General features: G+C 46.2%; 4 protein-coding genes across 6 annotated transcripts in view; 3 read left to right on the top strand and 1 right to left on the bottom strand.

Annotated features, from left to right (window-relative positions):
• The window catches only part of rims3 (regulating synaptic membrane exocytosis 3), a 229,565-nt gene extending 219,726 nt beyond the window's left edge, over positions 1-9,839 (top strand). For both annotated transcript variants that reach the window (XM_080211686.1, XM_080211687.1), the window contains one exon: positions 5,730-9,839. In XM_080211686.1, the coding sequence (XP_080067812.1) occupies positions 5,730-5,942 (213 nt within the window). In that variant the 3' untranslated portion in view covers positions 5,943-9,839. The remainder of the gene's footprint in view (positions 1-5,729) is intronic.
• Positions 9,840-30,298: 20,459 nt separating this feature from the next.
• On the bottom strand, positions 30,299-93,879 carry LOC145357897 (stromal membrane-associated protein 2-like). The gene is made up of 10 exons (XM_080211458.1): positions 93,719-93,879; positions 53,234-53,367; positions 51,280-51,365; positions 47,160-47,238; positions 45,389-45,469; positions 44,449-44,530; positions 42,748-42,875; positions 39,982-40,132; positions 33,402-33,709; positions 30,299-31,935 (listed from the first exon to the last, which is right to left on the bottom strand). Exons 1-10 carry the CDS (start codon positions 93,828-93,830, stop codon positions 31,801-31,803), a joined length of 1,296 nt encoding a protein of 431 aa, XP_080067584.1. The 5' UTR covers positions 93,831-93,879; the 3' UTR covers positions 30,299-31,800.
• A 969-nt stretch (positions 93,880-94,848) lies between these two features.
• Positions 94,849-103,850, top strand: LOC145357980 (uncharacterized). 2 transcript variants are annotated; one of them, XM_080211626.1, is made up of 4 exons: positions 94,849-94,968; positions 98,148-98,275; positions 101,966-102,119; positions 102,563-103,850. In XM_080211626.1, the coding sequence occupies exons 1-4, from the start codon at positions 94,942-94,944 to the stop codon at positions 102,704-102,706; spliced, it is 453 nt and encodes a 150-aa protein (XP_080067752.1). In that variant the 5' UTR covers positions 94,849-94,941; the 3' UTR covers positions 102,707-103,850. The 2 variants fall into 2 exon arrangements, with proteins under 2 accessions (XP_080067752.1, XP_080067754.1); XM_080211628.1 differs by lacking the exon at positions 102,563-103,850 and having other exon boundaries at positions 101,966-102,525.
• A 25,175-nt stretch (positions 103,851-129,025) lies between these two features.
• LOC145357699 (uncharacterized) overlaps positions 129,026-144,179 on the top strand; it is a 116,394-nt gene continuing 101,240 nt past the window's right edge. The window contains exons 1-5 of the mRNA XM_080211124.1: positions 129,026-129,179; positions 130,126-130,197; positions 131,251-131,286; positions 131,401-131,463; positions 141,089-141,142. Coding sequence (XP_080067250.1) covers positions 129,093-129,179; positions 130,126-130,197; positions 131,251-131,286; positions 131,401-131,463; positions 141,089-141,142 — 312 coding nt within the window. The 5' untranslated portion in view covers positions 129,026-129,092. The remainder of the gene's footprint in view (positions 129,180-130,125; positions 130,198-131,250; positions 131,287-131,400; positions 131,464-141,088; positions 141,143-144,179) is intronic.

Here is a 144,179-nt window from a genome sequence, read left to right on the forward strand (position 1 = left end):
GGTCAGTGGATAGGCATATGGATAATATTGGAATAGTTTAGGTTAGAGGGTCATTAGATTGGTTCCACTGGCCGGCGCAACATCGAGGGGCTGAAGGGCCTGTACTGTGCTGGAATGTTCTATGTTCTATGTTCTTACTCAAAAGTCTTCTAAAAAATCCAAGTACACCACTTCCACTTAATTTAGATAAATGCGAGGTAACGCATTTTGGTCGATCAAACCAGGGCAGGACTCACTCAGTTAATGGTAGGGCGTTAGGGATTGTTACAGAACAAAGAGATCCAGGGGTACAGGTTCATCGCTCCTTGAAAGTGGAGTCACAGGTGGACAGAGTGGTGAAGAAGGCATTCGGCATGCTTGGTTTCATTGGTCAGAACATTGAATACAGGAGTTGGGACGTCTTGTTGAAGTTGTACAAGACATTGGTAAGGCCACACTTGGAATACTGTGTACAGTTCTCGTCACCCTATTATAGAAAGGATATTACTAAACTGGAAAGAATGCAGAAAGGTTTACTAGGATGCTACCAGGACATAAGAACATAAGAAATAGGAGCAGGAGTAGGCCATCTAGCCCTTCGAGCCTGCCCCGCCATTCAATAAGATCATGGCTGATCTGAAGTGGATCAGTTCCACTTTCCCGCCCTCTCCCCATAACCCTTAATTCCCCTGTCTATCAGAAACCTATCTACCCATGACTTAAATATATTGAGCGAGGTAGCCTCCACCATTTCAATGGGCAGAGAATTCCAGAGATTCACCACCCTTTGAGTGAAGAAGTTCCTCCTCAACTCTGATCTAAACTGCACCCCACCTCCCCCCCCCTTATTTTGAGGCTGTGCCCTCTAGTCCTGCTATCCTTTCTAAGCAGGAAGAATCTCCCTATCTCTACCCTATCTAGCCCCTTGATGGTTTGAGTTATGAGAGACTGGATAGACTGGAGCTTTTTTCTCTGGAGCGTAGAAGGCTGAGAGGTGATCTTATAGAGGTCTATAAAATAACGAGGGGCACAGATCAGCTAGATAGTCAAACATCTTTTCCCAAAGATAGGGGAGTCTGAAACTAGAGGGTATAGGTTTAAAGTGAGAAGGGAGAGATACAAAAGGGTCCAGAGGGGTAATTTATTTCACACAGAGGGTGGTGAGTGTCTGGAACGAGCTGCCAGAGGCAATAGTAGAGGCGGGTACAATTTTGTCTTTTAAAAAGCATTTAGACGGTTACATGGATATAGATGAGCCAAACGCGGGTAATTGGGATTAGCTTAGTGGTTTAAAAAAAAGGGCAGCATGGACAAGTTGGGCCGTAGGGCCTGTTTCAATGCTGTAAACCACCGTGACTCTACGACTCACTGGTTCCCGTTTACCTAGTCTGCAAATAACACCCTCAGTTTGGTCAAGCTCAATTTTCAATTCATAAATTCATGTCAACCCTGCCTAATTGTACCATTATTTTCAAAGTTCCAGTTATCACATCCTTTAAGATTGATTCTGGCATTTCCCCTATTGCTGATGTCAGGCGAACAAGTCTAATTTATCTCAATCTTTTCTTAAACACTGGAGTCGTATTTCCAATCTGCAGGAGCCAGTACAGAGTCAAGAGAAGTTTGAAAGATGATCACTAAGGCATCTACTATCTCTGTAGATGCACCTTCTCCAACTCTCTGAGATGTAGACCATCAGGTTCAGGGATTTCTCACCTTTCAGTCCCAATCATTCCTCATTTCTTTTAGTTCCTCTTTTCTACCCTCTCCTTGGCTCTCTGATATTTCCAGGAAGTTATTTGTAGCTTCCTTTGTGAAGGCAAGCACAAAGTATTCGTTTCATTTCTCTGCCATTTCATTATTCCCCATTATATATTCTCTTGTCTCTGTCTGTAATGGGCCTGCATTTGTTTTTGTTAATCTGTTCCTTTTTTTGACATATCTGTTGTAAATTCTACAGTCTGTTTTTATATTTCTCATGAGTTGCCTTTTTACTCTTTTCCCCTTCTTGATCGATTTCTCGGTTTTCTCTCTGCTGGACTCAGTTGTCAGTCTGTGCGCTGATACCACTATCTTGGGCAGGGCCCATCCTCCACCGCCACCGCCCCCACCACCTCTGAGAACCTCCTCCTCCCCCCCTCAAAACCTCTGGTTGTGAGTTTCACCAGAACGTACTGATGTTCTCCATTGTCTCAAGTGGACGTGAGATGGGAAGTATCATGTAGAGCGGCGCAGTGTTGTCTGAGAGCTAGTGCAGACTCGATGGGCCGAATGGCCTCTCCTGCACCAGAGGGATTCTGTGTTACTAAGTATACTAACCAGCCAGTTTGCAGGCCTAACCTCAGTCACTGAGATAGATATAGAACATAGAACATTACGGCGCAGAACAGGCCCTTCGGCCCATGATGTTGCGCCAACCAGTTAAAAAACAATGACTCTCTAACCTAAACCAATCCCTTTTCATCCATAAACCTATCCACGGATCTCTTAAACGCCCCCAAACTAGGCACATCTACAACTGCAGCAGGCAGGGCATTCCAATCCCTCACCACCCTCTGGGTAAAGAACCTACCCCTGACATCCGTCCTATAACTACCACCCCTTAATTTAAAGCCATGCCCCCTCGTGCTAGCTTTCTCCATCCGAGGAAAAAGGCTATCACTGTCCACCCTATCTAAACCTCTAATCATCTTATATGTTTCAATAAGATCCCCTCTTAGCCGCCTTCTTTCCAGCGAAAACAACCCCAAATCCCTCAGCCTCTCCTCATAGGATCTCCCCTCCATACCAGGCAACATCCTGGTAAACCTCCTCTGCACCCTCTCCAAAGCCTCCACATCCTTCCTGTAATGTAATACTCCAAGTGCGGCCGCACCAGAGTTGTGTACAGTTGCAACATAACGCTACGACTCCTAAATTCAATCCCCCTACCAATAAACGCCAAGACACTGTATGCCTTCTTAACAACCTTATCTACTTGATTCCCAACTTTCAGGGATCTATGTACACATACACCTAGATCCCTCTGCTCCTCCACACTATTCAAAGTTTTCCCGTTAGATTAACTTCAGATTAACTTGTATGAGAAGTTTATCTTAGTACAAACATTATAATTTCAGAGAATCTTACAGTGCAGATGGAGGCCATTCAGCCCATTAAGTCTGCACTGACCACAGTCCCACCAATTTAAATAATTGTAAAATTTCCTGGATTCAAAATGGATGTAAATTTGGAAGTGTGTCACACGCAGTCAGAGAGGTTAATGTGGCTTTCACCCCCTGATAGCAGAGTTCATTCAATAGCTGAGGGATAATGTTATGTTCACAATCTGTAACTCTGCTCTTTGAACCCAAGTTCAGGGACTGGTCAGTGTAGGTCCAGAGTACAGAATGAACATGGCTGGCTGATAGGATGTACTGGCACCTCTCACCGTGCCAACACACTTGTGGGTTAGAATCATAGAATCCCTACAGTGTGGAAGGAGGCTGTTCAGCCCATCATATCTTCACAGATCGCAATCCTAGCCAGGCCCTATTCCTGTAACCTCACATATTTACCCTGCTAATCCCCCAACACTAGGGTCAATTTAGCATGGCCAATCTACCTAACCCGCACATCTTTGGATTGTGGGAGGAAACAGGAGCACCTAGGGGGGGGGGGAAACCAACGCAGACACGGGGAGAATGTGCAAACTCTGCACTGACGGTCACCTGAGGTCGGAGTTGAATCCGGGTCCCTGGTGCTGTGAAGCAGCAGTGCTAACCACTGTGGCACCGTGCCACCAGGTTGTAGACCTTTAGTGATGCCAGTTAAGGATGGCGGGCGTGGAGGTTTTTAACCCAACTATTTCAAGAATGGCTTCTCAACTCTGGCTACAATGGCCATGTGAGTAGCATAGTTAGTGCTTAACCGATCAGAAGTCAGGTTCTCGTTGTCCAATGGATATTTAAAACTGTTCGGTCACCCAGCACACTCTGAGTGTCTTTGCAAGAATACGCTTGCCTTCCCTCTTGTTTTTTGAGGGCCCCTCGAGCATCCACGGGTATTGGGCTGACAATCTCCTCTCTAATCCACCTGAGAGTAAGTTGGTTAAAAATCCTGCACTGATCGAGAGTCTCACAGACTCATCTCTCCGGTATAGGATCACGATAAAAGGTCAAAGGTAAATAATCCGTCCTGAGGACAGTACAGACACATGGGCTCAATGTCACTGGGCAATGAGAGGGATCCGAGGATGCTGACGGTGTCGGTAGGACCTGGCACATATGGGGTTAATGGGCGACTGAGTACAGTAACACCCACACACTGATGTAAGGAGGCACATTACCCAGAGCCAGAGTCAGTTTGGAAATGTGTAAAGAACGAGGATGGACCTGTACTCTCGACTATGTATATAATTATAAGTCGTTAATAAAGGATTGCTAATAATATCAAGATAATGAAACCTATTTCTTGGTGTCTGAAATAGGATTCTTCTGTATCGATCCTGTAATGAACTGTCCTGGGAATGTTTGATGGGGGGACAGTGTAGAGGGAGCTTTACTCTGTATCTAACCCCGTGCTGTACCTGTCCTGGGAATGTTTGATGGGGGGACAGTGTAGAGGGAGCTTTACTCTGTATCTAACCCCGTGCTGTACCTGTCCTGGGAATGTTTGATGGGGACAGTGTAGAGGGAGCTTTACTCTGTATCTAACCCTGTGCTGTACCTGTCCTGGGAGTGTTTGATGGGGGACAGTGTAGAGGGAGCTTTACTCTGTATCTAACCCCGTGCTGTACCTGTCCTGAGAGTGTTTGATGGGGGACAGTGTAGAGGGAGCTTTACTCTGTATCTAACCCCGTGCTGTACCTGTCCTGGGAGTGTTTGATGGGGGGACAGTGTAGAGGGAGCTTTACTCTGTATCTAACCCCGTGCTGTACCTGTCCTGGGAGTGTTTGATGGGGGGACAGTGTAGAGGGAGCTTTACTCTGTATCTAACCCCGTGCTGTACCTGTCCTGGGAGTGTTTGATGGGGGGACAGTGTAGAGGGAGCTTTACTCTGTATCTAACCCCGTGCTGTACCTGTCCTGGGAGTGTTTGATGGGGGGACAGTGTAGAGGGAGCTTTACTCTGTATCAAACCCCGTGCTGTACCTGTCCTGGGAATGTTTGATGGGGGGACAGTGTAGAGGGAGCTTTACTCTGTATCAAACCCCGTGCTGTACCTGTCCTGGGAGTGTTTGATGGGGGACAGTGTAGAGGGAGCTTTACTCTGTATCTAACCCCGTGCTGTACCTGTCCTGGGAGTGTTTGATGGGGGACAGTGTAGAGGGAGCTTTATTCTGTATCTAACCCCGTGCTGTACCTGTCCTGGGAATGTTTGATGGGGGGACAGTGTAGAGGGAGATTTACTCTGTATTTAACCCCGTGCTGTACCTGTCCTGGGAGTGTTTGATGGAGGACAGTGTAGAGGGAGCTTTACTCTGTATCTAACCCCGTGCTGTACCTGTCCTGGGAGTGTTTGATGGGGAAAGTGTAGAGGGAGCTTTACTCTGTATCTAACCCTGTGCTGTACCTGTCCTGGGAGTGTTTGATCCGTGCCGAGGGAGCTTTCTTTCTAACAGCACCATTATCGGACTATGTTTTTTTTCTCTATCAATGACCTCCCTCGATTTATTGAACAAAAAGTTCACAGAATCAGTCCCCAAAAATAACATGTTCCCTTGCTTCACTGCCCCTGCTGATGAAATTGTTGCTCCTGATATACTTCCAGGTCATAGTGTGGGGCGATTATGGTCGGATGGACCACAAGTATTTCATGGGAATGGCCCAAATCCTATTGGAGGAGCTCGACCTCTCAACCCTGGTCACTGGCTGGTACAAACTCTTCCCATCGTCATCTCTGGTGGAGTCGACAGTGGCTCCCATCACTCGCCGTCTCTCTCAGTCTTCGCTGGACAGCAGCACAGGGCCCGCTGTTCATTAAACCCTTCAGGTGGCAGGACCAGGATGAGTGCATATCATAAAAATGCCAAAAGGTGGCTGTAAATACTGTCTGTGCGATTCAGTCAACTGCTGCTATTGCTAGTGTCTGTTCTTTTATTTATTTTCACAACTCTGCAAACACGTGCCCTCATTTCAGTACCTGGGGAAATTGCTTTTGTATGTACAAGGGATATCGTGCAATAGAGGGAGAACCTTACACCGTCACAGTGTGAAGAGAAACCTTTCCTGATAGCGCTGTACACACAAGATAGCAACGAAACCCACAAGAAAGAAATGGGGGGCTTGGCGCCCGATTGGTGTAAACAATCGAATGGATTGCCAAGAAAGCCATGAGATTCAAGCTGTAGAGAACCCAACACAGGGATTAGATTGATAGGTAGATATCGCTATGCATTCTGTCTTCATTGCTATCCACTTCTCTTGTCAAGGAGACCCCCCGACCGGTTAGAATTCATTTGGCTTTTCCCCTAAGACTTTGCTTCAGTTTGATGCATTCGGAATGTAGCTGTAAAGGTTCTCTCTCAGAAGTGGTGGAAGATATTGGCACTTGGCAAGTGTGTTTGACCCTTTTGTACCAGGACAATATTCCTTCCCTGGCCCCTGCTTGTCTAATCTAACAATCCCATACTCCTCCTTACCAAATGAGCATGAATGCCCTCCTACGAATGAGATCGAGAAGGCATGCTGAATATCTTTGTATCCTTTGTGCTCGTACAGGCACCTCCCCACCCACCCTCCGCGCGCTACAGCATTCTGAACCCCATAACCAGCTACTTTTCATCCTTCTCCAGATCTCCCCCCAACAGTTAACTGAGGTTAGGTCTCAGGCGTGACATTATAGACAGCTTTTTCCCCATGCCTTGTACTCTCGATGAAAGTTGCCCTGGTCTGACTGAGATCTAATGCACAGCCCCAAACCAATCCCTTCTCACTTCCACCACTTCACAAGTGTGTCTCACTGCATCCTAGACAATACAAATGACGAACTTTTGCATGTTCTTTCCATCTGGAACTTTGTCAACTCCTCGGAATGCATGCTGCAACAGTGTGTGTTCCAGAACTCTAACCAACAGAGTTTGGTGGTAGGCAGCAAAGGAAATAGAAGGGCTATTGTTTAATTTTACTTCAATTAGCTGCACTATGGACCTTAGACCCAGAAAATCTCCCAAACTGTCAATCACGGTGGTAACACTCAATGCTGACTGTTGAAACGTCATTGAAGACAGCCTGGTTCCAAGCAACGTCCAACTTCCAAGAGAGCGAAAGCGTCTCTCGCGCTTGGATCAGGCCCTGTTATAAACTCTGCCCTCGGCACAGGAGGAGGGCCCAAAGATGAGCTACTCCAAACGCCAACCAGCCAATGACAAAGCCGACTGTGATTCACAGTAAATTGTCAAGAATATCATAAATCAACGGCTGATTAATGAAACCGGAGGATTCACCAAGAGGAATAACACAATCTGCACCAGAGGATGCGCCATCGGCCAAGGATCTCACAGTGCCCGGAACGATGGGCCTTACGTACTACCTGATAGCTTTCAGGAAGGTGTGTGTCTAACCCTGGCCGATGGCCATTAACCCTCACCATCTGCAGATTTTAAAATGATAAGGCGGAAATAATAACTATTAACAGTGGATTTCTGAGAATCGTGATGTAAAACTAAAAGCGACTTGGAGACCACCAATTATCAAAAAGTAACTGGAAAGAGACAGAAAATCTTAGAGGTAAGCACTTTATAGATACTCACGGAGATCTCCTGAGGAAATCCATATAGAACATGAACGGCATTGTTGATGAGGAACCCAAGGATCTAAAGTTCTCTTCCTTCATCTTCACCTTCAAGATTCTATGGACCCAGAGATGTGACAATGAGCCGACTGATAAGGTATAATTAAATGTGATATCTTGTGTATTTATGGCAGAAATGTAGCACTGTCACTCATGTAGCTGTGATCTCACTCTGTTTCACATCACTGCAAAAGAGCAGGGCCAACCCAGTGTCTGGCTCTTGAATATATGAAGAGTAAAGGTTGGCTACGCTAGGTTCTGGCCAGGATGGACCATTGGCTGCAGTCTAAGACAGACCAGCTAGGAACTGAAGTCGCAAGCGTTTGGACAGTCTGGCCTGCCGCTGTCAGGGTGTTCCAACGCAGCAGAGTAGAAGACCCAATCATCGAAGGAAAATCGCATCTCTTGTCTCAAAAGATGTCGGTGGTATTCACAAGCTGATGGGAATCGCACTTCACCTATTGTCAGGAAGCTGCTTTGCAGATTCAAGGCTGCGATTGGGAGCCAATTTTGTATGAGATGGTGTTTTTAATCAAGAACTTTATGCAGTTTTACCATCAAATTAAGATCCACTCATCAGATGACTAACTGTTAAAAGGGCATTTTCTTCTTGTATAAGTAATGTGGTTTTCTTATCAAACTGTCAGATGTCTCAACATTGGTTTGATATAATAATTAATGACTGTCTTGTAAAGTTTGTTCAGAATATGATGCACTTCTTGTTAGCTTTGATTGCACTGTCTTTGTGGATTACTAAGTGCATTAAGCATCTCTAGATTGTATATAAACGTGACATTTTCACTCAGAAGTGTAACGGATAACAAGAGAAAGACCACCTGTTAGGGGCTTCCATCTGTGTTTGATAAAGATTTGCTGCTGTGAGGGGATATTTCACTTTTCAATTTCCGTCTAATCTTCTCAGCCTGAATTTCTAAACGATAACGCCTGCACAACCCCCCCTCTATCGCTGAGGCTTTGATAAAATGTCCCTATGGATCCACAAAGATGGTTGTCGCAGCTGATCCCATTCCCCCAGTACCTAATCTGGGCACACTTCCTGGATTGGGGTCAAATGGGAGCAGGAAACTTGGGTGATAACAAAGAACAAAGAACAGTACAGAGGCCCTTTGGCCCATCAAGTCTGTGCCGACACGGATGCCTCTCTAATCTCATATTTTCTTGCCTCCACATAGACCATCATAGATCATAGAACCCTACATGGTCCATATCCCTCTATTCCTGGCCTACTCATGTATCTATCCAGATGTTTCTTGAATGAAGAACAAGGAACAACGCAGCACGGGAAACAGGCCCTTCGGCCCAACGAGCCCGCACCGCCATTTTAACATTGTGAATCCCTCTTTCACCCATGACAGTTGCCTACGCTAATGTTAACAACCTTTTCCAGCACATCCTCCAGCAGCGCGTTCCAGGCGCTCACCACCCTCTGTGTGGAAAAACTTGCCCCTTACATCTCTCTTAATCTTTCCCCCTCTCACTTTCAACCTGTTCCCCCGAGTAATTGATCCTGGGAAAAAGACTCTGACTATCCACTGTATCCAAGCCTGTCATAACCTTGTAAACCTCTATGAGGTCCCCTCTCTGAGGATGAGGCTCCGATGCAAACAGTGATACATTCCCTGCCTTCCTTTCTTGGGAACGTGGAAACTGGTTGGCATGTCAACCACTGTGAGACCCCATGAGATCAAGGAGCTTGGGTCAGGTACCAAATCTGTCACCTCCTTGGGTTAGTAGCTTTAAGCGATCCAGCGATTCGCTGTTGTACAGTGGGGTTTAAATCCAGCAAGGTAAGGACTGTTATTAATGGAACGAGCCTGAACGGAGCGGATTAAAGGAACTATTTCCACCAGTCAGGGAGCCCAGGATTAGGGAACTTGGTCTAAAAATTAAATCCATACCTCTCCAGAGTGTAATTAAGAAACACTTCAACTTTGAAAGGGTTATAGAAGTTTGGAACTCACTTGGCAACTACTGCTCAAACAATTATGAATTTTAAATCTAAGATCTATAGATTTTTATTAGCTAAAGATATTAAGGGACATGGTGCAAATGCAGGTAAACAGAACTAGGTTGTGGTCTCGAAGTTTAAGGGGCTCCTGTTCTTACAGAAAAGGCCCTGATATTGGAGCTGGGATTGCCCACAGCATTCCCCCCCCCCCAAGCCCCTCCAACCCCCGCCACCCCCACCTGGCCCTGCCCTGGCTAAAATGTTGGCAAGAGGAGCCCACCATGGGAACCACCCACTGCGTCGCAGCCATTCAGCAACTGTTTATCGTCTAAAAAATGGGCTGGCTGCCCTCCTGGGTCATGACGTCCCACCTCCCAGGGGTGCTGCCCCATCACAGATTGGCAGCTCTGCGGTAGTTTGTGTCGGAGGCATGGGACACTGGATTGGGTCAATGTACGGAGTCTCACTGGCTGCGAGATCTGGGGAAAGGTTAGGGGATGAGGCAGTTAGAACTGGGGTTGAAGGTTTGGGCGAGGAGGGGGGTGGTGATGGCGTCTGACAAGCCAAATGGGGAGAGAAACTTGGTGGGTCCAGGGAACCCATTGGAGAGGGACACCTCCTGCCCACCAGCAGCCCAAACACGATCATGTGCTGAGCTGGGTGCTGGAATGAGCCTTGCCCAGTGCTGGTTAAACCCCGTTGCTGATGGTATGAGGTTCTGAGGTGGGCATTAATTGCCCTTTTAAGGTCCTCAGTTAGCCCGCTGGAGGGTGGGCTGCCCAGTGCCAGCCTCAGCAGGGGTGTAATTTTGGTGGGCAGGAGTGGGTGAAGAGGCTGCTGATGTTAATGAGGTTAGCCAGCCCAGGAGCTTCAGGTGTGCCTGTCCCCATTACCTTGTTGTCCAGAGCAGGTCCTGAACAGATCCCTCTACAGTAAGTCCCTGCTTTCATTGTCCCCTTTTAAACTATTTTATGAGTTAAAGTGCGGATTTTAAACTGTGTGAGCTGTGGAGTGATGTTATTATGGACTAACGCAATGACCAGGCTCCGTGTGTAGAGTCTAGCTTGTGATAGGTGGCATTTTGTCCTTGGTGCACATTGGAAGAACATTAAAGAGTTTCAGCTCAATATCAACTTGGCAACAAAAACTCTCAGGACTGTTATTACAACATTATTGTAATAACTGACAGGCTCAAATCAATAGTGCTGTAATTATTGGTCCAGAGTTCTGTAACAAGTGTACCCCCCTGAGCTGAGACCATGAAAACTACTAAAGTACAGACCCCTGTTATTACTGATCTGACCCTATATTAATATGTACCGTAGGGTGGTCAGAGTCCAAAATACAACAGTCAAGAAGAAATCACAGAATCTTTACAATGCAGAATGAGGCCATTCAGCCCATCAAGTCTGCACTGGTGCTCTGAAAGAACATTCTACCCAGCCCCATTTGCTGCCTTGTTCCTGTAACCCAGCACATTCTCTCTTCAAATACAATCCAATTCTCTTTTCAATACCTCAATGAAAGACAAAAGCTAACAGTCAAATGTCAGAGGCTTAGCTTCCAATACTAAACAGAAGAGTGATCAATGGTCCGTTTGCGCTGAGTGGGTGCATAGCTGTGCAACAATCTCAAACATACCTCAGAGGAAATACACAACCAATTAAGATGGTAGTCAGACATTAAGATGGGCAAATGCACCACTGCACAACAATCTTACAGGACCGTGCAGTGCCAAGAACCCTGTAGAACAAAGAGAAATTAGAGGGAATATTGATAGTCAGCTTCATCTCTTCTCCTTCTGGGATTAAGCATTTTAATAATCTGGTGTAACAAATTGTCCCTCAATTAGTCTCCCCTCAATCTGGTTTCCAATGTGGAGTGCCGTAAGCGTAGACAAGGGTCATGGGTGGAAGAGGGGACTCACAATGTTGAAATGGTGGCGCAGGCTCATTAGACCAAAGGGCCTGTTTCCCGTGCTGTGTTGTTCTTTGTTCTTTATAGGAAAGCAGTTTTCAATGGTGTCAGCCCTGGTGGGTAGGTTTGTTTGTAAGGTTCAAGTCTTGCTATAAATTGATGATAACATGAAGGGTGTAAGGGAAGCTGGGATTCGCAAGTAACTCTGAGGAAATATTGATGGGCAAACGGAGCTCCACTCAGTACCAGGACATGCTATATCTGGCCTAGGGTTACTTGCTGGTGACACAAGGGACAATTGGGAACAAAAGTATAATTTTGCGACTGTCCCACAGGTCAGCTATTAATATTCCGGCTGAGGGAGCCTTTGTCAAAAATGGCAAAAAATGAAAGGTGAACCCATATTGAACAGGATGGAAAGGGTAAGGGAGTCAGTCTTAGTGGGGTGACCTGTAACCTCCTTAAACAATGGATAGATTATTTCATTGGAACATCAGAGAAGGAATTGGATACAATAGAGAGAAGTGCTTCTTCAGGGTCACGAGAAGATCAGTTGGACGCCTGTTGATCAGAGCTTCATTTGAAAGTGGATTAGCAAAGGGGTAGCAGCCCTCAAAAGGCAAACACTGAGGCTACAGAACAATGTCGAAATCTTATAGAATGCCAGAGCAGGCTCGAGGGGCCAAATGGCCTACTCCTGCTCCTGGTTTTGTGTTCTTATGATTTCATTAGAGCAACAGTGGCTTCCTCAATACCTAATGATCTGGCCAAACCTGAGAATACTCTCTCCCTCAATCTGTTCATTCTAAAGCTGTGTAGGTTAGGGAGGTTAGCAGGGTAAATGTGAGGGGTTACGGGGATAGGGCTGCCAGTGGGCCTTGATAAGATGCTCTCTTAGAGAGTTTGGTGCAGACTTGATGGGCTAAACACCTACCTTCTGCCCAGTAAGTGTCTTATGGATTCTATGAATGAAAGCATTCAATTTTCACCTCTCACCCCCCCCCATCTTAAGACAATGGTAGGCTCATCTCTACTGTCCTTCCTGTAAATAAATGGAAACCTCAAGGCGAGAAATCACAGAAGTGAATATTTGAGCCAGAGGATGTCAGAGAGCCAAAGTTATGGACTTTTTCTGGAGGTTTCCTAACCTACATTCCCAGGCACTTTGCAGAGTATATACAATTAAAAACTGACACTGAACATAAAGAGCAAATATTAGGTGGATTGATCAAAGAAACTTTCTCCAGGAGATGAGCTGATTTGGATAGAGACTAGTTGACGTGGTTAGCACAAGGAGCTGACTTCACGTGGGATTTTTCAATGCTTTTTGTGTTCTTCACACTTTTGGTTTTTCCCCCTCTGTCCCAAGACCCTAATTGCTTTGCGAATATCCACCACATGGACTGCAGCGGTTTACACCTCCTTCTCAAGAACGGTTAGGATTGGGTGACTAATGCAGGTCTTGCCGGTCTCAAAATTTCTGAATTAATTAAAAAAAAGCCCAATTGTATTAAACAAGAAAGGAGTCAATCCTCTGTTACTATAAGTCACTGTTTTACTACCGGCCATCTCGGCGTCACATAGTCAACAATCTCGTTCAACTGTTAGAATGAGCGCTTGAAGCGTGGCTTTGACTGACCCCGTGTGAGATCTCCATTTCTCTGACATTAGCTTCCTTATTGGGGCTTTTGATGCCAACATTGCAATTGCTTAGTTGATTGGCAAGGATGCACTCTTGGCTAATGGCAGAATTAGCCTCTCAAAGGCCTCCACTCCTGCTTGCTTCCTCACCATCCAGTACTCCTTCCTCCCTCCTCTAGATGGCCAACTGACATTGCCGGTGATACATTACCAAACGTGGAGCCTGGCATTTGAGACCAACACTTGCAACGAACTCCAACCCAACGTGAAAATATTTCTAATAACTGATTGAAATAGCCACCCGATGGGAAGGTCTATACACTGAGGTCAGAAGAGTAACTTAGACAGGCACATGACTGAGTTGGAGATGGGTGGATATAGGAGAACCTTTAAATAAGGGTCATTAGCATTGGGGTGTCCCTAGAAATGTAAATGGGTATAGTCTGATAATAATGTTTTTTCTCTTTTCATTCACAGGTTTTAAGTCGGTCCACCTCGTGTCCAACGAGGGGCATACACACGATGGGTCGTACTGGGGCTGCTCTTGGTTGTTCGAGATTGGCCGAGTGCTTCATGTCGTTAGTGTGTGCCTAAACTGGACCAGATACTGGGCAAGACGACAGCTCAGTGACTATCGCTGATTGCTGTGCAGACACATGGATTTGGGCCGGTGTCTGTGGGAGTTTGCGCATTCTCCCCGTGCTTGCGTGGGTTTTCTCCGGGTGCTCCGGTTTCCTCCCACACCCCAAAGATGTGCTGTTAGGCTGATTGGCAGTAATAAATTGTCCCTAAATCAGTTTTCCCTCAATCTGGATGGCCATAAAACATTAGATAGGGGTCATGGGTAGAGAGGTGGAGTTGAGATGGCAGCATGGTCTTGTTGGGCCGAAGGGCCTATTTCCCAGAACATAAGAACATAAGAAATAGGAGCAGGAGTAGGCCATCTGGCCCAGGCTGATTTTGTTCTTTGTTCTTTATGATCTAAACTTGTGAGGAATCTTAGGAGCAAGCATTGTTGCTTATGTGACTAAAATACCTGATAGAATTTACCACTCAGCAACACTGAAGCAACTTTAGACCAGAATCTGTGTTCTAATTAAAACAGACACGAGTCAAATCCCAAATCATTAACACAAGGAGCCAGTTTAAACAGGCTCTCTTTGCCGGTCATTTAAGGTGTGTATAAGTCAGGTTTCAATGAAGCTATTCAGTGTTGTCTGGGGAGAGGCAGTGAGTCTTGGAGAAAGATGATCTGGGCGTGGGAATGATCTCCACCTCCAGCACTTAGTCAAAGAGAGAAGAAAACAGCAGGGGTAAATCAAGATACGACTTCCACTAAACTGTGATGACTCGTAAAATTTAACTGGAAAAGAATAGCCAGCATCGAGATTGGGGCTCCGGAGGTAGTAGTAGGGACTAGACTCACATAAGAAACAGATATTGTGATTGAATGGACTGTATGTACATGAGTTGAGAAAGTACTTGTGACCGTTCTTATCCAAATCTTTATAGTAGGAGCTCATTGCTGGCTGAAAGGACACCGTCCTGACCAGGGTATAAATCTACCTATGAATGTATCACGGTATAGATATCCAGTACAGTGGTGAATCTGGAAAAGGGGACTTTTCTCCAAAGTATTGGGTCACGGTTGCTTTTCACTCTCCCATGTCTGCGCCACACTCTTGTCCACGGGAAAAACCTGCTCTCAAACTCAATTCCGCTGGGACCTGGCGTGGAGTGTTTCAGAATCAACTCTGCTGCATATAGTTCCGTCAACAAGAACATCCAGCGCACAGCCGACATTCCCCAGCGCCACTGAATCATTGCGAAAGAAAAACCACCTTTAAAATCGATGACGAGAAACGCGTTTCTCCCCTGAGATAATTAAACAGGACTTTGAAAAGTGATGAAATAGACCTCTCAGCGCAGTTAGTGCCTGTTGCTGGTCTTTGGGTGGTTTTAAACTGTGATTATGATAGGTTGAAAAATGGATACTGTCTCTTACAGGGAATGGCCATTTTTATACCTGTGCTGTTCAATCATTTTATACCTGTGGCCTTTAACAGGCCTCACTGTACCTGTCTATTATTGTAACTGTTCATGTTGTTTCTAAGCAGCAGGACTCTGCAGATGAGAAGAATGCACATGGTAATTTTGTAAAAAAAAAGCACCTAGCAAATTTACTAAGAAATGAATGGCACAGACACAGCTTGTACTTGCATGGACTTGTAAAGATCAAATATTAAACATATCGGCAGCAAAAGCCTGTTCGTTCTCCAGCAAGCATGCTCACATTATTCCAAATCATTCCCATCTGATCAACTTCAGATCTGTTTTCAAGTTGTCTCTCGTTTCTCCTTCAGTGTTTGATTGCTTTGTTACACAGATTATTCCCTGGACAGCGAATGGATCACTCACTCCCAGCTTCCTGTCTAAATAGACAAAAGGAATTGGAGGGGTGGGCAAAGAGAATATGATAAGAGGTGTGACAACATAAAGTTTCATTTATTGGTCACAGATATGTTTACATTACCACTGCAATGAAGTTATTGTGAAATTCCCCCAGTCGCCACACTCCGGTGTCTGTTCAAGTCAACGCACCCTAACCAGTACATCTTTCGGACTGTGGGAGGAAACCGGAACACCCGGAGGAAATCCACACAGGCACCGGGGAGAACATGCAAACTTCAAATGACAGTGACCCAAGTCAGGAATTGAACCCAGGTCCCTGGCATTGTGAGACAGCAGTGCTAATCACTGTGCCACCCCTTAGAAGCTTAGAGGCTCCTTAGAAGCTTAAATAACCCTCAAACACAGAAACCCAGCAAACTACACTCATAAACCCACATTTCTGTATCAAAAGTAGTCAACTTCAATCGTTCATTTCCTTCATCACGACAAACTCAGTGTATATTTTCCATTCATAAGTAAAAAAATTACATTTCTGAAACTCATAATCCTTGTGAAATCCAGAAGCCAGCTTTGTTAACCCATTAAGTTGATGTTCCCACTTGGTGTAGGCACATAGCACAGAGTAAAGGTAAATTTACTCTGTATCTAAGCCTGTGCTGTACCTGTCCTGGGAGTGTTTGATGGGGGACAGTGTAGAGGGAGCTTTACTCTGTATCTAACCCCGTGCTGTACCTGTCCTGGGAGTGTTTGATGGAGACAGTGTAGAGGGAGCTTTACTCTGTATCTAACCCCGTGCTGTACCTGTCCTGGGAGTGTTTGATGGGGACAGTGTAGAGGGAGCTTTACTCTGTATCTAACCCCGTGCTGTACCTATCCTGAGAGTGTTTGATGGGGGACAGTGTAGAGGGAGCTTTACTCTGTATCTAACCCCGTGCTGTCCTTGTCCTGGGAGTGTTTGATGGGGACAGTGTAGAGGGAACTTTACTCTGTATCTAACCCCGTGCTGTACCTGTCCTGGGAGTGTTTGATGGAGACAGTGTAGAGGGAGCTTTACTCTGTATCTAACCCCGTGCTGTACCTGTCCTGAGAGTGTTTGATGGGGACAGTGTAGAGGGAACTTTACTCTGTATCTAACCCCGTGCTGTACCTGTCCTGGGAGTGTTTGATGGAGACAGTGTAGAGGGAGCTTTACTCTGTATCTAACCCTGTGCTGTACCTGTCCTGGGTGTGTTTGATGGGGACAGTGTAGAGGGAGCTTTACTCTGTATCTAACCCCGTGCTGTACCTGTCCTGGGAGTGTTTGATGGGGGACAGTGTAGAGGGAGCTTTACTCTGTATCTAACCCCGTGCTGTATCTCCCCATTGAGTAAGAACATTATAAACCAGGGTAAAGTAGATCTATGACCTCTCAGGTCTGCACCACCATTCAATAAAATCGCAGCTGATCTTTGACATCAAGTCCACTTCCCTGCCTGACCCTGAGACTAGGAACCTGAATCTTAATAAAGGAGATTACGATGGTATGAGGTTCAAGTTGGATGTGATATATTGGGAACCGTTACTCAAAGAGATGAGAGTGGACAGGCAATGGTAAACATTGAAAGGACACATGGATAAACTGCAACAATTGTTATTCCTGTCTGGCACAAAAGTAAAACGGGAAAGTTGGCCAAACCTTGGCTTACAAGGGAAAGTAGAAATAGTATTAGATCCAAGGAAGAGATTCTTCCTACTTAGAAAGGATAGCAGGACTAGAGGGCACAGCCTCAAAATAAGGGGGGGTGCAGTTTAGATCAGAGTTGAGGAGGAACTTCTTCACTCAAAGGGTGGTGAATCTCTGGAATGCTCTGCCCGTTGAAGTGGTGGAGGCTGCCTCGCTAAATATATTTAATTCACGGGTAGATAGGTTTCTGATAGACAGGGGAATTAAGGGAGAAAGCGGGAAAGTGGAACTGAGCCACGACAGATCAGCCATGATCTTATTGAATGGCGGGGCAGGCTCGAAGGGCTAGATGGCCTACTCCTGCTCCTATTTCTTATGTTCAAATACAAATTAGCCAAAAAAAAACAGATCTGAGGATTGTGTGTGGGTTAGAATTCAGCAAAGGACGGTAAAGGGACTGATTATAAGGGGACAATAGAATATGAGAGTAAGCTTGCAAGAAGTATAAAAACTGAAAAAGATTGGTGAAGACAATTTTACAGTCAGAAACATGAATTTATAATGGGGAACAAAGAAATGGCTGACCAAGTAAGTATGTATTTTGGTTCTGTCTTCACAAAGGAGGAAACAAATAAGATACCAGGAATGTTGGGGGAACACAGGGTTTAGTGAGAAAGAGAAGCCGAAGGATTTCTATATTAACAGAGAAATGGCATTGAGGAAATTGGTGGAATTGAAGGCTGATAAATCCCCAGAGTACTTAAAGAAATGGCCCTAGAAATAGTGGATGCATTTGTGGTCATCTTCCAAAGTTCTATAGACTCTGGAACAGACTGGAGGGTAGCTAATGTAACCCCACTATTTAAAAAGGGAGCTAGAGAGAAAACAGGAAATTATAGACCAGATAGCCTGGTGTAGGTGTCTATTCTAGAATCCATTATCAAGTAATGGATACAAAACTGGCTTGGGCAAAGAAAACAGAGAGTAGTGGTGGAAAAGTGCTTATCTAATTGGAGGTCTGTGACAAGCAGTATTTTTGTTTGCAATACATATAACTATTTGGAGGAGGATGTAGGTGGTCTAAGAACATAAGAAATAGGAGCAGGAGTAGGCCATCTAGCCCTTCGAGCCTGCCCCGCCATTCAATAAGATCATGGCTGATCTGCTAGTGGTTCAGTTCCACTTACTCGCCTGCTCCCCATAACTCTTAATTCCCTGATTGATCAGAAATCTATCTACCCATGACTTAAGCATATTCAACAAGGTAGCCTCCACCACTTCAATGGGCAGAGAATTCCAGAGATTCACCACCCTCTGGGAGAAGTTCCTCTTCAACTCTGTTCTAAATTGACCCCCCCTTATTTTGAGGCTGTGTCCTCTAATTCTTGTTTCGTTTCTAAGTGGAAAGAATCTCTCTACCTCTACCCTATCTAGCCCCTTCATTATCTTATGTGTCTCTATAAGATCACCCCTCAGCCTTCTAAACTCCAACGAGTACAGACCCAGTCTATTTAATCTCTCTTCATAGTCCAACCCCCTCATCTCCGGTATCAGCCTCGTGAACCTCCTCTGCACTCCCTCCAAGGCCAATATATCCTTCCGCAAGTGCAGCGACCAAAACTGCACACAGTACTCCAGCTGCAGCCTCACCAGTACCCTGTACAGTTGCAGCAAGACCTCCCTGCTTTTATATTCTATCCCCCTCGCTATAAAGGCCAGCATCCCATTCGCCTTCCTGACCACCTGCTGCACCTGCAGACTGCGTTTTTGCGATTCGTGCACAAGGACCCCCAGCTCCCTCTGCACCGTAGCATGCTGCAGCTTTTCACCATTTAAATAATAGCCCATTTTACTATTATTCCTTCCAAAGTGGATAACCTCACACTTGCCAACATTATACTCCACCTGCCAGATCCTCGCCCACTCACTCAGCCTATCCGAATCCTTCTGCAGACTTCCCGCATCCTCCACGCAATTCGCCCTCCCACTCATCTTTGTGACATCCGCAAATTTTGTTACCCTACACTCGGTCCCCTCCTCCAGATCGTCTATGTATATGGTAAACAGTTGAGGCCCCAGCACCGATCCGTGCGGCACTCCACTAGTCACCAACTGCCAACCGGAAAAGCACCCATTTATTCCAACTCTCTGCTTCCTGTTAGATAACCAATCCTCAATCCACACTAACACTTTACCCCCAACTCTGTGTACCTTAACCTTCTGCAGCAACCTTTTGTGAAGCACCTTATCAAACGCCTTCTGGAAATCTAAAAGCACCACATCCACTGGTTCCCCTCTGTCAACTGCACTCGTTACATCTTCATTAAAATCCACTAAATTCGTCAAACATGATTTTCCCTTTATGAATCCATGCTGCGTCTGCTTGAGTGAGCCATTCTTTTCCAGGTGTCCTGCTTTTTCTTCTTTTATGATGGATACCAGCATTTTCCCAACTACTGATTCGTAAATTTGCAGATGATACAAAAATTGGGGGAGCAGCGGATAGTGAGGATTAGGAGGATTTTCAGATGGATATAAATCAGCTGGAGACCTGGGCTGATAGATGGCAGATGGAATTTAACCCGGACAAATGTGAGGTGATAAGATTTGGAAGATTTACTGCAGAAGGAAAGTATACAGTCAGGGTAGAACCCTTAGAAATATTAGCATACAGAGGGATCTAGGTGTGCAGAACCACAATTTCCTGAAGATGACAAGTGAACAAGGTGGTGAAGAAGGCTTATGTCAATGCTGGTCTTTATCGGTTGGAGTGTTGAGTATAGGAATTGGAAAATCATGTTGCAGCTGTATAAGACTTTGTTTAGGCCGCATTTGGAGTATTGTCTACAGTTCTGGTCGCCACACTACTGGAAGGACGCATTGGAAAGGGTACAGAAGAGATTTACCAGGATGTTGCCTGGTTTGGAGGATATGGACAATGAAGAAAGGTTGAACAAACTTGAATTGTTTTCATTGGAGCATCGGAGAATGACGGAGGGGGGGAGGGTCCTGATAGAGGTTTACTAGATTATGACAGACTTGGATAGAATAGATAGTCAGAGTTATTTTCCCTGGGTCAAATGGTCAATTACTCGGGGCATAGGTTGAAAGTGAGAGGGGGAGAGTTTAAAAGAGACGTAAGAGGTAGGTTTTTCACACAGAGGGTGGTGAGTGCCTGAAACGTGTAGCCAGAGGAAGTGGCAGAAGCTGATTCTATACCAATGTTCAAGATGCATCTGGATAGATACAAGAACGGGCGGGGAATAGAGGGATATGGATAATGTAGAGGCAAGAAAATATTAGAGAGGTATCTGTGTCGGCATAGACTTGATGGTCTGAAAGGCCTGTTCCTGGGCTGTGGTGTATTTTATTCAAAGGCTTTATAGCAAGACGCTTCGAAAATAGTTTGATTTGATTTGATTTATTATTAGCACGTATTGGGGTACAGTGAAAAATATCGAGACTGGGTCAGACAGAAGCAGCGTGGATTCATGAGAGGGATATCGTGCTTGACAAATCTACCGGAATTCTTCGGAGATGTAACGAGGAGTTTTGATTAGGAGGAGCCAGTGGATTTGGTTTATTTGGATTTTTAGAAGGCGTTCAACGTAAGAGTTCAGTGTGTAAAATTAATGCCCATGGGATTGAGGGTAGTTTATTGAGATGGACAGAAAATTGGTTAGAGTCATAGAGGCTTACAGCAAGAAAACAGGCCCTTCGGCCCAACTTGTCCATGCTGCACTTTTTTTGAATGACTAAGCTAGCACCAGTTGCCTGCATTTGGCCCATATCCCTCGATCACCATCTTACCCATGTAACTGTCTAAATGCTTTTTAAAAGACAAAATTGTACCCACCTCTGCTACTGCCTCTGGCAGCTCGTTCCAGACACTCACCACCCTCTATGTGAAAAAATTGCCCCGCTGGACCCTTTTGTATCTCTCCCCTCTCACCTTAAACCTATGCCTTTTAGTTTTAGACTCCCCTACTTTTAGGAAAAGATATTGACTATCTAGCTGATCGCTGCCCCTCATTATTTTATAGACCTCTATAAGATCACCCCTAAGCCTCCTACGCTCCAGAGAAAAAAAGTTCCAGTCTATCCAGCCTCTCCTTATAACTCAACTCATCAAATCCTGGTAGTACCCTAGTAAATCTTTTCTGCACTCTCTTGTTTAATAATACCATTTCTATAATAGGGTGACCAGAATTGCACACAGTATCCCAAGTGTGGCCTTCCCAATGTCTTGTACAACTTCAACAAGATGTCCCAACTCCTGTATTCAATGTTCTGACCAATGAACCCAAGCATGCTGAATGCCTTCTTCACCACTCTGTCCACCTCTGACTCCACTTTCATAGAATCATAGAACCCTACAATGTAGAAAGAGGCCATTCAGCCCATCAAGTCTGCACCGACCACAAGCCCACTCAGGCTCTATCCCCATAACTCCATTCATTTATCCTAGCTAATTCCCCAGCACAAAGGGGCAATTTAGCACAGCCAATCCATCTAACCCGCACATCTTTGGACTGTGGGAGGAAACAGGAGCACCCGGAGGAAATCCACGCAGACATGGGGAGAATGTGCAAACTCCACACAGACAGTGACCCGAGCCGGGAATCGAACCTGGGTCCCTGGCGCTGTGAAGCAACAGTGCTAACCATCATAGCAGGATAAGAACCTGTACCCCTAGATCGCTTTGTTCTATAACTTGCCCCAATGTCCTACCATTAACTAAGTCCTGCCCTGGTTTGAACTACCAAAATGCATCACCTCGCATTTATCTAAAACTCCATCTGCTATTCATCAGCCCACTGATCCAATTGATCAAGACCCTGTTGCAATCCTCGATAACCTTCCTCACTGTCCACGATGCCACCAATCTTGGTGTCATCTGCAAACTTACTAACCACGCCTCCTATATTCTCATCCAAACCATTAATATAAATAACAAATAACAGTGGGCCCAGCGCTGATCCCTGAGGCACACCGCTGGTCACAGGCCTCCAGTTTGAAAAAAAATCTTCTACAACCACCTTCTATCTCCTGTCATAAGCCAATTTTGTATCCATTTGGTTACCTCACCCTGGATCCTGTGAAACTTAACCGTATGCAACAACCTACCATGCGGTACCTTGTCAAAGGCCTTGCTAAAGTCCATGTAGACAACATCAACAGCGCTGCCCTCATCTACCTTCTTGGTTACCCCTTCAAAAAACTCAATCAAATTTGGGAGACATGATTTTCCACTCACAAAGCCATGCTGACTGTCCCTAATCAGTCCTTGCGTCTCTAAATGCCTGTAAATCCTGTCTCTCAAAATATCTTCCAACAATTTACCCACTACAGATGTGAGGCTCACTGGCCTGTAGTTCCCAGGCTTTTCCCTGCAGACCTTTTTAAACAAAGGCACAACATTTGCCATTTTCCAATCTTCAGGTACCTCACTTGTGGCTGTCAATGATTTAAATATCTCTGCCAGGGGACCCGCAATTTCCTCCCTTACCTCCCACAATGTCCTGGGATACACTTCATTGGGTTCCCGTGGATTTATCTATCTTGATGCACTTTAAGACTTCCAGCATCTCCTTCTCTATAATATGTACACTCCTCAGGCATCACTATTTCCCAAGTTCCCTAACATCCATGCTTTTCTCAACAGTAAATACTGATGAGAAATAGTCATTTCAGATCTCACCCATCTCTTATGGATCCGTGCATAGGTGACCTTGTTGATCCATAGAACCCTACAGTGCAGAAAGAGGCCCTTCGGCCCATCGAGTCTGTACTGAACACAATCCCACCCAGGCCCTACCCCCATATCCCTACATATTAAACCTACTAATCCCTCTAACCTACACATCCTTGGACATTAAGGGGCAATTTCTTAGCATGGCCAATCAACCTAACCCGCACATCTTTGGACTGTGGGAGGAAACCGGAGCACCCGGAGGAAACCCACGCAGACACGAGGAGAATGTGCAAACTCCACACAGACAGTGGCCCGAGCCGGGAATCGAACCCAGGACCCTGGAGCTGTGAAGCAGCAGTGCTAACCCACTGTGCCACCCACCACGCTTGGTTTCGATTCCCGGCTTGGGTGACAGTGGGAGTTTGTACATTCTCCCCATGTCTGCGTGGGTTTACCCTAGATGCCCTGGTTTCCTCCGACAGTCCAAAGATGTGCAGGTTAAGTGGATTGGCCGTGCTAAAACGGACCCTTAGTTTCAGGAGGATCAGCTCGAGTAAATGTATGGGGATAGGGCCTGGGTGAGATACTGGTTGGCGCAGACTTGATGGGCTGAGTGGCCTCCTCCTGCACTATAGGATATATGCCCAGAAAGTTCAAACTTTTTGGGGGCAATTACTCTGTAAATTGATTTAAATCACAAGACTTTGGATAATTCCAACGTTCTTCCACTAATAATTACCCAGGAAAAGTTAGAATTAGAACCATTTCTAACTAAGAACAAAGAACAAAAACAGGCCCTTTGGCCCAACGAGCCCGCGCCGCCATTTTAACATTACCAGTCCCCCCCCTCTTCACCCATGACCCTTGTCTATGCTTATGGCAATCCACATTGAGGGAAACTAATTTAAGGACAATTTATTACCTCCAATCAGCCTAATAGCACATCTTTGGGGTGTAGGAGGAAACCAGAGCACCCGGAGAAAACTCCTGGGTAACCATAGTGTAGATGCTCCCCCACCAACCACCATCCCTTGCCCCCCCACCCCACTGACCACACTCCTCCTCACTATTTGTTTCCCTTTGTATCGTCAGTAAATTTGGCGACATTACTGTCAGCTCTGAGGAAGGGTCATCCAAACTCAAAACGTTGGCTCTATTCTCTGTCAGACCTCCTAACATTTCCTGTTTCTGTTTCAGATTTCAGCACCCGCAGTATTTCGCTTTTACGTTACAGGCCAACCCTTCTGAGTCATGAACGCTTGCCCATTTTGGAAGGAAGAAATGCAGAATATTACTTAAATGGAGAGTGTAGAATGCTGTGGTACAGAGGGATCTGGGTGTCGTTTTATATGAATCACAAGAAATCAGGTGCAGCAAATAATTAGATGCCTCACGGCACCGGGGACCCAGGTTCGATTCCTGGTTTGGATCGCTGTGGGGTTTGCATGTTCTCCCCATGTCTGTGTGGGTTTCTTTCCACATTCTGAAAGACGTGCTGGTTAGGTGCATTAAACAGGCAAACAAAGTGTGGCGACTAGGGGTATTTCACAGTAACTTCATTGCAGAGATAATGTAAGCCTCACCTGTGACTAATAAATAAACTTTATTTTAGGAAGGCCAGTGGATGTTGGCCTTTATTCCAAGGGTGATGGAGTATAAAAGGAGGGGGTCCCTGCTGCAACTGTACAGGGCACTGGTGAGATCACACCTGGAACACTGTATAGTGGGAGGGATATACTGGCATTGGAAGAGGAAGGATTGAATAGATGGAGTCTATTCATTGGGGTACAATCTGAGGTGATCTCATTGAAACATGAGATTCTGAAGGAAGGGAGTAGGCAAGGCTGAACAGGGAGGAGTTTGATGGGAAGGAAGGAAAGTGGAGTTAAAGCCACAATTAAGCCGTGATCATATTGAATGGAAAGCTGGCTCAAGAAGCCAAATGGCCTACTCCTGCTGCTATTTCACTCATTCGTACAATCTTCGAGGGAGTTCTGATTCCTACATAAAGGATGGTGCATTTTCAGTAAGAGGCGAGTCCCAGTAGATAGAAATGATGAAGAACTCCTCCTGTGTGGGGTTTGCACATTCTCCCCATGGCTGCGTGGGTTTTCTCCAGGTGCTCCTGTTTCCTCCCACAGTAAAAGGATGTGCGGGTTAGGTGGATTGGTCAACTGCTCCTTAGTGTCAGGATGACTGGCTAGGGTAAACGCATGGGGTTATGGGAATAGGGCCTGGGTGGGATTGTGGTCAGTGCAGACTCGAAGGGCTGAATAGAACATAGAACATTACAGCGCAGAACAGGCCCTTCAGCCCACGATGTTGCGCCGACCAATTAAAAGGCAATGACCCTCTAACCTAAACCAATCCCTTTCCATCCATAAACCTATCCACGGATCTCTTAAACGCTCCCAAACTAGGCGCATTTACAACTGCAGCAGGCATGGCATTCCAATCCCTCACCACCCTCTGGGTAAAGAACCTACCTCTGACATCCAAATAGCCTCCTTCTGCACTGTAGGAATCTATGAACTGTCTTCCAATATTTAATTTATATGCAAATCTTTTGACTGATACATTTTCTTGCAATAAATTTGCCTTTTTAAAGATGAGACGAGAAAATGCATAAAAATGTCATAATTTTTTGAATAATGAAGTCACCACCACCATTCACGGTTGGGTTTCCTGACTTTGAGATAAAGGGGTGGCAAGGATCATTCATCTGGGAGAAACTCTCCGCTTAGCAGTTTCTCACATCACCCACGTCCCAAGCAGCAGCAACAACAAGTTTACAGCAAACTTGGCTTTTGGCTCAGATAAAAGTGTAGTTTGTTGATCCAACACGCTTGGTAGAAATCAATGAGGTTACACTGAGACTTCATTTGAAGCAATTTTTAAAAATGCCATCTAGGCCATTTTGCTGAGCTGGAGCTCAGATCAAGCTCAGGAGGGGATGTGTAAATCAAGATCCAGACAGGAAAAGTGGAGCCCGTCTTGTCAGCTTGGATCTGTAATGTGTCTCTTATCTTTGATTGGGCCAATTTAGTTTTTGATTGAATATACGCAGCAAGCGGTTTGTATCAGAGGTAGCACGTCCGAGTGACAGTTTCCAAAAAACAGGCCAAAAGTTGTAACTGCATTTCAAATCCCCAAGCTACACGAGTGCCTGGGGCTGGTGCATACATGGAAGATGCAGCATAGGAAAGGAAGGTTTCAGAAATGGGGCACAGAATGTTTACACCGGAATGAGTGACATTAGAGATTTCAAACTAGAACACAGTTCCTTTCAGTATACAAAGTAAAACTTTAATAAAATCTTTATTTTCCCCACAAGCTTTATATTACAATGAGAATATATTTATATATATTGTACAGGACAGAGCTGAAAGCAGTAAACCAGGATACATTCACAGATAAGTTACTCCATTGCTGGCATGCTTACATCAGTGAACGAAATTGTGCACTTTAGTATAGCAAGTTTTCACACAGATTAGGAGGGTGGAGAGAAGAGAAACACAAAGCATCACTTTGCCTCACATTAATGTTGAGTTGGTCCCAGGCAGTTCAGTAAACAAACATTGCAAAAGATTACAATAGCTCTGCATTTGAGTGCCACTGCACAGGAATAACATTGAGTTTAATAAGGGTTCAGAGTCGAATGCAGGTGAAGCACGGCGTGACAATGGAAATTAGCAGCCGAGTGATGGTGGGGCTGAAATGAAAGGAGCACAACGGTTCAGGACATCCCCCAGTCTTGCACTACAGTCAACTGTGACCCCGACACAAAAACCAACCTCCGACTCGACCCAGCAAGCCTGGAGAGTGAGCAGACCTCGGGAACAAACACTGCTGGAAATCAAGACATTCTTCAATCTGCTGACCCTGTGGAACAGCAATCAGAAAAAGTGTGTACTGGAAAAATAGCTTCTGTGTATTCAAAAAATAATTTTCTATCTCCAATCTAGCACAAGGCCAAAATCCGGTAATATAAATGAGTAACTTGGGGTGCGGCAAAATATCCTCTAGTAGCCCATCCTTCCTCAATCAGCCACCATGTGCAGTGTGTGCTAACAGCCTTTGCACCAAATTTTACAAGAAAATAAAACCTTTACCCACTGAGCTCTGTCTAACTCCATCTATTATCCCTTTACTAGCTTATCATACAACTTCCATTTTCTGATTTGGTGCAATGTCCCAGTTAGGCACGGAAGACAAATACTACAATACAGCTCCTCTTCACTGGTCACACATAAGCTAACCTTACTAAGATATATAAAAGGTATTAATTTTTTGCAGCTCTATTTTATACATGCCTTAATTTCTTTATAAACAAAACAGCCTCTTAAAAATACCACAAATCAGCTTTATATTAATATATTCATATATCCATACATATAACACATTAAAGCTTCATTCAGGAGCTCTTCTGAGCATCATCAATACCCAGAAAACAGGGAATTTAATTCCCCTGCACAAATACATCGTGGTTACAAGCTAATATTCAGCTACTTGGTGGGGCAGTACAGAAACCAGCTTGCTTTTACATCAACGCCGTTTCAATCCAGATTATAGGGGCACCAATCTTTGTCAATCGCCCCAGGATTCACATTCAAACCTGGATTCAAATGATTCATCAATATAAAAGCAGCTCTGGGTTTTTGAAGTTTGTATGCAGTTTAAGTGCATCGTCATACCACAGATGGAGCAGCTCACTCCAGAGAACACAGAAATCAGGGTCCAGGCTTCCCCAACAGCCATTCACACAGCCGGCAGGAGACTTACACCCATCAAGGAGCACGGAGCAGAGGGGGCAAACGGGACAGACCGAAACGCACATACAGCGTGCTCTGGAGATGGGGCAAACAGCTTCCTGACAATTCACTAGTACTGCTAACTGCTCGACAAAACAGTGAGTGAGGAAAGTATCGATTTAAAATGTGGTAAACTGTGAAATCTGTTCACCTCCCACCAGAGTGTTAGTATTGGAACAGCAAAAGCAGATAGAAGCTCAGTGGAGAATGATCTGTGGAAATGCTGTGGGGAGAAGCAGAGTTATATTTATATTGCAACCTCAGTGCAAGAGGAATATTCCACTCCTTAAACAGTATTCACAGTCGCAGCTCAATCTGTCTTGCACTGCAGATTCTTGCCTTTTAATACATTCTCTTTGTACCTGAACTGGCAAGATTTTAACACATTCATGGACACAGTTAATAAAAAGGTGAATGAATATCAATAGACACTCAGTACAGAGCTGAATACAGACAATGTGTCTTCTGGTACCTGTACCCTCTGCTCCTTGTCCAAAGCATGATGCTAAGCAGTTTTAGATGCACGTGATTCCCACAGTTTGGGCACAAAGGATTACATACAAAACCAGTCTCTGGCACATCACAGCAGTCAGTAGCTGCAAACTCTTGCTCTTTAATTTTTTTTTATACATTGGCTCCCACAGAAGAATAATTCATTTTGAGTAGAGTAAGTACCCTCTTTAAAACTTCCCCTCCAGTGTCAGACCCATAGAACAGCAAGACCACATTGCCTGCCCAAGTACTGCAGTGAACCAAACCTGCAATGCTCATTGTCAGGCTGACTGCAGTTTGTGTTTTGACATTTGGTTGCTATTCTACATGCAAGCTTCACATGAGTACGTTATTAAACTTTAGATTTAAATACAGGATTTAACTCTCACTCCATAAACAGTTTTTTTTTGTTTTAAATTCCATTCGACTCATTTTCCTGAGCAGTTTAAACAGGATGCGAATCACAGGGGAAATAACTGGCGATAGTGGCCAATAGAACTTCAGTCTCACTCCTCTGGGTACTTCTGCACATGCAATCACTTCCAACAATTCTGCTGTGCTGAGTCCAAACTTTACAGGTCAAAGATATTCATTCAAGAGCAATTAGAAACAAAATTAACGTAAAAGTCAATCTTAGCCATCTTTTGAAAAGACAACTCGAGATGGATATTTTCCCACTAACTCATATGGTTACCCCTATAATGGGGCATACGTTTCCAGTTATTTTGCACTGTGCGTAAACTGATCACAGTAAGAAGTCTGACAACACCAGGTTTAAGTCCAACCGATTTATTTGACAGTAAACTCACAAGCTTTCGAGGTTTGCCCCTTCGTCAGGTGAACGGAGAACTCTGGCCTCAGAACTCTCCATTCACCCGATGAAGGGGCAAACCTCGAAAGCTTGTGAGTTTACTATCAAATAAATCAGTTGGACTTAAACCCGGTGTTGTCAGCCTTCTTCCTGTGTTTACCCCAGTCCAACGCTGGCATCTCCACATCACATAAACTGATCAGCGTGTTAGCCGACAACTATTCAGACTGGGGAAGGGGAACATTGGGTTTCACAAAACCTGGTAAAATTCCTAAAGTGTCACATTTCAGGTAAGGCAGCGTGGAACTGTGCACTCCTCATTACCGGGGCTGGCAACATCAGCTGGACTTGTTCCAAATCACTCAAGGCTGTTTTAGGATGAGGTGGTTAGGTACAAATTTTACCACAGTCTGACTGTACCAGGCTGCAAGAGGTTTGCTCACCGCCTTAGCAAGTCAATATTTCTCTTAAATCATAAAACAAACATTAAAAACGCAAGGCTGAGTTGCACCCATCAGTCACCACAGCACCGCCCAGGTGGATTTTTGCTCAGGTAACTGCTCTGACCTATTTAGAACCTTAACTATGGACCTCTACATTCAGGTTCGCTGCGGTACACACTAGCCTTCTATGAGTTAAACATTTTTTAGGATTCCCTATTCAGCTGAAATGACCCAGCAAAAATCCACGTTTCTAAAATAGTCAATGCCATTTGCCCCTTATCTAATTAGGCTACTGATGCATGAAAAATCCCGTGAGAAGTGCTGAAGTGGATTTTAAGCCTTTATACTGCAGTATCTCCCTATTGCCTAACTTTCGAAAGCTAGCTGAAGCAGCACTGTGCAAAGTACTAAAGGAGTTCTTCTCTTCCCCCATCCCTCAGAAAATAAAAGTCAGATACAAAATGTTAACGTCCAGTTGCTCTCTCTCTCAGGGTAGAATTCAAAGGCACTCTCCCATCGCACAGGTCAGATAATAGCACAGCAACAGGCGGTACTTTACTCCCCTACACTGTCTCCAATTGTTTCACAGTATCTAGTCAAAATCCTGCTACTGCTTTTCTACAATATAGACTCAAAGGTTGGTGCTTATTTGTGGTTTAACACATCGCTTACAGATAGGTTGGGGGGGGGGGGGGGAGGAAAGGAACAGAAATGAGCAACTTCTGGGGAAGATCGCAGCAGCAGCCTCTGCGGCTAACACTGCAATTCCTACCCTGCACACGTAATGCCATGGTGTTAATTATTCAAGTATGCGTCAATCCAGACACAAATACACCAATCTGGCAATACAGGATCTTTCACCTGCCCCTGTATTGATACAAGGAGAAACACGGCTTTATGATGTACATTGTGAAGACCACCCCTGTCCTCAGCCAGCCTATACCATTAGGGAACAGTGGTTATGAACAGCAAGAAAACACAGAGCCAAACTAGATCAAAGGCTTCATTCTTCAGCTCAGTGATATAAAGTGGTTTGCTATGAGTGACTGTCATCCCTCTTGTACCACATTCTGGTGCAACTGTGAAACCTTGCACCCACAGCTCAAATACCGGTCTCAAACATTCACTGACCTCTCACTCCTTTCTCCCTCCAGTGTTTCACACGAATGCTGGAATTCCATTTAAAAACAACTTTGTTTGGAGGTTAAAAACAGTGCATTTTTATGTTGGAATGTGATGACTCAGATAATGAAGCTGGATGGTTGGTTCATGTATTGTGGGTGACACCTTACCCTGAGAGGGGGACAGGTCTCGGCTAACCTGTTTTATGCCTTGTGCTAGATATTTCGTTATGCGTGTTTTGGAATAACAAGAGTTCTCCAACTCACTTGTGCTCAGTCCTCCAACCAGGAAGTGTAAGTCCCTAGCTAAATCCCATGCCAGGGAGAGTGCCAGGACAATCAACAGAACAGGCATTGTTGAATAAAAGAATTAGTAAACTACTGCCAACAACACCATCAGTTATCTCATCATTATCAGCAAATCAATTAACCCATGGGGACAGTTTGGAAGGGTGGGTATTTACCAAATATTCCTATCAGGGGGGTAGAGCTCCCTGTGGGTTGGGGAGGTCCCTGCAGGGTGGAGGCACATATATGCTTCAGTTTGATACATTTTCTCGCTGTGCAAAGGGGCTCAGGGTTGATGAACTGGTCACACACAATTATCACTTTCCCCGGTGTTGCTGCCTCCCGTTCCAAAGCTGAAGAGCTCACCTCCTCACTGAGCCTAATCTTATCAATTCTAAATCAGCATGAGTAAACAAGGCATCCTGTGATGTGCTGGCGTTGTGTCACAACAAAATTTACAAATAAATTTAAACAAAAAGAGACCAAAGCTGCACTGAACACAAAGTTGAGGATCACACACCCCTCCCTCGCACATTCTTCTTGTGAAGGAGTCAAACACCCAAAGAATCTCTCTTTGGGAGAAAAATATTTGTTTTAAAAATTGACTTTGGTAATGATGGCTGCCACTTTGATGGTGAATTCTTGCCAAGTCTGTGTAGGATCTAGAGGCAAAATGGAGTTGAGATCGCACACTGCAAATTGGCTGGAGTAGAGAAGAAGCCACAATCTTCTGCGTGGTTTCGAAACATTGAGCAATTGCTGTTTCTTGTTTTACTTCCGTTCCGGTTATTTCCACATCTGAGTGCCGAGGGATTGACCAGCAAGTGGTGCGGCTCCTGCTCCCATGGGAACGGATGACTGTCCATAATTCACCATCCCATTGGCACCATAGAAATTAATTCCTGCCATCTGCTGGGTCATCTGAAAAAGAAAGAAAGTCAACTGGTGCTCGGAACGCAATCATTTTACACAAGCTCTCTACCCAACTAACAGCTACTAAAGAACTGACGTAAAGGTGACCATAAAAATAGCATTATAGAATCCCTACAGTGCCATTCAGTCCATCAAGCCTCCACCTAGAACAATTCCACCCACAGCCTACCCCCATAACACTACATATTTACCCTGCTAGTCCCCCCTGACACTAAGGGACAAATTAGTGCGGCCAATCAACCTAACCCACACGTCTTTGGACTGGGAGGAAAGGGGAGCAACTAGAAGAAGCCCACACACACACACACAACATGCAAACTCCACACCGTCACTCAAGGCTGGAATTTAACCCAGGTCAAAATGTTTTACCAGGTGATGGGGTGAAGCAAGTCAATGCTGATACAGAGGACAGAACTGAAATCATGTTAAAGAAGTGAGTCAAACGGGTAATTTTGGATCTGATCTTTGATGGGGAGCTGAATTACCAGCTTGCCCCACGTTACCCTGGAGCAGAAAACCACACAGTCCCTTTAAGCTAAAGACACTAAAGGATTTCCACACAGGATCAGTTCATTCCCAGTGTACAATCATTCAAATCAGAAGGTGCCAAGCTTAGTCTCCATAACAGCCAATCTCAGCTGACACTGAATCATAGAATCTTACAGCATGGGAGGCCATTCAGCCCATCATGCTTGTGCTGGCACTTTGAAAGCTAGTCAATTGGTCCTCGTCCACCAAGCCCTACAAACATATTCATACCATTCAGCTATTAATCCTATACCCTGTTAATAGGTACTATTGAACCTGCTTCTGCCCCCTTTCAGATCATTCATTCACCATCAGTGTGTAAACACCACCCCCCCCACTGGAGGATGAGATACACTCAGACTGGGGAATGGGCACTGAGGCAGGACCTGATCCTTGCTGGACTTCCAGGAGGCAGGAAGGCCTGGGCTGCTCCATGACATGCTCACTATTGTCGAATAGCCACTCTCATTGCAGGCTCCCAATCAGAGGCAGTATGTTGTGAAATTGAAGGCAGAGATCTGATTACTCAATGGTGACAACATGACCCAACGTCAAGCAATTGGAATGGTTCCAACAAGATGTCTGCTTATCTAGACCGCACCCCCGCCCTCTTTCACAGTTAAAGTACGAACTAAGGTGCAAGTGCAGGGCGGCACAGAGAGAGAGAGAGAGAGAGTGAGAGAGAAGGCGAGAGAGCGGCACGGTGAGCGAGAGGAGGGCCTGTTTAAATAAACAGGCTGCGTGTACTAAATACTTGAGAGAAATATTGCCCCCAGTGCAGTTTCTGGATGGACAAGGGGCTGAGTTCTCATCCTCTCTTATACAACATGCTGGACAGCTCATTGCTTTGACCAAGCTATTAGATGTTTGATTGTAATGAACATATCGAGTTAAAACATTAAAGAGCAGGCAGGAATGCTGCTTACCTGTGTGATGTTCCACTGCAGCTGCTGTGCCTGCTGGACTCCGTACACTGGCTGAGGCATCGCTAACCCACCCACGTAGGCACCCTGTTGTGCCATCATCCCGCTGGGCATGCCCATTACTCCAGCTTGCATGCCTCCCATGATTCCTCCTGGCAGTGCCATTGGGCCCATCATGCCCATCGACTGCCCCACACTATTCATCATGCCGCTGGTGGGTGTCACTGTGCCACCCATAGGTGGGAAATTCCCGTAGCCAGATGGCACACAGGGAGTATAGGGCACCTGTGCAGAGGCCATGAACATTGTGCCTGTGAAACACAAAGAGGAGACAGTCACTCATTCACTTTCTGAATTGGCTACCCTTAACCAGCTTACATCATGCAGGATTAAAAAGAAAACATCTGTAAAATCATTGAGCAAAACGTCCCTCAGAGTCTCCAAAGACAGAAGATGTGTGGCAGGCAGTAAAAGTGGGATATAGTTGGGAGCGTGGTCTGCAACTGCTAGAGATCAAATTAAAATCAAAAATAATGGAATGACAAAGCATCTAAATTATAGAACCCCACAGTGCAGAAGGAGGCCAGTCAGCCCATCGGGTCTGCACCAGCCACAATCCCACCCAGGCCCTATCCCCATAACCCCACATATTTACCCTGCTAATCCCCTGACATTAGGGTCAATTTAGCATGGTTAATCAACCTAACCCGCACATCTTTGGACTGTGGGAGGAAACCGGAGCACCCGGAGGAAACCCACGCAGACAAGAGGAGAACGTGCAAAACTCCACACAGTTACTCAAGGCCAGAAATGAACCCAGGTCCCTGGTGCTGTGAGGCAACAAGAGAAAGGCAACTGGTTGAAGGTGGGACTGGTTGCTCAGTGCCTCCTCTGTTTGACTGCAGGGATTATTTCCCAGTTATATTAATCTTCCTCATCCACTTGGAAACTGAAAAAGCTTATCCTCATTTCCAGCTGATCTTTTGTTCACAAGTTGAGTGCTCCGAAGCTGTGCCGCTTTAATGTACACACAGTACACTGGAAGAGAGCTTCCCTTATCAAACATGGACGATACGGTGGCAGATGGACTTCAACCCGGATAAGTGTGTGGTGGTGGTTCATTTTGGCAGGTCAAATGGGATGAAGGAATATAATATTAAAGGTAAGGCTCTTAGCAGTGTGGAAGATCAGAAGGATCTTGGGGTCAGGGTTCATAGGACTCTCAAATCAGCTTCGCAGGTAGAGGATGTGGTGAAGAAGGCGTTCGGTGTACTGGCCTTCAACAATCGAGGAATTGAGTTTAGGACTCGGGAGATAATACTGCAGCTTTATAAGACCCTGGTCAGACCCCACTTGGAGTACTGTGCGCAGTTCTGGTCACCTCATTACAGGAAGGATGTGGAAGCCATTGAAAGGGTGCAGAGGAGATTTACAAGGATGTTGCCGGGATTGGGAGGCATGCCTTATGAGGATAGGTTGAGAGAGCTCGGTCTCTTCTCCCTGGAGAGACGAAGGTTGAGAGGGGACCTGATAGAGGCGTATAAGATGTTGAGAGGTATTGATCAGGTGGATTCTCAGAGGCTTTTTCTCAGGGCTGAAATGGCTGCCACAAGAGGACACAGGTTTAGGGTGCTGGGGAGTAGGTACAGATGTCAGGGGTAAGATTTTCACTCAGAGGCTGCGTGGAATCGGCTGCCAGCAGTGGTGGTGGAGGCGGATTCGATAGGGTCTTTTAAAAGACTTTTGGATGAGTACGTGGGACTTAATAAGATAGAGGGTTATAGGTAAGCCTAGTAGGTGGGGATATGTTTAGCATAACTCTGTGGGCTGAAGGGCCTGTTTTTGCTGTAGTTTTTCTATGTTCTACCTGTTGAGCATCCCCCAAGGCCATCTTGGACTCAACACAGTTGGCTGACAGAGCTATGTGGAATGGATAGGATCAGCAAATTCCTTAATAAGACAGAATAAGCGCTTTAGCAACATAGGAATTAGGAGCAGAATTAGGCAAATACAGTCCTTTGAGCCTGCTCCACCATTCAATCAGATCATGGCTGATCTCTCCCTAGTCTCAAAACTACCTCCTACCTGTTCCCCGTATCCCTTTAACACATTCTTTTTTTAAAAATCAGAAATATATTTATCTCCTTCTTGAAAACATTTAATGATTCAGACTTCATTGGGCTATGGAGCAGTGAGTTCCATATATTCACCACCCTCTGCAAGTAGTAGTTCCTCCTCAGCTTAGTTTTAAATCTACCACCTTTCAACCTATTTCTGTCAGCTCTTGCTCTAGATTGCCCCACACAAGGGGAAAGACTTGATCTAAGTTTACTTTTTCAATCGCTTTTAGTATTTTATATACGATCAGATCCCCTTTCATCCTTCTAAACTCCAGTGAGTATAAGCCCAAGTAAGCTCTCCTCATACATCAACCTTTCATCCCTGGAATTAATCTGTTGAACCACTTCTGAACTGTCTCCAATGCCACCACATCCTTCCTCAAATAAGGAGACCAAAGCTGCACACATTATTCCAGATGTGGTCTCACCAACACCCTATACAATTGCAACAACGCGCTTCTACTTTTATACTTTAGTCCCTTTGTAATAAATGCCAACATCAAATTTGCCTTTCGTACACGTGCTGTACCTGCATTCTGATTAACACAATAGTAAGGAAGAACATTAGCCTGGGTGATGTGGAATCTGTATGGGTGGAGCTGTGGATGTCAAAAGACAAAAAACGTTAGTGGGAGTTGTGTACAGACCAAACAATAGTAGCGAGGTTGGGAATGACATTAAGCAGGAAATTAGAGGTGCGTGCAGCATGGGTACAGCAGTTATTATCAGTGACTTCACTCTACATATTGATTGGGTTCATCAAACTGGTGGCAATGCAATGGAGGAGGATTTCTTGGAAGTATAAGGGATGATTTTCTCAATCAATATGTCAAGGAACCAACTAGAGAGCTGCTGTCGTAGAATGGGTATTGTGTAATGAGAGATTTTGATTAGCAATCTTGAGGCGTAGGAGTGACCATAAAGTGGTAGAATTCTTCATTAAGATGGAAAGTGACACAGGTAAGTCTGAGACTAGGGTCTTGAACTTGAAGAAAACTAACTTTGATGGTATGAGACATGCTTCGGCTAGGATAAACTGGCAAAGGATACGAAAGGGGTTGACATTGGATAGGCAATGGCAGAAGTTTAAAGAACACGTGGATGAACTTCAACAACTGTAGATCCCTGTCTGGCATAAGAATAAAACAGGGAAGGCGGCTCATCCATGGCCAACAATTAAATCAGGGATAGTGTTAAAGCCAAAGAGAAGGCATTTAAATTAGCCAAGGACCGGGGGGAATTTAAAATTCAGAGGAAGACAAAGGGTTTAATTTGGAATATGACAGCAGGCTTGCAGAAAACTGACTGCAAAAGCTTCTACAGATATGTGAAGAGAAAAAGAGGGTGAAGCCAAATGTAGGTCCCTTACAGTTAGAATCAGGTGAATTTAGAAGAACGAGAGAGGATCTCATAGAAACATATGAAATCCTGATGGGACTGGGCACATTAGATGCAGGAAGAATGTTCCCATTGTTGTGGAAGTCTAGAACTAGGGGTCACAGTCTAAAAATAAGGGGTGAGTCATTTAGGATTGAGATAAGGAAGAACTTCCTCACTCAGAGTTGTAAACCTGTGGAATTCTCTACCACAGAAAACTGTTGGGCTAGTTCGTTAAATATGTTTAAGAGGGACTGGATGTGGTCCTTAAACCTAAAGGGATCAAAGGGTATGGAGAGAAAGTCGGAGTGGGGTACTGAGAGTACATGATCAGCCATAATCATATTGAATGGTGGAGCAGGCTCAAAGGGCCAAATGGCCTACTCCTGCACCTATTTTCCATGTTTCTCTAACCAGGACATTTCAGTAAATGAGATTTCCAACTTCAAATTAACAAACTGTGGAGAATTAATTGTAATATTTAGTTCAAGGACATTTAAAAAAAAAACCTAACCACAATATAAAAAAATGTACTTTAAATAAAATATTTAAGAAAACAATTCATCATGCAATGTGAGTCCCAAAAGCAGGACTGGGTTTAAGAATTCTATTATCTACTAACTGGGCTAACTGACTCATCAGAATTCCCTGCACAAAGCCTTTCCAACTTGTTCACAATACAGACTACAACATGTAGCCAGTACATTAAAAATAAAATATTGCTAAGTGATTGAAATGTACCTTTCTGCAGCATTAAACTAGCTCCGGGGAGCAATCTGGAATGGAGGAACAGGCTACAAGTGGCAGGGGCCTTCCAGCCAACAGGAGTAACAATGATTAAAAACGGCATGATATTGCAAAGCGTCAGTGAGCACGGAGACTTTGGCATCCAAATTCTTAAAGGTGAAATTAAGGAGGTTAAAAAGACCACAGATATTACTTGGGTTTTCAAGCAAGGGAATAGAATCTATAAACAAAAAAGGCCATGTGCAACTTTTTTGAACATCATTGGTTAGTGGGAGCAATTCAACACATTAGGAAAGGTCTAAACACTTTACAAAAGGGCATGGAGAGGTTTACTCGGATTTCACTAGTGAGGAGGAACTTCGGTCATTTGGGAAGGTTGGGACAGAGAAAGTGAAAAGATAGAGGTTTTCAGAAGATGACAGTTTAGGCGAGAGTGGACAGAGAAAAACTATTCCCTCTGGTCAACGAATTCAAAACCATTAGCAAACAATCGCAAGGGAAGATGAGGGGAATGTTTGCGCTCGGGGAGTTGTCGGGATCCGGAACACACCACCTGAAGAGGTGATGAAGCTGATTCCATAAATAATTAATTTAAAAGGTTAAGTGTACATTTCTATATTCTAGATGTACCTCCTTTAGCTTGAAGGAGAAGCAGGATTTTTACACACAAACAGCCAGTCTGTTCTATCTAAATCAACATTCAGCTAAGGCACAGTAATTGCTTACTGCAACAGAATATTTACCCTGATGATTCTTATATTGAATTAACAATTCCCTTAACCTGCCACAACTCAAATCACAGCAGACTGTGTGACACAGATGTTAAGGAGGTTGTGTCATTCATTCCAGTAACTGCCATCACAGCTTATGTTTACCAATAAAGCTGTGCTAAGATTATCAGTGGATATACATAGTACTGGAGAGACAGCAATAGACGGGACGGACTGGAATACAAAAACCTGCTTTTCTCCGGGACCACACAGGGCTGTGGAGGCCAAGTCAATGAGTGCCTTCGAGGCAGAGGTAGAAAGGTTATTGATCAATGATGGGACCAAGGGTTAGGGGAAGAAAGCAGGAGAATGGGGGTGAGAATGTCAGCTATGATTGAATGGTGGAACACATTCAATGGGCCGAATGACCTCATTCTGCTCCTAAATGACCTTATGGGATGAATATGAAACTTCACATCTATATGGCACATCTCACATTTCAACCCCAATATTGAGGTGAGGGAGGGAGGGAGGGAGGTAAGGGAGGGACGGAGGGGGTGGGGGGGAGGGATGAACGGGAGGAAAATGGTCAAAAAATTTTCTACACTATCATATAAGTTTGTTAGCTCATTTAACACTTAATGACTGCAATATAAGTTTCTATTATCTGCCTGAATGTTTCAGAGAATGGGGAACCAGCAGGAATCAGGTCTGGGAGAAGGGTGCAGACAAAACTTGCCGTCTGGGAGAGATCACTCGTTTCTACCTAGTGTTTTATATCCTTATTTTGAGCTTTCTCAGTTAATTTGACAAATAAGCTTCAGTAATATAATCCAAGAATAACTGCTAAACGCAGGGACTGATTATAAAGAATTGGTTATAAAATATTTCCAGCTGACATCCTTTTGTATGGATTGTGGTGATGTTAGTTTTGGGGTTTCTGAAGTTAAGCTAGATTTCCCATAGCTTTCTCCTTGTCTCAAGGCAATGGATGGATTGAATGAGCCACAATGCACAGGGAGGAGAGTGATATAATTACAAAAACTATTAAAAATGGTGCTGATCCAGGCATTTATTTCAGCAGAACTTGTTTCAAAGCAGAGTGGAAACACCATTTCCTATCTATTGGGAATAATCAATATTTGCCAGCTTTTAGGAAGGAGATTTCTTCACAGCTACTTGCTTACCATAACAAGCATGGTCAGAGGGCCCGCAGTCTGACTAGAGCACTGGAATCTTCTGCAAATTCTCTGGTGCTCTCACCATCTAATTTCACTTCTTGCATTGATACACAGCTCCATGGAGCTGTGCCACACATATCAAGGACTCAGCCAAGGATTAAGATTTCAAATGTTTCTGACATCGCAGTCATTTGTAAATAACAGAGCTCCAACAAACTGAGTTATCTCCAACTTACCCATCAGCAAACATTCAGCCACCCCATCCTAGCTCCTAGCCAACCACCCCCTACACCACCGAGTGCCAACCTTTCCAATTGCCAGTCCCAGTTGTGGCCTCATAACGGGTGTTGATGGCTTGCCTGCTCAGAAGTCACTAGTCTATCAGAATAAAATGGTAACGCCTTTGTCCTTTCAGCATCTTACTCTAATCCAAAGTCTGGTCACTTACTTTGAGTAGGTATTTGGTGCGATTGTGACCCATAAAGTGACAGAATGGAGTCCTTTGAAAGTTGCTTCTTTCCAGAGTCCTCCATTTTCAGGTTGGGATCAGCAAAGAGGTTCAGGTTTTCAGCTCCATCCTGTGGAGTGGAGGTCAAAGCCTGTGGAACAAAATGTTCACACAATGATGTTCTCAAACACACTGAAAACGTTCCCATGTTACTGTCAGAGACAGTATTTCTTTGCTTACATTCAAACTCTCTACCCGAACTATGTAGACAAAAGCATTCACTAGAATGGGTGGAACACTGTCACTTCTCATATTGATGACACAATAGGCACTGTATCCCATCACTTGCACGTGGACACATATACAAATACTGACAGAGACACTTATGGGCACGCGTGCACAGACAGAGGCAGACGAGTGCATGCACGCACAGGCAAAGACAGAGACGTGTGTGCATGCACAGGCAAAGACAGAGACGCATGCATGTGTGCACACACGCACAGGCAAAGACAGAAACGCATGCACGTGCACACAAAGACGCACACACGGACACACGGACAAAGACAGAGACACGTGTGCACGCACACGGGCAAAGACAGACACGTGCGCACGCACACGGGCAAAGACAGAGACACGTGCGCACGCACACGGGCAAAGACAGAGACACGTGCGCACGCACACGGGCAAAGACAGAGACACGTGCGCACGCACACGGGCAAAGACAGACGCGTGCGCACGCACACGGGCAAAGAGACGCGTGCGCACGCACACGGGCAAAGACAGACACGTGCGCACGCACACGGGCAAAGACAGACACGTGCGCACGCACACGGGCAAAGACAGACACGTGCGCACGCACACGGGCAAAGACAGACACGTGCGCACGCACACGGGCAAAGACAGACACGTGCGCACGCACACGGGCAAAGACAGACACGTGAGCACGCACACGGGCAAAGACAGACACGTGCGCACGCACACGGGCAAAGACAGACACGTGCGCACGCACACGGGCAAAGACAGACACGTGCGCACGCACACGGGCAAAGACAGACACGTGCGCACGCACACGGGCAAAGACAGACACGTGCGCACGCACACGGGCAAAGACAGACACGTGAGCACGCACACGGGCAAAGACAGACACGTGAGCACGCACACGGGCAAAGACAGACACGTGCGCACGCACACGGGCAAAGACAGACACGTGCGCACGCACAGGCAAAGACAGGCACGTGAGCACGCACACGGGCAAAGACAGACACGTGAGCACGCACACGGGCAAAGACAGACACGTGAGCACGCACACGGGCAAAGACAGACACGTGCGCACGCACACGGGCAAAGACAGACACGTGCGCACGCACAGGCAAAGACAGGCACGTGAGCACGCACAGGCAAAGACAAGCACGTGAGCACGCACAGGCAAAGACGGACACGTGAGCACGCACAGGCAAAGACGGACACGTGAGCACGCACAGGCAAAGACGGACACGTGAGCACGCACAGGCAAAGATGGACATGTGAGCACGCACAGGCAAAGACAGACACGTGAGCACGCAAGGCAAAGACAAAGACACGTGTGTGCGTGCACACAGGCAAAGGCAGAGATACGTGCATGCACAGGAAGGTAGACAAGACACACACACAAAGAGGGACACATGACGACATCCTGACACACAGCCCCCACATCCCCAGTGGAGATTATATTTCTATTCCTTTGCTGGATGTGGATGTCACTGGCAAGGCCAGCATTTGTTCCCATCCCTAATTACTTTCAAGATGGTAGTGGTGAACTGCTTTCTTGTGCTGCTGCAGTCCATTTGGTGCAGGAAGAAACAGAGAATAGAAGCAGCAATAGGTTGTTCCATCCTTCGGGCATGCTCTGTCATTCAATATGATACCTGATCTCCCTTCTCAACATCATATTCCCACCCTCTCTCGAAAGCCACTGACACCTTTAGAATCTAAAAGTCAATCTATTTCCTTCTCAAATATACTCAGTGACCTGACCTCCATGGCCTCTATGGTAGAGAATTCCTCGGGTTCACTATCCTCTGAGTGAAGTAGTAAACACAGTGAGAAGTCTCAACACCAGGTTAGAGTCCAACCAGTTTCTTTGATAGTAATCTCACAGGCTTTCAGAAACTTTACCGTTTCCAGGATTGTGGATACAAATGGAAGGTTGGTCCCTCAAGCCTGCTCTGCCATTTAATATGATCATCGCTGATCTGACTGTAACCTGAACTCCATGTTCCCACCTACCCCCAGTAGCTTTCAATCCATTGCTTATCAAGAATCAACCTAGTTTTGCCTCAAAAATACTCAAAAGTCTCTCTTGCTTCCTCTAAAGGTGGTGGATGCAGAGTTCCAAAGATTTCTCTATCCTAAATCCCTAATAAATCCCTTATTTTTAAACAGTGAGCCCTAATACTAGATTCACCCATAAAAGGATCTAAGTAAAATCAATAGCGCAAAGCTCGAGTGTTTCTGAAAAATCTTTCGTTGAAGATTTTCATCTTGAGCTCATCCGGACGATTTACGAAATGTCCTGTTGAGTGCATGATGAGAAGTTTTGATAAAAATGTCTCTTTTTGAGCAATACTGAAATACAGGGGCACTAGATGGAGGGAATGATGCATGTCTGTTACGGTTGAGTCACCCCCTCATGCTGGCCCAGAAACCCTACATTGCAGGTTTTGAATAATTCATCCAGTATAGAAGGATGCAGCACCAGTTCCGAGTCTGGGAAATCTCAATACATACCGTGCTTGGGAAAGGGCTGGAATCAGGTATTGGGTTGGAAACCATGGGTCCAAAGAGATCCAGGTCACTGGTTGGTGCTGTGTTTAGATTCGAGGTCCCATTGGAGGCAGGAGCAACAGCAGGGGCATCTTGGAAAGAAACAGAAGTTTCAGAATATCAGCCAGGCAACAGCTTCTGAACTGAAACCCTGTCACACAGGGCAAATTTTACTCAAGCAAAACCACAGAAAAAAGTTTATAAAAGTCACAAAAGAGAGAGCATTAGGTATCTTAGACTTGATAGAAAGCATGGGCAGCTACATAGATATCATTGCACAAATTGTTGCTGCTTCTCACCTCCAACTCAAAGCAAGGCAAATTTACAATTTTACAAAATGCACCAATCTACCAACTGACCTTGACACTGTTCTCACCAGTTGTGGTGTCCAGGGTTATGTTGCGGCTCAGTTGGAAACATTCTTGCCAAGTCCAGGAGGTTGGGGGTTCAAATCCCACTCCAGGACTTGAACATAACAGATAAGGTTGCAAAGATGTTAAACTAAGGCCCCACATATCCCCTCAGGGTGTGTGTAAAAAATCCCACCTGGCCATATTCATCCCTCAACCATCATCACAAAAGCAGATTATCTGGTCACTATCGCATTGTGTGTGCGGGCTTGCTGTGTGTAAATTGTCTGTTGTGTTTGCTACATTAAAACAATGACTACACTTCAAGAGTATTGAATTGGCTGGAATGCACTTTGAGATGGTTGCTGGCTGCAAAAGGCAATGCAAAGCTCTGTAATTTTCTTTCACTTTAAGCTAACCTAACCGGCTCACGATCTAGTATTTCACATGGTGTGGTGTCACATCTATTGTTATTCCACTTTCCTTAAACAACCCAAGTAAAATACTTTGGCTTTTTTTTTAGAAAGAACTTAGCATTAACTTCTAAATGCCAAGGAAAATAGAGACACACAGAGCTTTGTGTGACCAGCACCAGAACTGATGAGGGAAAGAGGCCAGGATCTGGGTTGAAGTATGTTATTGTCCTAAGAACGTTTACCATGAGTATTAAGGAAAAGCTGATCACCAGCAATGTGTACAATCGCTCTAACACCTTGCATGGCATTCACTGCAACTAATTCTCCCCTGAAGTACAATTTGCTCATTTGTACAGGGCCTCTTTAAGCATAGGGCAGGTTGTTTGATCAGGGCGAGGTAAAAACAATAAACAGGGAATAGGCCAAGGTGCAGCAAGTTACTCTGACAGGTCACTGAAGTAAGAGATATAGTAAACAGGATGCTGTTTCTCAACCAATTAAAACGGGACATCAGGAAAATGTAAAGTTATTAAAAAACACTTCAGAATGAAACTTAAACTAAGCCCTCAGCACAGCCTCTAACATTTTATTACCCTAATCCACCAAAAAGCCCTTCCTTCGGAACTCCTACCCAACTTGGTCAGCAGTGATAAGCTATGAACTCCTTGAGCTCTCCAGTGAAGGGAATTAAATAAGAGTCCTCAGTTTAAGATTGACATTTAAAGATGTGAGATATAAAGAAGATATAAGGAACTGTTGAATGTGCACTTTGCTCAGGATCTTCACTTGAAGACCACACCAACAAATTAAGGAAAACATGGCTAGGAACTCGAGAAGCAAAGGCTGCTGTACAACCGTGAGGAACAGTGTGTTGAGAGAGCAGAGACAGTAACTCTTACCTAGTCCCAGCAGATCAATAGTCGGGCCAGCAGGTGTCGAAGGGCTCGTTTTCAATTGCTGCTGTTCATCTTTCTTTGGTGGCTTAACGGGAAAAAGAATTTAAAGCGGTTCACTAAGTGTCACCAAAGACAGGTTTCGTTCAGCATAATCTGGAAGGCCTCGCGAGGCGAGCGGGAATTGTTAACCCTGAACAGACACAACACAAAGGCCAAATAACTTGTTCAGATGAACAGTCACAGAAATCAAGCCTTAACTCTCTCTCTCTACAGATGGTAAAAAGTCTGACAACACCAGGTTTTAGTCCAACCTATTTATTTGATAACATACTCACAAGCTTTCGGGGTTAGCCCCTTCGTCAGCACGAAGGGGCTAACCCTGAAAGCTTGTGAGTATATTATCAAATAAATAGGTTGGACTAAAACCTGGTGTTGTCAGACTTTTTACTGTGTTTACGCCACTCCAACGCTGGAATACCCACATCATGTCTACAGATGGTGCCAGGGCTGCTGAGTGTTGTCACTAGTTTCTATTTTAATGCCAAATAACTCATTTCAGAGCTGAGAGGAGAAGTGCAGCGATCGGAAACTGCACATTTGTTCCAATCATTGTTAGTGATCCGAGTGATTTTTTGTTGCCCCAATGATGTTTCCATGGACACCTTAGCGAGACAAATTTACTCAAACGCTCCCATTTACAACTGTTACAAATTTCTTTTCCTTGTCTCATCATTTTGTTTCCGATTATAGAATTAGATTTATTCAAAGGTTTCCAAATTTTGCCACAACTATCCAACAGGCCTCCACTAGATCGGCAGTCCGTTCAGTGGAGACACTGCTTCCCAGTCTAATTGTTATACTTGCAGTTTGATTACTCTCGCTCGCTCACTAACTCACTCCCCTCAGACTGAGCCTGGGGGGTACAGACAAACCACGCACTCACCACTTTAACTTTCTCAAAGATAACTGGCGGAGTTTTGCTCTCCTTTTCTTCACTCTCTTTCTTCCATTTGCTGTTTTCTTTCTGGAAGAGAAAAGCTGCAGCTTTAAGCAGACTTGGGGTGGGGGAGTGTGGAACAAAAACTCTGTGGCAGGCAGTCGCCCAGCTGAAACCTCTCTCAATGCAGATCTTCACAAATCTCGTGGGATGCAAACATGTTAATTTCTGTAACTTTAAATGCATTTCTGATACGTAAGAGGCCTTAAGTGTCTTCATTCCTCTAAAGGCATCAGATAAAGCGGCCATTTCGCTGACTGCAAAAACCGTAAGCATGTTTTAGAGTTAAAAAGAGGGTCAGGAGAATGACCATTCGTCCTCTGCCAGGACTTGCTGTTCATAAGTCCTGTACAATCATGTGGTCCCAAAGACAAGATGGTGAATGGTTCTTTTTGAATGAAACTACAACTTAGTAATACATGCAGGTGGGTTAATCTGCATAGTGTGACATGTGGAGGCTTCAGAATTACATAAAGGGAACAATGAATCCTGAAGTGTTTTCATAGAAATTGCAGGCAGAGAAAAGGAAGGTAACAATCCATTAAAAAAAACCCATCTATATGACATATTATATATACACACACACACACACACACACACACACACACTTACATGGCAGTAATCAGAGAATGCTTGAAAAGAACAAAGTGCAATATTCCAGAACTTTAATTGCTCATCTTTATTCCAATCCCAAAACCCTCACTGCCTTCCAGGTCATGGAGGAACGGGTTCTCGAGGTGGCAGTGATGAATAAATCCAGCTGAATCGTGTATGTTGTGAAGTTGAGTTTGTGAACTTGGAATCTGATGTTGGTAAAAATGCCAGAGGGAAAATACCGAGATGTCCCTTGAAAAGCTGGTGTTTTGTTTCAGTGCTTGGAAGTTTAAAATTCAAAGTACACACAGAGTCCAAGCTGAAACATTTGTACCAAAAAGTCAGGCAGTAGCCTTGACAAGACAGTCTTTTTTAAAGTTTAGCCCAATGAATTTAAAGTAGGCACTTAGCTCTCAGGAACCTATAAAATTTGAATTTGATGGTGTTGACAACATCAGAACAATTCTACTGTAGGAAAATTGATAGATCATCACAGGTATAAATGAGAGTCGGGGGGGGAGGGGAAACAAGAGAGCAACAGAACTACCACCTCTCAAGGAGGACAGAGCAGCTCCCATCTCTGCCAGCTTCAGATATCTCTGAAGAGACTACACCATCTAACCAGTGAAAGGTACCAAATCAGAAAGAACTCACAGACAGAGGAATTCCAAAAGTTTCAGAAAGCCACAGAACCTGGTTGTATTTTTGAGAGTGACTGAATTCTACTTTTTTTTAAAGAATGGATGTTGTATTTATTTGAACAGCATTTGAATGGGATCTTATTTTATTCGGTATGTTACTTGTTTAATTAAAGTTCCCTGTTAGTTAAATAAATAAATTGTTAGGGGTTCATTTTAAAGAGAGTGTCAGGTACTTCTGTTAATTACCTGCTAGATGTTACTGAAGAACAGTTCACATCTTCTCACACACTTAACAGGTTACAAGGTGAGGTATTCCTCTTATTTGGCATTCTCAAAAGGGGCCAACCTCTGCATCGTAACATGTACAAGGCCAGAGAAGATTGTGAAAGAGTTGGATATTCTGCCTAAGCCTTCCATTCTGATCCAGTACACTCATGATTTGTAGAATTTCCATCGCGGTTGCTGAAGGAAGACTCACTCACCCTGAATGCAGTGATGTCAATACTTCTATCCAAATACTTCTTCTTTTCATATTTGTCTCTTATGAAGCTCTCCACAGCTCTGAGCAACAAGTTAAAGGTATAATTAAAAGACAAGTGGATCTCAAAACTCTAGGCAATATGCTGACCAGGCTCCACACCAAGAGAGAGGCTGCTGAATAATCAGTATGAATTTGCCATGGGATTCCGAAGTGAGCTACCACAACCATTTCTGGCTCCAAAACCTCTTACTTCCACCTTCATTGTAATACCCACCAGCTGCTGAAACCCTCCTCCATCAATATGTCAGCTCTAAGCTAAACTGCACCAAATACTGTCCAGGTCACCCTCCCATCTTTCATTCTCCTTTAACGTGAACTCACCCAAAACCCTCCTGTCTGTGTCCTAACTCACACCAATATTCAATGTTGGCTGCTCCTCTTCTCAGATTATGTTCAGATGAAGTGTACTGAGGTGCGTTACTGCATTAAGGTAACAATCTGTTATTGTCAAAGGGAGGTGAAGGGAAGGAAACTCTTCCCTGTGTCCAGCTCATTTCGGAATCCCGAAATTCATACCGGCAAATTCATACCGGATTATTCAGCAGCCTCTCTCTTGGTGTGGAGCCAGGTCAGTGTATTTCCTACTGTAAAGAAATCCAACTTAACTAAAACCCCCTATCCTTCCGGGGACCATATCCCTCTATTCCCATCCCATTGATGTACTTGCCAAGAAGCCCCTTAAAACTCACAACTGTATCCGCTTCCACTACACCCCCCCACCCCAGCAACGAGTTCAAGGCACCCACTACTCTGGTGTAAAAATTCTGCCTCATACATCTCCTTTAAACCTTCGTCCTTGCACCTTAAACCTATGCCCCCTAGTAATTGACTCTTTCACCCTGTGAAAAAGTTCTGACTATCCACTCTGTCCATGCCTCTCATAATCTTGTAGACTTCTATCAGGTCTCCCCTCAATCTCTGTCACTCCAGTGAGAACCGACCAAGTTTCTCAAACCTCTCCCCCTAGCTAATGCCTGCCATACCAGGCAACATCCCGGTAAATCTTTTCTGTACCCTCTCCAAAGCTTCCACATCCTTCTGGTAGAGTGGTGACCAGAATTGAACACTATATTCCAAGTGAGGCCAAACTAAGGTTCTATAAAGTTGCAATATGACTTGCCAATTTTTAAACTCAATGCCCCAGCCAATGAAGGCAAGCATGCCGTATGCCTTCTTGATTCCCTTCTCCACCTGCATTGCCACTTTCAGTGACCTATGTACCTGTACACCCAGATCCTTTGCCTATCAATATTCTTAAGGGTTCTGCCATTTAGTGTATATTTCCTGTCTGTATTAGACCTTACAAAATGCATTACCTCACATTTATCTGGATTAAACACCATCTGCCATCTCTCTGCCCAAGTCTCCAACCGATCTATATCCTGCTGTATCCTCTGATGATCCTCATCGCTATCTGCAAATCCATCAACCTTTGCACCGTCTGCAAACTTACTAATCAAACCAGTTACATTTTCCTTCAAATCATTTATATACGTTACAAACAGCAAAGGTCCCAGCACTGATCCCTGGGGAACACTATTTGTCACAGCCCTCCATTCAGAAACGCACCCTTCCACTGCTACCCTCTGTCTTCTTTGACCGAGCCAGTTTTTTATCCACCTTGCCAGCTCACCTCTGATCCCATGCAACTTCACCTTCTGCAACAGTTTGCCATGAGGGATCTTATCAAAGGCCTTACTGAAGTCCATGTAAACAACATCCACTGCCCTACCCCCAATCATCTTCTTCACTTCCTCGAAAAACTTCATCAAGTTCATGAGACACAACCTCCCCTTCACAAAACCATGTTTCTTCTCACTAATATGTCCACTTACTTCCAAGTGGGAATAAATCCTGTCTCGAAGAATCCTCTCCAATAATTTCCCTACCAATGATGTAAGGCACACTGGCCTATAATTACCTGGATTATTCTTGCTACCCTTCTTAAACAAAGGAACAACATTGGCTATTCTCCAATCCTCTGGGACCTCCTCTGTAGCCAGTGAGGATACAAAGATTTCTCTCAAGGCCCCAGCAATTTCCTCCCTTGCCTCTCTCAGAATTCTGGGGTATATCCCATCAGGCCCTGGGGACTTGTCTACCTTAATGTTTCTCAAGAACCCCAATATTATCACCTTTTTGATCTCAACATGACTCAAACTATCTACACATCCTTTCCCAGACTCATCATCCACCAAGTCCTTCTCTTTGGTGAATACTGACGCAAAGTACACATTTAATACCTCACCCATTTCCTCTGGCTCCAAGCATAGATTCCCTCCCTTGTCCTTGAGTGGGCAACCCTCTCCCTGGCTACCCTCTTTATATATGTATAAAAAACCTTGGGATTTTCCTTAATCCTGCTGGCCAATGCTTTTTATGACCCCTATAAGCTCTTCATACTCCTTGCTTAAGTTTCTTTCTACTTTCCTTGTATTCCACGCTTGCTTCATGTGTTCCCAGCCTCCTAGCTTTGACAAATGCTTCCTTTTTCTCTTTTGACTAGGCTCACATTATCTCTTGTTATCCAAGGTTCCCAAAACTTGCCATACTTATCCTTCATCCTTACAGGAATGTGCCAGTTCTGAATCCCTATCAACCGGCACTTGAAAGTCTCCCACATGCCAGATGTTGATTTGTCCTCAAACATCTGCCCCCAATCTACATTCTTCAGTTCCTACCTAATATTGTTGTAATTAGCCTTCCCCCAATTTAGCACCTTAACTTGAGGACTACACTTGTCTTTATCCATTAGCACCTTAAAGCTTACTGAATTGTTATCACTCTTCCTGAACTGCTCCCCGATTGAAACATCGACCACCTGGTTGGGCTCATTCCCCAGTGCCAGGTCCAGTATGGCTCCTTCCCTAGTTGGGCTATCTACATACTGTTTCAGGAAGCCCCTCACAAACTCGCCCCATCCACACCCCCAGCACTAAGTGAGTCCCAGTCAATATAGGGGAAATTAAAATGTCCCACCATAACAACCCTGTTACTTTTACACCGTGCCAAAATCTGCCTCCATATCTGTTCCTCAATCGCCTGCTGGCAGTTGGGTGGCCGATAGTAAACCCTCAACATTTTGACCACACCTTACCTATTCCCGAGCTCTCCCGCTATTACCCCGCTGTATGAGCCCTCCGAGGTGTTCTCCCGGAGTGCAACTGTGATATTCTCATTAACCAGTAGAGCAACTCCCCCACCCTTTTCACATCCCCCTCTATTCTGCCTGAAACATCTGTATCCTGGAATGTTAAGCTACCAATCCTATCCTTCCCTTAACCAAGCCTCTGTAATGGCAACACATCGTAGTTCTAAGTACTAATCCAAGCTCTAAGTTCATCTGCCTTACCTGTTACACTTCTCGCATTGAAACAAATGCACTTCAGTCCACCAGACCCTCTCTGATTAGCAATCCCAACCTGCCTGCTGTTTCTCTAAGTCTTACTGGCCCTACTCTCTGGTTCCCCTCCAGCTAATTCACTTTTGCTTTGGTTCCCAACCTCTGCCAAACTAGTTTAAATCCTCCCGTGTGACACGAGCAAACTTCCCGGCCAGAATATTTATGCCCTTCCAGATTAGATGCAACCCATCCTTCTTGTATAGGTCCCATCTGCCCAGGAAAAGACCCCAATGGTCCAGATATCTGAAACCCTCCCTCCTACACCAGCTGTTTAGCCACATGTTGAGCTGCACTATCTTCCTATTCCTAGCCTCACTAGCACATGGCACAGGGAGTAACCCTGAGATTACTCCCTGCTTTTTAACTTTCTACCTCTCTAAACTGCTGCTGCAGGGCCTCATCACTCTTCTTGCCTGTGTCGTTTGTACCAATATGTTCTACGATTGTGGTACATATTGTCCTACCATTATACTCCAGCTCCCTTGCAATAAAGGCCTACATTCCATTTACATCCATAATTATTTGCTGTACTTGCACGCTAAGTTTGTGTGATTCTTATACAAGAACACCCAGATCCCTCTGTAGTCTCTCTCTGAAGTTGTGCCTATAGAATATAGCTCCGTGGACTCAATCTCAGTGTGAGCTTTGTAAAGGATACTGGTCCGCTTGTGGCCGCTTGAAGTTTGGAGGGAGGTAGGCTTCGTACAATATCCTGGCCTTTGCGTTTCCCATTTCTTGAATGCACTATTGTAGACAAAAGCACAAGGATTCAGGCAGTTATTGGAACATTTCACCAGCTCCATCAGCATGGTGTTAATCCCAGTCAGCGTTATGCTGCACCTAGCATCCTTTTGCACCAGGGCAGAGAGGTTTTCTTAGAATGCTCTTGACACCCAATTCCTGACTGGGTTTAGCACTGTGTTAGCATTTTATGACAGTTACACGCACCTACCCACACATGCACTGTAATCTCAAACTCTCATTAATGCTCTTCAAAGGAAACCTAGCTCAAGATATTCAACAGGTTCTACTGGATTCAGACCAAATCTAGCAAAGTTCAAACGAGTGGCATAACAATCAGTGATACAACAATCAAAAATACACACCAGTTTCAGTCAGCAACAGTGCCCAAGGTCAGAGTCATAGAGGTTTACAGCATGGAAACAGGCCCTTCGGCCCAACTTGTCCATGCTGCCCTTTTTTAAAATCCCAATTGCCCACATTTGGCCCATACCCCTCAATAGATAGGGTTACATCATACCCACGTAATGATCTAAATGCCTCGACTACTACCTCTTGCAGCTTATTCAAGACACTCACCACCTTCTGTGTGAAAATATTGCACCTCTGGACACTTTTGTATCTCTCCCCTCTCATCTTAAATCTATGCCCTCTAGTTCTATATGCCCCTACCTTTGGGAAAAGATATTGACTATCTACCTTGTCTATGCCCCTCACTATCTTATACACCTCTACAAGGTCACCCCTCAGCCTCCTATGCTCCAGAGAAAAAATTCCCAATCTATTCAGCCTCTCCTTATATCTCAATCCATCTAGTCCCGGTAGCATCCTAGTAAATCTTTTCTGCAGTCTTTCTAGTTTAATAATAACCTTTCTGTAATAGGGTGATCAGAATTGCACACAGTATTCCAAGTGTGGCCTTACTAATGTCTTGTACAACTTCAACAAGACGTCCCAACTCCTGTATTCAATGTTCTGACCGATGAAACCAAGCATGCCGAATGCCTTCTTCACCACTCTGTCCACCTGTGACTCCACTTTCAAGGAGCTATGAACCTGTACCCCTAGATCTCTTTGTTCTATAGCTCTCCCCAGTGCCCTAGCATTAACTGAGGAAGTCCTGCCCTGGTTCAATCTACCAAAATGCATCACCTCACATTTGTCTAAATTAAACTCCATCTGCCATTCATCATGAATTCGTCATGACATTTGTCGGGAGAGGGGGGGCAGGGATGGGCAGGGTTCGCTCAGACGGGCGTGAGCAGATAAAGACAGCAAAGTGGTTGCTTCATGCGTCCATTGTCAGGAGTCGGTTAACTGCTATTGAACAGAACCCACTCAGGTTACTTGACCACGCAAACTCAACACCCACAGGGGATCAGCTTCATTGCAGTTTTCTCAGCAGACACCAGTCGGTATAAAATTTCACTTTTCGTTTATTATCCAGAAACTCATTTCTGTAGACGAGAAATGCTCTTTTGGTGATTTCCCTTTAGCACACTCTCTTCATCTTTTAGTTCTGTGGGATCTTTTCAATCTGCCCTGGACATTAACATTAATGTATTGTACAAGAGAGAGCAGTCACAATGGCACACCATGACTCAACACTGCACTCAACAGCCAGGCTTAGATTGTGTGTTCCAGTCCTATAGTGGAACGTGAGCCCAGAATTTTCCAAATTGGAATGTGTGTGTGATACTGAGCAAAGAGTATAAGATGACAATTGTTGCCTTATCCACATTAACTACTCACCCCCTGCCTCTCATTCTGCTCCATCCCTTGGCCCTGCTCTGTCACTCACCCTGCTCTGCCCTCCGCACCCAGCATCCTCCCTGTCCTGCACCATTCCCCCGCGCCATGGTGTGCAGTACCTGTATCTGTTCTGGTGTCCATTGGTCCAGATTGACTGATTTCACCTTGGAGATGTGCACTCCAAGGTTTCTGTGAATTCCAGCACAGCGAATGCACACAAACACTCCCAGGTTCCACGAGGCCCATCTTGGTCCTACAGGAGGAACAGAGAAATTTAGAACCAAAGACCTTAGGTCAAAAACAGCAGGTGCGAATGACAGCAAAAAACCCGAAGGTCGGGGAAACAAGTTACTCTTAAAGAGAAACAGAGAATGCTGGAAATATAGCTGTGTGGAGATCAACAGTGTTAGTGCTTCAGGTTGGTGACTTTTCATCAGAACCAGACAAAATGAGAAAGCGTATTCACAGGAAAGAGAAAGGAGGGGAGAAGAACAGCATATGATAGGGTGGAAGGTGGGAGACATTAAATGACAAAAGGGATAACAGGTACAAGGCAAAAACAGAGGTAAAGAAACAAATGAGAGTGATGGCTATGATTTGAAATCTCTGTTGACTTTGGAATAGCCTCCTCCTGTGATGTACTGTACGATTGATCAATGAATGCCACAGTGTCAGATCAACGGTGTAAAAAACAATCAATCCAAGCGCCTCAGCCACTGGCAATGCTGTTTCCTGTTGCATTCTTGGATTTCCCTTCAACACCGTTCAATCTGTTTTTATTGATTACTGCCCTGAATATAACAATAATTATACATATATATTCATAATTCAAGCCCACCACTCAGCACTCCTCCCCTAGCCTCCTGTCGTCACAAACATCACTCTCTCACACATCACCGGCAAACAAAAAAACCCACCAAGCCAGCAGAAACCATCTGTGCTGAACCTCACTTACCACTTCACAATGATATACAAACATCCAAACTAAACGGAGAAATAGGCAATTCTGCCCCTCGAGCCTGCTCCACCATACAAAAGATATCTGTTTGTGTTTCAAATTCTGCATTACCATCTAGCCTGATAACTTTTGTTTCTCTTGGCCAACAAGAATCTACCTACCTCTGTTTTAAAAATATTCAGTCACCTGCCTCCATCCCCTCTGAGGCAGAGAGCTCCAAAATCGCACAATACTCAGAGAAAATATCTCCTTATCTGTGTCCTATAAGGGCATGTCCTAGTTCTGGACTCACCCACAAGAGGAAATGTCCTTCATGAGATGAAGGAGCAGCGCTCTGAAAGCTCATGATTCCAAATAAACATGCTGGCACTTTAACCTGATGTTGTGAGACTTCTTACTGTGCCCACCCCAGTCTAATGCCGGTATCTCCATCTCACTCCAAAGGCGGATTGGCTATGCTAAATTGCCACTTAGTGTCCAAAAATGTGCAGGTTAGGTGGATTAGCCATTGGAAATGCACGGGGTTATGGGGATAGGACAGACGGGTGGGCCTGGGTGGATGCTTTCTCGGAGTGACAGTGCAGATTTGATGGTCTCTTTCTGCACCGTAGGGATTCTATGTTCAACTCCTTTTGTACAAGCGATAGTATTCTATGAACCTTTGCTGCAACTTCACACTAACTTTCAACAACCCGTGCATGACCGTACCCACCAGTGCTGTACCCCAGTGTTATACAGTGACAGACCCGCCCCCACCAGTACTGTACCCCAGTGTTATACAGCGACAGACCCGTCCCCACCAGTACTGTACCCCAGTGTTATACAGTGACAGACCCGCCCCCACCAGTACTGTACCCCAGTGTTATACAGTGACAGACCCGCCCCCACCAGTACTGTACCCCAGTGTTATACAGTGACAGACCCGCCCCCACCAGTACTGTACCCCAGTGTTATACAGAGACAGACCCGCCCCCACCAGTACTGTACCCCAGTGTTATACAGTGACAGACCTGCCCCCACTAGTACTGTACCCCAGTGTTATACAGTGACAGATCTGTCCCCACCAGTACTGTACCCAGTGTTATACAGTGACAGACCCGCCCCCACTAGTACTGTACCCCAGTGTTATACAGTGACAGATCTGTCCCCACCAGTACTGTACCCCAGTGTTATACAGTGACAGACCCGCCCCCACCAGTACTGTACCCCAGTGTTATACACTGACAGACCTTTGTCAGGTGGGTGGGAGTTCTGATCACAAACAGGGCACAAAGACACAAACTCAATTTACATGAAGAAAGATTGGAATGTGAGTGTTTACAGGTAATCAAGTCTTAAAAGGTACAGACAATGTGAGTGGAGAGAGCATTAAGCACAGGTTAAACAGATGTGTATTATTTCCAGACAGGAAAGTTAGTGAGATTTTGCAAGTCACGGGGATTACAGATAGTGTGACATGAACCCAAGATCCCAGTTGAGACCATCCTCATGTATGTGGAACTATCAGTCTCTGCTCAGCGACTCTGCACTGTCGTGTATCACGAAGGCCGCCTTGGAGAACGCTTACCCTGAAGATCACTGGCCGAATGCTCGTGACTGCTGAAGTGTTCCCCAACAGGAAGAGAACATCCTTGCCTGGTGATTGTCAAATAGTGTTTGTTCATCCGTAGTCTTAGTGTCTGCATGGTCTCCCCAATGTACCATGCCTCGGGACATCCTTTCCTGCAGCGTATCAGGTAGACGACATTGGCCGAGTTGCAAGAGTATGTACCGTGTACCTGGTGTCCTCACCTGAGATGATGGCATCCATGTCGATGATCCGGCACGTCTTGCAGAGGTTGCTGTGACAGGGTCGGGGTCACTGTTCTCCTGAAGGCTGGGTAGTTCGCTGCAAACAATGGTCTGTTTGAGGTTGTGCGGTTGTTTGAAGGCAAGAAGTGGGGTTGTGGGGACGGCCTTGGCAAGATATTCGTCTTCATCAATGATATGTTGAAAGCTCCGGAGAAGATGTCATAGCTTCTCCGCTCCGGGGAAGTACTGGATGACGAAGGGTACTCTGTCCGCTGTGTCCTGTGCTTATCTTCTCAGAAGGTTGGTGCGGTTTTTGGCTGTGGCGTATTAGAATTGTCGATCGACGAGTCAAGTGTCATATCCTGTTCTTATGAGGGCATCTTTCAGTGTCTGGAGGTGTCTGTTGTGATCTTCCTCATCTGAGCAGATCCTACGTACATGGAGGGCTTGTCTGTAGGGGATGCCTTCTTTAACGTATTTAGGGTGGAAGCTGGAGAAGTGGAGCATCGTCAGGTTATCCGTGGGCTTGCAGTACATTGAGGTGCTGAGGTGGCCGTCCTTAATGGAGGTGCACATGTCCAAGAATGTAACCGATTCCGGAGAGTCTGATGGTGGGATGGAACTTGTTGATGTCATCATATAGTTAACTTGTTAATGTTATTATGGGGTTTAATGAGATTGAGGGTTATAGATAGGTCTGTAGGTTGGTAGGTGTTGATGTGATCGGAGCAACTCGTGGGCCAAAGGGCCTGTTTGTGCTGTAGTGTTCTATGTTCTATTATATAGTGACAAACCCAACCCAGAGTTATACCCCAGTGTTGTACAGTGATGCATCTGTCCTCACTAGTACTGCACCCCAGTGTCATACACTGACAGACCTGTCCCCACCAATCCCAGTGTGATATAGTGACAGATCTGTCCCCACCAGTAATGGACCCCAGTGTTATGCTGCGATGGTTGAGATCTGCCATACAGTCCAGGTTCCTATTTAGAATCCTGGCTAGTACGCCTTGTGATATTTGAGTAATACCCTGAACAGTGGGGCCAGGTAGAGACAGGGAATTTTTACAAACATACAGCGTGACTCATGCTGACTGTGTACCGACACAAGCGATAACTCGTTACGCCAGAACTGACTCACAACCTGTTTACAGAGGAGATCCTGATAAGTACCACTCAAAATTCCAGCAAGAGTCAGGTGTCAAAGGAATACAGCAATCTGGTGAAAATGAGAACATGAACTGACCGTGGAAGACAACAGGAAACACAAAGAACAATGCCATTGCTGTAGGCCAGACCTAACGATTTCCGTCCCTCAAGGACATTAGTCAAGTCAGATAGATTTTTACAACACTTGATAATGGTTTCTTGGTCACCATTAGAGTTTTTTTTTGAAGAGATACAGAGACAGAAAGAGAGAGAGAGAGAGAGAGTTTGGTGTGACCCAACAGAGCAAGCAGCTTAGTTAGTGTAAGCAGGCTGGTTGATACCTGCAGGAGAGCAGACAGTTATTATCATGTGGAGAATAGTAAAAGTTTTTTTTGGATGATGTACTTAACAGACATTTAGACCTTCAATTTAGCAATGATAATCTGAAAGGATACTAGGGATTAAATAGCAACAGGGAGTCAGAGGAGTTTGCCCTCACTTTCATTTCTTCATTATAAGCACGTCACAAATCCTCTGTAATGTCTCAGGGGTCGGGACAGCTGTTTAGGGACTGCACAGGGAATTCCATTCTGTTGGAAAAAGGAACACATCCCGGAAGCTACCGCATTGTGTGTGAAAGGAACCTGTTGAGAGAGCCAAGTCAGGGAGTAAAGTACAGACCGGGGCGGGCAGGGTGGGGCAGGGGCAGGGCGCACCTGAATGGATATCAGAGTGAAGCAGAGATACTGCCTTCCTAGGGGGGAGTTTCACTTCAAGCTGATGTCAGTTAGTCCCCACACCAGATTCCAGTGATGAATTAAATATCCATGTAAAATTAAACCACTTCACACCAACGTCACAGCTGCAGTATAATACACCCTCAGCTTCCTTTACAAAGGCATCTCTCAGTCCTCCCTCCTAAAATGCTACAAAGCTGAAGCTGGAGTGGTGTGTTTTACAATTCACTTTGTCGTTTCATCTGCTGTTCCGGCTGTGGTGTTTTGCTGACCTATACTAAACTCTCGTTATAAATACTGTCCCCCTCAGTAAAACTTTTACTTCCTCAATCTTGGTTTCAGTCTAAATGGCTTCCTCTTGCCTTGCTTAAAAACCTCATACATTTGCATAACCATACTGAATCAACGACTGAAAACCAAATGGCTACAAATAGTGACAGGCCAATTTTCAAACACACCAAAACAAAATCTGTCAAAGGATTTTACACCACAGCTCCTTAAACTGCTACACCCAGCATCACACATCTCCGTGGTGCCAATTCACCTCCCTGTAAGTGGAGCAACTGAGAAAAAAGCTAGCAAGTTCAGCAGCAATTAGGGAAGTCAAATCAAATGTTGGTCTTTATTTCAAAGGGAATGGAGTACAAGAAATGGGGAAGTCTTGCTAAAACTCTACACGGCACTAGTTAGACCGTACCTGGAATACTGTGAATAGTTTTGGGCCCCTTATATAAGGAAAGATATACTGGCATTGGAGGCAGTCCAGAGAAGGTTAACTAGATTGATCACAGAATCTATACAGTGTAGGAAGCCATTCGGCCCATTGGGTCTACACGAGCTCTCTGACAGAGCACCTTATCCAGGCACACCCGCTACCCTAATCCTGTAACCCCCTCACATGCACATCTTGGAACACTTGTCTAGTGGCTCTGGACTTGTGCAGCTTGCGCTTAAGTTGTGCTTCAGCAAGACACCTTGCTTCGTGAGTTTGACAGACCTTGTGGATGAGGCAGCGCCAGGTAGGGCGGTTTTCTGCCAGCATTTCCCAGGTGGTCGTGTCAACGTCAAGCGACTTCAGGAAAGTTTTGAGTGTGTCTTTGTAATATTTCTTCTGCCCTCTACGCGAGCGTCTTCCAGCAGAGAGTTCCCCAAAAAGAAATTGCTTGGGTATGCGCTCGTCCAGCATACGGATGACATGACCTGCCCATCGGGTCTGTGCTCTCATCAGCAGTGTGTGGACTGATGGTAGACCTGCTCCACAGAGTACTTCAGTGTCTGGTACTTTGTCTTGCCATCTGATGCATAATATTCTGCAAAGACAAGTCATGTGGAAATGATTGAGCTGTCTTGCATGCCTTCGATACATAGTCCACGTTTCACAGGGATACAGGAGGGTAGTGAGTACCACGGCGCTGCAGACTTTTGTTGCTGGGCTGATTCCTCGACGTTCCCATACAGTGGAGCGTAGTCTACTGAAAGCAGAACTTGCCTTTGCTATTTTGCAGTTAACTCCAGTCACTGCTTGGGAGAGGGTGCTGCCAAGATAAGTGAACTGGTCCACTGCCTGTAGCTTCTGCCCTTTTATTGTGATTATGGGTTGTGTGCGCGGTGCATGAGGAGCAGGCTGGTGCATGAATTTGGTCTTTTTAATGTTGATGGTGAGTCCAAAATTGTCACATGCCGTGGAAAATTTGTCCATGTTGACTTGCATCTCTGGCTGTGACAGTGTACAGGGTGCAGTCAAACAGGAAGTCTCTCAGAACAGTCTCTTTCACTTTGGTAATAGCTTGAAGTCTCCTCAGGTTGAAGAGCTTCCCATCCACTCTGTACTTGAGGCTGATTCTAGCAACACTGTCCTGGAAGGCATCATTCAGTGTGGCAGTAAACATCATGCTGAACAGTGTGGGTGCGAGCACACAGCCCTGTTTGACACCATTGGTGACTGGGAATGCCTTAGAGGATTCTCTGGTCATCCAGTACTCTGGCCATCATGCTATCATGGAACTGGCGTACCATCTTAATGAATTGGGAGGGGGCGGGGGGTGCAGTCGAACTTTGACACGATCCTTCACAGGCCTTGTTGGCTGAGTGTCGAAGGCTTTCACAAGGTCAACAAAGGTTGTGTCGAGCTTGTGATTCTGCTCCTGACACTTCTCCTGAAGTTGGAGCACAGCAAAAATCATATCAATAGCCCCATGACCTTTGCGGAAGCCACACTGACTCTGGAAGGAGGCCCAACTCCAGATGAACGACCAGACGATTTAGCAGGACTCTTGTGAGGGTTTTTCCTGTGATGGAGAGCAGCAAGATCCCTTGGGGTTGTCGCGTACTTGTTGATTGCTGCCACATACTTGCTGATTGCCCTTCCTCTTGTTGAGATGTGTGATGGAAGCATCTTTAAGTTCCTGAGGCACGGATCCTTGCTTCCAAAAGGACTGGAACAACTCGGTGAGCTTCTCGATAAGTACAGAACTAGCAGCTTTGTAGGTCTCTGTGGGTATGGCATCTGCCCCTGGGGCTTTGCCACTGAATAGCTGGCTGACAGCTTTCGTGACTTCGGCTACAACCAGTGGGTCATCCATGGCGCTGTTGATATCAACCTGGGGAATCCTAACGCCTCATTGTTAACAGATGACAGTCAGTTGAGGACGGCTTCAAAGTGTTCAACCCAACTCTGCAGGAACTGAGCCCTCTCTGTAATGACAGTTGTACCATCTGTACTCAGGAGGGGGAAACTCCTGAGGGATTGAGGTCTGTAGAGGATGTTGAGGGCTTCATAGAACCGTTTCAAGTCGTTTGTCAGCGTATCCCTGTATTTCATCTGCCCTGGAGCTCAGCCAGGCATCCTGCATTTTACACAGCTTATTCTGGACTTTATCAGTGAGCACTGATAAAGGTGTTTATCTTGACAGCTGAAGATGGGTCATTCTGACAGGCCCGATGAATATGGTGCTTTTCAACAAGTATCTCCTCATCATTCTCATCAAAGCAATCATGCTGCTTGCGGGAAAAAGGCCCAAGCATCTTCGGTGCAGATGTATGGACAGCGTTCCCAGTCATCCTCAGCGCTGCCTGCGAGGCGTTTCCCTTTGTGGGAGTGTCTAGCACTGGAGAATATAATCCCAGAATAAGAGGTTGCCCATTTAAGACAGAGATGAGGAGGAACAGCTTCTCTCAGTAAATCTGTGGAATTCTTTACCACAGAGGCTAGGTCATGAGGTATGATTAACGCTGAGATAGGCAGGCTTTTGATCAGTAAGGGAATCCAGGTTTATGGGGCTAAAGTGGGAAAATTGATTTGAGAATTATATCAGGTCAGTCATGGTCACATTGAATGGCAGAGAAGATTTAATGGGCCAAATGGCCTACTTCTGTTCCTACGTCTTATGGTCTCAAACATTCTTGAAGCTACAATATTCTGCAGAAAGGTCACTGGCCTGCAATTCACTCACTCTCCACAGAAACTGCCTAGTCTGCTGAATATTTCCAGCATTTTGTTTTAGATTTCCAGTGTCTACAGTATTTTTCTTTTCTTCTACAAAGCACAGCGTTTTTTTTTGTTCACTAAAACTTTCCATTTAAACTATCCCGTCAGCAGAGTCACGCATTCAAGCCGTGTGCAGTTCCCCCCACACATTGAGGGGGTCCTGGGCAGGCATATACTTGACCCCACAGCCGTCGGGAACCAGCCTCTTCTCTGCTAACATCTCATCAAGATCCTCGGCGTTGAACTTGGTGAAGCCCCATTGCTTGGGGATGTGGATCTTTTGCCTCCCGGGGAACTTGAACTTTGCCCCGAGGGCCTCCTCGATCACGTGCTCTTTGTTCTGTGTCTTGGTTCGCACTGACATGATGATCTGGCCAATGTTCACCCGCGCCACAGCATTTAAACAACATAAATTAATTTAGATAATGTAGAAAAGCAATAAAGTATTGGAAATAGCCAACAGGCTTGGAAGCATCTGTAGACACAGTAAGAAGTTTCACAACACCAGATTAAAGTCCAACAGGTTTATTTGGTAGTAAACGCCACTAGCTTTCGGAACGCTGTTCGTTTGTCAGGTGAGTGGAGAGTTCAGAACTCTCCACTCACCTGACAAAGGAACAGCGTTCCGAAAGCTAGTGGCGTTTACTACCAAATAAACCTGTTGGACTTTAATCTGGTGTTGTGAAACTTCTTACTGAGTTTACCCCAGTCCAACGCCGGCATCTCCACAGCATCTGTAGAGATAAAGTTAATGTTTCAAAGTGAAACCCATCAAGTAGCAACACTAACACAGACTGTCTAGACATTATCACACTGCTATTTGTGGGAGCTTGCCATGTGTTTTCCTATGTGATAACAGTGACTACACGTCAGCGAAGGTTGTAAATTGCTCTAGAGTGTCTGAGACGCATCACTGTACATATGCGTGGCTGTTTTAATGAAACCAGTTAGCAGCCAGCTAGCACGCAGGAACTGACTCCCTATTGAAAAGGAGCCAATCTTGTCCTCTGGGATTTCCAGAATCATTTTGAACTCACTTTAAAACGTCAATTCTCAATGTTTAATACTTGTGCTGGAGGGATACAACACCTCAGATGAAACTTTGAGTAACCCACACTTCCTGATTCCCCAAAGCCCGTCCACCATCAACAAGACCAAGTTCAGGAGAGTGTTAGAATACTCTCCACTTGCCTGGATTAGTGCAGCTCCAACATTCAAAAGGTCAATACCATCCAGAACAATGCAGTCCATCCAACAAACATTCACTTCCTCCACCAACAGTGCACCATGGCAGCAGTGTGTACCATCGACAATGTGTATTGAAAAAACTCGCCAAGGTCCCTTTTGACAGTGCCTTCCAAACCCATGACCTCTACCACCTAAAAGGGCAAGGGCATTGGAACACCAACACCCGCAAGTTCCCCTTTAACCCACACACTACTTGTTCACTGTTGTTGGGTCAAAATCCTGGAACTCGCTTCCTAACAACATTGTGGGTGTACCTATGCCACGTGGACAGCAGTGGGTCAAGGTGGCAACTCACTACGCAATTAGAGATGAGCAATAAATGTCAGCTTTTTTAGTGATGCCCACATCCCAAATTCATCAAACTCCCACCACCAATTCTTCACCCGGGATACAGATGCCTATTGGATCGCTGCAATCTGGTTGCATTGTGTTTGGCGCTGGGTGTTAAAATGTGAGAACTATCAGGCTGCCAGAAGGCACACTCGTTCATATCCAACAGGAGGTATAATCAGTCAACAAGTTCTCAATCCCATTTCAGAAAGGATTTGCAGTCTCATTTACAGTCAATACTCCCATTAGAGAGAAACATAAGACAACACAATCTCGCTCACAACCCAGAAGGATCCATTACTCTCATAAATAATTGCTCAACACCCTTTGATGTCACTGAGATAGGATGTTTCCCCTGGCATGGGCGCACAGTCTCAGAATAATAAATATGTATCTTGACTTGGTTTTAAAAGCCCTAAGCCATAGAGCAATGCTGATGAACTAGTGTGCTTGGGCCAGAGGGGAAGGCCCCTCGTTCAGGAGTTGCTGTAACAACAACATGGATGTGGACAAGAGAAGAACATGGTCACTGGACTGCAAGGAAATCCAATGCTAAGAAGGGTCGAGGAATACAGTGAAACTAAAACTCTAATTTTGAGGATGAAGTGAGTGGGGCTGTGTAAGGAGATAGTGCGGTCCAAGAGTTCACCTCCCAATGCAGGCCTGAGCCTGGGCTTGTTAGTGCCTCAGCAGCACTTTGTGGGGAACTTGCACTGAGAATGGCCAAGCGTGAGAACCCTAACCTGAGACTGAGAGCAGAGAGCCAAGCAGCATTGCAGAGGTCCAAAGCAAAGAGTTATACAGAACCACTGAAGGAATGGGGCCCCAGCAATCCGATTAGGCCTCATTGAGGCCTCATTGAGATAAGTGGAGCTGGAACACAGACAGGGGGGCAAAGCAGAATTCAGGTCAGTTACATCACATAGGCGGGGGAAGGGGGTGAGACAGCACGCAGACCATAAACTTTACTCCACCAATCCCATTGTCTCAGGGTGTCAAGTTTCCAGACAATTCTGTACCAATGCTCGACTGTATAAAATCAAAACAGTAAACGCTGGATCCAGTATTCTCTGTTTTTCTCTCAGATTCATAGCACCTAATAGTGTACAGACTCCCAGCTGAGAGAGCAGACGTTTCATCAATCAAGGCAACACCTAAAGTGCAGCACTCTCCAAATACTGCACTCCTGCCAGTTTAAGGTTATGTATTCAGGCCTTTGAAACAGGTCCTGACTCAGGGCAATGTTAGAGAATAAAATCACTTGTCTGCATTGCAGCAAAGGTACAGGTACACTTTCACACAGGTACAGAGTTTGAAAATACAGGGCTGTTTGTGAAACTGTTGGGAGTCTTGTAACACTAAACACTCAGGGGACAACAGCGTGTGAAATACCAGATTTAAAACATTACCTCGATTCCTCTCCATTGATGCTGCCTGACTTGCTGAGTGTTTCCAACAATTTGTTTTTGTTTCAGATTTCCAGCATCTCCTATATTTTGGTTTTGCTGAAGGAATGGTTCAGTTTCCATGAACCATTCCTTCAGCAAAACCAAAATATAGGAGATGCTGGAAATCTGAAACAAAAACAAATTGTTGGAAACACTCAGCAAGTCAGGCAGCATCAATGGAGAGGAATCGAGGTAATGTTTTAAATCTGGTATTTCACATCAACTACCCCCTTGCATCCTGAACCTGGTTTATGGTTTGTCAGACCAGAAAAACGTAAAAGCGTAAAGGACAGGAGCAGGAGGCCATTTGGCCCTTCGAGCCTGTTCTGCCATTCATTACGATCATAGCTAACCATCCAACTCAATAGCCTACTTCTGCTTTTCACCCATAACCTTTGATTCCATTTTCCCACGCTGCAGGTTCCAAGAGTAATCAAAACAGGCACTGAACGGCAACAAAAACAAAAAATGCTGGAAAATCTCAGCAGGTCTGACAGCATCTGCAGAGAGCGAACATAGCCAATGTTTCACGTCTAGATAGTCCTTTGCTTTGATGCAGGGTCATCTAGACTCGAAATGCTGGCTCTATTGTCTCCCGATGTGGTGATGCCAGCATTGGATTGCAGAAAACACAGTAAGAAGTCTCACAACACCAGGTTAAAGTCCAACAGGTTTACTTGGTAGGAAAAGCCACTAGCTTTCGCAGCACTCGCTGCTCCTTCGTCAGGTGAGTGGGAGTTCTGTTCACAAATAGGACATATAAAGACAGAGAACATAGAACATTACAGTACAGTACAGGCCCTTCGGCCCTCAATGTTGCGTCCGCTTGAGAAACCAATCTAAAGCCCATCTAACTTACACTATTCCAATATCATCCATATGTTTATCCAATAAATATTTAAATGCCCTTAAATGTTGACACAAACTCAATTTACAAAATAATGGCTAAAATGCAAGTCTTAACAGGTAATCAAGTCTTAAAGATACAGACAATGTGATGGAGAGAGCGTTAAGCACAGGTTAAAGAGATGTGTATTGTATCCAGCCATTAATCATTAGTGAGATTTTGCAAGTCCAGGCTAGTCGTGGGGGTTACAGAGCCCAAGATCCCAGCTGAAGCCATCTTCATGTGTGTGGAACTTGGCTATCAGTCTCTGCTCAGCGGCTCTGCGCTGTCGTGTGTCATGAAGGCCACCTTGGAGAACGCTTATCCAGAGATCAGAGGCTGAATGCCTGTGACCACTGAAGTGTTCCTCAACAGAAAGAGAACATTCTTGCCTGGTGACTGTCGAGCGCAGTTCATTCATCTGTTGTCGTAGCGTTTGCATGGCCTCCCCAATGTACCATGCCTCGGGACATCCTTTCCTGCAGCATATCAGGTAGACAATGTTAGCCGAGTTGCAACAGTATGTACCGTGTACCTGGTGGATGGTGTTCTCACGTGAGACGATGGCACCTGTGTCGATGATCAGGCATGTCTTGCACAGGTTGCTGTGGCAGGGTTGTGTGGTGTCGTGGTCACTGTTCTCCTGAAGGCTGGGTAGTTTGCTGCGGACAATGGTCTGTTTGAGGTTGCGCGGTTATTTGAAGGCAAGAAGTGGGGGTGTGGGGATGGCCTTGGCGAGATGTTCGTCTTCATCAATGACATGTTGAAGGCTCCAGAAAAAATGTCGTAGCTTCTCCGCTCCGGGGAAGTACTGGGCGATGAAGGGTACTCTGTCCGTCATGTCCGTTTTTGTCTTCTGAGGAGTGGCGCATCGGAACTGTCGATCAATGTGTTGAGCACCATATCCTTTTCTTATGAGGGCATCTTTCAGCGTCTGGAGGTGTCTGTTGCGATCCTCCTTATCTGGGCAGATCCTGTGTATATGGAGAGTTTGTCCGTAGGGGATGCCTTCTTTAATGTATTTAGGGTGGAAGTTGGAGAAGTGGAGCATTGTGAGGTTATCTGTGGGCTTGCAGTACAGTGAAGTGCTGAGGTTACTGTCCTTGATGGAGATGCGTGTCCAAAAATGCAAACAATTCCGGAGAGTAGTCCATGGTGAGTCTGATGGTGGGATGGAACTTCTTGATGTCATCATATAGTTGTTTCAATGATTACTCACCATGAGTCCAAAGAAAACGTCATCAATGTATCTAGCGTATAGCATTGGTTGAAGGTCCTGTGCAGTGAGGAGATCTTGTTCAAATCTGTGCATGAAGATGTTGACATATTAAGGTGCGAATTTGGCTATTCCATGTATCCGGATGAAAAATCGGTTGTTGAAGGTGAAGATTTTGCCACACCCGTCAACTCAACAAACCGATCAAGATCTTTGATCCGGATCTTCAGAGCACTCTCTGTGCTCTCATCCCACACATTCCCATTGGAGACCTCTACTGCCTCCCAAAGATACACAAGGTAAACACACTCAGCCATCCCATCGTATCGGGCAGTGGGACCGATATTCTGTGCAAGAACATTTCTGTGCTTCGTCGAGGGTATCCTGAAACCCACTGTACAAAGAGCTTCCAGCTTTTGTCGCACCACTACGGACTTCCGACACAAACTCAGCACACATGGAGCAGTTGAACCAGGAGCACTCCTCATCACAAGTAGTTGTCTCGGCATTCTAAACCAGCATCCCTCACAATGATGGCATTGCTGCAACTGCCTCGGTAATCAACTCCGACAACTGCCAGTCTCCTGATGCAATTTTACAACTCATCCACTTCATCCTGGACTACAATGTCTTCACCTTCAACAACCAGTTCTTTATCCAGACACACGGAATAGCCATGGGGACCAAACTTACGCCTCAAAATGCCAACATCTTCATGCATAGGTTCGAACAAGATCTCTTCACCACACTGTACCTTCAACCAATGACATTTTCTTCCTTTGGACCCATGGTGAAGAATCATTGAAACAACTATATGATGACATCAAGTTCCATCCCACCATCAGACTCACCATGGACTACTCTCCAGAATTGGTTGCATTCTTGGACACACGCATCTCCATCAAGGACAGTAACCTCAGCACTTCACTGTACCGCAAGCTCTCAGATAACCTCACGATTCTCCATTTCTCCAGCTTCCACCCTAAACACATTAAAGAAGCCATCTCCTATGGACAAGCCCTTCGCACACATATGATCTGCTCAGATGAGGCGGATCGCAACAGACACCTCCAAACGCTGAAAGATGCCTCAAAAGAACAGGATATGGCGCTCGACTCATCGATTGACAGTTCTGATGCGCCACAGCGAAAAACCGCATCGACCTCCTCAGAAGACGAACACGGGACACGGTGGAAAGAGTACCCTTGGTCGCCCAGTACTTCCCCAGAGTGGCGAAGCTACGACATCTTCTTCGGAGCCTTCAACATGTCACTGATGAAGACGAACATCTCGCCAAGGCCATCCCCACACCCTCACTTCTCACCTTCAAACAACCACACATCCCAAACAGACCACTGTTTGCAGCAAACTACCCAGCCTCCAGAACAGTGACCATGACACCACACACCCCTGCCACGGCAACCTCTGTAAGACGTGCCGGATCATCAACACGGATGATCAACACATCTCACATGAGAACACTATCCACCAGGTGCGCTGTACATACTCTTGCAACTCAGCCAATGTTGTCTACCTGATACGCTGCAGGAAAGAATGTCCCGAGGGATGGAACATTGGGGAGACCATGCAGACATTTCGACAACAGATTAATGAACACCGATCGACAATCACCAGGCAAGACTGTTCTCTTCCTATTGGGGAACACTTCAGCGGTCATGGGCATTTGGCCTCTGATCTTCGGGTTAGCTTTCTCCAAGGTGGCCTTCACATCACATGACAACGCAGAGTTGCTGAGGAGAGACTGATAGCCAAGTTCCGCACACGAGGACGGCCTCAACCGGGATCTTGGGTTCATGTCACACTATTCGTAACCCCCACGACTTGCAAAATCTCACTAACTGTCCTGTCTGAAGACAATACACATCTCTTTAACCTGCGCTTAACGCTCTCTCCGCTCATATTGTCTGCATCTTTAAGACTTGATTACCTGTAAAGACTTGCATTCCAACTACTATTTTATAAACTGAGTTTGTGTCTTTATATGCCCTGTGAACAGAACTCCCACTCACCCGACGAGAGCTGCGAAAGCTAGTGGCTTCTGCTACCAAATAAACCTGCTGGACCTTAACCTGATGTTGTGAGACTTCTTACTCTATTCTCTCCCCACAGATACTATGAGGCCTGCTGAGATTTTCCAGCATTTTCTGTTTTTGTTTCAGATTCCAGCATCCGCAGTATTTTGCTTTTAACTGAACTGCAACAATGGGCTTGTGCTCGGAAACGCAGCAAATTATTACTTACTAAATTACAAAGTAGTAAGCTTCATATTGGACTTCAGGTCTGGTTACAATGCCTAAATGTACCAACACAATACATCATGAGGTGTTATTCCTAAACATCCAAACCTGTCAGCGAGCACGTTCTACTCCCCTTCTCAAACGAGGGGATCAGAACAGCAAAGCAGCAAGTTCAGCCGCTCAACATAGGGCTGGCGTGGGTGTGGGGAAGCACCTGCCCTAGATTTAGACCGGCAGAGTTTACGGCTGTTTTTATACAATCACAGCACCATTGGATTAAACTGAGGAATCTTTAAAAATCTAAGAATCTATGCTTCTACAGGTTTCTTTGCCGCTTGGTTTTTTTTTAAAGAGCTCTCTCTCAATGAGGAATGTAGAAAGGTTATGAAATGTTGATGCTCCTGTTCTATCTTTACATCTATAACCTGTTTTACAAGCTGTGCAATGTGAAGTCAAGCCACGTGTCACCTCTGGTCTCAAAGTGTGCTAGCTAGCATTTCACACACCGCAGCCTGGTAAGGAGAGGCAAGCTGTATTACTGTGAGGAAACAGTTACAGGAAATAACAGGATAAAAGCAAACTCACAAGAATGCAACACATCTGCAGGCTCAGAATGCAGAAGGAACTGTGCTTATCAGCACATCACAACGAGAACCTACTGACAGCTTAGAAACCAAGTGTCAACTCTCTCAAACCTGAAAACAGCCCACATTACTGATCAGTGATTAAAAAACAGACTCTTGTGACAAGTTAGAGTGCATTTAATGTAATAAAACACCCCTAGGCGCTTTGTAAGAGCATTATGAGCCAAAAAGAGTTATTTGTGAAGAAAACAGCACCAAAACATTGTAATGGTTCATCCTGCAATTCCAGCATGAGGTCTGAGGAGAGTGCACTGTTAGCCTCTTCAACAATGGCCTTGACAGAGCCCAGTCTGATGCTGCCCTCATGTGAAAGTTGGCCACTTGGGTGAGGGCTTGGGGGCTGGGTGGCAGTAAGCAATCTATCCAGGAGGGAAACAGTATCTTGCGGTCACAAGACAGACAAATTGAGAAAAAAAGACATCAGTTGCATCAGGGGAATAGAAATACATCAGATGAATGCTTGCATTGTGTGTCAGATCAGAGCAGCTGTGTGAAAGTCTTTTTCTTCCTCCTTCAATTACTTGTTGGGTAAGGGCATCAGAAACATAGAGAAATGGTGTATAAATGGAAATGGAAATGGTGTATAAATGGAAACGGAAATGGTGTATAAATGGAACTGTAGCTCAGCCATATTCTCCAAAACAGGATGGCTGACTAAGCTGGAGTGATCTACTTCTGTGTCCCTCAGTGAAGCTGAGAAATCTCCATCATGTTGGGGACAAGGGGTGAACCTTAATAATCTGCAGGATCCTACAGTGCAGGAGGCTGACAATTAGCACTGACTCTTCAAAAGAACATCTCACCCAGACCCATCCCACCACCTCTGTAACCTGCGCATTTACCATGGCCAATCCACCTAACCTGCACATTTGGACTGTAGGAAGAAACTGGAGCACCCAGAGAAAACCCACACAGACACGAGGAGAACATGCAAAGTCCAGACAGATCCAAGGCCAGAATCCGAACCTGGGTCCCTAGCACTGAGGCAGCAGTGCGAACCATTATGTCACCATGCCACCAAGCTACTTCTGCAACTGTGCAGCAAACAACCTTTTCTTCCACTATTTTGAATGGTCAGAAATTAATGGCAGACCAAGTCCTTTCTATGTACAATGTTGACACCTTCCAGTAGTTCCAGAGAACTCAATTGAAAATGAATCCCGGCTGATCCTGAGGTAGATAGATTTCTGATCAATAAGGGAATTAAGGGTTATGGGGAGCAGGCGGGTAAGTGGAACTGAACCACTATCAGATCAGCTATGATCTTATTGAATGGCGGGGCAGGCTCGAGGGGCTAGACGGCCTACTCCTGCTCCTATTTCTTATGATCTTGGTCTGTCCTGGCCTGAGGACATACAGCCCAATAGTAGCATTTATGTTGCTTCCTTGGTTAAAAACTGGTAACCTGGCCCAGCCCAGCCCAGCACTATAAAAACTATTCCATTTCTAACAAAGCTCCAACAGAAGAACTCAGCTGGACAATGCTGCCTTTTAGTCCCACATATGCTTATTTTTTAAGCAGAAGAACACATCACTAGAATTCTAATTATGTTAACAGATATCAACATCAAAGGGAGAGTACAGCAGCTGCCTACACTAACTACGAAATACAAAGTACATAGCCAATTGATCGATAAACACAGACAGTGCACCGAACAACATTAATTCAGCTGGAGTGCGTGGGTTAGCTGTCAAATACGATGCCAACAAAATGTAGACAACAGCTGGGAAAATATATAGTCCAAGATTCTGCCCAGCACGTATCAATAGAGAGCTGGAAGTTGTTAAAACGGAGGGCAGCACAGACATGTTCGAGAACAGCTCCACTTACTCAGCAACCCATTTTTACCAACTTATACTGGCTCCATGATACTCAATACTTAAAATATAAAATCCCTCCCTCACTTCATCTCTCTAGCCCTCTGTAGCCTGGCACTTCCTTTCCACTCACTCTGATATCATGGCTAACACCCCCTCAATCTTACTCAACATTGGCTGATGTGCATTCAAGTACTAAATCCCAGATTTCGGAATTCCCCCCCTTCCAGGACTTCCCTACCACTCCAATATTCTCCACAAACCTGTCTCTGATGTAGTGTTTGATCATCCAAGGCATGGCAACAGAGTGGTTCGCACTGCTACCTCACAGCTCCAGGGATCTGGGTTCAATATGGCCTCAGGTCACTGTCTGTGTGGAGTTTGCACATTCTCCCTGTTTCTGCGTGGGTTTCCTCTGGGTGTTCTGGCTTCTTCCCACACTCCAAAGATGTGCAGGTTATGTAGATTGGACGTGCTAAATTAACCCCAGTATCAGGGCGATTAGCAGAGTTAATATGTGGGGGTTATGGGAATAGGGCCTGGGTGGGATTGTGGTCGGTGCAGACTCGATGGGCTGATTGACCTCCTTCTGCACAATTGGGACAATGATTCTGTTCCTTAGAGTTGTTTTCCTCATGTGTTGAGGAAGTTTGAAAGTACACGGGGGAGCGGCAGTGGTGGTTCTGCATTTACAGTGTATTTAATGCAACTGTAAATACAGAACCACTATATTTTTTCCTAGCTGCTCACCTCCACCGTTTCTTGATTATGGCCCAAGTGCATCTCCAAGGATAGAGGAGAACGCACTGACAACAAAATAAGATTGAAATAATCATGGGTCTTACATTCAACTAAAGCTTCCAAGATGAAGCTTAGAATTCAGCCAAGCAGTGATGCGATAGAAATGGTTAACAATTAATGCAGGGACTGACACCTTCAGGGATAGCCTGAGCAGTCGGATAGTGACAGACCCTGCAGACAGAGTGTCCACCATGTCAGTGCTACCAAATAAACCTGTTGGACTTTAACCTGGTGTTGTGAGACTTCTTACACTATGTCAGTCAGAGACCTCTCAGAGTGCGCCCAACCCTGCAATCCAAACGCCTCACAGATAGAGTGTAAACAGTGGATGGCAGGTGAAATCTTGAAAAACGTGGGCCATTTTCTGGGAGTCTCTCTCAATGGATAGATGCTGATAATGAAATTCTTCCTCCACTGTGCCCACTCAGCCTTGTGTGGAAAAGGGGATTTGAGGAGATTGCAAACTCAGCAGGATGACCATGATTTACTGGGCACAAGCATCCCTGTGCTTCTTATGCTCAGAGACTCAGACATCTACAGCTGTCACCTCAAAGTACTGGAGAAGTACCATCAGCGCTTTCTTTGTAAAAATCCACCAAATCCAGTGGCAGGACAGATGGTCCAACAGTAGTGTCCTCTCCCAAGCCAATGTGCTCAGTATGTAGGCACCACTTAAAACCATCTCTGCTGGGCTGGGCATGTCTGACAACAGCAAAGCAACTGCTCTACTCAGACCGCTGACACGGCAGGAAACTCCCAGGAGGACTGACAAAATACTTTAGGGGTATCCCCAAAGATTCCCTGAAGGTGCCAAACATACTCAAAGGACCCTGGCTTGTGATGAGCAAAAATAGAGAAAACTCAGTCGGGAATACATGAAACACATCCACCGAGTCTGTCCCCTCAACATGGAGCAGAGTGTGCAAACTGCGTGACGGACTTCTCAGAAGCCAGCAAAGTAGGGAGGGAGCAAGTCATCCTTGATCCTGAGGAACTACAACCGAAGGGGTGACACAGTGATTAGCACTGCTGCCTCATAGCGCCAGGGACCTGGGTTCAATTGCCAGCTTAGGTCCCTGTGTGTGCAGTGTCTGCACGTTCTCCCTATATTCGTGTGGGTTTCCTCTGGCTAATCCAGTTTCCTCGCACAGTCTGAAAGGTGGGCTGTTTAGGTGCACTAGCTAAATTCTCCCTCAGTGTACCCAAACAGGCACCAGAGTCTGGGGGTGAGGCGATTTTCACAGTAACATCATTGCAATGTTAATGCAAGCCTACTTGTTACACTAATAAGTAAGCTCACCTACCTCAGACAAAAGATAGACAGCGCCCACCTGGCCACTCAGGGCCCATGAACATGCCCACGGTGAATTAATCAGCTCTCCATTACTGTCACGCCAAAATGAGGAACTTTACTCATCATCATCCATCTAATATAACCCTCACTGAGTTCACCACACTATACTCAGGGGCATGCTTTAGGACAAACAAAAGCAATAAATAGGAAAAAATAACTTTGAAAATAAAATCCAACTTACAGCTGTTACAGATAAACGTGGTGCAGTGGACTGTCCATGTGCCGTTTCTGTTACAGAGCACAATCGAAGGATTAGCAGGCAGCGAGCCATGTAGATGCTCAGCGAGAGGCTTGGTGGAGAGGCGCAATGGTGTCACCCTCAACTACCCCCCGCGCTCCCCCCCCTCACTAAGCCTCGAGGCACAAATTAGACGATAAACTGTATTAATAAAGCAACTCTGATCACTTCACTGGAACATGATCAAACCAAAAAGAGGGCCATCAGGATCAGTGATCCAGAGCTTGTTCAAAGAGAAAGTTTTTAACTGAATGTAGCAGCTAGGCAGATAATATCAAGGAAGAAAAAAAGCACAGACAACCGGGCCTGGGTGCTGTCAATAGCGGTGTGAGGGAGTGAGGATTTATCAGACTGAGTTGGAGGAAATCAGAACCCTCAGAGTCTGGAGGAAATTCCTGAGATAGAGAGGAGCAAAGTCATGGAGGGATCTGAATGTGAGGATGAGAATTTTAAAATTGAGGCACTGTTTAACTGGGAGTCATTGTCAGTAAGTTAGCACAGGGATGATGAGTGAACAGGACTTAGTACGAGTTATACTTTGAAATTTACTGTCTTCTAAAGTATCCAAGTCTCTATGTTTCAATGTGGACAAGTCTGTTAGGAAGGAACTAAAACCTCTGGGCTTAATGAAAATAAAAATGTTGGTCTGGACAAACTATACACTTCTCTGTCTCGAACTCACCCTCAGACCAAAAGGGTGGCATGGTAGCACAGTGGTTAGCATTGCTGCCTCACAGCACCAGAGACCTGAATTTGATTCTGGCCTTGGGTGAGTGTGGAGTTTGCACATTCTCTGCATCTGTGAGGGATTTCCTCCAGATGCTCTGGTTTCCTCTCATGGTCCAAAGACATGCAGGTTTGGTAAATTGACCATGGGGAATGTATGGACGTACCGGGTTAGAACCTAGGTAAGAGACTCAGTTAGACTCGATGGGTCGGGTGGGTTCTTTTTGCACTGTAGGGATTCAGTAATGAACTAGGAGTTGCTGTCTCAGCGTTACAATTGTGGATTCACTTTTCCATGGAAGATAAGAATTATTTCAGTTAGTATCATGTTGACCTTAACTAATGAGATGGGAAAGAGTTTCTTTGACAACAGCACCAACATGGGAATAGGATGGGAGGGCATGGATTCGATGGGCCAAATAGACTCCTTCTGCAGTGTAGGGATTCTATAGTCCTTTGCTCAAATAAACCAAGAATTCCAAAATTCTCACAACTGAGCTATTCAGGAACTCACCATTTCTAACCTTCAACTTCCTAAGTCTGTGTGACCTGCACAATCATTACACAATATTGTTGGCGTGCGTAAGAAAGGTTTCACAAAGACTAAAGAGAACACAAAACAAATAGTTACACATCTTATAAACAAGTTCACACAGGACCAGTCAAATAGTGATATTACAGCACACATTGTGTAGACATGTATCTTAGAGCATTCATAGTGCTGAGCCAGAGGTGAAGATGTTTGAAAGGGAAGAACATTTAAAATGCAGTTGGAGATTCAGGATTGTGGAAAGAGGGCAGCAGGGTAGCAAAGGGATGGAGTTTAGGACAAGTGGCCAGGCGAGGAAACTCAGAGTAAATCAGTGGGCTCCACAGAGGTCAGAGTGCAAGCCGGGGCTTACAATGGAAGAGAAAGATTCTGACTTTATTGATTCACGGGATGTGTCACTGGTTAGGCCAGCCTTTACTGCCCATCCCTAATTGCCCTTTATAAGGTAGTGGTGAGCTGCTTTCTTGAGTCATCAGTCCATGTGTGATAGGTACATCTACAGTGCTGTTAGGAAGGGAGTTCAAAGATTTTGACCCAATGACAGTGAAGGAGAGGCAATATATTTCAAAGTGAGGATGGATTTTGGCATGTAGGGGAACTTGCAGGTTTTGACCTTCCGTTGCCCTTGTTCCTATATTTGGTAAAGGTGATGGGTTTGGAAGGTGCTGTCAAAGAAACCTTGGTGAGCCCCTGGAGTATACCTTGCAGATGGTACACTCTGCTGTCATTGTGTATCAGAGGTGGAGGAAGTGGATGTTTGTAGATGGGCTGCCAATCAAGAGGGTTGCTTTGTCCTGGATGTTGTCAAGTTTGAGTGTTGTTGGAGCTGCGCTCATTGAGGCAAGTTGAGAGTATTCTTTCACACTTCTGACATGTGCCTTGTAGATGGTGGACAGGCTTTGTGACATCAAGAGGTGAGTTACTCACCGCAGAACTCCATCTGACCTGTTCTTGTAGCCACAGTAGCAAATTCCGTTTCCGATCTATTGTAACTCCCGGGGGTGGGTGGGTGGGTGGGTGTGTGTGTGTGTGTGTGTGGCAGGGGGAGGGGAGAGAGAGACAGAGGGAGAGAGAGAGAGAGAGGATTCAGAGAGGCTAACGCCAGTGAATGTCATGGGGCGCTGGTTAGGTTCACTTTCATTTGAGTTGTTCATGGTGGTGTGAATGTTACTTGCCACTTGTCAGCTTAACATAGAACATAGAACATTACAGCGCAGAACAGGCCCTTCGGCCCACGATGTTGCGCCGACCAGTTTTTTTAAAAAAAAACACTGACCCACTAATCTAAACCAATCCCTTTTCGTCCATAAATCTATCCACAGATCTCTTAAACGCCCCCAAACTAGGCGCATTTACAACTGCAGCAGGCAGGGCATTCCAATCCCTCACCACCCTCTGGGTAAAGAACCTACCTTTGACATCCATCCTATAACTACCACCCCTTAATTTAAAGCTATGCCCCCTCGTGCTAGCATTCTCCATCCGAGGAAAAAGGCTATCACTATCCACCCTATCTAAACCTCTAATCATCTTATATGTTTCAATAAGATCCCCTCTTAGCCTCCTACTTTCCAGCGAAAACAACCCCAAATCCCTCAGTCTCTCCTCATATGACCTCCCCTCCATACCAGGCAACATCCTGGTAAGCCCAGATATTGTCCAGATCTTTCCGCATTTGAACATGGACTGCTTCAGTATCTGAGGTGAAGAAGGTGGGACCCTTGTAGATGATATATTGGGCAACCAAGAGCCAGTGGAATCTGTCCAGTGTGGAGCAATGGGGATGTGGGAATTGGTGATAGAGAGAGAACAGGCAAAATGTTCTGGATTAACCTTATTGCGGAGAGGAATTGATTTAGGAGGTGGAGAAGACATGGATAGAAGAATTTTGAGCAGGCAGAAAGGGATGGGGTAGTCATGAGCAAGGCTACATAGACTGGGGAAAATGCAGAAGGAAGGACAGTGCAGAATCAGGAAGAAAGCTGAAGGTACTGAGCTGGCTCAGTCTGAGATTGCTCACATAGGTGTCTGGTTGGTGCGCAGGGACAGTAAGAAGTCTGACAACATCAGGTTCAAGACCAACCGTTTATTTGATAGTAAACTCACAAGCTTTCGAGGTTTCCCTCTTCGTCAGGTGAATGGAGAGTTCTGGCCTCAGGCAGAGCACATAACAGCACAGTTTACAGATTACTGATTAGAATGCGAATCTTTACACCTAACCTGCTGTTCAAGTCTTAAAGTGGCCAACAATGTGAGTGGAAGGAGCACTGAGCACAGGTTAAAGAGATGTGCATTGTCTCCAGACAGTACAATAAGTACTGTACGCCACATCATGGTGCGTAGGGCCCAGAGGGTGCTGGATGCTATTAGATTAATGGGCTTCGGGTTTATTGATGTTGGAAATACAGTGTGTCCGTGTCAATCCTGAAAAATATCTAAACTGTCTCAGAATCAGAGGAAATGAATCAAAGAGCCACAACATACTAGCATGATGCTTGCTGCAGATGTGCAGAGCTGGCGAATATCCATTCCTGAAAGGCTAAACTGCATTCTCAAGTATCTCTGACTCACCATGACAATTTACAAAGAGTGTTATGTTGGAGACAGAATAAATCAGATGCTTTCAATATATGGTCAATCGCAACACCTTTAGCTAAAACCACAAGGCTCTCGAGAGACTACACTTGTAAATCTATTGATTGGACTTCTCGAAAAGATCTTAGCTGATGGCCTGGGGCCAACAATCAGCCAGTTCAATGAAATCATAGCAATTGCTTTTTGCATCATGTTTCAGCACGCCCTGAGACACATCGGAATATGTAGCCAATTTCATTTACAGCATTTCCAGAAAACCACTCCTCCAAAAATAAATGGACCAGGGGAAACATAAACATCTAGTGTAGAAGATGCAGCACTGACAACAATTTCCCTCCACAAATCTCTTTGAAAGAAAAAAAGACTTTGATTTATACAACACGTGTCACAACCTCAGAATGTCCCATAGTGCTGTACAACTTAACTCAAGATGTGGAGATGCCGGCATTGGACTGGGGTAAATACAGTAAGAAGTCTCACAACACCAGGTTAAAGTCCAACCAATTTATTTGATAGTAAACTCACAAGCTTTCGGGGTTTGCCCCTTTGAACATAAGAACATAAGAAATAGGAGGAGTAGGAGTTTGTCAGGTGAATGGAGAGTTCTGGCCTCAACTCAACTCAAAACAGCTCACGCGAACATACGATATCGGAGCAGTGGGCCTACGAAACAGCTCCAACATTCAATCAGATCATGTCAGATCTGTCTGTGTTTTGAATTCCGCATTCCCATCTATCCCCAATAATTCACTTACCTAACAAAAATCTACCCTTCCACCCTTTCTGAGGAAGAAAGTTCCTGAATCCACCATCTCAAGGGCAACCAGTAAAGGGTAATAGATGCTGGCGTTGCCAGTGACTGTCACATCCCACGAAAGGATAAGGCCATTTCATTCAACAGCAGCAGAATTGTGATCAACCACAACCTATAACCTTGTGGCCTGGTGTATCCCCCACTCTACCATTACCACCAAGCCTGGTTCAGTGAAGTGTGAAGAAGGGGATGTCAGGAGCAACACTAGTCATACCAAAAAATGAGGTGTCAACCTGGTGAAACTATAAAACAGGTCTGTTTGCATGCCAAAAGGCTGAAGCAGCAAGAAATAGACAGAGCTAAACTATTGCACAACAAACAGATCAGATCAAAGCTCTGCAGTCCTATCACGTTCAGCATTAAATGATTGGGACTGCACAAACATCCACATCCTCAACGATGCAGGAGCAGAGCATATCAGTGCAAAAGATAAGGCTGAAACATCTGTAACAATCTTCAGTCAAAAATGCCAAGTGGATATCCATTTTGGCCTCCTCCAGAAGTCCCAAGCATCACAGATGCCAGTCTGCAGCCTGTTCAATTCACTCCAAGTGATATTAGTAAATGGCTAAAAGCTCAGGATACAGCAAAGACTTTAGGCCCTGAAAACATTCTAACAATAGTCCTGAAGGCTTGTGCTCCAGGACTAGCTGCATCCCGAGCCAAGCTGTTCCAGTACAGCTACACCACTGGCATCTACCCAGCAATGTGGAAAATTGCTCAGGTACACCCAGTCCTCAAAAAGCAGGACATTGATCAAGAAGAATGGTGCAATCATCGGCAAACTGAAGGCCAATCACCTCAGGCACAGGACATTTTTTCAGGCATTCCTTAGGTTAGCGTCCTCGGCTCAACCATCTTCAGCTGCTTCATCAATGACCTTCCCTCCAGTGTTAGGTCAGAAATAGGAAAGTTCGCAAATAATTGTACAATATTGAGCATCATTTATTGTTCCTCAGACACTGAAGCAATGTATCCACGTGCTGCAAGTCTTGGGCAACATTCAGGCTTGAACTGACAACAGGCAAATAATATTCATGACACACAAATACCAGGAAATGAATTTCTTCAACAAGAGAGAATCTAACCATCTCCCCATGATGTTTAACATTATCACTGTTGAATCCCCTACTATCAATACCCTGAAGGGTTACCATTGATCAGAAACTGAACTGGACTCGCCACATAAATACTGTGGCTTTAAAAGCTGGTCAGAGGCTGGGAATCCTGCAGGGAATAAATAATCCCCTGACTCCCCGAAGCATATCCAGCATTTGTCTGGAAGAGTACAGCGCCAACAGCACTCAAGAAGGTTGACATCATCCAAGACAAAGCAACCCACTTGATTGGCACCCTATCCCCCACCTTAACCATTCATCTCTCCAACACCCTTTCATAGTGGACCTCAGCAAGTTGCCAAGCTTCCTTTGGCAGCACCTTCCAAACCTTTGGCCATTACCACTAGAAGGACAAGGGCAGCAGACACTTGGAAACACCACCACCTGAAAGTTCCCCTCCAAATCGCTCACCACCCCAACTTGGAAATCTATCGCTGTTTCAGCTGAATTGCACAGTAGGGGAAATTTCACTAGGGGAATTTTGCAGTAACTTCATTGCACGTTAATGTGGCTAATAAATAAAACTTATAACTTTTGTTTCTTTTCTGTCACTGGGTCAAAATCCTGGAACTCCCTTCCCACAGCAGTGTGGATGTACCCACACCACATGGAGTACATTGACTCAAAAACACAGCTCACAACCTTAATCTTTAGGACAACCAGGAATGGGTAATAAATGCTTGGCTTACCAGCGACATTCACATCCTCTGAAAGGATAAAAAGATCCCATTCAAAACACAGCAATTGCTCTGTTACGCGAAGTCCAGTCTCAGTTTTAACAGGATCACAAGCATTGTCTTCAGTGGTCCTGAAGCAGCAAGTTTCAGATCCATTTCCTGGCACCGACCCCAAAGGAATTTCAGGTCTAATCATCACTGGCAGACAAAATATTGATCTCGCTCCCACATTTCAGACTGGCTTCTGAGTGAACCATGTTAAAAACGTAGGAACTGCTGGACAAGGAACAGGCCCATAGGCCATCTGACTCACCATTTATCAATCTGGTTATCACATTATTTAACAATAAAGGAGATGCTGGCAAATGCTTGCAATCAATTTCAATTGATTGGTCTACAGCAGATCCAGAAATAAGGTGCGAAAATCCTTCCTGTGGGGAGAACTTTGAGAATCATAGGTTGAAAGTGAACTGATCCCTCCAAACCAATACACTGACCACAATGTTTGAGTAATTACTCATTCTCTGTATCTCACAATGTTATCTGAAAGAAATCCACTGGATTTGGTATTTGAATGAATTGCTGACTGTTTGCACAGATTAACACCTCACTCGCTGAAATAGTATTTCCTTGGATTAGTATTGAATTTATCCCATTCAAACTCAGGTCCTATCCTTCCGTTCTACTTTGGAACATAGGAGGAGTGGGCCATTTGGCCCATTGAGCCTATTCCACCGTTCAAACAGATCATAACTGATCATCTATCTCCACGCCATTTCCCCATTTCCCCCAGATGCCTTCACGTCATTAGTGTCTCGAAATCTATTGATTTCTATCTCGAACATGCTCTATGATGGAGCTTCCACAGCTCTCTGGGGTAAAGAATTCCAAAGATTCATCACTCAGTGAAGAAATTTCTCCTCCTCTCAGTTCTAAGTGACCTACCCCTTATTCTGAGACTGTGCGCCCTGGTTGTTTGTAGACTCACAATAAGAAATCTCACAACACCAGGTTAAAGTCTAACCAGTTTATTTGATAGTAATCCCATAAGCTTTTGGAAACGCTGTTCCTTCGTCAGATGTGTGGAAGGTTCTGATCAGAGATGCAGACAATGTGAGTGGAGATAGCATTAGGCATAGATTAAAGAGATGTGTATTGTCTCCGGACAGGACAGTAAGTGAGATTTTGCAAGCCCAGGTAAGTCATGGAGGTTATAGATAGCGCAACACGAACACAAGATATGTGCAATCTTCTTGGAGATCCTGTCTACTTGGATCCGGCAATTTGCAGTGTCGATGGTAGTCATGATGTAGAGATGCCGGCGTTGGATTGGGGTGAACACAGTAAGAAGTCTCACAACACCAGGTTAAAGCCCAACCAGTTTATTTGATAGTAATCCCACATCATGGTTACCATCGACACCGCAAACTGCTGGATCCAAGCGGAGAGGATCTCCAAGATAGCGCGACATGAACCCAAGATATGCGCAATCTGTAACCCCCATGACTTGCCTGGGCTTGCAAAATCTCACTTACTGTCCTGTCTGGAGACAATACACATCTCTTTAATCTATGCCTATTGCTATTTCCACTCACATTGTCTGCATCTTTAAGACTTGAATAGCAGGTTAGCTGTAAAGACTTGCATTCTAATCAGTATTCTGTTAACTGTGTGTGACTTTATATGCCCTTCTCTAAACAGAACCTTCCACACATCTGACGAAGGAACACAGTTTCCAAAAGCTTGTGGGATTACTATCAAACAAACTGGTTGGACTTTAACCTGGTGTTGTGAGACTTCTTACTGTGTTCATCCCAGTCCAATGCCAGCATCTCTCCATCATGTAGAGTCACAAGCTAGGGGAACATTCTATCTCAGCAACATCATAGGGTGTTGATCAATCATTTATGAGAGTAATGGATCCTTCCGGGTTGTGAGTGAGATTGTGTTGTCTTATGTTTCTCTCTAATAAGAGCAATGACTGAGGCTCTCGGTGTTTGCCATTAGCTGAAAGTTTGGTGGGGTGGTGGGTTGCTTCATTGTCAACAGCAGGGTGAGGAGACAGGCAATTAATGCACTGAGAGCAGAATGATATTAACTGGGACCACAGTGTGGGTTCTTGGAACAAGCATAGTGCTGGTGCATGCAGCGAATCCATTATAAAGTAATCCGGGCAGGAATCTTTCCATAAAAGTGATCACCAAGAATTATATACTTTGCATTGTATTAACATGTAATCTTGAATCCAATTATAGAAAGGGTTTCAAAGTTCCTCAAAGAGTTCCACATTTTACTGAGGAAACACATCTTGTAATCAGCCATAAGGTCTTTAGGAACTTCCTTGTCTCATATCTTTAATTTTCAAGGACACTCCAGTGCAGTATTGAGGGAATGTTGCGAGATAAATCAAAATCCTGTCCAGTCCTATCATTTCAGAACACAAGAAATAGAAGCAGGAGTGACCACCAGGCCCTTCAACCCTGCCCCGCCATTCATTGCGATCATGGCTGTGCTGGCCTCAGCTCCTTTGCTGTCTCATTTCCCCAATCTATCAAATATTTAGCCACCTCCACTTTAAATACTTCTAATGATCCAGCCTCCACTATCCTTTGGGGCAGAGAATTCCAGAGATTTACCACCATCTGCAAAACGAACTTTCCACACACTGCAGTTTAAAATGACTGGCCCTTTCTCTTGTAGCTATTCCTGAGACAATACTTATGCCTCAAACAAAATCACAAAAAAAATCTGTTAATGATCACATCACTCTTTTTGGGAATTTGCTGTACACAAGTTGGCAAAGGGTTATGTTGGGAAAAGGAGACATTGACATCGAGGGAGGACTGACCAAGTTCACTAAGCTCATGATTAACTAGCCTGTCAACTCACTGCCTAGACTAGCACGTGAAGGATTGTTTCAGTGACTGAGGAGATCAATTCGTGGGATAGACTCCTCAGGAAGATGGTGAAATTAATAAACGTTGATTCATTCAAATATAGATTAGATTCAACAATTTGAGATTTAGTATATGAATAACTAGAAACATTATGTGGTTCAGCCTTCAACATGTCATCAACGAAGACGATCATTTCGCCAAGACCGTCCCTACACCTCCATAATTGTCTTCAAACAACTGCACAATCTCAAACTCAAACCTCCGCAGTAAACTACCCAGACTCCAGGAGAATAGTGACCATGATACCCCACAACCCTGTCACAGCAACCTCTGCAAGATGTGCCAGATCATCGACATGGATGTCATCATCTCATGTGAGAACACCATCCGCCAGGTACACGGTATATAGTCTTGCGACTTGGCCAACATTATCTATCTAATATGCTGCAGGAAAGGATGTCCTGAGGTAAGAGACATTGGCGAGACCATGCAAACACTGCAGCAACAGATGAATGGATACCCCTCGACATTCACCAAGCAGGGGTGTTCCCTTCCTGTCAGGGAACACTTCAGCAGTCAAGGACATTCAGCCTCTGATCTTCGGGTAAGCATTCTCCAAGGCGGCCTTCACGACGATGCAGAACTGCTGAGCAGAAACTGATAGCCAAGTTCTGCATACATGATGACAGCCTCAAATAGGATCTTGGGCTCATGTCACACTGTCTGTAACCCCCTACAACTTGTCTGGGCCTGTAAAATCTCATTAACTGGCCTGGCTTGAGACAATTCACATCTCTTTAACCTGGGCTTAGTCCTCTCTCCACTCACATTGTCTGTACCTGTAAAGACTTGATTATCTGTAAAGACTCGCATTCCAACCATTACCTTGTAAATTGAGTCTGTGTCTACGTATGCCCTGTTTGTGAACCAACTCCTGCACTCACCTGATGAAGGGGCAACGCTCCTTGTGCTACCAAATAAACCTGTTGGACTTTAACCTGGTGTTGTGAGACTTCTTACTGTGCTTACCCCAGTCCAACGCTGGCATCTTCACATCATGGTTCAGTTGCAATGTTGAACCAAGGCCCCATCTACCCTCTCAGGTGGATGTAAAAGATTCAATTGCACTCTGTCTTGATTAATATTTACCCTTCACTCAACATCACTAAAACAGGCTATTAGGCCGTCATCATCATACTCTGGCCGTTCACTATGTGCAAATTGACTGCTATGTTTTCTACGTTACAACAATGAGTATACTTTTTGATTCTGAAACACTGGAGTATACTGAGAATGTGAAAGGTTTTATACAATTTCATTCCCACTTCAATTGTAACGCCCACACCCTTATACACACATAAGAACATAAGAACATAAGAAATAGGAGCAGGAGTAGGCCATCCAGCCCTTCGAGCCTGCCCCGCCATTCAATAAGATCATGGCTGATCTGTCGTGGCTCAGTTCCACTTTCCCGCCCTCTCCCCATAACCCTTAATCCCCTCTCTTATCAAAAACCCATCAACCCGCTTCTTAAAAATATTTAGCGAGGCAGCCTCCACCACTTCAACGGGCAGAGAATTCCAGAGATTCACCACCCTTTGAGTGAAGAAGTTCCTCCTCAACTCCGTTCTGAACCGCCCCCCCTTTATCTTGAGGCTGTGCCCCCTAGTCCTACTGTCTTTTTTGAGCGGGAAGAGTCTTTCCACCTCTATCCTATCCATCCCATTCATCATCTTATACGTCTCAATGAGATCTCCCCTCATTCTTCTAAACTCTAACGAGTACAAGCCTAGTTTATTCAGCCTCTCCTCATAGCTCAACCCCCTCAACTCCGGTATCAGCCTAGTAAACCTCCTCTGCACTCCCTCCAAGGCCAAAATATCCTTGCGCAGGTGCGGCGCCCAAAACTGCACACAGTACTCCAGCTGCGGCCTCACCAATGCCCTATACAGCTGCAGCAAGACCTCCCTACTTTTATATTCAATCCCCCTCGCTATGAAGGCCAGCATCCCATTCGCCTTCCTGACCACCTGCTGCACCTGCTGCACCAGGTTAAAGAGATGTGAATTGTCTCAAGCCAGGCCAGTTAATGAGATTTTACAGGCCCAGACAAGTTGTAGGGGGTTACAGACAGTGTGACATGAACCCAAGATCCTATAAGCTTCATATTAAAGGTGAATAACCTCAAAAAGATCAGTTTGAGAACATACTGAGGCACTTGGAGGCCTGAGCAGCACATACCCTCATTCTTTCTACTTAGTCACTGCCTAGATCTGTCAACACTTACATTATTAATGATCATTTGCTCTCAGCAGTGAAGGTACTGCTCTTGAATTTTGGTTTAGACACATGAAGAATAATCCTCAGCTTGGCCTTACTCCATTCCCCTGACAGTCTCTAATATCAACCACACCAGAGCTTTCTCTCTGTCCCTTGCCCAGCTTTTCATTCTATTTCCTCCTCTCAATCCACCTTGGGATGCATTTCCTCCACTATCCCATTCAAGTTGATATCCTTCATGTATGAATCTAAGCTGTGGCCACTGATGGGCTATTTAATGATGGATGGCATCACAGTGACACTGCTTGGGCCTCCTTCAATGTCCATACTTCATTTAACCAGCTGATTCTCAGACAGTAACGAGAACCTAAGGTGCCTGCTGGCTTTCCCTTCTCTCCAGCCAGAGCCACAGCCAAACGCAGGTCAGGGAACGCTACCAGGGCTGCAGCTGGACAAGATACTGACCTACTGGGGCACATGGAAAGTTCTACCGTGAGTTTATACTGGTTCGTTGTCATCATGCACTAGGCTGTCAATTCAGATTAAGGGTGTATGAGGTCAGGTTACACCATCAAGGGTAGTGAGGCTGTGGAATTTCCTTCCCCAGACGCTGTGGGGACAGGGTCAAGTTGAGTTGGGCAGATTCTTGATTGCCAAGGGAGTCAAAGGGTTCGGCAGGAAAATGGAGTTGAGGCCTCAATTAGATCAACTATGGTCTTAGCTGGAGGAGCAGGTTTGAAAGGCTGAATGGCCTACTCCTGCTCCTAATTCAAATGTACGTAAGGGAAAAGCAATAACATTCTGAACCTGCTGCATATTCAGCATTTACTGTTACTCACACAGGATGGTCAGTGAATATGCTGATCAGAATAATATTCCACATCACCTTGCAAATGCACCATTTCAATGGACAAGGGCAGCGGACAGATGGGTACACCACTTGCAAGTTCCCCTCTGAGCCACTCACCATCCTGACTTGGGAATATATTGCTGTTCCTTCACTGTCACTGGGTCTAAATCCTGGAACTCTCTCCCTAACAGCACTGTGGATGTATCAAGCCTATACATGGACTTCACCTTCTCAAGTTCAATTAGGAACGGACAACAAATGCTGGCCTAACCAGCAGTGCTTCCGTTCTGAGAATGGAGAATATCCCACAGGAAAGTAGTGTTAAGCCTCAAAACCACTGCCTCTTTGTTTGAAAAACAGTGAATAAAACGATTCCACACATAACCTATTCAGAAGGGAAACAGAGAAGGGAAGTGAGAGACAGAGCATTGTACTGCTTGTTAAAGAGAGGTTAAAGGGCACAGCTGAAGGAATTCAGGAAATGGTTATTATTCCTGTTTGCACAAATTACAAAGCTTCACAGAACCAAGGTTGCAGAATCAAATCTATTGCTTTTATCAGTCAAGCCTCAGTGAAGCTAACATGCTGTCTCCATTGATCACTCATGGAAAGCATGGTTTTAAACTGAGTCTGGGTGCTGGCAGGCTGACCTCATACACTTGCGCAATCTCACTGACTGAGCTCCTGAAATCCTTCTCAGCAACACAGCAGTGATGACATATCACTGCTCACTTCCAAGAAACAGATAAAAAAAACCACTATTGTGACGTTTCATCCTGTTGTTATCTGGTGCAGTCTCTTTAGATGGCTGCATGCAGGCTGTACAAAATGGCCCAACAACTAACTTCATACAAGCCTTAGAATATTGTTTATTACAGATAACCCTGGGCTTCTGACATCCACAAACACTGTTGCGTCAATCCTGACCTCATCAAAACATGTGACCTGAATGGCTACATGGTTAAAGGTGTGTGTTCCTAACAAGATTGTTCCAGTAACACCGGGCATGGATCCTGCTGGAATTCACTGATTCCTGAAACTGTCCGCATCCAAAAAGACCAACATCAAACTCAGAAGTGACGCATGCCACAGTCCAATAGCCCACCTGATACTCTCATTCCAATTATACAAATGAAGTATTTGAGAAAGGCATCTTATGTAAGGGAGAGGGAAGATATATTTGGGGAATAAAAACAAAACAAGGAAATAAAATAAAATTACTTCACTTGCTAAATATTACAGATACACCCAGGGTCCATTCACAAAGGTATGGAACAAATTTACATTACTGAGTCTAACTGAACAAGCAGCCTGAGGTACAGGCTGTGGTCAGGGCAGGGCACCCCTGATTATACAGCTCACAAACCAACTCCCTTCAGAAAGCAAACACAAAAAAGACTAAAATGTTCTAACATTCTAACAACAGCAAACTTCCACAACAGTAGAACAGCGGAAAAGGTGAATGCTGACTGCTGCAAAACTCAAAAGCTGATCAAATTCACAATTATCTGATGTATACACACTGGGATAAGCCACACAGACTGGGTTACACTGACAGCTCATTTATTGAAGGCAGATTCCAGAACTGGTCCCATCAGGGAAAGGATATTTAACAGGGCCTGGGAAGCACTTACACCTCCTGTTCATTGTGCAGACTGACACCAGGAGCATCCAGTCCCCCTGCCCCTATCCAGACTGACACCAGGAATACCCAGTCCCTCTGTCTCTACCCAAACTGACACCAGGAGTACACAGCCCCGCTGTTCCTGCCCAGACTGACACCAGGAGTACCCAGTCCCTCTGTCTCTACCCAAACTGACACCAGGAGTACCCAGCCCCGCTGTTCCTGCCCAGACTGACACCAGGAGTACCCAGTCCCTCTGTCTCTACCCAAACTGACACCAGGAGTACCCAGCCCCGCTGTTCCTGCCCAGACTGACACCAGGAGTACCCAGTCCCCCTGTCTCTACCCAAACTGACACCAGGAGTACCCAGCCCCGCTGTTCCTGTCCAGACTGACACTGGGAACACCCAGTCCCCCTGAATCAGACTGACATCAGGAGTACCAAGTCCCCCCGAATCAGACTGACACCGGGAGTACCCAGTCCCCCGAATCAGACTGACACCGGGAGCACCCAGTCCCCCTGAATCAGACTGACACCGGGAGCACCCAGTCCCCCTGAATCAGACTGACACCGGGAGCACCCAGTCCCCCTGAATCAGACTGACATCAGGAGTACCCAGACCCCCTGAATCAGACTGACATCAGGAGCACCCAGTCCCCCTGAATCAGACTGACACCGGGAGCACCCAGTCCCCCTGAATCAGACTGACACCGGGAGCACCCAGTCCCCCTGAATCAGACTGACATCAGGAGTACCCAGACCCCCTGAATCAGACTGACATCAGGAGTACCCAGTCCCCCGAATCAGACTGACATCAGGAGTACCCAGTCCCCCGAATCAGACTGACATCAGGAGTACCCAGTCCCCCGAATCAGACTGACATCAGGAGTACCCAGTCCCCCGAATCAGACTGACATCAGGAGTACCCAGTCCCCCGAATCAGACTGACATCAGGAGTACCCAGTCCCCCGAATCAGACTGACACCGGGAGCACCCAGTCCCCCTGAATCAGACTGACATCAGGAGTACCCAGTCCCCCGAATCAGACTGACATCAGGAGTACCCAGTCCCCCGAATCAGACTGACATCAGGAGTACCCAGTCCCCCGAATCAGACTGACATCAGGAGTACCCAGTCCCCCGAATCAGACTGACACCGGGAGCACCCAGTCCCCCTGAATCAGACTGACATCAGGAGTACCCAGTCCCCCGAATCAGACTGACACCGGGAGTACCCAGTCCCCCGAATCAGACTGACACCGGGAGCACCCAGTCCCCCGATCCAGACTGACATCAGGAGTACCCAGACCCCCTGTCCTGATCCAGACTGACATCAGGAGTACCCAGTCCCCCTGATCCAGACTGACACTGGGAGTACTCAGTCCCCCTGTCCTGATCCAGACTGACACCAGGAGTACCCAGTCCCCCTGTCCTGATGCAAACTGACACCGGGAGTACCCAGTCCCCCTGTCCTGATCCAGACTGACACCAGGAGTACCCAGTCCCCCTGATCCAGACTGACACCGGGAGTACCCAGTCCCCCAGATCCAGACTGACACCGGGAGTACCCAGTCCCCCAGATCTAGACTGACACCGGGAGTACCCAGTCCCCCTGTCCGGATCCAGACTGACACCAGGAGTACCCAGTCTCCCTGATCCAGACTGACACTGGGAGTACCCAGTCCCCCTGTCCTGATCCAGACTGACACTGGGAGTACCCAGTCCCCCTGTCCTGATCCAGACTGACACCGGGAGTACCCAGTCTCCCTGATCCAGACTGACACCAGGAGTACCCAGTCTCCCTGATCCAGACTGACACTGGGAGTACCCAGTCCCCCTGTCCTGATCCAGACTGACACCGGGAGTACCCAGTCTCCCTGATCCAGACTGACACCGGGAGTACCCAGTCCCCCTGTCCTGATCCAGACTGACACCGGGAGTACCCAGTCTCCCTGATCCAGACTGACACCGGGAGTACCCAGTCCCCCTGTCCTGATCCAGACTGACACCGGGAGTACCCATTCCCCCTGATCCAGACTGACACCGGGAGTACCCAGTCCCCCTGTCCTGATCCAGACTGACACCGGGAGTACCCAGTCCCCCTGATCCAGACTGACACCAGGAGTACCCAGTCCCCCTGATCCAGACTGACACCGGGAGTACCCAGTCCCCCTGATCCAGACTGACACCAGGAGTACCCAGTCCCCCTGTCCTGATCCAGACTGACACCGGGAGTACCCAGTCCCCCTGAATCAGACTGACACCGGGAGTACCCAGTCCCCCTGTCCTGATCCAGACTGACACCGGGAGTACCCAGTCCCCCTGATCCAGACTGACACCAGGAGTACCCAGTCCCCCTGTCCTGATCCAGACTGACACCGGGAGTACCCAGTCCCCTGATCCAGACTGACACCAGGAGTACCCAGTCCCCCTGATCCAGACTGACACCGGGAGTACCCAGTCCCCCTGATCCAGACTGACACCGGGAGTACCCAGTCCCCCTGATCCAGACTGACACCAGGAGTACCCAGTCCCCCTGTCCTGATCCAGACTGACACTGGGAGTACCCAGTCCCCCTGAATCAGACTGACACCGGGAGTACCCAGTCTCCCTGTCCTGATCCAGACTGACACCGGGAGTACCCAGTCCCCCTGATCCAGACTGACACCAGGAGTACCCAGTCCCCCTGATCCAGACTGACACCGGGAGTACCCAGTCCCCCTGATCCAGACTGACACCGGGAGTACCCATTCCCCCTGATCCAGACTGACACCGGGAGTACCCAGTCCCCCTGTCCTGATCCAGACTGACACCGGGAGTACCCAGTCTCCCTGATCCAGACTGACACTGGGAGTACCCAGTCCCCCTGTCCTGATCCAGACTGACACCGGGAGTACCCAGTCCCCCTGTCCTGATCCAGGCTGACACCGGGAGTACCCAGTCCCCCTGTCCTGATCCAGACTGACACCGGGAGTACCCAGTCCCCCTGTCCCGATCCAGGCTGACACCAGGAGTACCCAGTCTCCCTGATCCAGACTGACACTGGGAGTACCCAGTCCCCCTGTCCTGATCCAGACTGACACTGGGAGTACCCAGTCCCCCTGTCCTGATCCAGACTGACACCGGGAGTACCCAGTCTCCCTGATCCAGACTGACACCGGGAGTACCCAGTCTCCCTGATCCAGACTGACACTGGGAGTACCCAGTCCCCCTGTCCTGATCCAGACTGACACCGGGAGTACCCAGTCCCCCTGTCCCGATCCAGACTGACATCAGGAGTACCAAGTCCCCCTGTCCCGATCCAGACCGACACCGGGAGTACCCAGTCCCCCTGTCCCGATCCAGACTGACACCAGGAGTACCCAGTCCCCCTGATCCAGACTGACACCAGGAGTACCCAGTCCCCCTGTCCTGATCCAGACTGACACCGGGAGTACCCAGTCCCCCGATCCAGACTGACACTGGGAGTACCCAGTCCCCCTGTCCTGATCCAGACTGACACCGGGAGTACCCAGTCCCCCTGTCCCGATCCAGACTGACATCAGGAGTACCAAGTCCCCCTGTCCCGATCCAGACCGACACCGGGAGTACCCAGTCCCCCTGTCCCGATCCAGACTGACACCAGGAGTACCCAGTCCCCCTGATCCAGACTGACACCAGGAGTACCCAGTCCCCCTGTCCTGATCCAGACTGACACCGGGAGTACCCAGTCCCCCTGATCCAGACTGACACCGGGAGCACCCAGTCCCCCTGATCCAGACTGACACCGGGAGTACCCAGTCCCCCTGATCCAGACTGAACCGGAGTACCCATTCCCCTGATCCAGACTGACACCGGGAGTACCCAGTCCCCCTGATCCAGACTGACACCGGGAGTACCCAGTCCCCCTGATCCAGACTGACACCGGGAGTACCCAGTCCCCTGTCCTGATCCAGACTGACACCGGGAGTACCCAGTCCCCCTGATCCAGACTGACACCGGGAGTACCCAGTCCCCCTGATCCAGACTGACACCGGGAGTACCCAGTCCCCCTGATCCAGACTGACACCGGGAGTACCCAGTCCCCCTGATCCAGACTGACACCGGGAGTACCCAGTCCCCCTGATCCAGACTGACACCGGGAGTACCCAGTCCCCCTGATCCAGACTGACACCGGGAGTACCCAGTCCCCCTGATCCAGACTGACACCGGGAGTACCCAGTCCCCCTGTCCTGATCCAGACTGACACCGGGAGTACCCAGTCCCCCTGATCCAGACTGACACCGGGAGTACCCAGTCCCCCTGATCCAGAATGACACCGGGAGTACCCAGTCCCCCTGATCCAGACTGACACCGGGAGTACCCAGTCCCCCTGTCCTGATCCAGACTGACACCGGGAGTACCCAGTCCCCCTGAATCAGACTGACACCGGGAGTACCCAGTCCCCCTGTCCTGATCCAGACTGACACCGGGAGTACCCAGTCCCCCTGATCCAGACTGACACCAGGAGTACCCAGTCCCCCTGTCCTGATCCAGACTGACACCGGGAGTACCCAGTCCCCCTGATCCAGACTGACACCAGGAGTACCCAGTCCCCCTGATCCAGACTGACACCGGGAGTACCCAGTCCCCCTGATCCAGACTGACACCGGGAGTACCCAGTCCCCCTGATCCAGACTGACACCAGGAGTACCCAGTCCCCCTGTCCTGATCCAGACTGACACTGGGAGTACCCAGTCCCCCTGAATCAGACTGACACCGGGAGTACCCAGTCCCTGTCCTGATCCAGACTGACACCGGGAGTACCCAGTCCCCCTGATCCAGACTGACACAGGAGTACCCAGTCCCCCTGATCCAGACTGACACCGGGAGTACCCAGTCCCCCTGATCCAGAATGACACCGGGAGTACCCAGTCCCCCTGATCCAGACTGACACCGGGAGTACCCAGTCCCCCTGATCCAGACTGACACCGGGAGTACCCAGTCCCCTGATCCAGACTGACACCGGGAGTACCCAGTCCCCCTGATCCAGAATGACACCGGGAGTACCCAGTCCCCCTGATCCAGACTGACACCGGGAGTACCCAGTCCCCCTGATCCAACTGACACCGGGAGTACCCAGTCCCCCTGATCCAGACTGACACCGGGAGTACCCAGACCCCCTGTCCTGATCCAGACTGACACCGGGAGTACCCAGACCCCCTGATCCAGACTGACACCGGGAGTACCCAGTCTCCCTGATCCAGACTGACACCGGGAGTACCCAGTCCCCCTGTCCTGATCCAGACTGACACCGGGAGTACCCAGTCCCCCTGATCCAGACTGACACCGGGAGTACCCAGTCCCCCTGATCCAGACTGACACCGGGAGTACCCAGTCCCCCTGATCCAGACTGACACCGGGAGTACCCAGACCCCCTGTCCTGATCCAGACTGACACCGGGAGTACCCAGACCCCCTGATCCAGACTGACACCGGGAGTACCCAGTCTCCCTGATCCAGACTGACACCGGAGTACCCAGTCCCCCTGTCCTGATCCAGACTGACACCGGGAGTACCCAGTCTCCCTGATCCAGACTGACACCGGGAGTACCCAGTCCCCCTGATCCAGACTGACACCGGGAGTACCCAGTCCCCCTGTCCTGATCCAGACTGACACCGGGAGTACCCAGTCCCCCTGTCCTGATCCAGACTGACACCGGGAGTACCCAGTCCCCCTGTCCTGATCCAGACTGACACCGGGAGTACCCAGTCCCCCTGATCCAGACTGACACCGGGAGTACCCAGTCCCCCTGATCCAGACTGACACCGGGAGTACCCAGTCCCCCTGATCCAGACTGACACCAGGAGTACCCAGTCCCCCTGATCCAGACTGACACCGGGAGTACCCAGTCCCCCTGATCCAGACTGACACCGGGAGTACCCAGTCCCCCTGATCCAGACTGACACCGGGAGTACCCAGTCCCCCTGTCCTGATCCAGACTGACACCGGGAGTACCCAGTCCCCCTGATCCAGACTGACACCGGGATTACCCAGTCCCCAGGCTCTCTCCCCGATGCCCTGAGCCCCGCTGTGGTGCCGGACATTCGGCTAAGGAAGGCAGCACTCTCCCCCCCCCCCGGCCCCGGTACCTCTGCTGCCGCAGTCCGCACACTCCCTGCTGTCCTGCAGCATCTCCCGCAGCAGCTCATGGTGCCGCTCGTTCTGCCGCTGGTGCCGTTCCCGCTCCGCCCGGGTCGCCATCTCCAGCAGCGAGAGAGAGTGAGTGAGAGACAGAGAGAGCGGCACCGGAAACCCGCACTACTTCCGGCAGCACCGTCACCACTTCCGGAACCACTGCTTCCGGGGTGGAGTCGGGGCAACTGACCCGCCCCCCCACCGCCCACCGCCCAACCCCTCCCTCCCCTCCCCCCTCCCCCTCCCCCCCTCCCCCCTCCTCCCCTCTCCCCTCCTCCTCCTCTCCCTCCCCCCTCCCCCCCCCCCCCGCTCCTCCCCCTCCCCCCCTCTCTCCCCTCCTCCTCCCCCCCTCCCCTCCCCCCTCCCCTCCTCCTCCCCCCCCCTCCCCCCCCTCCCCTCCTCCTCCCCCCCTCCCCCTCCCCCTCCCCCTCCCCCCCCTCTCCCCACGCCTCCCCCTCCCCCCGCTCCTCCCCCTCCTCCCCCTCCCCCCTCCTCCCCTCTCCCCTCCTCCTCCCCTCCCCCCCTCTCCCCCTCCCCCCTCCCCTCCCCCTCCCCCTCCCCCCCTCTCCCCACGCCTCCCCCTCCCCCCGCTCCTCCCCCTCCCCCCGCTCCTCCCCCTCACCCCCCTCCCCCGCTCCTCCCCCTCACCCCCCTCCCCCCCTCTCGCCCCCCCTCTCGCCCCCCCTCTCGCCCCACCCCTCCCCCCTCTCTCCCCCCTCCCCTCCCCCTCTCTCCCCCCTCCCCTCCCCCCCCTCCCCCCTTCCCCTCCTCCCCCCTCCCCTCCCCCCCCTCCCCCCCTCTCCCCCCTCTCCCCCCTCCCCTCCCTCTCCCCTCCTCCTCCCCTCCCTCTCCCTCCTCCTCCCCTCTCCCCTCCCCCCCTCTCCCCCCCTCCCCTCCCTCTCCCCTCCTCCTCCCCTCTCCCCTCCTCCTCCCCCTCTCCCCTCCTCTCCTCCCCCTCTCCCCTCCTCCTCCCCCTCTCCCCTCCTCCTCCCCCTCAGCCCATCCCCTCCTCCTCCCCCTCAGTCCATCCCCTCCCCTCCCCCACCAATCCCCTCCAAATCCTCCTATCCCACCCTCCCTGTTTACCCCCATCCTGACCCCCGGGGAGTGGCTTCAGTGGCCCCCGGGGTCACTGTCAAGGCCACCATGCCAGCCCCCTCATTGGCAAGGACCATACATGACCCTCACCAACGAGGTCCCTAAGGTAAGTGAGCAGGGAGGTCTGTGTCCCAGGCTCACGAATAATATGAAAATTCAGATTCGGATGTTAAAATCAGCCTTATGCCCTTCCTGAGCGCGTGACCAATCACACCGGTGGTTCAGGCTCGGCAATATCACGAGAGGCCCAAACCCGGTTTTTCCACCTTTCGCACAAAGATCAAAGAAGAACAAAGAAAAGGAACTGGCCCTTCGGCCCTCCAAGTCTGTGCCCATCATGATGGCTCCCTAAACTAAAATCATATGCACTTACAGAGTTTGTATCCTTCCGTTCTCATCCTATTCATGTATTCGTCTGGTTGCTCCTTAAATGCTGCAATCGTACCTGTTCCCACCACCTCCCCGGGCAGCGCGTTCCAGACATTCACCACCCTTTGAGTAAAAAGCTTGCCTCACACATCCACTAAACCCTTCCCCATACACCTTAAACCTATGTCCTCTAATACCTGACCTTTCTACCCTAAGAAGGAGTATCTGACTATCCACTCTGTCCATGCCACTCATAATCTTGTCGACTTCTATCAAGTCACCCCTCAACATCCAGTGAGAACAAACAGAGTTTATCCAACTCTCCTCATCGCTAATACCCTCCACACCAGGCAACATCCTGGTAAACCTCCTTTGTACCCTCTCCAAAGCATCCACATTATTATGGTGATCAGAATTGTACACAATATTCTAAATGAGGCCTAACTAAGGTTCTATACAACTGCAGCATGACCTGCCAATTTTTATACTCAATGCCCTGCCATGAAGACAAGCAGGCCGTATGCTTTCTTGATTACCTTATTCACCTGCATTGTCACTTTCAGTGATCGATGGACATGTATCTCTCTGCCTGGCAATACTCCTAAGGGTTCTTCCATTTACTGTATAATTTCTACATGCATTGGACCTTCCAAAATGCTTAATCTCACACTTGTCTGGATTAAACTCCCATCCGCCATTTCTCAACCAAAGTCTCCAGCCGGCCTATAGCTTGCTGTATCCTCTGACAATCCTCTTCACCAACTGCAACTCCACTAATTTTTGTGTCATCTGCGAACTTATTAATCAGACCAGCTACCTTTTAATCCAAACCATTTATATATACTAGGAACATCAAAGGTCCCAGAACTGATCCCTGTGGAACACCACCAGTCACAGCCTTCCATTCAGAAAAGCACCCCTACACCGCTACCCTCTCTCTTCTATGGCCAAGCTGGTTCTGTATCTATCTTGCCAGCTCTCCTTTGATCCTGTGTGACTTCACCTTTCATTACCAGTCTGCCATGAAATACCTAAAGGCTCTTATGGGAAGTCCATGTATACAGCATCCACTGCCTTTCCCTCATCTATCACCTTCGTCATTTCCTCGAAAAGCTCAATCAGGTTAGTGAGGCACGACCTCCCCTTCACCAACAGGCCAAGCTAGTCAGATTGCCCCCAGTGTTTCACCCCCTCCACTCGGATTCAACCCCACTCTTATCAAAACCACAGGTTATATTTTATTGGTGGTGATTGATCGTCACCCCATGTGGCGATTAGGGGAGTGGCATTTAACTGGGATGGTATGAACCCCACCACCTTCTTGTTTCCACCCTGACTGAGCCTGTGTGGGATGTCCCCTGGAGACCTTTCCTGCCTCACCGCCAATTTTGACTCTTAATTGGCCAATTAAAGGCCTCATCCCACCAGTGCTGTGTTTAATTCAGTAATGGGCCCTACTCGGAGTAAGAGAAACAGACCTGTGAGGGGTGCTTCTGGCCTCCCAGGGAGGTTCCCTTGTCAGAAGGTACTCGGCGCCTGATCGAATAATCCAGCACTGGGAGGACGGGGGCTTGAGAATTACTTCCACCCCCCAAACACACACACACACACACACTCATATTGCTCAGAATCATAGAATCTCCACATATTGCAGAAGAAGCCATTCAGTCTATCAAGCCTGCACCAATAGAGTACCTTACCCAGGCCCTATCTCTCTGGCCCCACCTATTTCCCCTGTTAATCCACCTAACGTGCCCGCCTTTGCACTGTGGAGGGAAAACCCACACAGACAGAGGAGGAAATTCAGCTCGAAATAGCTTAATGCTGCCCCCCTTCCACCCCCATCTCCTGCGACTCCCACCCCTTAGTGTTTCGTCTAACATCACTTAGCTCTGATGTAAGAAACAGTGACAATCTCAGACTTGAGGCGTGAGTAGCAGCCACTGCTTCCATGGTAGCGCTGCTGGTTACTAGACCTTCAGGCCTGTGTTTGGCTGGCCTCTTCAGCTTCTGTCTAGTTAAGTGCTGGAGTGGCATTTAATTCAGCCAGCCCTCCCAAAAAGAGGCTACACAGCGCTCTTGCTGGCCCTCCGGATTGCCTTGGATCCCCATTGCTTTCATTAAATATTGCCCAACATGGCTGTGACAGAGGTAAGCCTTCCCTCCCCGGCCTCCTCAATTTGTCTGCAGGCCTTGACACAGTAGACCACGCCATCCTTTCTCAGCTTCTCCAACATCGTCCAGTTCGGTGGTACTGAAGTTTCAACACAAGTAAGGCTTACATTAACACTGCAATGAAGTTACAGTGCAATTCCCCTAGTCGCCACACTCCGGCGCCTGTTCAGGTCAATGCACCCTAACCAGCACATCTTTCAGACTGTGGGAGGAAACCGAAGCACGCGGAGGAAACCCACGCAGACACGGGGAGAATGTGCAGACTCCACACAGACAGTGACCCAAGCCAGGAATTGAATTCGGGTCCCTGGCACCGTGAAGCAGCAGTGCTAACCACTGTGCCATCATGCCACTGTACTACACTTGACTGATTACAGTTTTCTCTATTTAGTTATAGTTAAAGAATCACATCAATGGCCTCTCATCTCACTGCTGCAAGGATTCTTGGTTTCCTCCTGTTTCTCATTGATTTTCTGCTCCTTGGCAACATGGCAATTGGGGAAGAGTTAACAGAGCATTACAACTCAATAATCCATTAGAAATCACTAATACAGAAAGAATTGGAGAATGGCTAATCCCTATGTTTAAGAAAGAATACAGAGCATCTCCAGGGAATTATAGCTCAGTCTGCTTAACACCAGTGGCAGGAAAATCAATGGAATCATCACTAAAGGAGAGAATAGCAGAATATCCAAAAATGAGAAACATAATAAGGAATAATTATCCCTTTTGCACCTGCAGATGCGGCTTGTGATTGGTTGCCGATGGGATCTTCCAGCCCTGCTGAAGTCTGTGGCATTTTGTATGGCTGACCCATCCCTCTGCCAGGGAATCCAATGCATGGCTGTGGCCTTCAGTAGACCCCAAAGGTGGGAAGAGCTGGATAATCCCACTCACTGAATTCTTGAGCTGGTAACAGAGAGAGTAGACAAGGGAAATGTAATAGATGTCATTTATCTGGACTTTCAAAAGGCCTTTGATAAGGTTCCCATGATAGACAAATGAATAAAGTCAGAGAATGTGGTGTCAGCAGACAAGTGGCAGACTGGCTTCAATACAAAAAGCAGAGAGTGGGAGTGAAGGGTGACTATTCAGAGTGGAAGAGGGTGGGAAGTGGGATTGGAGCTGAGGTCGCTGCTCTTCACAATTTATATTAACCATTTCGACTTTGGGATCAAATCACAATTTCTAAATTTGCCGATGGCGCCAAATTCAGGAAATGGTCAATACTGAGGAAAACGGCAACAGATTACACCAGGAGATTGATAAAAGTGGAGAATGAGCAAATAATTGTTAGTTGAAGTTCAGCACAGAGCAATGTGACAGTACACGTTGGTGGGAAGAATAGAGAGACCGATTATTACGTAGGAGCTGAGAGTCTGGGTGGGGTAAAGGCACAGAGATCTCGGAGTAAAATACATCTATCACTAAAAGTGGAGCGACAGGTTAACGAGGGCCTTAAAAAAAGAAAAACAACCACTAGGTTTTATTTCTAGAGGAATAGAATTGAAAAGTCGGGAAGTTAAACCCGTATTGAACCTTCGTAACCTACATTCAGAACACTGTGTGCAGATCTGTGCATATTATAAAAAGAATATAGAGGCAGTGGAGAGGCTGCAGAGAACATTTACAAGGATCATACCAGAATATGTGGGTTTACGTATCAGGAGAGGATTGGAGGGCAGGGACTTGTTTTTCTTGATACTTGATGGTCATCAAATCAGGGTTTTTAAAATTATGCAAGGTTTTAACAAGGTTTTGATGGGGTGGATACAGAGAGGATGTTTCCTCTTGTGGGAAGAGCAGAACTAGAGGCCACCAATATAAAATAGTCACCAAGAAATCAAATAGGGAGTTCAGAAGAAGCTTCTTTCAGCAGAGTTCCACATTCCCTGGAATGTGGAACTCATCACTACAGCGAATGGCTCAAAATGAACAGTTTAGATACATATAAGGGGAAACTAGATGAACATGAGGAGAAAGGGACTGGAGAGTAATAATGGTAGGTTTAGATAAAGATAGGAGGAGGCCTGAATGAAGAATAAACACTGGAATGGACTGTGTGGGCCGAATGGCCTGTTTCTATGCCATATGTACTATGGAATCCTGTGTAACACCATCCAAAAACAAAACGTTTTGTTTGTGCTCTGCCAACACTTAACTTCATTTCACCATCAGCTTTGGGCCCCTCCACTGTTGCGGTATCGAGTGCAGTGGATCCTCCGGGAGCACCTGGCGATGTTGGGGTAAAGCACTGAGCAAGGAAACTGGTTGGCCCTTGTGGACCCTCCCTAAAGGCAGCAGTCAAACTGAGCGGTGGTGCCAGATGCAATAAGGTGAAAGAGAAAGCAACAAGGAGAAAACCCGGTGAAAAGAAGCACTGCGTGTGGCAGTCTGGCATTGGCCGAGGGCAACTTAAAACTCCTGAAGGTGGCTAAGGAGCCGGGAAAGGATGTGGAAATCGTGTCAAACAGCTAGCTACATAATTCTGAGTCTGAGAAACCTCATAAGAGAGGAAGTAAGAGAACAGTTCTGTAACCAGGAGCTAAGCAATAGAACCAAACTGAACAAGCCTGTCAGAAACACAGAACTGATAAAACACAGAAGTGAACCATTCAGCCCATCTTGGCCATGCTAACCCAAAGGCACCCAGGTATCTTTCTAATTCCACCTTCCTGTACACTGCCCATTGCCCTGCAATTTACAGCACTTTAGGTGCAGCTACTGGTACTTTTTAAATGCATTTAGGTTCTCTGCCTCCACCACCAAATCAAGCAGTGAATTCCAGGCACCCACAACCTCTGTGTAAAAAGGTTTTCCCTCACGTCCACTCTACATCTGCTGCCACTGAGCTTGAATCTACCACTCCTGGTTTTTGAACTCTTTGCCAAGGGAAAGAGTTGCTTCTTGTCTACACACTTTCTACCCTTCACAAATTTGTATACCTCAATCTTGTCACCCCCTCCTCTAGCCTTCCCTGTTCCAAGGAAAACAATCCCAATCTTCACTTAGCATGGGAAAGCTATGGGTTAATTTGGGATAATCAGCATGGCTTTGTCAGAGGGAGGTCATGCCTAACAAATTTGAAAGAATTTTTTGAAAATGTCATTGAGTTGTGTGGATGAGGAAAATGCAGTTGTTGTCGTTTATATGGATTTTAGCAAAGCTTTTGACAAGGTCCCACATGGGAGACTAACTGAGAAGGTTGAAGCAGATGGAATTCAGGGAAACCTGGTGAGAACGATCCCAAACTGGTTAAGAAGCAAAAGGTGGTGGTAGAAGACTGTTTGGGTGACTGGAGGCCTGTGTCCAGTGACAGACCACAAGGTTCAACACTGGGTCCTTATTTGCTACATACAAAAATCATATCGATGATAATGTGGGGGAATGATCAGCACGTTTGTAGATGACACAAAGATTGGTCAGATGGTTAATAGTAAAGAAGAAGATTGTAGGTTACATGAAGATATAGATGCCTTGGTCAGATGGATAGAGCAGTGGCAGATGGTATTTAAGAACATAAGAACATAAGAAATAGGAGCAGGAGTAGGCCATCTGGCCCTTCGAGCCTGCCCCGCCATTCAATAAGATCATGGCTGATCTGTCGTGGCTCAGTTCCACTTTCCCGCCCTCTCCCCATAACCCTTAATCCCCTCTCTTATCAAAAACCCATCAACCCGCTTCTTAAAAATATTTAGCGAGGCAGCCTCCACCACTTCAACGGGCAGAGAATTCCAGAGATTCACCACCCTTTGAGTGAAGAAGTTCCTCCTCAACTCCGTTCTAAACCGCCCCCCCTTTATCTTGAGGCTGTGCCCCCTAGTCCTACTGTCTTTTAACCCTGCTGATGCAAAGGTGATACACTTTGGAAGAAGTGACAAGAGAATATTTAATGAATGGCGAGACACCTTGTTCACCTGTTCAAGGCAGATGAAGAGGATACTTGAGAAGGCACATAGGACACTTGCTTTTATCAGTTGTGGCATGGAGTATAAGAGCAAGAAGGTAATGTTGGAGATGTACAGAAAACGTGGTTAGACCGCAGCTGGAGTGTTTGCAGTTCTGGTCACCTCACTATAGGAAGAATATGATAGCACTAGAGGAGGTACAGAGGAGATTCACCAGGATTAGATTTTGATTTTATTTATTACTATCACATATATTAGTGTACAGTGAAAATATTGTTTCTTGCGCGCTATACAAAGAATACCATACATAGGGTAGGAAAGGAGAGAGTGCAGAATGTAGTGTTACAGTCATAGCTAGGGTGTATGGAGGATCAACTTAATACAAGGTCTGATGGCAGCAGAGAAAAAGCTGTTCTTGAGTCAGTTGGTACATGTCCTCAGACTTTTGAAACTTGTCTTGACAAATACATGAATAGGATGGGAATGGAGGGATATGGTCCCCGGAAGAGTAGGCGATTTTAGTTCAGTCAGGCAGCATGGTCGGTGCAGGCTTGGAGATTCGAAGGGTTTGTTTCTGTGTTGTAATTTTCTTTGGTGTCTGTTCTTTTGCATCATTTTCCCGACCAACGTTGTCTACCTGATACGCTGCAGGAAAGGATGTCCCAAGACATGGTACATTGGGGAGACCATGCAGGTACTAGGACAACAGATGAATGAACACCGCTCGACAATCACCAGGCAAGAGTGTTCTCTTCCTGTTGGGGAACATTTCGGCGGTCACGGGCATTCGGCCTCTGATCTTCGGGTAAGTGTTCTCCAAGGCGACCTTCACGACACACAACAACACAGAGTCGCTGAGCAGAGACTGATAGCCAAGTTCTGCTCACATGAGGACTGCCTCAACCGGGATCTTGGGTTCACGTCACACTATCTGTAACCCCAACGACTTGCCTGGACTTGCAAAATCTCACTAACTGTCCTGTATGGAGACAGTACACATTTCTTTAACCTGTACTTAACGCTCTCTCCACTCACATTGTACCTTTAAGACTTGATTACCTGTAAAGTCTCGCATTCCAACCATTATTTTACAAATTGAGTTTGTGTCTTTCTATGTCTTGTTTGTGAACAGAGCTCCCACTTAGCTGATAAAGGAACAGCACTCTGAAAGCTAGTGGCTTTTGCTATCAAATAAACCTGTTGGACTTTAAGCTGGTGTTGTGAGACTTCTTTCTGTGTTTACCCCAGTCCAACGCCGGCATCTCCACATCAAGATTACCATCGACACCACAAACTGCCGGCTCCAAGTGGAGAGGATCTCCAAGAAGATTGCACATATTGACACAGACATCAAGTTTCTACAAAGATGCAAGAAAGCAGACAAGATACTGAAAGGACTACAGATCATGAACCCACTCAGGTCAACCTATAACACAGACTCCGCTGAGAGACATTGCCGTTGCACCTCTCTCTCATTCCTCAACCACCTCATACATCAGTTCTACAGCAAATATCGCATCCCAGAAATCAAAATAGAATTCATATTCTCAACTTGCGCTCAGGACGCAGACCAGCTGTGAAAAGAACAACAACACAGCTCGGGAAACAGGCCCTTCGGCCCAACGAGCCCGTGCCGCCATTTTAAGATTGTGAGTTCCCTCTTTTACCCATGACCTTTGTCTACGCTAATGGCACTCCACATTGGAAACCAGATTAAGGGGAGACTAATTTAGGGACAATCAGCCTAAGAGCACATCTTTGGGGTGTGGAAGGAAACCGGAGCACCCGGAGAAAATCCACGCAAGCACGTAACAGAGAGATCCGCAGTGCGGCGACCAAAGACGAAAGAGTCCAATTGGACTCCTCCGGAAGGCCGCTGTCCTCGACTTGATATGTATGCCTAAGCCGTCAGGAGGTGCGTCAACACCAGATTCATCAGCCGCACCCACAAGACAGCCTCGAACATCACCCAAGCACAATGCAAAGCCATCCGCGCTCTAAGACCAACCGCAGACAAAGGAGGGGCCATCGTCATACTGAACAGAATGGATTACTGCAAAGAAGTGTACCAACAACTGAACAACGAGGAACACTACAGACAGTTACCTGACAGATCCGACCAAAGAACACACCCGTCAACTCAACACTCTGATCAAGACCTTTGATCCGGACCTTCAGAGCACCCTCTGTGCTCTCACCCCACCGAGTCCAACACGTAGTAGAGAGTTGGAGATCTCTACTGCCTCCCGAATGGGACCCTGTGCGAGAACCTCTCCGGCTACATCGAGGGCATCCTGAAACACATTGTACAAAGAGCACCCAGCTTTTGTCTTGTCACTGCAGACTTCCTACAGAAACTCAGCACACATGGAGCAGTTGAACCAGGAGCACTCCTCATCACAATGGATGTCTCAGCACTCTACACCAGCATCCCCAGGATGATGGCATTGCTGCAACTGCCTCAGTACTCAACGCTGACAACTCCTAGTCTCCAGATGCAATTTTACAACTCATCCACTTTATCCTGGACCACAAAGCCTTCACCACCAACAACCAGATACACGGAAAAGCCATGGAGACCAAATTTGCATCTCAATATGCCAACATCTTCATGCACAGGTTTGAACAAGACCTCTTCACTGCACAGGACCTTCAACCAATGCTATACACTAGATACATCGATGACATTTTCTTCCTTTGGATTCATGGTGAACAATCACTGAAACAGCTATTTGATGACATCAACAAGTTCCATCCCACCATCAGACTCACCATGGACTATTCTCCGGAATCGGTTGCATTCTTGGACAAACGCATCTCCATCAAGGACGGTCACCTCAGCACCTCACTGTACCGCAAGCCCACAGATAACCTCACAATGCTCCACTTCTCCAGCTCCCACCCTAAACATGTTAAAGAGGCCATCCCCTATGGACAAGCCCTCCGTATACACAGGATCTGCTCAGATGAGGAGGATCACAACAGACACCTCCAGATGCTGAAAGATGCCCTCGTAAGAATAGGATACAGCGCTCGACTCATCGATTGACAGTTCTGACGTGCCACAGCAAAAAACCGCACCAACCCCCTCAGAAAACAAACACGGGATACAGTGGACAGAGTACCCTTTGTCATCCAGTACTTCCCCGGAGCGGAGAAGCTATGACGTCTTCGTTGCCTTCAACATGTCATTGATGAAGATGAACATCTCGCCAGGGCCATTCCCCACACCCCCACTTCTTGCCTTCAAACAACCGCACAACCTCAAGCAGACCATTGTTCGCAGCAAACTACCCAGCCTTCAGGAGAACAGTGACCACAACGCCACACAACCCTGCCACAGCAACCTCTACAAGACATGCCTGATCATCGACACGGATGCCATCATCTCACATGAGAACACCATCCACTAGGTACACGGTAAATACTCTTGCAACTGGGCCAACGTTGTCTACCTGATACACTGCAGGAAAGGATGTCCCGAAGCATGGTACATTGGGGAGACCATGCAGATGCTACAACAACGGATGAATGAACATCGCTCGACAATCACCAGGCAAGACTGTTCCCTTCCTGTTGGCGAACACTTCAGTGGTCACGGGCATTCAGCCTCTGATCTTCGGGTAAGCATTTTCCAAGGCGGCCTTCATGACACACGAAAACACAGAGTCACTGAGCAAAGACTGATAGCCAAGTTCCGCACACATGAGATGGCCTCGACCGGGATCTGGGGTTCATGTCACACTATCTGTAACCCCCACGACTTGCCTGGGTTTGCAAAATCTCACTTACTGTCCTGTCTGGAGACAATACACATCTCTTTAACCTGTGCTTAACGCTCTCTCCACTCACATTGTACCTTTAAGACTTGATTACCTGTAAAGACTCGCATTCCAACCATTATTTTGTAAATTGAGTTTGTGTCTTTATATACCCTTTTTTGTGAACGGAGCTCCCACTTACCTGACGAAGGAGCAGTGCTCCGAAAGCTAGTGGCTTTTGCTACCAAATAAACCTGTTGGACTTTAACCTGGTGTTGTGAGACTTCTTACTGGGTAGAGCCAGATGGCATGCGATGAGGGAGAAATCAGCAAGGCCATAGCCAGGAAAAGCCAGGGCTTCTGACTGGCAGCATGGCAGGATCTGTGGGCAATTTGAAGCCCCTGAGGGTGGCTAAGGACAGTAAGAAGTTTCACAATGCCAGGTTAAAGTCCAACAGGTTTATTTGGCAGCACAAGCTCTCAGAGTCTTTCGGGGCTGTCTGTGGCCAGGGAGCCAAGAAGAGAATTGGAAACCTAGTCAAACCAGCTGGCAACACCCCTTGGTCTGAGAAAACTTGAGAGAGAGAGAGAGAGAGAAAAAACACTGGACTGTAGCCAGTCCTGTGGGTTGGGCTGCTGAATAAGCCTGGTAAGCACTGTCTTTAAGAGCTGTGGCCCCAGAATAGATCTGGAGGATTGATAATGAATATTTTCTGTCAGTAGTTATGTTTCTTGGAGTTAGACTTTCCGTGAGGGTTCACACTTTGTCTTGATGCCAGTGGAATGAATGAACCTTCTTTCATAACCTCTGTACAGTCCATCTACTTAAATCACACATTATAATATAATGGTTACTGAATGAAAGGAGGCCATTCAGTCTATCTTGTTGTTGCTAGCCCTCTGGGGGAACAGTTCACCTTGTGTGACTCCCCTGCCTTTTCCCTGTGGCCCTGCAATTTTGTCCCTTTCAGGTAATGATCAATTTTATTTTGGAAACCATGATTGTATCTGTCTCCACCACACTCTCAGGCAATGTATTCTCGATCCTAACCACTCACTGCATGAAAAATATTTTCCTCACATTTCCATTGCTTCTTTTGCCAATTACTTTAAATCTGCGCCCTCTGGTTCTTAACCCTTCCACAAATGGGAACAGTTTCTCCCTATCTACTCTGTCCAGTCCCCTCGTGATTTTGAATACTTCTATCAAATCTCCTGTCAACCTCCTCTTCTCCAAGGAAAAGAACTCCAGTTTCTCCAATCAGTTAACATAGAACATAGAACACTACAGCACAAACAGGCCCTTTGGCCCACGAGTTGCGCCGATCACATCAACACCCACCAATCCATAGACCTATCTATAACCCCCAATCCCATTAAATCCCACATACTCATCCAGAAGTCTTTTAAAAGACCCCAGCGAGTTTGCCTCCACCACCACTGACGGCAGCCGATTCCATTCACTCACCACCCTCTGAGTGAAAAACTTACCCCTAACATCACTTCTGTACCTGCCTCCCTGCACCTTCAGCCTGTGTCCTCTCGTAGCGACCATTTCAACCCGGGGAAATAGCCTCTGAGAATCCACCCTATCTATTCCTCTCAACATTTTATAAACCTCTATCAGGTCGCCTCTCAACCTTCGTCTCTCCAGGGAGAAGAGTCCCAGCTCCCTCAACCTAACTTCATAAGGCATGCCTCCCAATCCAGGCAACATCCTTGTAAATCTCCTCTGCACCCTCTCAATAGCTTCTACGTCCTTCCTATAGTGAGGCAACCAGAACTGCGCACAGTACTCCAAGTGGGGCCTGACAAGGGTCTTATAAAGTTCCAGCATTCCCTAACTGAAGTTCCCCTTTCCTGGAACCATTCTTGTAAATCTTTGCTGCATCCTCTCTAATGCCTTCATATCCTCCCTGAAGTGTAGTGGACGCAATACTCAAGCTGAGTTTGATTTTACACATGTTTAACATAACTTGTAGTTAAAACCCAGGACACTGCATGCTGCATTTACCACTCTCTCAAACTGTCCTACCACCTTCAATGATTTCTGTACATGTACATCCAGGTCTCACTGCTGTAATCCATTTAGAATTGTACCCTTTGTTTGTATTGTCTCTCCACGTTCCCCCTACCAAAACAAATCACACTTTTTTTTGCATTAAATTTTACCTGCCACTTGTCCGTCCCTTCCATCAACCTGTCAATGTTCTTCTTAAGTTCAATACCGTCCAAGAAGAATCACAGAATCCCTATAGTGCAGAAGAAGGCCATTCAGCCCATCAAGCCTGACTCAACAGCAATCCCACCATTACCCTATCCCCATAGGCCTACATATTTCCCCCAGCTAGTGTCAAAACTGGAGAACACACAACAGAACTAGCACACCTGGGAGCATACTACTAGGGCAGGCTGAGAAACTGATGCACCTGCTTAAAATAGGGAGCATGAGGTATCTCATTGGGCCATCAATTAGGACTCTAATTGAGGGGGGTTGAGAGGGGGGCGTGGGAGAGAAGAGGTGGGGTGTGGGGAAGGCGAGAGTGGGCATGGGGTGTCAAGAGGGATGTGGGGGGGTGAAGAGGGGAGCATGGAAGGGCGAAGAGAGCGTTGGGAGGGTGTGAGAGAGGAGAAAGGGCATAGGGTAGTGAGGGGCGCATGGGGGATCAAGAGGGGGCATAGGAGGGATGAGGGGGGTGTGGGTGGTGTGAAGGGGGCAAGAGGGGGCATGGGGTGGTGAGAGGGTGTGTTGGGGGCGAGGAGGCATGGGGGGGTGAGGGTGGCGTGGGGGATGTGGAGAGGCTATGAAGCCCCCCCCAATTACCTTAGCTAGTCCCCCTGACACTAAGGGGCAATTTAGCATGGCCGATCAAACCTGAGCGCACATCTTTAAACTGTGGGAGAAAACCGGAGCACCCAGGGAAAACTGGAGCACCCAGGGGAAACCGGAGCACCCAGGGGAAACCGGAGCACCCAGGGAAATCCCATGCTGACATGGGGAGAATGTGCAAACTTCACACAGAAAGTGACCCAAAGCCCGAACTGAAACTGTGGTACTAATCACTGTGACACCGTGCTGCCCATCCTTCTCACAGTCCACAATACTTCCAAGTTTCATGCCCATAAAGTTTGAAATTATTCCTGGACTCCAAAGTCTCGGTCATTAATATAAATCAGAAAGAGCAAGGGTTCCAGCCCTGAGAAACGTTATTTTAAGCCTTCCTCCTGTCCAAAAAAACACCCATTCATCTCTACTCTGATCCTATCACTCAGCCAATTTTGTATTCATGTTGCTACTTTCTCTTTTATTCCATGAGCTCTAACTTTGCCCACAAGTCTGCTGTGTGGCATAGTGTTAAATCTCTTTGGGAAGTCCATGTACACCACATCATTTTGTCACCTCATCAAAAACTCTAGCAAGTTAGTTAAACACGATTTGCCCTTAACAAATTCCTGCTGGTTTTCACCTGTATTTGTCCAAGTGATTATTAATAAATTTTCTCCTGAATCATCATTTCAAAAAGCTTCTCCACCACCAAGGCCTGGCCTGTAATTGATGGCCTTTGTTTTTGAAGGGTGCAATGTTTGCAATTCTCCAATCCTCTGGCATCATGTCTGAGTCTGAGGAAGATTGGAAAATCTTGATCAGTGCCTCCATAATCTCCCCTCTCATTCTCCTCCATATCCTTTGATGCATCTCATTAGGTATTGCTGCCTTATCAACTTTTAAGTGCAGTCAGCCCATCTAATAGCTTCTTCCTATCTATTTTAAACTATTCTAATGTCTGAATTACTTACTCTTCTACCAAGATCTGGCGAACAGCTTCTTCCTTGATAAGGTATTAATTTAATACTTAAGCTGTGCCCTCTGTCTCTACATGCCCTTTGTAGTTCAGAATCAGCCCCACTCCTTTTACCATTCTTTCACTATTTATATGCCAATAGGATTCTCTTTTCCATTAGTTACCAGTCTCTTTTCAAACTCTCATAAGTGATCAGATTTCTTGTCCAACATCCAGTACTGGATGAGCAAAAATTTACTCCAGCTAAATATTGGAAAGATTGAAGTCATCTCCCCTGTACTCCCTTTAGTACCATAAATCTCCTCTGTACTCCCTTTAGTGCTATTACATCCTTCCTATAGTGAGGTGATACAGACATACACACAATACTCTGGCTGTGGCCTAACCAATGCTCATACAATTCCAACATTATCATCTATATTGTTTATGTATATAGCACAGTGGTTAGCACAGCTGCTTCACAGCTCCAGCGACCTGGGTTCGATTCCCAGCTCAGGTCACTGTCTGTGTGGAGTTTGCATGTTCTCCTCGTGTCTGCGTGGGTTTCCTCGGGGTGCTGCGGTTTCCTCCCACAGTCCAAGATGTGCGGGTTAGGTTGATTGGCCATGCTAACATTGCTCCTTAGTGTCGTAAGATGCTTAGGTTAGAGGGATTAGCGGGTAATAATATGTAGGGATATGGGATAGGCCCTGGGTGGGATTGTGGTCAGTGCAGACTTGATGGGCTGAAGGGCCTCTTTCTGCACTGTAGGGTTCTATGATTCTAAACAATAAGGGACCCAGCACTGAACCTTGTGGTACACCACTGAACACCAGCCTCCCGTTACTCAAACAAGCTTCTACTACTAACCTTTGTTGTCTTATTACTAAGCCAATTGTGATCCATCTTGCAAAGTTTCTCTGAACTCCATGTGCTACAGCTTTCTCAATTAGTTTCCCCTGTGGAACCTTGTCAAAGGCTTTGCTAAAATCCACATAAACTACATCAAACTGAACTGCTCTCATCCACACACTTGGTCACGTTTTCAAAGAATTCAATAAATTTGTTAGGCCTAACCTCCCGCTGACAAAGACGTGCTGACTATCCCTAATTAACCCATGGATATTAATTTATCTCCTTTTGCTGGGAGATTAATATCCATGTGGAAAGGTGTGGGTTAATTAGGGATAAGGGGTAAATCTTTTAGGACTGAGGTGAGGAGAAATTTTTTCACCCAGAGAGTGGTAAACATGTGGAATTCACTACCACAAAAAGTAGATGAGGCCAAAACATTGTGAGATTTCAAGATGAAATTAGATGTAAGTCTTGGGGCTCAAGGGATCAAGGGATATGGAGGAAGGCGGGATCAGGATATTGAATTCAGTGATCGGCCTGCTTTTATTTTCTATGTTTCTATGGGAACAGTTATCCTGAACTGTTCTCTCAGGACAAATGATTTTGAATACCTCTATTAGATCGCCTTTCCTTTGACATAAACAATTCTAACATCTCTAATCTACCTTGATAACTGATGTTCCTCATTCCTGGAATCATTCTCGTGAATCTTGTCTTGCCAGGAGAGATAGAGAATATGACATAGAGAGGGAAGACAACATGAAAAATGAGGAAACAATAAGAGAGAGGGAAAGTTGAGAGAAAGTCAGACACAGAGTAGAAATAGAGAAATTTCATCTGCTTCTCTTGATGCCTCCATGATGTGTACTGCTTGAAACCAAAAAACAGTCTGGTTGAAGTTACAAAGAAATCTTTATTAACATTACTGAACAATGTACATATTCACAGTTAGGGTAAAGGTATGGAAAGGACCTCATACTAGATCCTTACACGTTGCAACCTCCAGACTGCTCTTAGCTCTAGGTCATGTACCTTCTTACACCACAATGCAGACAGTACTGGACTCAGTTCGATGTTAACCCTTTAGGTACCCAATCCTCCTACAAAACTGATAGGCAATGGTAGATAGACAGAAAATGAGAAGGGAACAGAAGAGGGAGTTAGAGCCACATGGAGATAGACATAAAAACTGGGAGAAACAGAAAGAGATACACAATCAGAGACAGAAACAGAGCCAAAGACTGAGAAAGACACAAAGAGAGGTAAAGAGTTAGAGGAAGAGAGAGAGCAGGGGAGAGAAATGTAAAGCAACAAAGTGAGATGGAGAAACAACAGAGAAAAGGGTGCTGGAAGTCTTAAAGCGCATCAAGGTAGATAAATCCCTGGGACCTGATGAAGTGTATCCCAGGACATTGTGGGTGGCTAGGAAGGAAATTGTGGGTCCCCTATCATCGATAGTCACACATGGAGTGCCTGAAGTCACACATGGGATGCTAACTGCTGTGCCTCTGTTTAAAAAGGGCTGCAGGGAAGAGCCTAGAAACTATAGGCCAGTGAGCCTCACATCTGTGGTGGGTAAATTGTTGGAAGGTATTTTGAGAGACAGGACAGTCGGCATGGCTTTGTGAGTGGAAAATCATGTCTCACAAATTTGATTGAGTTTTTTGAAGGGGTAACCAAGAAAGTAGATGAGGGCAGCGCAGTTGATGTTGTCTACATGGACTTTAGCAAGGCCTCTGACAAGGTACCACATGGTAAGTTGTTGCAAAACGTTAAATCACACAGGATCCAGGGTGAGGTATCTAAATGGATACAAAATTGGCTTCTTGACAGAAGCCAGAGGGTGGTTGTAGAGGGTTGTTTTTCAAACTGGAGGCCTGTGACCAATGGTGTGCCTCAGGGATCAGTGGATCAGATCCACTGTTATTTGTCATTTATATTAGTGATTTGGATGAGAATATAGGTAGTAGTCTTGGGATTGCTGCCTGTGCCACAAGAAAGTGAGAGCAGGAATGGATTGAGGTGAAGGATAAATGCATGGCTGAGGGATTGGAGCCAGGGGCAAGGATTCAGGTTCCTGGATCATTGGGACCTCTTTAGGGGCAGGTGTGACCTGTACAAAAAGGACAGGTTGCACTTGAATCCCAGGGGGACCAATATCCTGGTGGGAAGGTTTGCTAAGGCTACTGGGGAGAGTTTAAACTAGAATGGTTGGGGGATGGGAATCGAAATGAAGTGATGGGGAGAGAGGAGGATAGCTCACAAATGGAGAGAGATTGTCGACAGTGTGAAAGGGAGGATAGGCAGGTGATGGAGAAGGGGAGCACTCAGGTTGAAGGTTTGAGATGTGTCTATTTTAACGCAAGGAGTGTTGTTACCAAAGTGGATGAGCTCAGAGCGTGGATCACTACTTGGAAATGTGATGTGGTGGCTATTACAGAGACTTGGATGACTCAGGGACAGGACTGGATATTTCAAGTGCTGGGTTTCAGATGTTTCAGGAGGGACAGGGAGGGAGGCAAAAGAGGTGGGGGAGTGGCACTGTTGATCAGAAATAGTGTCATGGCTGTAAAAAAGATGGACGCCATGGAGGGATTGTCTACAGAGTCTCTGTGGGTGGAGGTTTGGAACAGGAAGGGGTAATAACTTTACTGGGCGTTTCCTATAGGCCGCCCAATAGTGACAGGAATGTTGAGGAACAGATAGGGAAACAGGTCTAGAGAGATGTAGTAATAACAGAGTTGTAGTGATGGGAGACTTTAATTTCCTAAATATCGATTGGAATCTCCCTAGGGTAAGGGGTTTAGATGAGGAGGAGTTTGTTAGGTGTGTTTAGAAGGGTTTCCTGACACAGTATGTGGATAGGCCTACAAGAGGAGAGGCTGTACTCGATCTGGTACTGGCTAGTGAACCTGGACAGGTGTCAGATCTCTCAGTGGGAGAGCATTTTTGTGATAGTGATCATAACTCTATCTCCTTTACATTAGCATTGGAGAGAGATAGGATCAGACAAGCTGGGAAAGTGTTTATCTGGAGTAAGGGGAAATATGAAGCCATCAGGCAGGAAATTAGAGGTAAATTGGAAGGAGGTTTTCTCGGGGAAATGTACTGAAGTATTGTGGCAGATTTTCAAGGAATATTTGTCTGGAGTTCTGCACGACAGTGTTCGGATGAGACAGGGAAGTTTTGGTAGGCTACAGGAATTGTGGTGCATGAAAGCTGTAATGAATTTAGTCAAGAAGAAAAAAGTGTACAAAAGGTTCAGGGAGCTAGGAGATGTTAGGGATCTGGAGGAGTATACGACTTGTAGAAAGAAACTTAAGAAGGAAATTAGGAGAGGCAGAAGGGGTCATGAGAAAGGTAAGATTAAGGAAAACCTCAAGGCATTCTACAAGTATGTGAAGAGCAAAAGGATAAGATGTGAAGGAATAGGACCTATCGGGTGTGACGGTGGGAAAGTTTGTATAGAATCAGTAGAAATAGCAGTGGTGCTCAATGAATACTTTACTTCAGTATTCACAGTGGAAAAGGATCTTGGTGGTTGTAGTGCAGGCTTGCGGCGGACATTGCTTTGTGGATCCAGAACTGGCTTGCCCACAGAGAGTGGTTGTGGATGGGTCTTTTTCTGAATGGAGGTCGGTCACCAGTGGAGTGCCCCAGGGATCTGTTCTGGGACCCTTGCTGTTTGTGACTTTTATAGATAATCTGGATGAGTTAGCAAGTTTGCTGATGACACAAAGGTTGGAGGTGTTGTGGATAGTGTGGAGGGGTGTCAGAAGTTGCAGTGTGACATAGATAGGATGCAAGACTGGGCGGAGAACTGGCAGATGGACTTCAACCCGGATAAATGTGTAGTGGTACATTTTGGCAGGTCAGATGGGATGACAGAATATAATATTAAGGGTAAGACTCTTAGCAGTGTGGAAGATCAGAAGGATCTTGGGGTCCCAGGTCCATAGGACTGTCAAATCAGCTTCGCAGGTGGAGGATGTGGTCAAGAAGGCATATGGTGTACTGGCCTTCAACAATCGAGGAATTGAGTTTAGGAGTCAGGAGATAATGCTGCAACTTTATAAGACCCTGGTCAGACCCCACTTGGAGTACTGTGCGCAGTTCTGGTCGCCTCACTACAGGAAGGATGTGGAAGCTATTGAAAGGGTGCAGAGGAGATTTACAAGGATGTTTTCTGGATTGGGAGGCATGCCTTATGAGGATAAGTTGAGAGAGCTCGGTCTTTTCTCCTTGGAGGGATGAAGGATGAGGGGGGACCTGATAGAGGTGTATAAGATGTTGAGAGGTATTGCTTGAGTAGATTCTCAGAGGCTATTTCCCAGGGCTGAAATGGCTGCCACAAGAGGACACAGGTTTAAGGTGCTGGGGAGTAGGTACAGAGGAGATGTCAGGGGTAAGTTTTTCACTCAGAGGGTGGTGGGTGAGTGGAATCGGCTACTGGCGGTGGTAGTGGAGGTGGATTCGATAGGGTCTTTTAAGAGACTTTCGGATAAGTGCATGGGACTTAGTAAGATCGAGGGTTATAGGTAAGCTCTGGAGTGTAGAAGGCTGAGGGGTGATCTTATAGAGGTCTATAAAATAATGAGGGGCACAGTTCAGCTAGATAGTCAATAACTTTTCCCAAATGTAGGGGAGTCTAAAATTAGAGGGCATAGGTTTAAGGTGAGAGGGGAGAGATACAAAAGTGTCCAGAGGGGCAGTTTTTTTCATACACAGGGTGGTGAGTGTCTGGAATAAGTAGTAGAGGTGGGTACAATTTTGTTTTTTAAAAAGCATTTAGATAGTTACGTGGGTAAGATGGGTGTAGAAGGATATGGGCCAAATGTGGGCAATTGGGATTAGCTTCAGGGTTTAAAAAAACGGGTGGCATGGACAAATTGGGCCGAAGGGCCTATTTCCATGCTGTAAACCTCTTTGGCTCTATGAGGTAGAGAGCCGCGAGCCAATGGGAGAATTATATAGAGGGAAAGTTAGAAAAATACAGAAACAGAGAGAAGAAAACAGAGCAGGAGATCGAGAAATAGAAACAGAGATACAGAATGAAACAGTGAAGATGGAAAAGTAGAGACAGAGAGAAAAGCAAAGTTGGATAGTGGGTGAACGAGTGCGAGACACTGAAAGGGATAGAGGGAACTAGAGGGATGAGAGAAAAGGGCTGGAGGGAATCAGGGAAAGAAAGAATAGGAGACAACGTAAGAGTTGTGAAGACAACAAGAAATGCAGAGCCAGAGTAACGGAGAGAGAGCAAATCAGATACAGTGTCAGAGATATAGATGGGCAAAGAGGTAGTGGCAGAGAGAGAGGAAGACAAAGTGCAAGAGAGGTAGAGTGATAGAGAGGAAGTGAGACAGGTGGATTGACAGTGTCGGAGAGGGAAAGAAACTGAGAAAGACTGGCGATACAATGAAAAACAAATGTAGAAAAGATCAGAAAAAGAAATAGGGATTGATGGAGAAAAATAGAGAAGAAAGATGAAAAAGAGTAAGTTAGCGACACATAAAGATGGAGATAAACAGATAAGTAAAGGCAGAGCTGCAGAGACAGGAAAAACACACAGGGTTAGAGAGAAAAAAAATGAGAGAAGAAGCCCGAGAAAGAGAGAGCAGCAGGGAGAAAGTAAGAGGAAGTAAAATAGAGAATGAAACAAAAAGAGATGTGGAATGATGTAGAAAAATAAACCATGATAGAATGACAGAGGAGAAGGAATGGAGAGAAAAAAATAGGAAACTAAATAGAATAAGAGAAAGGTAGAAATGGAAATTTCTAAATGGGAGAGAAAGACGGAGAAACAGAGAGAGAGAGGAATGGAGAGAAAGATATTGAGATAAAAAAAGAAAAATGGGAGAGGGAGATATACATAGGTCATGAGATTTTAACAAAGAGTTGGAGTGAAAGAGTGAGTCCGAAGGAATGCAGATGAGAGGAAACAGAAACAATGAAATAGGCTGCAGAGACAGTGAGAGAGCAATGGAGAGAGACCGAAAGAAAAAAAGAGACATAGAAAGACACAAAGTGATGGTATGAGGGACAAGAGACAAATACAGTATGAAAGTGACACAGATACAGATAGAAAGAGAGAATCAGAGACAGAAAGATAGGCACAAGAGTGGGATTGACAGTAAGAGCAACTGAGGAAATCAAACAGAATGAAAAACTAGGAGTTAACATAAGAACATAAGAAATAGGAGCAGGAGTAGGCCATCTAACCCCTCGAGCCTGCCCCGCCATTCAATAAGATCATGGCTGATCTGTCGTGGCTCTGTTCCACATTCCCGCCCTCTCCCCATAACCCTTAATCCCCTTGCCTATCAAAAACCTATCAACCCGCGTCTTAAAAATATTTAGCGAGGTAGCCTCCACCACTTCAACGGGCAGAGAATTCCAGAGATTCACCACCCTTTGAGTGAAGAAGTTCCTCCTCAACTCCGTTCTAAACCGCCCCCCCTTTATCTTGAGGCTGTGCCCTCTAGTCCAACTGTCCTTTCTGAGCGGGAAGAACCTCTCCACCTCTATCCTATCCATCCCATTCAACATCTTATACGTCTCAATGAGATCTCCCCTCATTCTTCTAAACTCTAACGAGTACAAACCTAGTTTATTCAGCCTCTCCTCATAGTTCAACCCCCTCAACTCCAGAATCAGCCTAGTAAACCTCCTCTGCACTCCCTCCAAGGCCAAAATATCCTTGCGTAAGTACAGCGACCAAAACTGCACACAGTACTCCAGCTGCGGCCTCACCAATGCCCTATACAGCTGCAGCAAGACCTCCCTACTTTTATATTCAATCCCCCTCGCTATGAAGGCCAGCATCCCATTCGCCTTCCTGACCACCTGCTGCACCTGCAGGCTGGGTTTTTGCGACTCATGCACAAGGACCCCGAAGTCCCTCTGCACCGTCGCATGCTGCAGTTTTTCGTCACATAAGTAATAGTCCTTCCTACCATTCTTCCTACCAAAGTGGACAACCTCACATTTGCCAACATTAAATTCCATTTGCCAGTTCCTGGCCCATTCGCCCAGCCTATCTAGATCCTTCTGCAGACTCTCCACACCCTCCGCACAATTTGCCGTTCCACCAATCTTGGTGTCATCAGCAAATTTCGACACCATACACTCGGTTCCCTCCTCCAGATCATCTATATAAATGGTAAATAGCTGAGGCCCCAGCACCGACCCCTGGGGCACTCCACTAGTCACCAACCGCCAATCCGAATAGCACCCATTGACCCCCACTCTCTGCCTCCTATTTGACAGCCAATCCTCTATCCACGCTAACACCCTACCCCCAACTCCATGTCCCTCGACCTTCTGCAATAACCTCTTGTGAGGCACCTTGTCAAACGCCTTCTGAAAATCAAGAAAGACCACATCCACCGGCTCTCCTCTATCCACCGCCCTAGACACATCCTCATAGAACTCCAATAAATTCGTCAGACACGACTTCCCCTTAACGAAACCGTGCTGTGTCTGCTCTACCAAACAATTCTTCTTAAAATGCCTCGCTATTTTCTCCTTGATCACGGATTCTAACATATTTCCTACAACAGACGTTAAACTAACCAGCCTATAATTCCCCGCCTTTTGCCTGCCACCCTTCTTAAACAACGGTGTAACATTAGCCGTTTTCCAATCTTCCGGCACTTCCCCAGAATCCAGCGACGTTTGGAAAATAATCACCAAGGCATCCACTATCACCTCCGCCATTTCCTTCAGAACCCTTGGAAGCATTCCATCCGGTCCTGGGGACTTGTCCACAATCAGTCCCTCCAGCCTGTCGAGCATCGCCTCTCTAGTAACAATAATGTCAGTCAGGCCCTCCACTCCTACCATCTTTCCATCGCTAACACCCGGCAAATTATTCACGTCCTCCTCCGTGAACACTGAAACAAAGATGTTATTCAGGGCCTCAGCTATTTCCCCATCCCCTACCACTAAGTCCCCCGTCTCATCCTCTAAGGATCCAACGTTCACCCTAGCCAGCCTCTTCCTTTTTATGTCTTTATAAAAACTCATGCTATCCTTTTTTATATTAAGCGCTAGCCCAGCTTCATAGTTTCTCCTACCCTTCTTTATCAATTTCTTTGTTGACATTTAAACCTCTCCCAATCCTCTTCTCGCCCACTACTCTTAGCTACTCTAAACGCATCCGCTTTTAATTTAACACTTTCCCTCACCTCCTTCGTTATCCACGGCTGATTACATCTCCTCCTATGATCCTTTTTAACCATCGGAATAAATTTCTGCTGAGCACCAAGGAAGATCTCCTTAAAGATCCTCCACTGTTCCTCAGCAGACCTACCATCCAACACACTCCCCCAATCAACATTCGCCAATTCCTCTCTCATCCTACCGTACTCCCCTCTGTTCAAACAAAGGACGCGTGTCCGGGAACCCACTTTCTCCTCCTCCATCTGCATCAGAAACTCCACCATACAATGATCACTCTCCCCAAGAGGATCCTTCACCACAAGGTCCCTAATTCTACCCGCCTCATTACATAACACCAGATCCAAGATAGCTCGCTCCCTCGTCGGCTCCAACACACACTGTTCGAGGAAACTATCCTGGCAGCTTTCCAAGAACATCAGAGAGGGCGAACAGGGAGGGGCTATCTGTTAGACACAGTGAGAGTGTGGAAATGAGATTAAAACAGTGGCAGACACTGTTTCGGGTGTATGGAAATGCTTGTTCAGTATCTCATCTCTTGACAGGCTTTATTGAACTGCTCTTAAAATGGGAGAGGCAACCTCATGGCATAGTCACATGATAGTGGAAAACTAGATGTCCCAATAAGACTGGTTATATTTAAGAACCCAAACATCCCCCTTTTCCCAGCCAACAAAAGGCACATTTGCATGCATGATCCTGTGAGTTACCCAAGTTACTGACCGCACTCACTGTTCTCATGTGTTACCATCTGTTTGTTCAAGTCAGTTCTGCACATACAATGCAGCTTTAAATTCTGCTGGTCTCTTAATAAGAACATAAGAAATAGGAGCAGGAGTAGGCCATCTAGCCCTTCAAGCCTGCCCCGCCATTCAATAAGATCATGGCTGATCTGTCGTGGCTCAGTTTCACATTCCCGCCCTCTCCCCATAACCCTTAATCCCCTCTCTTATCAAAAATCCATCAACCCGCGTCTTAAAAATATTTAGCGAGACAGCCTCCACCACTTCAACGGGCAGAGAATTCCAGAGATTCATCACCCTTTGAGTGAAGAAGTTCCTCCTCAACTCCGTTCTAAACCACCCCCCCTTTATCTTGAGGCTGTGCCCCCTAGTCCTGCTGTCCTTTCTGAGCGGGAAGAGTCTCTCCACCTCTATCCTATCCATCCCATTCATCATCTTATATGTCTCAATGAGATCTCCCCTCATTCTTCTAAACTCTAATGAGTACAAGCCTAGTTTATTCAGCTCTCCTCATAGCTCAACCCCCTCAACTCTGGTATCAGCCTAGTAAACCTCCTCTGCACTCCCTCCAAGGCCAAAATATCCTTGCGTAAGTGCGGCGACCAAAACTGCACACAGTACTCCAGCTGCGGCCTCACCAATGCCCTATACAGCTGCAGCAAGACCTCCCTACTTTTATATTCAATCCCCCTCGCTATGAAGTCTATGTGTACATTGACATTGGCTTGTATGTTTGGGTGATGTTCTTTGTCTGGAGAGTGTTGCTCCTGTGGAGCCTGTTACCTTGGTCACTGTTACTGTTCCTTTGAAATTGTTGGGGGCATGTGGATGTCTGGGATTAATGGCAGTTGTGTACTCAGTACAGCTGGTGAGATCTCTTCCTGTGACCATCCGTTTGCAGTGAGGGAGCAGCTTTGCTAGTTCAGCCTGTATGGCGACAGGAGTTTTTTAACTCCCATTTTGAGTTACAAACTGTGGGTCATTCTTTCTTCCTGGTAGTTCTGTGTCATCTCTGCCATGTGTTTGTCCTGATTTTGTACAGCTTGGTTCACTGAGGTTTTTCAAACTGTTTGACTGACATATAATGAGCTGGAAATCTACCTTCAAACCTTAAAGTTCAGCTCCGATGCAAATATTTTCTAATAGAAATTGCCATTTATCTTCAGCTCATTGTAATGAGATGATCTGCAACATCTTGTGGTTTACTGAAATATTATCTCCCTTTCTCTGTCTGTCCCAGATCTTCTGTGTGTCTCACCTTAGAGTCTTCTGTTTCCTTCTCTCTGGATTCTTTCTCTGCTCTTTGGGGTCCTTTATGCCCTTTCTCTGTTGACATATTAAGTGTTACCAGCCCAAGCATTAGACTTACTCCAGCTGTAATGAGTGACTGTGATCTATGATCTGGAACGTGAGATCTTCCATCTCGCCATCGCACTGGGCTGGCAGACTAATTTGTCCTCTCAGTATCATGCCGCTATATAAATACAAATCTTACTTTTGGGGGCTTCATTTTTGACCACATTGCGCAGATCTGTGATGATAAGATGCACCTGTGTCTAACTGACACTTCTTACTTTAGCTTACGTTTCACAAGTTCTGCATTTTGGCACATGTCTATCACGCTTTCTTTCGCATCAGTTCCTAATTTTTCAGCAGACGTATTCTCACTGAGGGGCCTCTCACTCCCCTCGGTTTCACCAAATCATTTTTAGCTATCCAAATTCACATGATGCAGCCAGCTGTGTAGCAGCTGTCATGTACTGGGCTCTGAACTCTGTGTTGAATACATATCGTTCATATGTAACACTAATCCGAGGTTCAAAATGTGTATTCACAACTTCCAAAATCTCTGACAGTTGCCTTACCTGCTGGCCAGTTAGATTTAAGGTGGTATACACTTTCTAACAGTCCCTCCACAGCAGTGTTAGGAGTGTGACTACTCTTAAGGGTTCAGGTTTGTTAATTAAATCTGTTGCGCCTTTACAGACTTGCCACTGTAAGTGAACAAATTGCCAGTTTGCATCATTTTGCATTCCAGCTGGAGGTGGGAATATAAAATTTACTGTCGCTATTTTACTCGTGCAATAATTTATTGCAGCCATTGTCTGGTTTCCTTTGTCCTTTTCAGCAGCTTTTTGTTTGCAAATTTTAACATTTTTCTGTTCCTGCATTCTCACTGTCTTCTCTGCATCATTTTCAGGGTTCAAAAAAATATATTATTCTTCATTTCCTGATACCATGTATGAGGATAACTCTACCTGGTAAGTATCTTGTCTCAGTTAGAGGCTTCATTGACCTGGTTTTTAAAATGTCTGCCTCCAGAGAGAGTCTCGGGGTAAAATCACATAATTGTAGTAACGATAGAAATGATTGGTACCAATCAGACTTGTTATCTTTCAAATTTAAACTGACAGTGTCACAATTGAAGAGAGAACATGCCAGAAAGGCAGACAGAGACTGAGCAAATGACAGATAAAAATACACAATCCCCCTCACACTGTCACACTCCTCCTCATAATGTCACACTCCCCCCCCCACGCTGTCACACTCCCCCTCACACCATCACATTCCCCTTCACACAGTGACAATCCCCCTCACACAGTCACACTCCCCCTCATAATGTCACACTCCCCCATCACACTGTCACTTACCCTCCTCACACTGTCAAACTCTCCCCTCAGACTGTCACACTCCCCACACACTGTCAGACTCTGTGCACAGTCATACTCCCCTCACCCCCTCAATACTCTCACACTCCCCCTCACGCTGTCAACCTCCCCCTCACACTGTCACACGTCCCCTCACACTGCCTCACGTCCCCTCACACTGTCACACGTCCCCTCACACTATCACACTCCCCCCTCACACTGTCTCACCCCCCCCCACACACTATCACACTCCCCCCTCACGCTGTCAACCTCCCCCTCACACTGTCACACTCCCCCTCACACTGTCACACGTCCCCTCACACTGTCACACGTCCCCTCACACTGTCACACTCCCCCTCACACTGTCACACGTCCCTTCACACTGTCACACTCCCCCTCACACTGTCACACGTCCCCTCACACTGTCACACTTCCCCTCACACTGTCACACTCCCCCCTCACACTGTCACACGTCCCCTCACACTGTCACACTCCCCCCTCACACTGTCACACTCCCCTCACACTGTCACACTCCCCCTCACACTGTCACACTCACCCTCACACTGTCACACTCCCCCCTCACACTGTCACACTCCCCCTCACACTGTCACACTCCCCCCTCACACTGTCACACTCCCCCTCACACTGTCACACTCCCCCTCACACTGTCACACTCCCCCTCACACTGTCACACTCCCCCTCACACTGTCACACTCCCCCCTCACACTGTCACACTCCCCCATCACACTGTCACACTCCCCCTCACACTGTCTCACCCCTCCCACACTATCACACTCCCCCTCACACTGTCACACTCCCCCTCACACTGTCACACTCCCCCTCACACTGTCACACTCCCCCTCACACTGTCACACTCCCCCCTCACACTATCACACTCCCCCCACACTGTCACACTCCCCCTCACACTGTCGCACTCCCCCCTCACACTGTCACACTCCCCCTCACACTGTCACACTCCCCCTCACACTGTCACACTCCCCCTCACACTGTCACACTCCCCCCTCACACTGTCGCACTCCCCCCTCACACTGTCACACTCCCCCTCACACTGTCACACTCCCCCCTCACACTGTCACACTCCCCCTCACACTGTCACACTCCCCCTCACACTGTCACACTCCCCCCTCACACTGTCACACTCCCCCTCACACTGTCACACTCCCCCTCACACTGTCACACTCCCCCCTCACACTGTCTCACCTCCCCCTCACACTGTCACACTCCCCCCTCACACTGTCACACTCCCCCCTCACACTGTCACACTCCCCCTCACACTGTCACACTCCCCCTCACACTGTCACACTCCCCCCTCACACTGTCTCACCCCTCCCACACTATCACACTCCCCCTCACACTGTCACACTCCCCCCTCACACTGTCACACTCCCCCCTCACACTGTCGCACTCCCCCCTCACACTGTCACACTCCCCCTCACACTGTCACACTCCCCCTCACACTGTCACACTCCCCCTCACACTGTCACACTCCCCCTCACACTGTCACACTCCCCCTCACACTGTCACACTCCCCCCTCACACTGTCACACTCCCCCTCACACTGTCACACTCCCCCTCACACTGTCACACTCCCCCCTCACACTGTCACACTCCCCCTCACACTGTCGCACCCCCCTCACACTGTCACACTCCCCCTCACACTGTCACACTCCCCCTCACACTGTCACACTCCCCCTCACACTGTCGCACCCCCCTCACACTGTCACACTCCCCCCTCACACTGTCACACTCCCCCTCACACTGTCACACTCCCCCTCACACTGTCACACTCCCCCTCACACTGTCACACTCCCCCTCACACTGTCGCACCCCCCTCACACTGTCACACTCCCCCTCACACTGTCACACTCCCCCTCACACTGTCACACTCCCCCTCACACTGTCACACTCCCCCTCACACTGTCACACTCCCCCCTCACACTGTCACACTCCCCCTCACACTGTCACACTCCCCCTCACACTGTCACACTCCCCCCTCACACTGTCACACTCCCCCTCACACTGTCACACTCCCCCTCACACTGTCACACTCCCCCCTCACACTGTCACACTCCCCCTCACACTGTCACACTCCCCCTCACACTGTCACACTCCCCCCTCACACTGTCACACTCCCCCTCACACTGTCACACTCCCCCTCACACTGTCGCACCCCCCTCACACTGTCACACTCCCCCTCACACTGTCACACTCCCCCTCACACTGTCACACTCCCCCTCACACTGTCGCACCCCCCTCACACTGTCACACTCCCCCCTCACACTGTCACACTCCCCCTCACACTGTCACACTCCCCCTCACACTGTCACACCCCCCTCACACTGTCACACTCCCCCTCACACTGTCGCACCCCCCTCACACTATCACACTCACCCCCACACTGTCACACTCCCCCTCACACTGTCACACTCCCCCCTCACACTGTCACACTCCCCCCTCACACTATCACACTCCCCCCTCACACTGTCACACTCCCCCTCACACTGTCACACTCCCCCTCACACTGTCACACTCCCCCCTCACACTGTCACACTCCCCCTCACACTGTCACACTCCCCCTCACACTGTCTCACTCCCCCCTCACACTGCCACACTCCCCCCTCACACTGTGTCACCCCTCCCACACTATCACACTCCCCTCACACTATCACACTCCCCCCTCACACTATCACACTCCCCCTCACACTGTCTCACCCCCCCACACTATCACACTCCCCCCTCACACTATCACACTCCCCCCTCACACTGTCACACTCCCCCTCACACTGTCACACTCCCCCCTCACACTATCACACTCCCCCCCACACTGTCACACTCCCCCCTCACACTGTCACACTCCCCCCTCACACTGTCGCACACCCCCCTCACACTCCCCCCTCACACTGTCGCACCCCCCTCACACTGTCACACTCCCCCCACACTGTCACACTCCCCCCTCACACTGTCACACTCCGCACTCACATTGTAACACTCCTCCCTAGCCCTAGCTCCCTCAACCTTTCCTCATAAGACCTACCCTCCAAACCAGGCAGCATCCTGGTAAATCTCCTCTGCACTTTCTCCAATGTTTCCACATCCTTCTTATAGTGAGCTGACCGGAACTGAACACAATATTCCAAATGTCGTCTCACTAGCATAACCCCACAACTCTTAAACTCAAACCCCTATTAATAAACTCTAACACACTATAAGCCTTCTTCACGGCTCTATCCACTTAAGTGACAACCTTCAGAGATCTGTGGGTATGAACCCCAAGGTCTCTCTGTTCCACCACATCCCTCAGAACCCTGCCGTTGACCCTGTAATCCGCATTCAAGTTTGTTCTACCAAAATGAATCATCTCGCACTTATCAGGGTTAAACTCCATCTGCCACATTTCTGCCCAGCTCTGCATCCTATCAATGTCTCTTTGCAGCCTGTAAGAGCCCTCCAGCTCATCCACTACTCCACCAATCTTGGTGTCATCAGCAAATTTGCTAACCCACCCTTCAGCCCCCTCTTCCAAGTCATTGATAAAAATCACAGATAGAGAGAACCCAACACTGACCCCTGTGGTACATCACTGGTAACTGGCTTCCAGTCTGAAAATTTTCCCTCCACCACTACCCTCTGAGTTCTATGAGATAGCCAGTTACTTATCCAATCAGCCAAATTTCCTTCTATTCCACACCTCCTTACTTTGTTCATGAGCCTACCATGGGGAACCTTATCAAACGCCTTACTAAATCCATGTATACGACATCAACTGCTCTACTTTCATCTACACACTTAGTTACCTCCTCAAAGAATTCAATCAAATTTGTGAGGCAGGACTTACCCTTCATGAATCCGTGCTGTTTATCCCGGATTAAGCTGCATCTTTCCAAGTGGTCATAAATCCGATCCCTCAGGACCTTTCCCATTTACTTACCGACCACCGAAGTAAGACTAACTGGCCTATAATTACCAGGGCCATTCCTATTTCCTTTCTTGAAGAGAGGAACAACATTCACCACTCTCCAGTCCTCTGGCACAATCCCTGTGGACAGTGAGGACCCAAAGATCGAAGCTAAAGGCTCCGCAATGTCATCCCTTGCCTCCCAAAGTATCCTAGGATACATCCCATCTGGCCCAGGGGACTTAACGACCCTCAGGTTTTTCAAAATTGCTAATACATCTTCCCTCAGAACATCTACCTCCTCCATCCTATCAGCCTGTATCACACTCTCATCCTCAAAAACATGGCCCCTCTCCTTAGTGAACACTGAAGAAAAGTATTCATTCAATGCCTCCCCTATCTCTTCTGACTCCATGCACAAGTTCCCAGTACTATCCTTTACTGGCCCTAACCTCACCCTGGTCATTCTTTTATTTCTCACAAAAGAGTAAAAAGCCTCTTTCTTTATCCAACCCACTAAGGACTTCTCATGCTCCCTCCTAGCTCTCCTATGCCCTTTTTTTTAACTCATTCCTTGCTACCTTGTAACCCTCAAGCGACCCAACTGAACCTTGTTTTTTTCATCCTGACATCCGCTTTCTTTTCCCTCTTGACAAGACATTCAATCTCCTTTGTGGACCATGGTTCCCTCACTCGGCCAATTCCTCCCTGCCTGACAGGGACATACTTATCAAGGACACACAGTATTTGTTCCCTGAACAAGTTCCACTTTTCATTTGTGCCCATACCTGACAGTTTCTGTTCCCATTTTATGCTCCCTAATTCATGCCTAATCGCATCATAATTATCCCTGCCCCAATTATAAACCTTGCCCTGCCATGTGACCTTATCCCCCTCCATTGCAATAATGAAGGACACTGAATTGTGGTCACTATCTCCAAAGTGCTCTCCCACAAACAAATCTAACACTGGGCCCGGTACATTACCCAATACCATGTCAAATGTGGCCCCACCTCTTGTCGGCTTATCCACATATTGTGTCAGGAAACTCTCCTGCACACACTGTATAAAAACTGCCCCATCCAAACTATTCGACCTATAAAGGTTCCAATCAATATTTGGAAAGTTAAAGTCACCCATGATAACTACCCTGTGACCTCCACACCTATCCATAATCTGCTTTGCCATTTCCTCCTCCACATCTCTATTACTATTTTGGGGCCTGTAGAAAACTCCTAACAACGTGACTGATCCTTTCCTATTTCTAACTTCAGCCCATATTACCTCAGTAGGCAGATCCCCCTTGAAATGTCTTTCAGCAGCCGTTAAACTATCCTTGATTAACAATGCTACTCCTCCGCCTCTTTTACCAACTTCCCCACTCTTACTGAAACATCTATACCCCAGAACTGCCAACAACCATTCCTGTCCCTGTTCTAACCTTGTCTCCGTAATGGTCACATCATCATAGTCCCAAGTACCAATCCACACTCCAAGTTCACCCACCTTATTCCTGATGCTCCTTGCATTGAAGTAGATACACTTCAACCCGTCATCCTGTCTGCCGGTACACTCCTGGGACCTTGGTACCTTCCTCAGTACCTCACGACTCTTAACATTGGCTTTTGGACGACAGCTCGTGTTCCCATCCCCCTGACAAATTAGTTTAAACCCCACCCCCGCCCCCCCGAAGAGCCGTAGCAAATTTCCCTCCCAGGATATTGGTGCCCCTCTGGTTCAGGTGCAAACCGACCTGTTTGTACAGGTCCCACCTTCCCCGGAATATGCTTCAATTATCCATGTAAATGAAACCCTCTCTCCTACACCATCCCTGCAGCTACATGTTAATCTGCACTCTCTCCCTGTTCCTTAACTCACTAACACGTGGCACTGGCAACAAACCAGAGATGACGACATGCTTTGTCCTGGCTCTCAGCTTCCATCCTCGCTCCCTAAATTCCTGTTTTAAATCCCCATCCCTTCTCCTACCTATGTCGTTGGTACCAATGTGTTGGTACCACGACCTGCGACTGATTCCCCTCCCCCTAAAGGATCCTGAAAACATGGTCCGAGATGTCACGGACTCTGGCACCCGGGAAGCAACATACCATCCGTGAGTCTCTTGTGCTGCCTCTGACTGAGATTAAAGCTGATTGATTACTGGCTTGAGTCACTGTCTGTGTGGAGTTTGCACATTCTCCCTGTGTCTGTGTGGGTTTCCTCCGGGTGCTCCGGTTTCCTCCCACAGTCCAAAGATGTGTGGGTTAGGTTGATTGGCCATGCTAAATTAACCCTAGTTTTGAACGGATTATCAAGTAAATATGTGGGTTTACAGGGATAGGGTGGGATTGTTGTCGGTGCAGACTCAATGGGCCAAATGGCCTCCTTCTGTACTGCAGGAATTTTATGATTCTATGAAAAAGAAGAATAAAGAAAATAATGATTTGCAGGCAAAGTCCACAGTGAAAAGAATTCTTATTTCACGTGAGTCCAACAAGGCATTTTGGAGGACTGAAGGGCCTGTTTCCTATGCTGTATTGTTCTCTGTTCTATCCTTTTATGGAAGTCTGCAGGTTGAAAACCAATGCTGGATAATCCACTTTTCCGATGAAGTTGACTTCACACAAGAAGACGGACACACGGAGAAGAACCAGTCCTGTAGGCAATGGTACAGATGTTCCACTCGAGACAGGATGGATGGGCCATGCATTGTAACTGGTCAGAGTCCTTTTTTGTGTTGTTTCTTGCGTACAGTAAAATGGCAGCCTGGGTTTTGCAGTTCCACAACGCCCTGGGGGAAATTTTGAGTTCATGTTCGCCGTGAACAGCATCGTGGTCCAAGATACCAGGAAAGCCAGAAACACAATTCTCAGCCAGCGACGTAATGTGGGAATCTAATTTAAACATATTTTAACGTAATTAACAGGCTCCCCCATCATATGTCCCTCCCAGAATAATGAATTCCCTCGCTGCTGATGTGACGTCACACCAGTGAGGTTCACAACAGTTCAACAGTTGAGGGGCAAGAAAGGTAAGCTAGGCCCCAGGGAAGAGGGACATGCCCGGGTAACCTGGCTGTGTAAGGATGGCAGCGATGGGCCGTTTGAGGAGCTCGATCGGGAGGGGTGACCCCATGTGTCCAGGGCGGTTGACCCAGTGCCACTGGGGGCAGGTTCTCCTTTTCTGTGGTTGGGAGAGAGGGGGTTGTAGGGAAGCTCTCCCTTAATGCAGGTCAGGGCACCCTTTAAAAGATGGCCATTGTTCTGTGTCACAGACAGACATAGTTTCATCCATATTTAAAGGTCATTGTCCTGTTTTTAAAATTTAAGAAATTAGCCATGAGAATATATATATATTTTGTTGAAATATATCATGTGAGATCTTAATTCCCTGTTTTTATAGCTGCGTGTAAGGATGTGTTTTGTTGGAGCTGATATTTTGGTGCTTGTGTATATGTAAATAGGCATGACAAAGTTAATTTTCATTTACTTCACCCATCACTTTGGAATGATGCTCAAAATTTTGCCTTCTTAGTCATCCATTCTACCAACATCTCTATCACTGATTAAACATGTTAATAAATTGAGTTTTGCTATTATCGTATTCCCACATGGTCTGAGCTCATACGTATGTATGAGTGGTTTCACCTTATCTCACTCTCTGGGATGTTCTGGGAATCTGTGAAGTTTGACCAGTTCCTGACCTGTTTCATATTCAGGAGCTGCCTCTCCTTCTCCCCGCCCCTCTGCTCGGACCACACCTCCACTCAGCTCTGTGGAAGGAGTTGGGTTTATGAGTGCTTCGGGCTGGTCTGATCTTCCTCCAGGGTTCTCCAGCTGTTCGTCTCAGAGGCGTGTGGATTCAATTTTGCCTGGTCCGGCCTGAGTAACTCGACATGGCCAGCCGGAATGGTGCCTGGCCCCATCCTGGACTCCTCCAGCTCGCAGTCTTGCTGCAAGTCATCTGCTTGTGTTTAACTCAGGTAAGTTCAGGGAGACATCAGTTGAGAGCAAAGTGGTTTGGTGCAGAGTTTGGTTTGGCAGAATTATTTGTTTCATAAAGTACCTTTCAGTTTTTGGTTAATGGAATCTCTTTCATAAACTCTGTCGTTTGTTGACCTTTACTTACTTTCCGCTCTTTCCTTCATATCCATCCCTCCATGGACACTTTACGGTCAGTCACAGTAGGAGAAGACTTGACAGAAGCCTGAAGTGATCGCTAAGGGCCAGGCTCTATGTTTGGACTGTAAATTTATCTTAAACTAACAGGAGCAGGATCCATTAAGTTTCCCCAGCTGTTAAGAAATTCCTTCAGTGTCAGGAGAAAATTGAAATCTTACAGAAAATAATTCATCCTCCCAGTGTGAATTCCTTAAAGCTCCTTCACTAACTCTGCACTGGTTTAAGTGAAGAGTAGGTAGAATGCTGGATCAGATGAAATTGGTTTAGAAGTTATTGAATGTGTGTGCCTCAGCTGCAAGGATGTGGATGACTGGTAGCTCCAATACTAGATTACACTGTGAGCTGTGAAATTCTCAGCCTAGAGCACTGAGTGTCTGCTCACAGTGCTGGGCAGAGCCACTGCCACACATTTAGTTTAGGAATTGGTGCTACAATAAAACAAACTCAGCTAAAGTTCCTAATCACTGCCTGGAACCCATGCACAAGATAATGGGAAAGTCTCCTACTGTATATCAGAACATAGTAAAAAGTCTGACAACACCAGGTTTACCCAAAGTGTCAAACTAATTATTCTACACTGCTGTAGCTCTAATTGTTTATCAATTTAGAAAGTAATCCTTCTATAACATTTCATAAAGCATAATTGTCAATTTCTCTGCCCCACTCCTGAGCCATTTTCTGTTTGCAAAGCTATCAGTGTCATCTACTTTCTCCACTCTTTAATACTTTCTCTCTTTTACTCACCAGGGTCCAATAGGTGAACAGCGTGTAGTGGGTTCGCCAGGCCCAGCTGGGGTTCCTGGATCGGACGGGATAGATGTGAGTTTGGATATGTTTCCAGGAGGGGGTTTAGACAAAGAGCCACATTGTCCCAGGTGTCAGACTGCAATGACTGACGACAGAGGGAGCTGCTGTACCAGCTCACTCTACGTCTGACCGTCTCAGTGTTTTGGGAAAATTCATTTTCATTTTATCCATTAATATTTAATAAAAATCAACAAATTTAAGCAAATTCCATTTGCATTTTTTTTAGTACAATGCCTGGTTGAACAGAAAATCAAGTGGCAAACTCTGTCAACGACACAGTGGCACACTGCTGTCTCATAGTGCCAAGGACCCGGGTTCGATTCCCAGCTTGGGTCACTGTGGAATTTGCACATTCTCCCCGTGTCTGCGTGGGTTTCCTCTGGATGCTCCGGTTTCTTCCCACAGCCCAAAGATGTGCGTGTTAGACAGATTGGCCATGACAAATTGTTCGTTAGTGTCAGGGGGACTAGTTAGGGTAAATATATGGGGTTATGGGAATAAAGCCTGGGTAGGATCATTGTCGGTGCAGTCTCAATGGGCCAAATGGCCTCCTTCTGCACTGTAGGATTCTATGAACACTCTGGGAGGCAAGTGGTTCAGACAGTGAGATGGCGAGGGCTGTCATTGCAAAAGTTTGAGGGTTCCCACTTTAAACCACAAAGCATACAGATTAAAACCAGGAAAAGGGGCAACCTAGATATTCATAATTAATCTAATTAAGGCAAAATGAGTTGGATGGAGAAGATACAGTTGTTCAGTAGCTTTAGCAGGTGTCATTGCATTACAGTAATCAATAAAATACAAATCATTGCATTCAGGGATTCCTCAAAACCTGAACCTTGTTCACAGTTTAACTCGTTTGTAGTGTCTGGGTCTCAAAGTGACTGGTTAAAAAGTATCTTGAGAGTTTAACTGCAGTAAGGTGTAATTCCATGTTCGAGCTGGAAACATAAAGAGTTAGGAGAGTGTACAATGGAGAGAAGATTATACTTGAACTGATCCTAAAGCAAGGTTTTTTCTAAGGGTTCTCTTGATGTACTAACAGAATGTCTATCCTTTTTCCAGGGAGAGCGTGGACCCGCTGGGCTCCCTGGACCAGCAGTAAGTGACTCTCTTCAACTCATTTCAAATCTGTGTCTTCAACATTATTGGAGAAAGATTCTTTTATCATTTCCATTGCAAATTAACAAGAGTGTTAATTTTCACTGTATTTAGGGAGTAAAAGGTGTTCCTGGTGACCCTGGACCAGATGGACCTCAAGGTGATCCAGGATATGACGTGAGTACTTTCTGGAGAAGTGGCATTGCGATAGTTTTTAGTCAGATAGTTACTGTATTTATGAACGACTGCACTGCTTACTTCTCAGGACAGTTCAGAAGCTGTTAAGTATATTCTGCGGGTGAGTCTCTGTGACCCTCACTTTGCCTGTGAAAGCAGCCAGAGTCTAGAAAAGTGCTGGAGCAAGAGACATTCTCGGGATGAAAGAACCTGAGTTCTTGGATTACAAAATTTAATCTGATCTCTAACTACTCCAACCCTGAATTCAAGAACTTATTCTGCAAACATCCCAAAACTTGGGATAGACATCTGAACTGTGTACATCCCATGTACTAAAATCTGCATTGTGTATACTCCACACACTGAGAATGAGGATCTGCATTGTGTACACTCCATATACTGACAATGAACATCTACACTGTGTACACTCTATATCCTAAGAATGAGGATCTGCATTGTGTATACTCCACACACTGAGAATGAAGAACTGCATGGTGTATACTCCACAGACTGAGAATGAGGATCTGCATTGTGTATACTCCATAGACTGAGAATGAGGATCTGCATTGTATATACTCCATATACTGAGAATGAGGAGCTGAATTGTGTATATCCCATACACTGGGAATGAAGATCTGCGTTGTGTATACTCCACACACTGAGAATGAGGATCTGCATTGTGTATGCACAACATACTGAGAATGAGAATCTACATTGTGTATACTCCATATACTGAGAATGAGGATCTGCATTGTGTATGCACAACATACTGAGAATGAGAATCTACATTGTGTATACTCCATATACTGACAATGAGGATCTGCATTGTGTATGCACAACATACTGAGAATGAGAATCTACATTGTGTATACTCCATATACTGAGAATGAAGATCTGCATTGTGTATGCACAACATACTGAGAATGAGAATCTACATTGTGTATACTCCATATACTGAGAATGAAGATCTGCATTGTGTATGCACAACATACTGAGAATGAGAATCTACATTGTGTATACTCCATATACTGAGAATGAGGATCTGCACTGTGTGTAGTCCACAGACTGACAATGAGGATCTGCATTGTGTATGCACAACATACTGAGAATGAGGATCTACATTGTGTATACTCCATATACTGAGAATGAAGATCTGCATTGTGTATGCACAACATACTGAGAATGAGAATCTACATTGTGTATACTCCATATACTGAGAATGAAGATCTGCATTGTGTATGCACAACATACTGAGAATGAGAATCTACATTGTGTATACTCCATATACTGAGAATGAGGATCTGCATTGTGTATGCACAACATACTGAGAATGAGAATCTACATTGTGTATACTCCATATACTGAGAATGAAGATCTGCATTGTGTATGCACAACATACTGAGAATGAGAATCTACATTGTGTATACTCCACACACTGAGAATGAGGATCTGCATTGTGTATGCACAACATACTGAGAATGAGAATCTACATTGTGTATACTCCATATACTGAGAATGAAGATCTGCATTGTGTATGCACAACATACTGAGAATGAGAATCTACATTGTGTATACTCCATATACTGAGAATGAAGATCTGCATTGTGTGTAGTCCACAGACTGACAATGAGGATCTGCATTGTGTATGCACAACATACTGAGAATGAGGATCTACATTGTGTGTACTCCATATACTGAGAATGAAGATCTGCATTGTGTGTAGTCCACAGACTGACAGTGAGGAGCTGCACTGTGTATACTCCATAGACTGAGAATGAGAATGAGGATCTGCATTGTGTATACTCCACACACTGAGAATGAGGATTTGCATTGTGTATACTCCACACACTGACAATGAGGATGAGGGGCTGCATTGTGTATAGTCTACAAATGCTGGAGATCATTCTGGGAAATGACCTTCATCCTCCCCCCCACTCTCTGATTCCCGTCAATATCCAACAGCCAGATTGTCACTGAATATCTCATCTCATTTCGTGCAGAGAAGATGGACCTACCTCAATGTGATGGATGAAGTACTATTCCTATTCCAAATCAGGGGTCTTTCTTCTTTTGAATTTGGAATTCCACCTCTACATTTCATGTCAAGTAGAGGTGAACATTAGTCAGGATGCTAGTCCTGATGGGTTGTGTAATTACAGTTCACCAATCTCACTCTCATCCAGCTTGTCATATCTTGGAGTACAGCTAGTAATGTGAACACTTTGACAAAGGGCAAACCACCTGGTCCTGGGAATCTTTATTCTGCTGAATATAAACAATTAAGTGCAGTCTGCATTCTTAAACCTGAATGAATTCAAAGGAACACAATGATGTTTACTGTCCCAATCACTATGGGATTATTATAGAGTTTGACACAGTGGGTAAGAACGTGGAAAGTTGGATTCTTGAACTTTTCAGTCCAGGCTCTGAAACTACAAGTGGATTGATAGGCAGAATCCAAGAGTTGACCTGCAGGATTATGGGGAAAGAGTGGGGGATTGTGGATGAATTGGCAGCCTTTCCACAGTCATTGAAAGCAAGATGGACAGAATGGTCGTCTTCCATGCTGTATGATTCGGATGAAAGGGAAAATGATTGGTCAGCTTTGAGTCATCTTCATCATTGTGAATGTGATGTTGCTTCACCGAATGGCAGCGTATCACCAGAGCAACCAGTTTTGTTTCCATTGTCCAGTTATTTGGTATATTGCTGGCATTGGCAGAATGCTAGTTTTGGCACTGGTCCTCGTTCCAAGGAGAAGCTTAACCTTCAGTATGTTGATTGAAGGCCACATTGAAAGTTGAGGATGGGCAGTGGTGAATGAAGATATTTGTCTCCCGGCTGCTGTGGGAGGTTTGAATATATGAAAAATGATGAGTAGAAACAGCCTGTCCACACTGTTGTGAAATGTTACACATCACGACTCACTTCATAGCTTACCTGAATGAGACTGAGTTATTTCCTAAGAGAGATGAAAACACAATTAAAAACACAAATTAGTTGGGAGAAAAGAAACCTGGAAATCCCTCTCCGACTCCTAAAACAATGTAACCTCTAACTAATTTAAACTGTGACCCCTTTGATGAAAGGCCCCAGTACTGGACACCACCTGTTAAAAAGAGTGCGGGAGAAGATGACGTCAACAGAGACATATTAATGGGTGGGATTTTACAGGCTCGCTCGGGCGAAGCCAACAGAGAGTTACGTTCTGGGAATCTCGCCCTCCCCAATTCTGGGGTGGGTGAGATGGTAGAGTTTCAATGTTTAGGTGACCCCAAGGTTGACTGATGTAACTCCAATGATTGTAGGTTGGAGATAAGGGAATCTTGATTGAAGTCTCTGAGGATAAATGAACTGGGAATAGGATAAAGCATAATGAGTTTCAACACCAAAAATGTGAAGAAATGAGGAAGAGTGTTTTGCATGGCATATGTGAGACTGGAGAGATACAAAAATCCAGAGTAAATCTATTAAAAGGCAGGTAAAAAAAATAGTTTTTGTTTGTGAATGTTTCAGTAAAATGTAATAAATTCCAAGTGAAAAATAAACCAGACGACATTCTTCACTCACTCTGTAAGGATAGACTGGGGTCAGTGGCAATCTGTCAGGGTGAGCAGAATCTGACACTGTGACTCAACATTTCACATGTGCTGTTCCTAAGATTGAGACAGCAGTCACAAAAACTTTCAGTGCTCTGGGAGGAATCACAAAGAAACCTAAAAGTGAAGACAAAGAATGTAAGAGATTCCACTGCAGCAGAAAGATCTTGTGGTCTGGGCAATCCAGGAGGGAACCTGTTTTTTCAGCAGACTCACTCACTTATCTCAGAGAAGTGGTTCTGAGTTAATTTGGCAATTGTTATTTATATATTGAAGTCATTACCAGGAACAACTTTTTAGAATTGGCAGCTTCAACATTTCAATGATGCGACTTTTGTCGATAGTGACTCAGTGTGAACATAGCCAAGGCTAATAATACTGTATTTCTATAAGTAATCAAAGGGGAGTAGAGATACTGGGTAAGATGAAAATAAATAGAAAAGAGATGCTAAATAGTTTGGTGTCAGTCCAAGTTAACAAGGTCTAGAGGGGAATATGTCCTAGATTGTTGAGGAAAGCTGAGGGTGCAGGTAGAAGAATATTTGGCTGTAATCTTTCCATACTCCTTGGGTATGGGAGTGGAATCAGAGGCCTGGTGGACTGAAAATGTTATATTTGTTCAAAAAGGGGCAGAGTGATAAACCTGACAACTAAAGACCAATCCTGTTAGGGATTCGAGAACTTGCAGCTAGTATTGCTTTCATACAGCTGCTGCCCTTGTCCAGCTAGCTGGTTGCTGGTTGTGGCTTTGGAAAGTGCTGGCTTTAGACTGTTTAGGTTCTTACTGGCCAGCTTGTCATGCAGGGCTGTAAAACTTTACGGATGGGATTTTCCGGCGTCGCTTGCCCCAAAATGAGAAAAATGGGAAATCCCACCTGAGGTCATTGGACCATTCCAAAGGGCCCGCCCTTTACCCGCTCCGATTCCCATGGTGGGCAGGATGGTAAAATTCACCCCTATGACTCTAATCAATCTAATATCAGCTGTGGGAAAACTCAAGACCATTGTCAAGTCCAAATTAATTTTCACTTGGAGAAGCAGTGAGTAAATAAAGAAAAGGCAATTTGAAATTGTTAAAGGCAAATCATGTCTTCTAATCTGAGTTGAGTTCTTTGAGGAAATAGCAGAGAGGGCTGATGAGGTTAATGTAGTAGATGTATATGTAGAGGCATTTGACAAACAACTGCGTAAGTGGAATTATTCAAAAATATCTCTGAATTAAAGGCTTGGTGGAACTTGTGTAGGCAATTAGCTCAGGGTAGAAAAGCAGAGGGTGGTGATGAATGAATGATTTTCTGACTGGAGAGAAGTTTGCAATGGAAGCTCCAGAATCAGCATCCAGACCATTGTTGTTCTTGTTATATATAAATGACTTGGATTTGTGTATATGGGGAATACATATTCAAGCCTTATGCTTGATACAAAACCTGCCAGCCTAGTGAACAGATTTCAGGAGGATACAGATAATCCAATGAAATGGACAGACACATGGCAAATGAGACTTATAGTGGATAAGTGTGATATGCCAGGGGCAGAGCAATGTGCAGAGGTTGGATAATCTACATACTGTTACAAGAGCAGAAAGACCTCAGGGTGCACATTTAGACATTGTTGGTAGGCCAGTTCCGAAAGAAGATAGGAAGCTTGACTTTGTAAATAGAAAGATTGCTATGCCTTAGAAAACACTGGTTAGTTTTCAACAGGGAGACTGAGTCTAATTCTAGGCACCACACTTTAGGAAAAATGTTAAGGCCTTGAAGAGGATACAGAGATTTCCCAGGATGATATCAGGGATGAGGGACTTCAGTAATGTGGAGAGAAACTGGGATTGTTCACCTTAGAACAGAGAAGGTTCAGGGGAGATCAAGCACTGGGTTTTATTTCGAGAGGGACAGAATTGAAAAGTGGGAAGTTACGTTAAACTGGTATCAAACCGTGGTTAGACGATAAGAGTACTGTGTGCAGCTCTGGTCTCCATATTATAAAATGGATACAGAGGCATTGGAGAAAGCACAGAGAAAATCTACAAGGATGATATCAGAAATAACTGGACATAGTTAGCAGAAGAGGGTTTTCTCTTAAAAAAGAGAGATCTTTCTAATCCTGAAAGGTTTTGATTCAGTGGAAACAGAGATAATGTTTGCTCTTGTGGGAATAGCATAACTAGAGGCCATCAATGTAAGATAGTCACCAAGACGCCCAATAGGACCCTCAGAAGAAACTTCTTTACCCAAAGAGTGATCAGAATGTGGGACTCACTACCACAGGGAGTGGATGAAGTGAGCAATTTTCACCCGAGTACCTGGGTTTGAATGGATCCTACCCAAGTCACTTCAGCAACTTATTAACCAGAATTGTCAAATTAAACAATTGGTCAAAATTTTGGTTGTTTCTGGAACACTGGGTTTGACAGTGAAGAATCCAGTAGTAGACTCCTGAAACTTGGAGTTGGGATGGGGTCTCCAGGAATTTGTCTCCTATTCACTAATTGTGGAATAGTGCCAAAAGATCATTGAACATTGAAGAGACCTCATCTGAAATACTTCCATCTAATTACTATCAATAGAACTGAAGAAGGCAATGCTGAGTGCAGTAAGATTCAGGTATATCATTTTTCAAATCATGTTTCTCTGTTTAAGATACACGCTCCTTGAGAGTGCAGGAAAACAGGTCATAATCCAGTACTGATTATCCTATATTTCAGTTAACACAGATGGGAAATACAAAGGTGGATAATGAGGGAAGTGGAAACATTGGACTAGAGAAATGGGAATAATGTCACACTGGGAGAAATGGGGATAATGTCACACTGGGGGAAATGGGGGTAATGTCACACTGGGGGAAATGGGGATAATGTCACACTGGGGGAAATGGGAATAATGTCACACTGGGAGAAATGGGAATAATGTCACACTGGGAGAAATGGGAATATTGTCACACTGGGAGAAATGGGAATAATGTCACACTGGGAGAAATGGGGATAATGTCACACTGGGAGAAATGGGGATAATGTCACACTGGGGGAAATGGGGGTAATGTCACACTGGGGGAAATGGGAATAATGTCACACTGGGAGAAATGGGAATAATGTCACACTGGGAGAAATGGGGATAATGTCACACTGGGGGAAATGGGGATAATGTCACACTGGGGGAAATGGGAATAATGTCACACTGGGAGAAATGGGGATAATGTCACACTGGGAGAAATGGGAATAATGTCACACTGGGAGAAATGGGGATAATGTCACACTGGGGGAAATGGGGATAATGTCACACTGGGAGAAATGGGAATAATGTCACACTGGGGGAAATGGGGATAATGTCACACTGGGAGAAATGGGAATAATGTCACACTGGGAGAAATGGGGATAATGTCACACTGGGAGAAATGGGAATAATGTCACACTGGGAGAAATGGGAATAATGTCACACTGGGAGAAATGGGGATAATGTCACACTGGGAGAAATGGGAATAATGTCACACTGGGAGAAATGGGGATAATGTCACACTGGGAGAAATGGGAATAATGTCACACTGGGAGAAATGGGGATAATGTCACACTGGGGGAAATGGGAATAATGTCACACTGGGAGAAATGGGGATAATGTCACACTGGGGGAAATGGGGATAATGTCACACTGGGAGAAATGGGGATAATGTCACACTGGGAGAAATGGGAGTAATGTCACATTGGGGGAAAAGGGGATAACGTCACACTGGGAGAAATAGGGATAATGTCACACTGGGAGAAATAGGGATAATGTGACACTGGGAGAAATAGGGATAATGTCACACTGGAAGAAATAGGGATAATGTCACATTGGGAGAAATAGGGATAATATCACATTGGGAGAAATAGGGATAATGTGACACTAGGAGAAATAGGGATAATGTCACACTGGGAGAAATAGGGATAATGTGACACTGGGAGAAATAGGGATAATGTCACACTGGGAGAAATGGGAATAATGTCACACTGGGAGAAATGGGAATGTCACACTTGAAAAGAAAATACAAAAGCAAATATCTGGAATAAATACATCAATACTAGAACTGCTGAGCAGGTCTGGCGGAATCGCTGGGAAGAGAATGTTCCAGGTTGACGACCTTTCATCAGAATTGGAAATAGTTTGAGATGTAACCCATTTTAGCCAGGCAGGGATTTTTTTTAGGTGGATGTCCTTTTATTGAATCAGGCAGCAGAAGACATTCTGTGATTGCTTTTGTGATGTTAGAGTTCAATACAAGTACAAGTTCAGCAGGTAATAGGGAAGGCAAATTGAATGTTGGCCTTTATTTCAAAGGGAATGGAGTATAAAGATAGGGAAAAGTATTGTTGAAACTATACAAGATGCTAGTTATGCCACAGCTGGATTATTGTGAACAGTTTTGGTCCCCTTATCTAAGGAAAGATATACTGGCAGTGGAAGCAGTTCAGAGAAGGTTCACTCAGTTGATCTTGAATATGGAAGGATTTTCTTATGAGGAGAGCCTGAGTAGGTTGGGCCTGTGCTCATTGAAGTTTAGAGGAATGAGAGGCGACCTTATTGAGACAGATAGAATTCTCAGGGAGCTTGACAGGGTAGATGCTGAGAGGTTAATTTGTCTTGTGGGAGTGTCTAGAACCAGAGGGCATAATCTCAGAGAAAGGGATTGCCCATTTAAAGCAGAGATGAGGAGGAATTTCTTCTCTCAAAGGGTACTGAATCTTATTTATTGATTTATTAGTGTCACAAGTAGGCTTACATTAACACTGCAATGAAGTTACTGTGGAAGTACCTTAGTTGCCACACTCTAGCACCTGTTTGGGTATACTGAGGGAGAATTTAGCATGGCCAATGCACATAACCAGCACGTCTTTCAGACTGTGGGAGGAAATCTGAGCACTCAGAGGAAATCCATGTAGACACGGGGAGAACATGCAGACTCCGCACAGGCAGTGGTCCAAGCCGGGAATGGAACCTGAGTCCCTGGCTTTGTGAGAAAGCAGTGCTAACCACTATGCGATCATGCCACCCCTGTGGAATTCCTTACTGCAGAGGGCTGTAGCAGCTGAATTGTTCAGTATGATCAAGGCTGAGATGGACAGATTTTTAATAAGCAGGAGAATCAAGGGTTATGGGGATATGGCAGGAAAGTCGAGTTGTTGATCATCATATCAGTTCAGTCATAGCAGAGCAGACCTGATGGGCTGAATGGCCTATTTCTACTCCTATATTTTATGGTCTAAACAGAGGACACCAAATTAAGGTAATTAGCAAAAGAACCAGGAAAGACTCTTTTCTGGATCTGGGATGCACCCCTGACAGTAAAAACGGATTTGGATGATTATCTAAAGGGGGAAGAAATTGCCGGGTTTCTGGGCGTGGGTCTAGTTGAGTTTTTCTAGTAGAGCACGAGCATGGGTTCGATGGGCCAAATAGCCTCCTTTTGCCCTGTCACCATTCTATGATAAATTGTCTGCTATTGCCATTCATACCGCTTCTCGATCCACTTTTTGTTTCTTTTCTCGTCCCGTTACCAAGCCTACAGCATCCTGCCTTATCATTTAATCTCTCCTGCCTTCCATTCAATCACATACCTTCCCTTTGCTTCCTCCCCTCCTCCTTACATTGCCTGCCTTTGTGCTCGTAGACAGTTTGTTACATTGCCAATGTCTTCCTGGTCTGGTGGAAGGTCATTGATCTGAAACGTTAACTCTGTTTCTCTCCATATAAATGCTGCCAGACCTCTGGAATGTTACCAGCAATTTTTTTTTGTTCCTATTGGAGAAATAGGAATGTCAGACTGTGGGACTGGGAATGATTTTCTGAGTTTGGATTCAGGCACATTTCAGGGATTTAGGTAGATTTGTGAACTGCAGCTAACGCCATGCTGATTTCAGTCCCATCACCCATCATCAAGTAACACCGGATATGTTAGATTTAAATGTTATATTCATATTCAGATAGTTGGACTGAGAAACCTTTTGATAAACTGAAAAGATATATCTTAACCACGGCTTTCTTTTGTTTATCACACAGGGTCTGCAGGGTCCAAAAGGAGAGCCAGGGGTTCCTGGAAGGCCTGGTCCTAAAGTGAGTACAATGTGTTATAGTTTACCGTGAAGAGGTGCTGTCCGTGGTGATCTTCCAGAGACACTGAAATAACTCATTGGGAGCAGTGCTTATGGAGGATAGAGAGTCTTGTTCTGGATTGTCGTAAGATGGTGCTTTTGTTGTTTGCTGAAAATGTTGCTGAGTGGGGAACGATGGTGTCTCTTTTGAGATGCAGTGAAGACTGTCTGCTCGTTAAGATTTGATCCAATATTGAGGAAGTTAATTTCACAATGTCTGGTGGGTGATACATGTCCCCATGTAAGCCTCAACTAGGAGTGTGAACTGGAGAGACGGGGCAGTGGTGAGCCTGAGAAAGTTCACAGAGTCACAGAATTGTTACAGTGCCGAAGGAGGCCATTTGGCCCATCATGTCTACGCCAGCTTTCTGAATGAGCAATTCTCCCGGTGCCTTCTGTCTGTAACCCTGCATATTCTTCCTTTTCGAATCACTGAAAATCCTTTCTGAACACTTTATTTGAACCTGCCTCCACCACACTCTCAGGCAGAGCATTCCAGATCCTGACTGCTCACTGTGTAAAAAAGTTTCTCCTCAAGTTGTTTCTGCTTCTTTTACAAATTACTTTAAATCTGTGCCCTCTGGTTTTTGATCCTTTCAGCAATAGATCAGTTCCTCGCTGTCTACCCTGTCCAGACACATGATTTTGAATATCTCTATCAAATCCCCTTTCAGCCTTTTTTTCTCAAAGAGAAACAGCCCCAACTCCTCCAATATACCTTCAATAAAGTTCCTCATTCCTTTTCTGCACCCTCTCTAATGCCTTCACATCTGTGGTGCTCAGGACTGGATGCGGTACTCCAGCTGAGGCCAAACAAGTGTCTTATACAAATTCAACATGACCTTACTCTTCAGTTCTGTGCACCTATTGATCAGGCTTACGATCTCATCCTCTTTATCAACCGTTATCTCAACCTGCTACCTTCAATGTCTTTTTTTTACACAGAGGGTGTTAAGTGCCTGGAATGTGCTGCTAGATGAGGTGGTGGAAGCATCTTGACAGTTGAGTAGGGAGAGAATAGAGGGATATGGAGCGTGTAAAGGCGATTTAGATTTTAATTTAGAAAGGTATCATTTGTTGGCATAAACTTGATGGGCCGAAGGGCCTGTTTCTGTGCTGTTCTTTGTGAACATATACATCCATGTCCCTCTGTTCCTGCATCTCCTTCAGAATCATACCATTTATTTTCTATTGTCTCTCCTTGTTCTTCCTGCCAAAATGAATCACTTCCCATATTTCCCGCATTGAATTTCATCTGCCATCTCTCTGCCCACTCCACCAACCTATCTATGTCCTTTTGAAATTCTAACTATCCTATTTACAGTTTACAATAATTCCTAGTTTTGTATCATTCACAAATTTTGAAATGTATCCTGTACACCAAGTTCTAGGTCATTAATATATGTCAGGAGAAGCAAAGATTTCTCGGAATTCCACGAGAAACCTTCCTCCAGCCTGAAAAATGTACATTACGGGCGGCACAGTGACACAGTGGTTAGCACTGCTGATTCTCGGCGCCAGGATCCTGGATTCGATTCCTGGCTCGGGTCACTGTCTGTGTGGAGTTTGCACATTCTCCCCGTGTCTGCGTGGGTTTCCTCCGGGTTCTCAGGTTTTCTCCCACAGTCCAACAATGTGAGGGTTGGGTGAATTGGCCATGCTAGATTGCCCCTTAGTGGCAGGGGGGATTAGCTAGAGTAAATGCATGGGGTTATGGGGATAGGGACTGGGTGGGATTGTGGTTGGTGGAGACTCGGTGGGCCTCCTTCTGCACTGTAGGATTCTATGATTAGCCATGATTCTGTTTCTCATCATTCAGCCAATTTTGTATCCCTTTTATTCCCTGAACAAAGCTGTAATTCTCTCCTTCCTCCACTGGCAGCTTCTGTGTCAGGAAGTATGGGGGGGTGGGAGCGGGGGTGGGAATGGGGTTCGGGATGCAATTAAGCAGCAGGCCCAAAGTTTGGTTTTACGCTGTAATGAGTTTCCCACCACGGCAAATTGGGAAACCTGCTATGATAAAAGGAAAATACTGCAGGTGCTGGAATGGAACATAGAAACACTACAGCACAAACAGGCCCTTCAGCCCACAAATGGTGCCGAACATATCCCTGCCTACCAGCATTATCTATAACTCTCTATCTTACTAAATCCCATGTACTTATCCAAAAGTCTCTAAAAAGACCCTATTGAATCAAATCTGAAACACAAACAGAAAATGCTGTAACATCTCAGCAGATCTGACAGCATCTGTGGGGAGAGAATAGAGCCAATGCTTCGAGTCTGGATAACCCTTTGTCTGACTCGAAACATTAACTTCGATGCTGTCAGAGCAGCTGAGATTTTACAGCATGCTCAGTTTGTGTAGGGGAGACTTGCTGGGAGCCAGAATGAAACTGATTTGCATCCTGTGAATGGGATGCGGATGAAGGCCTTACAGAACAACTCTCCCCCCCCCCAACTCTCCGCAATGCCAGTGGGAAAACACGTCAGTGCAGAACATGTCCAGGACAATGTGACATGCAGAAGTTGGGACTTCCCTGAAGAATGCTTGGGCTGCCTCCAGAGTTCAGGATAGGGATCGCCAGCAACCCTGGACCCTGGAATAGCAATGGGGGCAGCATCTATCATCTTCTCCATTGAGAAAGTCCATCTATCAGCCTCAGTGTGTTCCTGGAGATCCATCTTCTTTCTTCAGGAATTCAGTCTTCTTCCTTCAATATTGGATGGTGGTGTTGGGTACCTTTAATATATGGCACCCAGATATGATGGTGGAATGCTTGCAATCAAGGACTACAACACTGAGTTACAGGATACATAATTGATGAGACTGGGTCAGGAAGGTATAATGTGGTTTCCCATTGGCCTTGGCAGTGGGAAGCACTCCCTGTCTCCATTCCTGTCCCTGCTCCTGTCTCAGGACTTTATCCCAGATGGGAGAACTCCATCCAATAACTTTGATCGCAAGTCTGTTGTTCTGCATTGTATCAAATGGCCTT

Source organism: Carcharhinus amblyrhynchos, chromosome 24 (assembly GCF_965287045.1).
Source record: "Carcharhinus amblyrhynchos chromosome 24, sCarAmb.v2.hapA, whole genome shotgun sequence".
In the NCBI taxonomy this organism is placed as follows: domain Eukaryota; kingdom Metazoa; phylum Chordata; class Chondrichthyes; order Carcharhiniformes; family Carcharhinidae; genus Carcharhinus; species Carcharhinus amblyrhynchos.

Excerpts from the sequence above, each read along its gene's own strand:
- LOC145357897 (XM_080211458.1), bottom strand. The coding sequence starts at position 93,830 with ATGGCGACCCGGGCGGAGCGGGAACGGCACCAGCGGCAGAACGAGCGG. Across the intron at positions 53,368-93,718 it reads TGCGGACTGCGGCAGCAGAG|GACCAAGATGGGCCTCGTGG; the intron begins GTACCGGGGCCG and ends TTCCTCCTGTAG. Across the intron at positions 40,133-42,747 it reads CCAGCCCTTTCCCAAGCACG|GCTTTGACCTCCACTCCACA; the intron begins GTATGTATTGAG and ends TTTGTTCCACAG.
- LOC145357980 (XM_080211626.1), top strand. The coding sequence starts at position 94,942 with ATGACCCTCACCAACGAGGTCCCTAAG. Across the intron at positions 94,969-98,147 it reads TCACCAACGAGGTCCCTAAG|ATGCGGCTTGTGATTGGTTG; the intron begins GTAAGTGAGCAG and ends TTGCACCTGCAG. Across the intron at positions 98,276-101,965 it reads GCCTTCAGTAGACCCCAAAG|GAAAGGATGTCCCAAGACAT; the intron begins GTGGGAAGAGCT and ends GATACGCTGCAG.